The sequence below is a fragment of the Manis javanica genome, chromosome 16 (assembly GCF_040802235.1).
Source record: "Manis javanica isolate MJ-LG chromosome 16, MJ_LKY, whole genome shotgun sequence".
NCBI lineage: Eukaryota > Metazoa > Chordata > Mammalia > Pholidota > Manidae > Manis > Manis javanica.
The window spans coordinates 7,674,433-7,818,611 of NC_133171.1; the positions used below are offsets into that span (position 1 = coordinate 7,674,433).

A 144,179-nucleotide genomic window follows, 5' to 3' on the forward strand; every position below is an offset into this window, starting at 1 on the left:
GCCCTGATGATGCAGTTCAGGCTTGTGACCTCCAGAGCTGTAAGACAGTAGTTGGTGTTGTTCTGAGCCATTAAGTGGTGATTTGGGGGATTTTTTTTTTGTAACCACCACAGGAAGCTAACACAGGGAGGAAGACAAAGGAGCTTGGGAGAGCTGTGGATATGCTGGTCTGGACCCTACTGAGGTGAGAGGGAAGGCTGGGGGGCTGGGGGGAAGATGGCATGCAGACTGAAGAACATTTTGGCAGGCCAATGACGTGTCCTTGTGTCCAAGTGCGGGGGGTCCTGTGTCTCCTGGGAACAGCCTGACCAGCATCCCTGCTGTGCATTCTGTCCCTGTCCAGGAAGAGCGCAGCAGAGGCTTGGGGTTCCAAGGGGCACATTTCAGGGCCTCCACAATCCACCTCTTTTGTTGTACAAAACTATTTACACCACACATGTTTCTGGAACAGCTCCTGTGTGTGTCCCAGGGATCTGTTCAGTAGAGGGGACACTTAGTGGAGGAGGGGCCAACTTACATCCATCCTGTCATCCCCACCATCCGCTCTGCTTTCCCCTCCCTGTTCTCTCTCATCTCAGCAGGACATGGTGGTTTACCTGGTGGTGTGACCCAGACCTCATTTCTGGAGGGTCCTGATCCCCCTCCCAGTTTGGGGTTGCTGGAGGGTCTATTCACAGCACCTCTGGCGCAGCGGTACCAAGAGCACCCAAGGGGATCCCTGGGTTCTGCCTGAATTTCTCCTGGCCCATCATGTAAAGGGAGCCCCTCCTCCACTTTCTGGTTGGGCTCACTGACTCCTGCCTGGGTGATGGCTCCTCACCTGTTGGCCCAGAGACACAGGAGTCCAAGGCAGCAGTTACGGCCTTCAGTTTAATGGGAAAGCACTGCATTCCCCAGTGGGCACTTTGGAGTGATGGTAAAGGGGCCTACACCTGCTTCCACTGCCTGGTCCCCAGACCCATGTATCTTCCTTTTGGGGACACAGCAACATCAACGTGTCTGTAATGTGTCCTGAAGGATGGCTCTCCCTCCATTTGGAGGATTGCTGCTGAGCTGTGGCTTCACCCACACTGTTTGGAGGCCATTCTAGCATTCTGTGAGGCTTCTTCTGACGGGTGCACTTTGTGTTCTGATCGGTGGATCCCACGGCCGTGGGACCACTCCTGCACCTCCCTCTCCACAAAGTGGGTCCCCTTGTGTAATACTAGGTGGTGTGGAATCCCATGTCTGTGGATCAGTCACCCCAGAAGCCCTGGATATTGGTGTTGGCTGAGGGTCTTTAGGTGGTAAAAGTGAACCCACACCTGCAATAGTTACCTGTCCTGTGAAGATGAACCACTGACTCTTAAAAGATGGAAGGGATCCAGAGGTGTAGATACGTCACTAAGCGGCTAGTGGTCTTTATATCAGGGCCTCAGCAATGTGTCTGATGCTGGCATTAGCTCCATTGGCCTTGTCACATGAGATTGTGCAGCTGGGCTGATACGCAGCCTCCATCTCTGCCACTGTAGCCACTGCATTCATATGCGCATTGCACCAGCTCTGGATTAGCCAATGATGAAGACTGGCTAATGTTAACTGGCCAGGGAATTTTGTAATGATCTGCTTGGGCATCCCGTGCCTCTTATGTGGTAGATACTTTTTGGTGAGTGCCAACATGCAATTGAGAACTCTCCGGACTTCATGTCCACTCTCATATTTCCTTCCCATGCTTTAGTGATCCTATGGACTGCTTTCCCCTCTCCCAATAAGGCTGTGGGTGCATGCTTGGGGAGGGGCCCTGGTACTTCAGACCCCTGGTACTAATGTGGGGGTCTAGACTACCAGCTCATACAACTTTTTGTGCCCTATGGTCCTGCCCAGATTTGATCTTGAATGTACCATGTCCATCTTATGATGGATCTTGTCCCACTGACAAGTTCAACTGCATGGGTCCACCAGAGCACATGGCTCCAGCAGTAGGTGTGTTTGCACTGTGGTTAGGACCTGCTGCAGTGTTCTTTATGAGTAAAGCAGATTTCATATAGCCTTGAGGCAGAACTCTAATTGACTATTGTTTTTCATCTCACATGAACGAAAACTGTTTCTAATCCTCTTTCTTGATTAGAATGGAAAAGAATGCATCTCCCATCAGGTCAGTGACTGCATGCCATGGACCATGTCCAGCATAGCACCTGTGATCAAGTCTACTATTTAATTTGTTGTAGATTGTAGTCATTCCCTAAGATCTATTCAGTTTTGGCAGAGGCCAGACTGGTGAATCAAATGGAGATATGGTCAGTACCACCATTTCATACCTTTGAGCCCTTTAATATTCATACAAATTCTTGCTGTTCCTTTCAGATGCAATATTGTTTTTTATTTACTACTTTGGCTGATGGAGGTATTTCCAGAAGTTTCTATTTTGTGTTCCCCATATGATAGATCTTATCCCAAGGTCTGGGGACTCAGTGTTGAAGCTAATCCAACTACCGAGTATATCAATTACAACTGAGCAGGTAGGAAACAAGGAAGTGACCATGGCATGTCAGTGGAGCTAGCAGGGCTGCTAAGAGATGGAAATTAACCAGGACTCCACTTACAGTCTGGCCCTGTAGGCCCCCACTCTAATAGGGGGGCTGTGATGACACTTTGGGTCTGTAGTTATCAATGTTAACTCAGATCGTGCGTCCAATAATCCTTGAACTGTAGGGGTCTTCTCTTTCTCTAGTCATTAGTCACCTAGCAAATGACCTTCGGGGGAAGACTATTATAGTTGAATTATGTTCCCTAAAAGAAGATATAGTGAAATTCTAATCCCCATATCTGTGAATGTGAGCTTATTTGGAATTAAGATCTTCGCAGATTTAACCACATAAGGATGAGTTCAGTTCATTGGGGCAGGACCTATCCAATACGATTAGAGTCTTTATAAAAAAGGGTAACGTGAACACAGAGACACATGTGCACAATGTGAAGACCCACGGAGAAGGCCATGTGAAGACAGAGGGTTGGGGGGAATGCATCTACACGCCAAGGAAGGCTGAGGATTGTTGGCAAGCTACCAAAAGCTAGGAAGAGGCAAGGAAGGACTCCCCTGAGGTTTTAGAGGGAGCGTGGCCTTACCAACACCTTGATCTCAGACTTCTGGCCACCAGAACAGGCAGAGAATAAATTTCCGTTATTGTAAGCCACCTACTTGGCGATACTTTGTTACAGCATCCCTAGGAAACCAGTGCAACTATTCTGGCAGTAGAGCTTGCTGGAGTGTTGCAGGGTCCTACCTCTTTAATCAATGGATTCAAAATGGGAGTATTGGCTCAGATCTAGAAACTCAGGAGGGGCTCATGACATTTTACAGAGGCAGCCCAGCCCCACAACCCCTGCTCCTCTACTCGTCTTCATTGTGGTTGTAGATATTAAACCTCACCCTTGGCTGTCTGTTTATTTTGCCTTCGGCTCTGTTAACCGTTCCCAGAGCTCCCTCATGGCCACATCTCTGCCTCTGTGACCTCACAAGTGAGTAGGACGGTCGTGGCCCGGTGGCTTCTGGTGGTTCAGTGCCGCTTCCATGACACTGGCGCTTCGGGGCCCTCCCACATTCTGACCGTGTGTGTTCATAAGCCCAGCTCTGTGCCCATCACACCTGTGGTCAGCTCTGGCGTGTGAAGCAGAGCCACCACCGAGCATCTTGATGATGCTGGTGCCACCTCACCAACACATCCGTGGTGGCCTTGGCGGAAAGTGTGTCCTCTGAGCCTGCCATGGAACATCACCCAAAATGTCCAGTTCTCTTCATCCCTTCCTCAGAACCTGCCAGGGCAGCTTGGCCATTTATACTTCACCCAGCATTGCCTGTTGGTTTCTCTAGGAAAATTTATCCATCCCCAGGGTCCTTGCCAGGATGTTAAATACTGACTCTGAAGAAATTGCCCTTGAGTCAGTGAATTCCTGCTTTCTCCAGTCTTACATTCTGGCTTGGGTGGCGAAGACCCAGGGGCGCCCCCTAGCGTTTGCCAGTGAGCACAGCCGTGCTTGCGGCAACTTGGGCGGGTACTTGCTTTCTCTCCTGGTCAGGCCCAGCACATCCCCAAGCAGGTTATGCTAGACTTGACTGTAGTTATTACTTAGGAGCAAAGACAAGAGGCGGGGCGCTCCAGAGGGGCAGGGGTCCTGCTAGGGAGGCTAGGAGAACCCTTGGAGGAGATTCAGGCGCAACCCTAGCGGAAGGCAGAGGGAGGAAATCCGTATGGTGCAGGTCCAAGAAAGCTTCAGCCAGGTTGCCAGGGAAATCCTAAAGACGGCCATTCTTTAAAGGAACCCACACCTCCCAGACACAAGGCAGCCCTTCCCTTCTGAGTGCAAGACACTCAGATGCCTTGTTTATGAAATGAGAATGGTATTTATTGTGCAGGAAACTGTGAGGATCAAATGAGAGAATGCCTGAGAATGTACCCCACTGCGGATGGCACATATGCCACTCCCTTCTCTAAGCCCGAGGCAGATGTCACAGATTCACAGTAGCATTTTTTCCCAAGAGAACCTGATTCAGTCCCTGAAACATTCTCAGTAGAATGTAGTAAGTGTTCTCTGAAACAAAATCTTATTCCCAAGCAGGACCTAGGCACCAACCTGACTCTCTGTCCTCAGAAAACTCTTTGTTGGGAGTCCCAAGACATTTTAAGAGCTTATTAACTGGTAGCTATGTTTAATGAGTATATTCTGTGACTTCCGGGTATTCTGTTAGAATACCTTTATCCAAACAGTGCAAAGCACAACTTTGGCTCATTGGGAGGACATCCATTTCCGGGGGCTCTTTGCCAATTTCTGATTTAGGGAAGTTGAGGGTGGAGGCTCTAGTAATCATGGTGAAGAGAGAAGTGGGGTGTTGGATGTGTGTGTGTGCAGAGATAGAGTGGGTGGGGCTGAGGGGATGGGTGGTGAAGGATCTATTTCTCTATGGGGTGAGGGTGAAGGTGTGTGCTTCCCCAAGGGTCCCCACAGGGTCGCAGGCTAGGTCAACCAAACGAAGCTTAGGAAATACTGTGTTATGACACTCAACTTCAAAGTCTCCTGTATTAAAGAGTACAGTGAAGATGAAGGGACAGAGGACATTTTTCTTCTGTCCGGTCCTTTTTTTTTTTCACTCTGCCAACTAATCAGACTTGCCCTGGGCAGCTTTGATGAAAGGGAAATGGATTCTTCTCAAAGCAGCCTGTATGGGGTTATGTTAAGACATAGACTCACACGTACATAGACATGCACACACACACCACCAATGTTTTCAACAGTGTTCATACAAGAGGCATTGCGAGAAGGCTGTATTTCCGTGGCCAGCAAAGCTCCACGCTGTGCCAGAGATTCATAGCTTACCAGCCAATATATATACACAGTGTCTGATAATGACACAGGCTTCTCATTGTTTTATTTAAACACGTTTTTTCTTTTTGACTGAGGAAGGAAACGGCCACATTCTCTTCCCTTCCTCTTTTCCTCTAATAGTTGTGTACAATGCACATTTTTAAAATTTAACTCCTTGGTGTCAAGGAAAAGAAATTCTCATAATTTTAAGGCATATTCACTTCTGTCTCAAGGCCCATTGACATTGGAAAAGAATTCTACTTGCCTTTGGACAGCCTCAGGAAAGTCTTTTCTGGCCCCGATTCATCCTTCCGAGGATGGATTTGTGTCACAGATGCCTGTGTTAGTGTAGCAGCAAGGGGTCATGTTGGTTATTGGTTAAAATTTGGGATTTCCCTATATTCCCTGTGCATCTCTTTTCCCCTTTGCTCCTTGTATGACATCTGCACATCCTTGATTTTTGCTGATTATTTCAGGTAAGGGTCCTTCTGTATTTAGAGAGGTAATTGCTTTGTGTGTGTATGTGTGTGTGTGCACATGCACATGTTTGTGTGAGTGTATTGGGAGGGGAAAAGAAGGAAGGAAGAGGGAGAGGAAAGCAAATCTACAGGAAGAAATATACCACAACCCCTGCTGGGCCAGCAAGTTCGACCAGTGTTATTTATGAAGAGACCTGGGATGGGTTTTCTAAAGCAGTGCTTTGGCAGAATGAGCAGGTGCGGCTGTTTGGCTCTGTGGAAGATAGAGTTGCCCAGTTACAGAGAACTCTGAATCACAGGAGGAGAAGTTTGCATTTAGTGGAGAGTGAAGAGCAACCGAAGCTTTGCGTGCCGGGACGTGCCATGTGAGGGCTGGACTAGAGTTGGGGGAGCCCGGGTGTGGCCGGTGCACAGGTGGCTGTTGGAATTCCTCACCCAGAGGAAGAAAAGCCTGAACCATGGTGGGGGCAGCAGGAATGCAACGGAACAGATGGGCGGGAGGACCTCAGAGGTCTATGCGCAGTCGCTCCCTGCATCAGGAGTCACAGGAGAGGGAGGAGACAGAGAAGGCACATCTGGAGCAGGAGGGGTGAGGTGTGGGTGACAGCAGGACTTGGGGAGGCTGGAGGGTCAGCAGGAAGAGATTTCATGTGAAAGGAGGGCGCATTTTGTTTTAGGTGCGCTGAAACCTGCCAAAGGCCTGGGAGGAAATGTCCGGTCGGACACTGCAAGTGTGAGTCAGACCTTCAGGAGAGAGATTTGAACTAAAGATGTGGCTACAAGTGTCATCTGCTTAGAGGTGAAAATTAAGATTATATGAGGAGATGAGACCCTGGAGGATCATGATTGATTACAGAATTTAGATCTCTAAAAGCCATCTTGGCATTTTCATTTGTAATATGAATATGTATTTCATTTATAGGATCCATCTATCTACTGTCTGTCTGTCTGTCTATATCTGTTGTAGCTGAATTGTGTCCTCCCCACCAAAGTCGTAATTTTAACTCCTAAACCCCAGCACCTCAGAAGGTGATGGTGTTTCGAGATACGGTCTGAAAGAGGTGATTAAATTAAAATGAGGCCATTAGGGCCGACCCTAATCCAGTCTTACTAGGTCCTTATAAGAAAGGAAAATTTGGACACACAGAGACACCAGGGACACGTGTCCAGAAGGAAGGCCTGTGAGGACACGGTGAGGAGGCGGCATCAGCAAGCCCCGGAGAGAGGCCTCGGAGGGCACCTTGTTTTGGGCTTCCAGCTCCAGAGCTGTGAGGATGTGAATGTCTGTTGTGTTAGCCACCCAGTTTGTTGTATCTGTTAAGGCAGCTCAAGCAAAATAATACAATATTCATGTCCACATATGAATCCACATAGATCCACATAGATCCACATGTCCACATAGATCCACACATGTATGTAGAAAATGCCTGCAACAAGACAAAAAAATACGTAGTAGTTTAGTCCGAGAGGAGACTACTTAGTGCAGGCTCAGAGAGACAACCTGGAGGCAGTGATCTAACAAAGATATCATCTTAGCCTGATTATTTTCTGAATATGAAAGAAATTTAAGGACCTTTGTATAGTTTTTATGCCAAGGTGTTTCTTGGACCTAATGAGCAGATCAGAAAGTACAATGGATGTATCTCCCTATCCAAAAACTCACTCCCTGAAGAGTGCTACCATGAAATTAAGTAAGTAGGGAAGAGACAGGGTGTGCACCTGCCTAACTTTCAATTAGAAAATTCTCCAGAAATTTGCATCACATGTCATGATGAAAAAGCAGCGGCTGATGCAAAGGTCTGCCATTTTCCCTGCTTTCCTTCTGACTGGGGACAGTTGCCCATCTGGGTAGCCCCCATCTCACACCTCATATCCTCCTTGGCCCCTGCCTCAGGGACCTGAAAGTATGGAAAGGAGAAATGGACAGTGCATTCTTGGCCAGGCTTACCTTAACCCACGAGCATATGGCATCGGGCACGTGTAGACACTGACTGATAAGGGTGCTGTCGCCACGGTCCCCAAAGCCTCACAGGTCCTCTCATCCTCTGAGCCATCAGAGCTCTTCTTCAGTCGTTGGAGAGTTCCACCTGTGCTGAGGTTATTAGAAGACAGTACACTGGAAGAAACGGGACTTAGCACTGTGCCCAGCACATGGAAGGCAGTCAATTAATGTTAACATTAACACTATTACTACATCCTTGTCATCCATCCTACTCAGTGGAAGCTACAGGAGGGAAAGGTTTGGGTAACCATGGTGTATCTTATTCTTAAAGGGACACAAGTCAGATTGTCTTAGAGCCCATGCTCTCAGCTTCTTTGAACTTAATCACCTCTTCAAACACCCTATTTGTAAATACAGTCACATTCTGAATTACTGACAGTTAGGGCGTCAACACATGAATTTCATTCACTGGAATTCAGCCCATAACAGGAAGTAAGGAAATACTGCAATAATTACAGGATGAATTCTGATTTTTAGACACATTGAAGAACTGAAGAAAGTGAGTATCAGAATCAAGGCAATGCGGTAGTGTACAACACTTGTCAAATTTATCTGACCGTGGCACACTTTTTTCATAAATCATCTCAAAAAAGTGGTATTCTGCTGATCATAATACAAAATGTTGAAGTGACTGGTAAATAGGGAGCAACTTCTTCATTTTGTATGATATAAATAAATGTAATCTACTAAAAGATTTTGTCTGGGATTTCCTGGTTGTCTAAGTATGTTTATATAAAATTTACTGTGATCATCAGAGGTGATGATCTCCAAGCACAAGTTTAAGAAGGACCCCTTAGTTGATGTCAACTGCAAAATGCCCTCTCCAGGGGGGTGAGTCTTCCCTTTCCTGGTGTCCCTCGCTCTGTAGGGCAGCTTAAGTGCTAAGTCTACCCTCCATCAGGCAGGATTCTCTGGGCTGCACAGGGGCCTCATCTCACCTTGGGACATCTCTGGCTTCCCACCACAGTTCTGCTGAAACCTGGTGAGGGCCATTTGAGGATGTCCCCCAACACTCAAATATGCTCACCCTGGAACTAAGGGCCAATTTAGCTGGGGGCAGGGGCCAACAGGTAAGTGCTCTTGTCTCTCATCCTTTAGGCATGTGATTCTGAGATACATTCTCTAGGTTGCTCTGAAAGCTCTAGCAAGATCTTTCTCCAGGCATTCACTATGGTGGCCAACTGACTGATAGCTCCTTCCCTCACTCCTGGCCCTCTTCCCAAGTAAGTGACTGCATGTAATGCTCTGTTCTCAGGGAAAGTGAGACTAAAGCCGATGAGGTCTTGTAACTGTCCAGGCCTGAGTCCTTGGTCTTTGCCTGGAGCCACCACATGGGAGTGGGATGGACTGGGATGCGGTACTGTGGTTAAGGTGGGAAAGGGGCAGATTCCAATGGGGAGAAGGACTGTTACCAGAAGCAGAGGTGATATAAGCTGTAGACCAAAACCAGGAGAGAGATGATTATCCACTAGTATATAATGGTCTTGAGTAGTTAGTGGTAGAAACTAGACTCCTAGACTAGGAATGTGGTTACTAAGTGGCTGCGCTAAAAGTTCACTTACAATTATGCCATAGCAGCATTTAGCATTTTCTCTGTGTTCCATCAGAAAGGAAACAAAACAGCCACATTTCCCCAATTTTTAGTCTTCAGAATATATTTATATATAGAAGGGGTAAAACTATTTCTCATTATAGAGATTGGAAACCAAGGCAATGTGATTGATTGATCTCCCCAAGCCATACAAGAAAGTCATTGCTGAGTTTGGGCTTACGTTTTGGGATCCCTGCCCACTGCTGTGGAGCCACACCTTTTCCTGGAACAAACCCCAGGGAAGAAGGTTTGCTGAATTTCCTGGAAGGCAGAGGTTTGCATTTGCACTCCCTGTCCTGGGCATTTATCTGGGTGCAGCAGGAGGAGTTGCAGCTGGTGTGTGCCTGAGGACAGGGAGGAGAGAGAAAGCATTCTGAGCAAGCCAGGCTTGGGTCCAGGCTGTGTCATCGCTAACCACCTCCTCACACCTGGGCTTGCTACCGCCCGAGGGGTCTCTCTGACTCCCTCCACAGACACCAAAGGACAGAGCAGAACACAGATCCCTCCAGACCTGAGTCATGCTAGCATATTATTCTTTCAAAGATCACTGCTTGTTGTATAATGCAAGAAAAAAAAGTCCCCAGTGTGTATGTGTTGGTGAGCAAATTTTATTTTCAGGAGAAAATCTCTCCACTCAGGAATCTTAGTGAAATAAAAACAAAAACATGCTTCAATTTTGTTTTTCTATTGTAATTCTGGTTTATTTTCAGCCTTGGAGGGATTTTTGGGGCATAAGGGATAAAGAGCAAACCAAAACATATTTATTAATGGTGTTTGCATAGTTCATTTACTCCTTCTGACAGCTCTGCAAGCATGTACTGTAATGATCCATTTTACGTAGAGCCTAGAGAGGGTCAGTAATGTGAGTGACACCAGACAAGTTAAATGAGAAAAGCAGCATTCAAGGCGGCTGTTCTTGACCCCAAAATCTCAGCTGTTTCTGCCTTGCTGAGTCATCCTAATGCCCTCGGGGTAGCTTCCCAGTGGCAATTCACACCGCTGATGAGCTGGAGACTTTCTGAAGGGTCAACTGCCTTGGTCTTCCCACATCACAGGCTTGTCATGTTCTTTTAAAACTGGTTTTCTTATTTTTTATTATGGATGTTAGATTTTCCTCCTTTCTCAAAAGTTATCTTCACACACACACACACACACACACACACACACACACACACACACACACACACACACACTGTATCTGGGAGGGGGAATGGAGATGGGAGACAGCAAGGGTACATGTTAAATTTGAGCAATCACATGTCTTAGTTCCTTCAGGCTGCTGGGACAACGTCCTGGAGATGGGATGGCTTAAAACACCAGAAATTTATTTCTCACAGGTCAGGAGGCTGGGCATCTGACATGGGGTGCCAGCAGGGTTGAGGGCAAGTGTCTTCTGGGTGGCAGACATCTGGCTGCATCCTCACATTTTTAAGAGTGAGGGAGCTCTCTGGGGTCTCTTTTAAGAGCTCCCCCCTCAGGACCTAATCACCTCCCAAAGGCCCCACCTCCTAACACCATCACATTCAGGGGTAGGATTTCAACATACGAATTTGGGGGCACACTCAATCCATTAGGCAATTTCATTGATTTTAAGAGGAATGCTTTCTCATTCTGTAACCACCCTGAAATGTCCATGCCTAACACTCATGCCATCTAGGCAAGCCATGTGTCATGTCATGATTGTTGCTGCCACTGGGTGAGTGTCAAAGCATGGGGAACAGGTGTCAGAGGCTTAGAAGAAACCCCTGAAGATAATTGTGGAGCACTTTAGAAAGACACAGGGCTTTGCTAGAATTCTCCTGAAAGTTCTTCATGACCGATTGCCAACGCATTATGGGAAAATAGGGATTTCAAAGGTCCTGTATCAAAGGTTGATTCCAAAGAGGTAGACTCTGAATGTGGAAAAGTTTTAGGTGTACTTTAACCAATTTATTTAGACTATATTTCCCTTTGTGTGTGTGTATAAAAGTGTTACATGGCTTAAAAATTTCTATGTCCAAATAAGTCTAAAAGAGCCCTTTTAATATGTTTAGAATAAAAACTCTAAGTGCTAAAAAAGCATTGTGACACATGTAGTTAGATCTCAGCATTTTTATTTTCTTCCTGCTTTGTTAAATAACAATGTATTCCACACTGATGGAGGCTTAGATTCTATTAAATACAGTAGCAAACTTATGTTTTATGTTTCAACAGTCATCAGTTTGTTTCTAATGTATTCACAGAAAATCATGTGAACCATCTTGCCATGAAACTATTTTCAAAATCTCATGGAAGCCTGACAACATTTTTGCAATTTAGCTAAGAAACTCTTTTACTTTTGGGAGGGGAAGTTCCAATATTGTAAGGTTATATTTCTGGGTATATTTTTGGTTAAGTTTTTGTTTATCCTGGCATTTGTCTAAAGAAAAAAAAAAGTAAATGAAAGACAAGTAGAATGAAAATGCTTCCATTACAAAATGAGCTATCTGGAGAACAAAAAGGTATTTGTGCAAAGTTGGTGTGGATTTTATAAAAACATTTCAGTTCAAAAGCCTCACTTATTTGCTTCTGCGTTGACTGACTCATGATTAGGGGTTAAGAGTGTCCATGAGATTCACTGGTTGTGCCTTGTGGATTTATTAATATATTTAAGTGGAAAATTCAACCTTATCATTGGTGCAGCAGGTGTATTTATATATACTATCTTTGCTTTTAGAAACACACTATTATATCATAAAAATATTTCGACCTTAAATTACTTCCCATTGGCCTCAGGTTTCATGTAGTGCGTATCTGGGCATAAAGAGAAATCAATACAGTCTGGCTTGAAGGCAATGGACTTCGGTTTTGGTCACACTCTTAGAGAGAACAAATGCCTTACATAAAATGGATTCATTTTTTCCAGTTTGCACCATTCCTTCAGTACTGGCATTGCCAGTTAGGCATTTTGTCTAGGCTGATAGCAGTTTCTAGGCTTGGAGGGCACTGCATTTCCAAGAAAGCAGAATCCAGACATCCCCCAGTTTATGTCCACCTGCATTAAACATGGTCCCCGCTTAAAACGAGCTCCCTGATCTGGGATTTGGTGCTCGGTTGGTCTTTTGGACAAACAATCCCTCTCCCTTCGCCAGCCCCCAACACTGAAGCCAAGACCCTCAGAGTCCCCCTCCGTGCCCCCCACAGTGGGGAGCCTGGGTCCTTCCTCCCACACCGTCCTGACCTCCCTGCGGTCTGGGGATCCAGGGGGGGACCGAGTTCGCCCCCACTATTCCAATACTCTGAGGCAGAAGGGTTTCAGGCATTCTGGTTATGTCGTTCCCCTGCCTAAAACCTTTGTTGGTGCCCAGTGCCCCCAGGGGGAAAGTCCTAACTCCTAAAGCAGCTTCCAAAACCCTTCCTCACTGCTTCGGGCTTGTGTGTGCCCTCCACGGTGCTGCCCTTGGTTCCCCGACCCTAGCAGCAATTTTGTCTCCATGCTGCCCTTCGTCCAGCCGCCCCAAACTTCCCGCACTCTCCCGGCTCTCCCATCTCTGCACAGGGCCTAGAGTGGGTTTGACTGGCCTTTAGGGAGTCCTGCGAACACACCGCCCCAAACCTCACTGTTTGATGGGAAAACGTTCCAAAGCAACGTTCAAACCAACATATGTTGCAGTAGGCTGTAAACCGAGACCTGCAAAGGTTTTGTTAAAACAATCCAGTTATATTAGAAGAGTGTGGAACAGACAGCTAACTTCCTCCTCCTGGAAGAACCCCATTTCAGAGCTTTGGAAGCTTCCAGAAAGAAGGCTGGCCCATTCCGTGCCTGCCTTGTTTGGCACGTGCAGCCTTTGGAGTAGAACTGAGCAAATGCGAACTGCCGCGCAGCTTTGACAAACAGCGCGCAGGCTCTAGGGACCATCGGTGGGGCGCGGCCAGCACACTGCAGGCCCTCAGGCCCCCACCGATGCCGAGCGGCAGCCTGGTTTCTGGCACAACACCCCTGGGGCTGCTGGGAGCTCATTCTCAGGGGCCAACAGGTGTGAAATTGATATCTATCAACAATGGCTTTTTATTGTGTGGCTTCTGCAAGTCCCCTTCTTTCTAACCTCAAGAGGACACCTTCCCTTCCCTGTAGTTCAAATATGTGCTAGAACTTTGGCAGTGATCTCAAGGTTTCTGATGGTAAATAAGAAACACTTAGTTACCCTTACCAAAATCAGCAGGTGATTTTTCTCTGGCCACAGTGAAAGTGGAGGCCTGCTCAGGTAAGCCCTGGATGGTGGGCCAGATCAGGGCTGTGCTGGGGTGCAGAATCTGAGAGGGCTGAGCCCCTGGGTTGGACCCTCTGGAAGCATTTTCAGGCAGATGGACAAAGGAAAACCTTCAGGGCATCTTGGGTGAAGCAAAGAAGTGACTCTAAGCAGACCTGGTGGGCCGTGTAAGACAGAGGAGGGTCTCGCTGTGCCTGTGTGTGTGTGTGTCTGTGTGTGCGTGTGTGTACGGTCCTTACAAATCGGTGGGTATGATGACCCTCATGGCCCACTTAGCACCTGTGGCAAGTTTGTTCTATTTCATGACATTTCCCAGGTCAAGTCTCTATGATAAGTACAGTTCAGTGAGGGCTCACTAGAGCTCAAGCACTGTCCAGAGGACTTACACACATGATCTCAAGTAATCTCACAACAATCTCTTTGGTCTGAGGTTTGAGAGCTCACACTACTTTTCCAAGTCCTGAAGTCAGGTCGCTCTGATGCCAGGGCTGATGAGCTATTCTGCCATCATGTGTCTCCTTGAGGGTTAGAAGGGAGCCCAAGAGCACAGTGCCAGACTTCTCAGCATTCTTCAAAAAACGTAATCAGAAATAAAATAAAAATAGCTGATGCTGAGATTCAGTGGTAGAAGCCTATTTAACTTGAGACCTTCCTACTGTCTTCCTTGATGCTTCTAACTTCTGTTAGCCAGTCGTCTTACGCCCTTGTGAAACACCTTTGAATGGCCCCCATTGCTAGTAGGGTCAGGTCTCCAATTTAAGGGGCTTCCAGAATCCTCAAGAACTCTTCACTGTCTGAGCAGGCACACTAGTTCTGTAGCTTCAAAGGTGGCACTAAAGCCATTTGAATCAAACATCGCCCAGGAAAGATGATTAGACTTGTGTTTGCATGAGAAAGATTCGTGGGCATTGCTGGTGGAAAAGCCCTTGCTTTGAGTGTCTCGGGACTTGGAAACAAGCACTCTTGCCTAAACAGAACAGTTACTCGCTGTTTGTTATTTCCTGCAGAATCCTTCAGCACGCTCAGCTCAGCCTTCCGGAGCTGGGATCAGGCTCCCGTCACCCACTTCCCGCCACCCTGAGGGCCGATCTGATAAGCTGCAAGCTGCAGTGGGGGGAGCGTGCTTTCTCTGCTTCCGAAAATGCACAGCTGCCTTTTGCTGCTGGGAAAATACTGAAGGTCTGGCTATAGCTGAGAACGTTCGACAACGTGTAAGGGACAAACACTCTTTATCTGCAGGATGAGGTTAGTTTCTTTTCGGGCCTGGTGTTTTTGCACGAAGGAAATCGCTTTCATAAGCATCAGATTAGATACAGGAAGCATCCGCAGGACAATGAAACGCTGATAGAGGCTAGCTTCAGGATTTTCTCCCTGGTCGCTACTGCCACCTCCTGGCAGAATTTGAGAACTACACAACATGGACTTAGAAACACTACCAGGATTACCCATTCTCTCCCTTTCTTCAATTTCTGTGTGGTGCAAAAAGAGAATTATTTTTTAGATAGAATCTTTATTGGTATAGTTCATGATACCAATGATGATAAGGCAGGAACAGAAATTATGAATAAAAACATAGTGAGGGGAGCTCATTTGAGGCAACAGGTAAAATTCTTCGTCAGAATTATTTATTATGCTTTCTGACTGTTAGCTTTGTCCAAAGTAAGTGTTCAGCCTTGATCTGAGCTTCTAAGACCTCCAGCCCGCTCCCTAAAGCTGACTTATTAGCAAATTCAGGTTAATTTACCAATCAGTTTGGAAAATCAGTACAAAATTAAGAACTTAAGTGAAAATCGTAGTGCAATTAAGTGAAAATTGCCAACACTAAAAAATTATTGGGTCTAAGGTACATCTTTAAATTTTGTAATAAAAATGATTGGATTTGGTATCAGGCCTTATTATTATTTTATATCAGTTTTATTCTTAGAGTCTTACTCTCTAGAAATTTAAATTCTAAGTTAGGTAAAGAATTACTGTAGCACACACAATATACATTATTGGCAGTAGATCTATATTTTTCCAGTTATTTAAATTTTATTGTGTGTGTGTAGCTTTTATTTCAGCTTTAATATTGAATGTGCTGAGATCCAGAGGTGGTAATTTCAGTAGTATGTTGAGGATACTGGTAGAGACTTCTCAGAATATTTTCTTTCTCAACAGCAGAAACTGAAGAATCTTAGTTGGCCCATGGCTACTGTGTTAGTCTGAGTGTTCTGAGAAGCAAAGGTAAGGATGGATTAAACATGCAGGGAATTTATTGGGGGGAATGTCAGTTAGGGAAGATGGGGAGGGAGGGAGAAGAAGGCTGGAAGGGCCACCAGACCACAGTGTGGGTCTGACCCCAAGTGCAGGAGAGAAGGAGGGAGGGAAAGAAGGAGGGGAAGGAGGCAGGCGGGCAGGCTGGCTGCTGGAAGCATCTTACACTACAGTGTAGTTCTAAGGAAAGCTGTTGGGGATCCTTGTGGCAGGCAGATTTCAGGGATGACCCCCAATGACCCATGCCTTTGGTACCCACATCTTGAATAACCCCTTCCCTTTGAGGGTGGACTGGACCTTGTGACTAGCTCCTAGTGAAAAGAATATGGCAAAATAATAGGATGTCACTTACTTACAAAAGACTGTGACTTCCATCTTACTGGACTCTTTCTCACTGCTTTTGCTGACACAAGCTATTGTGTTGGAAAGTCCCGTATAATGAGGAACTGAGGGTGACCTCCAGCCAATAGTCAGGAAAGAGCTGAGGCCCTCAGTCTAACAGCCCTTGAAATGCTGAATCCTGACACCAACCTCTAGGTGAGCTTGGAAGCAGATCCTTCCCTGGCCAGGCCTCAGATGAGACCACAGCCCTGGCTGACACTTTGATTTCAGCCTTGTGAGACATCTTAAAGCAAAGAACCCAGCTAGACTGCTGCTAAATTCCCGATCCACAGAAACTGTGAGATAATGAATGTGTCCTGTTTTAAGCTACTACATTTTGGAGTAATTTGCTGAGCAGAAACAGATAATAACAGTTTACAAGCCAATGTTACCCATGAGAAAAGTCTTACAACAGCTAGAATAAGCTTGCTTTAGCGCCTTAGTATTCCTGATGCACTCAGTCCTCTGCTGGGAGCAGCCTGTGGGGAACACAGCCTCACTCCAAATGGATTTCAGAGCACAGCAGCTGGGACCCAAGGATAATTATGCCCACTACGTCAGAGATCTGAGAGGTACGTTACCACTGCTGCTGCAGACACCCAGAGCAAGGATCCCGTTTGTCATCTTCTCTCGAAGCTTGTATGGCCTCTGCTGAACTGGTCAATATGGTGTGTGTGTAAGCTGTACATACAACTTTCAGAAAGGGTCCTTAAAAGGAGGGATTATTTCCTCCCTGCCCTTTCCCCTCTCTTGCTGGCTGGAGTATGATGAGATGACTGCAGCTATTTTGTAACATGAGACAGAAGACAGTTGTGGAGGATGATGAAGCCATAAGATGAAACAAACCCAGCCCCCGGATCATGGGTGCCTAGGTTCATAGAAGAGAGAAATAAACTTCTAATTTGTGTAAATCACTGCTTGAAACAGGACTTAATCCTAATGGGAATAAAATTACATTTTATATGTAAAATCTGAAGGTTAAAGGAGTAAATATTTCCCAAAGCATAAATTACAGCACAAGGAACAATTTACTTACTTAGGACCATTCCTGGGAGGTGACATTCATTGCACATGTTGAAGGCAGTAGCAGCTCTCACCTGCCTTTTGCTGGGACGGTGTCCATCTTCGCAAGGACAAGAGAACTGCTGCGGCTCATCATGGAGAAGTCTCTGAAGACGGCCATTGAGAAAGCAGTTAGCCCTCGACCCACTGGCCCCAGAGGCTAACACAGCTCGTTGAATAAAGAGACCAAGAAGGGAAACAGTTTGATCTTAATTGTCTGTCAAATCAGTTGAAAAGTAACTTTCTACAAACTAATTTTTTTTGAAGCTTTCAAAGCTTGAAAACATAATAAATATTACTCTTTGTTGGGCTTGCCATTCATTGAACCCAGGACCATTCTTTGGCCGTGGGACAGGGGGGTATTTTCTGGAAGGATATGACTGTTCTCTCTGATGACTTTTGAAACATGAATTGACTCAACAGAACTTTTTGGCTATGTTATCCATTTTTTCACCCTCACATGTATTTTCAATGTGTAGCATCTGAGGATTAGCAAATGCCATATTTATTAAGCGTTTCATAGGTTAGGAGATGGGCCTGCATACACCAGTCTGGTTCTAGCCCGAGCTATACCACTGAATTGCTTGTGTCACATTGGGCTTAATCTCAGATTTTCTTCATTTGCACCATGGGATTAGAAACAGTCCCTGGTTTATGGGATTGCTGTGAGATTAAGTTTGATAATGCACGAAAAGTCTTAGAGGTTTGGTAGAGTGCTGGGCATGTTGTAAAGACACAGTAAGCATTAGCTATTACTATCAATATTAATACCCAGTCTCTAGTCATGTGTCATCTAATATGGTGTTCACTGGCCACATGCAGCCATGAAGCACTCAAAGTGAAACTCGTCCAAATTGAGATGTGCTGTAAATGTAAACTACAGGTTAGATTTTGTTGTCTTAATATTAAAACAAGAATGTAAAATATTTCTCCAACAATTTTTAAAATACTGATTACTTGTTGAAATGACATTTTGGATATAGCGCATTAAAATATAATATTAAAATTAATTTCACCTCTTTCTGTTTCCTTTTTTTAAATGTGGTTACTAGGCAATTCTAAATGACATACACAGCTTGCATGTCACATTGCTTTTGCACAGTGCAGGTCTAAGCAGACAGATGAGGCGCAGTGGTAAAGTAAACCAGGAAATTATGGTCTGCTTGATTGGTATCTGATAATTATTAGCAGCTCAGACAAAGGATGCAGAGGTTTGGGGAAGGGAATCTACTTTCTAGGGACCTGTGGCTACTGATACTATTCAATCCTATAGATATTGACTGAGGTCAAGAGGTGGTCATCTTGGGGAGCAGTACTGGATTGTGTGAGCCCAAAGATAGGCTGAAATATCTGGGAGTTCAGACAATGGAAACTTGGAAGGGTGTAAACCAGAATCTGGGGTAGAGTCTAAGATCCGGGGTGGAGCATATTGTTGAAAGAGAACCAAATAGCTGGGAGTCTTCAGGGGCCTTGACCAAGTTTAGATGAAGGAAATCCACCTCTCAGGGACCCTGTTGATAGCAACACAATTCAATTCCACAGATATTGATTAGAACTACTGTGTGCCAGACTGTCTGTTAGAAACTGGTGAAAACACAGTGCCTTGTCTTCAAGGTGCTCACAGTGTACTGGGGAAAACAGATCAACAGGTAGTTGTAGCAGAGCGATGAAATGCTGGAATAACATGCAACGGGAGCTCATTGTAGATAAAGATCATATCCATTGTGGATGAGGAATGGTTTCCTAGAAAAAGTGACATCTCAGCTAAGACCTATGGGACAGCAACCAGGACAGAAGGGAGAAGTTCGTTTTGGGTGAGAGAGCAGCAGGAGCGGAGGCTGGGAAGCTAGGGAGCCGCCAGCGGCTGCAGGAGCTGGAAGTGGCTCGGTGCTGCTTCAGAGCAGAGGGGACGGTGGGCATGGATGGAAGTTGGACAGAGGAGAGGAGGCCAGATCCCAAAGGGGATGGTGTCACAGATGGAGAGGTTTGAGGACTTGAGGCAGAGGAACTTTAAGCAGAGGAGTCACATGGCCAGATTTGTGCTTTAGAAAGATCTCTTCAATTACATGGTGGGGATTCCAGTCCAGACAAGATGAATTAAACACACTCCATCTTGTCTCTCCACTGAAATCAGCTCTAAAACCTGAACAGAATGCATGGAACAACCATTTGAGGATTTTGAAGGGTAAACAGTAGCAAGTAGATTGGGGAAGACTGGCATTCGGAGTGCCACTGAACTAGTGGTGAGTTTACCATTTTTCCCTTCAGTACTTCCTGGACTCAGCCCAGCCTGAAAGGTGGAATGTGGCATAACCACAGAGAAAGAGCCAGGAGAAGCTCTCTGGTTCAGGCTTGAGGAGTGGGAAAGGGATCTCCTAATGCTAAGAGACAGTGGGGAAATTCCCATGTATATTTTTCCTTTTCTCCCTTTGCTTACATCCTCGCCTCTAAGTAATATGAGGTGGCAGCGGAAATGGTAGAGCCCCAAACTCTGAGGGATGGAGTTTCCTTTCCATTTGGATGAGCTATGATCCCAAGAGGATAGGGATCATACCCTCTTGTTGTTTTTTAAAACTGTCTTCCATTGCTTGGTCCCAGGCATGGACTCTGTTGCAGAAATTGTATGGCAGAGTAAATAAATAAAGCCTCAGTTTTCTGGCTGGAGACTGGAAAGAGGAGACCTAGAGAACCATAAAATACTGGGGAAACCATGGAAAGGAATGAGCTCAGGAAAGCAATCTCACAAAGTTGTTATGATCTCCTGGTCTTACCCCTGAACTGCACATGGATGGAACTGACCCTAAGTAGAATGTCATCTTCTTTGAGAACTGACCCAATGGATAGATGACAACCCAGTACCTATACCCCCCACTGGGTAGCAAACATCTAAATAACATCACAGAGCTTTGAAAATGGTACTGACATTTAAGTCACATGGATAGAAGGCTGGCCAGAATTTGAAGCCTGAACTCAACAGAATCCACTAAACAAAGCAAGTTGCCTGATTAAGCAAAAATATTAGCATTCCCCATAGGTAACATAATATCCAAGATATCCAAGAAATAATCCCAAATTACTTAGCATACAAAGAACCAGGAAAATCTTGCATGGACAAAGAACCAATGAATGCCAAAGTCATGATGTCACAGATTTTGGGAATATCTGACAAACATTCAGGCAGCAATTTTAAGAATGTTCCAAGAAGTAAGGGCAAACCCTCTTGAAATGAATGTAAAGCTAGAAAGTCTCAGCAAATAGAAGACACTAAATGGTACAAAGAACAAAGTAGAAATTTTACAAGTGAAAAGTACAATAACCAAAAATTAAAAAACTGAATGGGCTCCATGGAGGTGAGAGAGTAAGGAGTCAATGAACTTGAAGATAGATCAATAGAAATGATCCAATATGCACAGCAGAATGTTCAGCTTCTGACATTCAAAATTGATTTTTACAGCCTCATTACAGGCTTTGGTAAAGGAAAACATTTTCTAATAGTTTTAGCTCCTATTTAGCCTCTCAGGAATCAAGCCTGAGGGTCTTGGAGCTCAGAGGCCATCCTATAGTATAAAAATGAGGGGATGTCTTGGTTGTGTAGCTTGTTTCTCTGGGTAAAGAGGGAAAATTCATCCCTTTCCATCACTTGGTGAGATGAAATTGGATGAGAGAAAAAATAGTGAGAGAGAGGCAGGAAGGGTAGTTTATTGTAACTTTCTATCTTCATGCTGGAGAGGACTGAGAATGTCAGTGGTGCATGGAGCTGGCTTGCATCAAATCTTGAGGGCTGATTGTTTCAGGAATTTTGCAAACTGATTGTTAAATAGTTGGCGTCTTGTAATTGGACATGGTGGGAATATTTGCATCATGATAATTGGCAAACACTTCAAATCCCTGGAGAGTCTATTGTTAAATTGCCAGCACACCACTGATGACAGATACATCAGTGAGAATGTGGGAGTGGGCAGAGGTAGAGGCGTGCTTTCTCTCTGCTGTTCAGAACATTGGAGGATGATGCTATGCAGGGACTTGTGCTAAAATGGTGTGATCTGGCATGGTGGCATGACACGGCTGGACAGAGAGTGAGTCTAGTTACAACTCTCAACCCTACCTAGTTTCTCACATGGCATAAATGCTGGACCAAAAGCCAGTGAGTCAGCCGTGAGGCCCAGTGTGATAAGGAGAGGGGCCTCACCACAGAGCCTGGCCAGGGAACTTAGACTCAGGGGTCTGTTGAGCAATGAGCGTTGAGTGAAGGCTGAGTCAGTGGGAGTTCCCACTGGGAAAGAGTGGGCCACAGGTTCATAAGTCACAGATGTCACCAGCAGACTGGCAGATCCAACAGACAAGATCAGGCCAATTCTACTTAGCACCAGATTGACCAGGACAAGCATGGGACTAAGGACAGTCCTGGGTCCCTAAGCCCCTTCACTCCACCACTATGAGATTCCAGGAGGCCTCCTACCCCATAAAACCAGATTCTATCTACAAAGGGGTAGGAATGCAAATAAAGGGCATGAGATGTAACTTCTGTAAGAATGAATGCTGAAGGAACTGTTTAAATTATTGTATCTAATTAAGGTCAAAAGTCAGTCTATACATTATCTTTCCTCTGTTTCCTGACAGGTGGTAACTCAGGGGACAAACGAGATCAGGTATAGAATCAAACTAAAGAGACCACATTTTCTCTTCCTATCTGACTGTTAGTGTGAATTTGCTGCCCAGCAACACTTAGAAAATAAGTGAATAGCCTACTTTTGATTATTCAAATATATAATTCATGAAGTTCTCTTTATTTTTTATTTAAAGTTCAATCATTCTTTGAAAACTGAAGTTGGACTTCATCTTTATTTTTCAGATGGAAAAGAAGCCAGAACTTAATTGCGGTTAAGGGATTTGAAGACAGAATGACTAACTCTTGGGTGCCTGTCCATGAGGTGGAGGTTAGCTCTCAGGCTGGTAAGTCCACAAACTGGATTTTTATCATTCCTTGCTGTAGTAACTAGGATCAGATGAAATGGCTCATCTTAAATGCAGGTGAGGTGAATTGATAAAGAATACTAGTTCATCTAGCTGTTGTGAAAAATGTGATTGTCAGTGGACAGGAATGCTCCAAGATACAGGATGTTAGGGTCAAAGAGATAATTGAGGTAACTTAGTCCAGGAAACTGAGACCCTGAGGGGTGAAAAAGCACTAAAGTTAGGCAGCTTGACCAGGCAGGGTTGGAACTCAAACCCTGACCCCACTCACATTTTACATAGGGATTCTAGGATCCACCCCACCTCTGCCTTCCCTCTTGTCTATGGGAGAAATCAAGTCACAGTTGGAAGGCTGCTAACGATCATGGAATTTGAACAAGAGTTTCATTCTACTTGCCAAGCAGATGTGAAGCTCCTGTGAGCCCATCAGAGACACACATTCTGATTTCTCTGCTTCCCTTTTTCGGTACTTGATGAAGAAAGACCCTGGGTCTTTATAGGGGAATAAAATTCTTAGGGTGTGTTATTTCTGAGTTAAATGCTAAGTCCATCACACAGCAGTCTTGATTGGATCTAAGTGTGTCTTAAGCCATTGTGTGATAATAGATAATGGTGGTTGCTCCTGTTACTGGGCATACACTGTGTATATGCCAAGGATTGCATTAGGTGCTTTACATGCTTTATTATTTCCATGTTGATAGACTTATAAACCATCTCTAAGGTCTACCACTTTCCACCTTGTAAAGTGGTCTTTTTCCCATGCATGTGACCATCTATGACCTGTGTAGAATTGTGTGGCTGACTGATCACATTGGCAACTGAGTTTCATGTGGCTGCCTCCGTACCCCACATCTTCTGTCTGAGCCCCTGGAGATCCTGGATGTCTGTGTCCCGGAGGCTTTGAGAGCCCTGGGAATTCCTGGGGCTGGTCTTGGCTTTGTCCAGCCCATGCCTTCTCTTTTACACGGATTCGAATGTTGGCTTGTTTGCAAGGCTGGCAAGCTGCTTGAGAGAGACTTGTGTTTTGTTTTCAACGAAGAGAGGGAAGAATAGAGGCAGTGACTGAAAATTGGAACATTTAAGAGAAATTTAATTGTCCAGGGATACCAACAATACCGAGAAGTGTATCTAAGTAGTCTGGATTTATGGTCCACACCTTTTTGGAGCTCTGTGGGTCTCTTCACAGGGTGAATGGCAGGTGAATCCCTTTGTGCTGCCCTGGAACTCTGATAGTGTTGGAGAAACTACGGCAGCAGGTGTTCATGGGGCAGCTGGCTGTCAAATCACTCATGGGAAGCTGGATGAATGAACCACTAAGGGGGTGAGAGTAGGGGGGAAGATGGTGACAAAGGAAAAAACAAAGAGATCCTGCTAGGATTCCAAGGCAGAGGGTGGCATGCTGGGGACAGCCTGGCCTCGGTGCTGTCTCTACCTGGTCTGACCATTTAGATCAATGTGAACTTCAGGAATAGAAGAGCTTATAAAAACAAAGACTTGACTACAAGGCTATGCATTTTATCAAAGCTTCTCTGTTTGGTATTTTTGATTGAAATTTTAAAAACCCACAAGCACCTTCTTAAAATGGGGGTAAAATATACATAAAATAAAATTTATCATCTTAACCACTTCTCCGTGGCAGTTAAGTGCATTCACATTGTTGAGCAACCATCACCAGCATCCATCTCCAGAACTTTTATATCTTCTCAAACTGAAACTCTGAACCTATTAAACACAACTCCCCACCCTCCTCTCCTGGCCCCAGGCAATGCTCACTCCACTTCCTGTCTCTATGAATTTGGTAACTCCAGGAGTCTTGTGTCAGTGGAACCACACATTTTTCCTTTTGTGTCTGGCTTATTTCACTTAACATAATGTCCTCAAGGTTACCTATGTTGTAGCCTGTGTTGGAATTTCCTTCTTTTTTAAGGCTGAATAACATTCCATTGTATGTATATGCCAAATTTGTTTATCCATTCATCTGTTAATGGACACTTGGGTTGTTTCTAACTTTTAGTTACTGTGAAGATGGGTGTACAAATGTCTGTTCAAGTCCCTACTCTCAATTCTTCTGGGTACATATCCAGAAAAAAAAGTTGCTGGGTCATGTGGTAATTCTATTTTTAATTTTTTGAGGAACTGCTACATGGGGCACAAAAACTTTCACACTGATTCTGCCAGTTCAGACAAACTCATCATCTCTTTATAACTATGAATGATTCCAGATTAGTAGGGATTTGCTGTTAATTGGTAGCATTGGGCTTGAATATTTTAATTTAACAAGGGATTCATTTCAGTTTTTAAAAATCTTGGAAGGGTCTCACTGAAGGGTCCCTCCTTTGGGAACTTAGCTTGTGCCTTCAATCTGGTTTGGTGAGGAGGACAGAATAAGGGCCCTTAAAGATGCCCCCATCTTAATACCTGGAATGTGTTACCTGATATGGTAAAAGGGACTTTGTGGGTGTGATTAAGTACCTTCAGATATGAAGATGACCCTGGATTATCCAGGTGGGTCCAATGTAATCACAAAGGTCTTTAAAAGTGGACAAGGAAAAAAAAAGTGGACAGGGGAGGCAGGAGAGACTTAAAAAAATGTGACTACAGAAGAAAGACACAGAGAGATGCAATGCTTTGAAGATGGAGGAAGAGGCCATGAGCCAAGGAGTGTGGGCTGATCAAAAGGACAAGGAGATGGAGTCCTCCCTAGAGTGCGCGGAAGGAGCACAATCCAGTCTGCATCTTGATTTTAGACCAGGGATACACGTTGCTCGCTTGTGACCTTCAGACCTGAAAAATAATACATTTGTGTTGTACAAACTACTAACTTGTGAGGATTTAGTACATCAGTGGCAGGAAGCTCATACAGATTGGTACCTGAATAGGTTCTGAGCCCAATTCCAATGTGTGTGTGGAGGTTGGGGGATCGGGAGAGTCCTCTGCACACAACACCAAGCAAAAATCATCAGCTCAATTCTTTTTGCATGTGTGTGTGTTTTTTTTATTTTGGTATGATTAATGTGCAATTGCATGAGCAACATTATGGTTATTAGACTCCCCCCTTTATCAAATCCTCACCATATACCCCATTACAGTCACTGTCCATCAGTGTAGGAAGATGCTATAGAATCACTACTTGTCTTCTCTGTGTTATACTACCTTCCCTGTGCCCCCCCCCCATCCAACATTATGTGTGCTTATCATAATGCCCGTTTTTCCCCCTTATCCCTCCCTTCCCAACCATCCTCCACAGTCCCTCTCTCATTGGTAACTGTTAGTCCATTCTTGGGTTCTGTGAGTCTGCTGATGCTTTGTTCCTTCAGTTTTTTCTTTGTTCTTATACTCCACAAATGAGTGAAATAATTTGATACTTGTCTTTCTTTGCCTGGCTTATTTCACTGAGCATAATAGCCTCTAGCTCCATCCATGTTGTTGCAAATGGTAGGATTTGTTTTCTTCTTATGGCTGAATAATATTCCATTGTGTATATGTACCACCTCTTCTTTATCCATTCATCTACTAATAGACGCTTAGGTTGCTTCCATATCTTGGCTATTGTAAATAGTGCTGTGATAAACATAGGGGTGCATATCTCTTTTTCAAACTGGGCTGCTGCATTCTTAGGGTAAATTCCTAGGAGAGGAATTCCTGGGTCAAATGGTATTTCTATTTTTAGTTTTTTGAGGAACCTCAATACTGCTTTCCACAATGGTTGAACTAATGTACATTTCCACTAACGGTGTAGGAGGGTTCCCCTTTCTCCACAACCTCGCCAACATTTGTTGTTGTTTGTATTTTGGATGGTGGCCATCCTAACGGGTGTGAGGTGATATCTCATTGTGGTTTTAATTTGCATTTCTCTGATGATTAGCATTGTGGAGCATTTTTTCATGTGCTTATTGGCCATCTGAATTTCTTTGGAAAAGTGTCTGTTCAGATCTTCTGCCCCTTTTTTAATTGGATTATTTGCTTTTTGTTTGTTGAGGTACGTGAGCTCTTTATATATTTTGGATGTCAACCCTTTATCAGATCTGTAATTTATGAATATATTCTCCCATACTGTAGGATGCCTTTTTTTTCTACTGATGGTGTCCTTTGCTCTACAGAAGTTTTCAGTTTGATAAAGTCCCACTTGTTCATTTTTTGCTTTTGTTTCCCTTGCCTGGGGAGATATGTTTATGAAAAGTTGCTCATGTTTATGTCCAAGAGATTTTTGCTTATGTTTTTTTCTAAGAGTTTTATGGTTTCATGACTTACATTCAGGCCTTTGATCCATTTTGTTTACTTTTGTATATGTGGTTAGACAATAATCCAGTTTCATTCTCTTACATGTAGCTGTCCAGTTTTGTCAACACTGGCTGTTGAAGAGGGTGTAGTTTCCCCATTGTATATCCATGGTTCCTTTATCATATATTAATTGACCATATATGCATGGGTTAATATCTGGACTCTTTATTCTGTTCCACTGGTCTATGGGTCTGTTCTTGTGCCAGTACCAAATTGTCCTGATTACTGTGACTTTGTAGTAGATCTTGAAGTTGGGAAGTGAGATTCCCCCTGCTTTATTCTTCCTTCTCAGGATTGCTTTGGCTATATGGAGTCTTTTGTGGTTCCATATGAATTTTAGAACTATTTGTTCCACTTTGTTGAAGAATGTTGTCAGTATTTGATAGGGATTGCATTGAATCGGTAGATTGCTTTAGGTGGGATGGCCATTTTGGCCATATTAATTCTTCCTACCCAAGATCATGGGATGAATTTCCATTTATTAGTGTCCTCTTTAATTTCTCTTAAGAGTGTCTTGTAGTTTTCAGAGTATAGGTCTTTCAGTTCCTTGGTTAGGTTTATTCCTAGGTATTTTATTCTTTTTGATGCAATTGTGAATGGGATTGTTTTCCTAATTTCTCTTTCTGCTAGTTCATTGTTAGTGTATAGAAGTGCAACAGGTTTCTGTGTATTAATTTTATATCCTTCAACTTTACTGAATTCAGATATTAGATCTAGTAGTTTTGGAGTAGATTCTGTAGGGCTTATTATGTACAACATCATGTCATCTGCAAATAGTGACAGTTTGGCTTTTTCCTTACCAATCTGGGTGCCTTGTATTTCTTTGTGTTGTCTGACTGCCATGGGTAGGACCTCCAGTACTATGTTGAATAAAAGCAGGGAGAGTGGGCATCCTTGTCTTGTTCCCTATCTCAGGGGAAAAGCTTTCAGCTTCATGCTATTAAGTTCATCAGCTCAATTCTGACACTACCTGGAGACAGCATCAGATCCCACAGGTGGAGGGCTCAGTTCTGCAAGATACCAACCCCCCTTCAGATGCCAGTCATAAGCCCCAGGCTTCTGACTGACTGGTTACAAATTGGAGGCCCCAAATGAACTCCATCTAAGGTTTGGCTAATTTGCTAGAGTGACTCACAGAACTCAGGGAAACACTTCACTTAACATTCACCAACTTATTAAAGGACATGATAAAGGATAACAATCAATGTCCAGATGAGATACACAGGGCGAGGTCCTGAACGAAAGAGCTGTCCAGCTCGGTGGCACGTGGAAGCATTCTGGTTCCCCAGGCTTGGAAACCTTCCAAAAAAGTACTACTTCACTGTGTAGTAATGACTTTTTTAATTACCTAATTTATGAGCTAATGAAGTGCCCTTAAAAGCAAGCCCGTAATAAGTACTTTAAGGATGGAAAAACCCATTTCAGGTAAATCCAGGGTCAAGGTGCTCATGGCCACTGATTCTCAGGGAAGTGTTATCTTTTCCCGGTTTCACTCTTCCTGGGGTGCTTGCACAAATTCGTGTGCATGCCTTGCAACAGAGTCCCCTGCTTCCTTCTTCTCTTCCTTCAGAAAAACGGAGAGGGGTGGGTGGGCACGTGGGCACCCTGGGTGGGCACCCTTCTCAGTAATGAAGCTCAAGAAGGCTAAGACCTCCACTCTCTGTATGTCTCTGATGAGACATATTTTTCTGTCCCATTAAGAGAGTTTGAATCTGTTCCCAGCCTCGATTAAAGGGTCTGCTACCCTTTCAAAGAACAAAGCATTTTGAGAAAAATTTAAACAATGCCTCTGAACACATCTTTGTTACACATGTCAACGTCTGCCAAAATTTCAGGATCAAAGAAATCTGAATAGATTTATACAATAGGGAACACTTTGGAAAAAATGTTAGATTACTAGGAAGGGCATGTCCAGGATTGCATATCCATGACTCTTTTTTCTTTTCCAGTCCACTAAAGAAAACAGGCTCAGAATGAAGTCCTTTGATGTCTTTTAATAAAAAAAAAAAATTGGTAAAACTTCCCATAACAAAAATTTTACCCTTTTAGCGATTTAAAAGTTTTCAGTGGCATTAAGTACATTCATCTTGTGTGACTGTCACCACTGTCCATCTCCAGAACTGTTTCACCAGCCCAAATTGGATTTTTTTGTCATTCCTGTCTGTACAACAAGGACAATGTTTTCTCTAAGTTTCGTCCTTGTGATGCACATCACTGACTAGTCCCTTGTAAATTGCCTGGAGTTTGGAGCTGCTTCTCCTCTAGGCCTCAGCACATGTTGGCTTTGGGAGTAAGGTAAACGGATGTGCTATGGACTCTGAGGATGTGCTTTCGACTAGCATATAAACAGACAACAGGTTTTAATGCCTTTTACCAGGAGGAGGGCGAGGAAGGGAGTGCCTCTCCTCACCACAGGAGCAGACATCCTGTCTGTCTTCAAGCAGAGGGAAAAACAGTAATACGGGGAGGTGACATGTAGGTCCATGGACTCCCAAATGTCAGTGGGGAGACAGAAGACACACTTGGTAGGGAAATGGGATTCTGGGGTGGCTCTAGGGGAGAGAAATCCTGCCCACCAGCAAAATTGGAATTTCTCAGGCGTCAGTCTGCGGGTTCATATGAAGATGCTCTAATAATAAGAACTTCATGGAACATCCCTGCCTTATCACCACACTTGCATCTTACAGAATCTCCAGATTCCTCCTGTTCTGTGCTGGTAATTTGTGGGCCCCTCGCTTGTCAGCTCAAGACCCATTCTGCCCTATTTCATTCTTCGCACCTTCCTCTGGGGCTGTTGTCCAAGCTCTGAGAGCTGCAAGAGGGCAGAGCCCCACTGCTGTTGTGTGTCTGGGGGGCAGCACAGTGCCCATGCCCAGGCCTGGTTCTCCCTCCCCACTTTGTGTGGGGTCCTGAGGTGTCCTGGAGTTTCCCTGAATTCCTTGGAAAGTCAGCTTTGGGCTTCACTTCTCTCTCCTGAAGGCTCTGCCAAAGCCCACAGGACTGGGTGGGGGTGGGGGGGACAGGACAGCGGGCCCTCCCTCCCACTCTGCTCTGCCCCCAGGAGCTTATCTGTACCATGTCAACACTGTCACTTCCACCCCGAAAATATCCAGAAGAGATGTCACGGTGGCCTTTGCTAAGGTGAGAATAGGTTTCCTCCCAAGATTGTGCTGATTGTGAATAACTGTTTTTAGAGCCGCTTCTCCAGCCTTAAAGTCCTCTGGGAACAAGTCCCCCAAGAGCAAGAACAGGTGTGGGTGGGCTCCCAGCGGATGACTTCGGTGGCTTGTTTCTGCCTCCGAGATTCTGGAAGCCTGAATGTGGCTGTGAAATACTGAAGTCAAAACCTATACAATATTGGACGATGAAATCCAATTAAAAAAGGTTGAGCAAAAACCTAAGAACTGCAGACAGACAGCCCTCAGGGATTGTGAAGGGAAAAAAATAGCCCAACCCAGACAAATGAGTAGTTTGGTACCTTGAAAGGCAACAGTGGGCAAATCCAATACTATTATGAAAAACTGTGGCCAGGGAACAAGGAGTGATAAGCAGCTGTCTTCTCAGTGACCCCAGACATGACGTTTGCCACCCAGGGGGGCGGTGGGAGCTGTCGCTAAGAACTGCAGCCCTAGGCCTGGTTGCATGTGACACCAGGTGACCAATAGGGTCCCTCTTTCTTTCTCCTTTTCCTCCTTCCTTCTTTCCTTCCTCCCTCCCTCCCTTCCCTTTTTATTGTAATGATATACAACGTTGCGTGCTTTTAAGGTATACATGGTGCTGATTTGATACATTTATGTATTATAATATGATCGCTGTTGCAGTGCTATTTAGCAAATCTATCACATTACATAATTATCTTTTCTTTTTAGCGGTTGGGATAATTACGTTTTAGAAGGGAGTTTCTGCTAAGATTTCTTTCAACTTCTTCCATTTCATTACCAAAAATGAGGTGAGAAAAGGAAGAATAGGAGGGAGGTGCTGTGGGCTGGGTGCCTGTGAGCCGACAAAATTCCTGTGCTGGAACTTCCTCCTCAGAGTGATGGTGTCACGAGGTGGGGCCTCTGAGAGGTGGTCCGTCCTGGGGGGAAGCCTTACGAGTGTGATTAAAAGAGGCCCCCAAAAGCTCCTGAGTGTTCCCGCTCAAGCTCTGAAAAGTAAACTCGGGAAGAAAGTCCAAGGGCCCAGAATGCTCGGGCTTCCTGGCCCCCGGACCTTGGAAGAAGCTTCACGACTCAGCACCTTCAAAACAGCTGCTCCCCTTTGCCTGCCCCTGTGATCTCTGCCGGTGCTGCCTCCTTGCTGATGCCCTTCTCAGGCTGCGCCCTCTCTCTCCTTCCTTCATCCCTCCCATCCCCATGGACACCCCACCCACTGGTCAGCCCGCACCTCCCACAACCAAAGGGGAGTCAGACACCAGAGTCAAGTGTGGAAAGGGGTGAGGACCCTCTGGGTAAGGAGAATAACCGCTTGCCAGCGAGGGTGCAAAGGAGCTGTTCAGGAGGGTGACATGGGGACCCTGTGGCAGGGGAATGAGTGTCAGGTGAGGCCTGGGTTCACAGCTGACCTCAATAAACATGATTTATTGAGTTTCGGGGATTAACAGAAAAGCGTGTGCCTGGGCCAAAGTCTCTTTTATTATATATTTTATTTAATCTAAAATTGTGTTCATTGCCTAATGGTAGCACAAATACAGTACATTCTGGTGCACGTGAATGCAACACCAGGCTGGCAGCCAGGGAACCGGAGCCAGACCGCCTCCACCACGGGCGCCGGGATCTCTCAGTCCCACCCACCCTCCGAGGGCCAACTCCACGCCCCATCGACAGCGAAGCCGACCTGTATCTCAGCCCCATGAAACCCCATGTTTTGTTCTTCTCTTTTGCTACTTTCCATGGACTCCCCACACTAAGAGATTTTTGATACTTTCCTTCTGCCCTTTTCCTAAAATGTAAGGTGATTTTGGGCAGAGATTATATTATTATTTATTTCTATTATCATACTTAATACAATGGCCAGTTAGCAATTGGTGCTGAATAAATATTGACCAAAGGAAGGACAGAAGGAAGGAAGGAAGGGAGGCAGGGAGGGAGGGAAAAAGCCAGATTATTCTGTCCCATTTATCCAGGTGGGTTTTTCTGTTGTTACTGAAGAGCATGGTGGAATTTCTCCAAATCATAATTTCAGTAATTCAGTATATGCTCCTTAAACATCAATGGGCTTTCTTCTTGTTTGTTTGTGGTTTTTTTTTTGCTGTGCTTTTACCAATGCATTAATCTAACCCCTTTTTAGCTTACTTTTTTTTCAGCCTGCTTGCTGCTTCACTTAACAAATCCTGCAAGTCCACAACTGAAGCCACGAAGTGTTGCATGTTATATGGTCTCCAACTAGACAGCCAAGGCAGTATCAGCTAGTTAGAGCCTGGGTTTGGAGTCAGACAGACCTGAATCCCAGCGGCTGAGGCCTGGGCAAGCTGGGGCCAGTTCCCTAATTTCTTGGACACCAAGTTCCTCTTCTATAGTGTGGATCATCATGTGACCCACTCACGCACGGGCTGTTATTAAGTATTAGATGCAGGTTAAAGACCTACCCCCGTGCAATGCCTGACACATAGCAAATGCTCTGTAATTAGCTTTCAAGCAATCATTATTATTATTGTTGGTGCTCTGACTTCTTGGATGTTATCTTCCTATACTCATTTTAATCATGTTAGTCTATCTTTATCTTGTTGTCACCCTTTGACCATTTCAGTAATATTCTCTGACTCCTTCTCAAATTTTCTTCCCCCATTTCTGAGTAGGAAAAAAGGAGGGAAAGTCACAATAAAATGATATAGGCTTACGTGGCATGGATGTTTTCTTTCTTTCCAACCTTGGCTCGATTTCAGGGACCCATAAAAACATCAGCTGGAGGAAGAAATCCGTGTGTTCAGCTGAAATAACATTGAGGCATAAATTCTTTTCCTCACCAGTGAGGAGACCAAGATACGGCGGGAAAGACTTAAGTTTTGCTACACATTTTAAAGAGCAGCTGAATGAGAGGAGAGAAAAACACTTCAGGCTGGTACATCTGAAGGCAGCTGAAGGCTTCAGTTCTAAACATAACAACTGAAGTTATTTACAAACTGCAAGTAAAATCCCTCTTTTCCAATTCATTTAGAACCCCTGCTTGCTATAAAATGATCAGGAAATTGGACAGGAGAACTTGTTTTGCCAACTGCGAAAAATGCAGCTGATTGAAATCTGAAACTGAACTGCTGAGATGATAAAGGCTCCCTCCCTGACAAATCCGGGTTGAAACCAGGATGTGGCCCCTTCCGCTCTGTTCTCTCACTAGCTATTTTGGGTTATTTTTTCTGAAGGCAGATGTAATTGTTAAATTTGCAGATGTCACGTTTAGTTCTCCACATCTTGGATGTATATCTTTTTTTACAGGAAGAAAGTTTAATTGACAATTACACGCATTTTCCTCCCTAGACCCTTTTGGCCTGCGTAGAATGTTTCTGTTTCGAGGGAAACCTGTACTGAATGTTTCCCCTAAATTCTTTTTAGAGTTCATGGTCCCTGCATGCAGCTCAGGGAATATGACCCCATCCCAGGTCTCATAAAATCAGCTGCAGTTAGAAGAATCAAGGTGCCAAAGAACCATTTCAGGACTTAAAAAGCAACCGTGTCTGATGGGAGAGGGTGGGGCTCAAAGGCTGTTTGCCTCAACAATGTGGGAGGGACAGGAGAGGTAAACTGGCAACCAGAGCTTTAATGCCATGGGTGACTACCCAGCTCCGGGGGACTCAATCCCAGTTCACAGGTTGAAATCCTAACTAATCCCCAGTGTGATGGTACCTGGGGAGGTGATTAGATCATGAGGGTGGAGGCCTTGTGAATGGGATTAGTGCCTTATGTAACAGGCCCCAGAGAGCTTCCTGGCCCTCTTCCTCCACTTGGGGACACGGGGGAAAGAGCTGTTTGTGAACCGGGAAGCAGACTGTCACCCAGTCTGCCAGCACCTTGTCCTTGGACTTCACAGCACCCAGAAGTGGGAGAAATACGTTCTGTCCTGCCAAGATTATGGTAGTTATGTTACAGCAGCCTGAGTGGACTAGGCCCCACCTAAACTAACAATAACTCACTTTTATTGAGCCACGTGCCAGGCACTGCTCTGAGGGCTTTACACTCATCCCCTCACTTGATTCTCACATATTTCTATAAAGTACGTACTGCCGCCAATGCACACAAGTGAGGAAGCTGGGCTTCCGGAATTTAGGTCACTCATCCGGGATACCACTGGGGAGAGTTAGAACGGACATGCTGTGGATTTTTAGCACCTTCCCCCTTTCCTCCCTTTCCAACCCCCCAGTCCCCACCAGGGATGGGAATCATTCCTGCGGACCAACTTGGGGGGATCACATGATATGGGCTTAGCCAATCAGCACAGGGCCCAGGAGATTGGTCAGAAGTGGTCATGTGACCTAAGCCATTGCCCTCAGAACAAATGCAGGGCTAGCAGCCAAAGGTGTCTGTCCTTGTTTGTACTTTAGATAGGTGTAAAACTATTTTCTATTATAGGAAAGATGTCTGAAGGTGAAGCCAATATTTAGGGAGGCCAGAACTGAAGGAGCTGTAGAGATATATCTCAGTGAGGTACTGATAATGGCTGTGAACCTGCGCAGCAAACCGTGACTGACGCCTCACCCGCAGGGACCCAGCAGGTCCATGGGTCGAGGAGGCCCCTGTACGTGGAAGCCAGAGGGATTGAGTCTCTGTTCTTTACAGCCCAAGCATTCTGAGTGATACACTCACACTGCCCCAATGGATCTTCAGCTTTCTGCCTGGGCCCTAGCCTGGTGAAGCTTTCCTTGGGCATTGGCATTTCTTAAAAAAAAAAAAAAATATGCGTATACATAGATACCGAGAGGTTCCCTTAAAACACGAGGAAGGGCCAGTGGACACCAAAATGACCGCAGCTGGCTGATTTCCATGAACTCTTTGGTTTGGGGGGCAGAGCATAATTTTGAATCAGAGTTTTTTTCCATGGAAATTTATTGAGAAATTTTTAACATACAGGATGGTGATTTTGAAACAGCAGCACCATGAGAAGTAAACTAACTTCTTCATTAGCAAACCCCCAACCAGTTGGGGCACATGGACAGATGGTCTGCCTGGGAGAGCTTGCCTTGGGGGCTGCCCGCCTCCCCCTTATTACCTCCGGCTCCCTGGGGTATGTCAGTTCCCAAGGCCATCTTAGCTGCTGTGTTCTGCCAGAGGGTTAAAGCAGTGAGAAGGATTCTTGGCTTTCCTCCTACCAGGCCTGTTTACATTTTAACAGGAGACTTGTGAACAGTGAAATTCTTCCTTAACTTGCAGGAGGGAAATTCAAGGCCCACGACAGGACACGAGGACACACATATTTTGGGACAGAGAAACATTTTCGTTTTCTCTCCAGTCACACTTGTAGTGCAACCACTGTATCTCATGTGTGCTCAGTTACAGCTAGCCCTGTATATGGGAGACCCCGCTTCACCCCAAATGGCAGCCTCTGCAACAATCTCTCTCTCCCTGCCTCACACGCACGCGCGCGCGCGCGCGCGCGCGCGCACACACACACACACACACACACACACACACACACACACACACAGTCTGTCAGTGAATTTTAAGACAAGGATGAAGAATAGGAAAGGGAACAGCTGAGCTGCAGAACAGTAAAAGGCGAGCTCATTCCCCAGGGGAATCTTGCTCCTGTCTGTGGGAGGCTGTGACAGCTGACTGAGCTGTTGGAACACGTGAACCCTCAGAACTTACCCACGGCCCCTGAAAGACATAAGAATGTTTGCTGAAAAGGGAGCAGGGGAATTTCTCACTAGAGGGAATGGAGAAGGATCAGAAATTCAGTTCACTGCTTGGGAAAGTAACAGCCTTACCCCCCCATGTGTTGTTCAGAGGAATGTTCCAGAACCTGGCATGGCTACTGCCTGTGTTTTCTCTCAAGAATTTGTGGGTGTAGGTGAGGATACTGCTGTAATTTTGTCTCACCATAACCCAGAAAACCTCAGATGCTGGTTTTAAAGTTTTGATTCACCAGCATGCTATTCCAGGTAGTTGATTTATGTACAAATGGTAATTAATAGCAACAAACATTTTTAAACTATGGATTTTTTTCCTCTTTTAATATCTAATCATAGTGGCAATTTCATGAATATGAAAGACCTGCAAATGATAAAGTCAGCCCAGTCACCTATCTCCAGCCCCTCAGTAAGGAGGGCCCAGGGACAGGGAAGGAGAAGGGTGGGGAGAAGGGTGCAGGATGGCAAAAGGGCTGCAGAGCCCTCCATGCAATTCTGTGAGTCCCAGCACAGGAGAAGACTGGGCTGCCAGAAGGGGTGTGACACATGCAGGCAACCCACTTATTTACAAAGAGCAGTAAAGATGGTGTTCCTGTATGTGTGTGAATGTGTCCTCTGGTCAGCACATGGCTGTTCAATGTTTCAGGGGGAAGTGAGTTACACGAGGGCAGGGACAGTGTCTGCTTTGCTCCCTGGAATATCCTGAGTGCTGACACAGAGCCTGGTATGTAAGCGTTCTGCAGTTATTTACTGAGTGAATGAGTGAGTGCATCAATCGAGGCAGCATATGCTGCAACCAGGGACAGCCATGCATTTGGGGATGAAGATATAGTGAGGTTTGCTCAGGCGAGATTTTTTTTTTATTTTGGTATCATTAATCTACAATTACATGAAGAACATTATGCTTACTAGGCTCCCCCTTTCACCCCCCACAAACCCCATTACAGTCACTGTCCATCAGCATACTAAGATGCTGTAGAATCACTACTTGTCTTCTCTGTGTTGCACAGCCCTCCCCGTGCCCCCCCATATTACACATGCTAATCGTAATGCCCCCTTTCTTTTTCCCTGCCCTTATCCATCCCTTCCCATCCATCCTTCTCAGTCCCTTTCCCTTTGTTAGTCCATTCTTGGGTTCTGTGATTCTGCTGCTGTTTTGTTCCTTCAGTTTTTCTTTGTTCTTATACTCCACATATGAGTGAAATCATTTGGTACTTGTCTCTCTCTACCTGGCTTATTTCATTGAGCATAATAGCCTCTAGCTCCATCCATGTTGTTGCAAATGGTAGGATTTGTTTTCTTCTGATGGCTGAATAATATTTCACTGTGTATATGTACCACATCTTCTTTATCCATTCATCTACTGATGGACACTTAGGTTACTTCCATTTCTTGGCTATTGTAAACAGTGCTGTGATAAACATAGGGGTGCATCTGTGTTTTTCAAACTGGGCTGCTGCATTCTTAGGGTAAATTCCTAGAAGTGTAATTCCTGGGTCAGTCAGGCGAGATTTTGATGCCACTCTTTGTAAGGCTTCAGCAGCTTCTCAGCCCTCAAGACCCGAGGGTGTGGGCCTTGCCCAGGAGAAGGAATGGCCCATTTTCCCATCGCTCTAATTTTAGCCAGCCCATCACCCTCCTGGATCTCTCAGAACTACTTGCACTGCAGCAGCACCTGGCACTGTCTGGAGGAAATTGTGTTATAACTACAGTATTGTGTGAAGATTTTTTGAACAGACCATGAGGAACAGCTGTGGGCCAGCTTGCTTTCTTCTGGGTAACTGGGGAAGTGCTCCTATGGAGCTGAAAGCAGGTGAGTCTGGGGTGAGGTGACCAATTAGAGGAGACAGATGGACCCTCAAGACTGCTTAGTGTCCACAAGGATGCTCCTTAGAGGCAGAGACTTTCAGGGGCTTCATTACATTGGTGGGGTCTGGGGACATCTGGTCCTGGGGCTAAAATCAGCACCTGCACCTTCGGTGAGCCTCTGTTTGTCATCGACTGGCTCTTCTTACCCAGCAGGTTCAGCTTGAAGGGCTAGCTGCACTTGGAGCCACTCAGGAGCAAATGATGGTGGCATTGGCACAAGCCACAGTGGAATGGTTTCCATTGTACAGTTGCAGCAAAACCTGGTATTCTCCCTGAAAGGGACACGGGGAAAGCATGAGGTGTGGGGCTCACAGAACGATCAATTGTTCAACAATAGTTTTTGAGCACCTGTTAGGTGCTGGCATGTTGTAGACACTGGGTAGAAAGAGATAAGCCACACCCACTCTGTGGAGCTTCCAGGTGCTCTGGGAGGGGCAGACAGCGCATGCGATGATTACTGCTGTCTGCTGTGTCACGTGCTGATGCTCTGGGAGAGTCCAAGCAAGGAGGGGCATGGACAGGGTGGGCTAGTGCTGGCTTGCAATTTTAAGTAGGGTGGTCAAGGTAGGCCCTGTGGAGAGGGTGAGCTTTGTGCAAAGACCCAAAGGAGGTGGGGAACATTCCATGCTGCTCTGGGGCCTGGTGCTCCCACTTCTGAGGAACAGCGAGGAGACCTATGGGGCTTCAGGGAGCGAGAGCCACAGGAGGGAAGAGAGGAGATGAGGTTGGGACTGCCCGGCAGGCCATGGTGGGGACGCTGGCCTCCACCCCAAAAGGAATGCAGGTCATGAGTGCATTTTCCCCAAGAATGGCCTGATCTGATGGACATTCTGATAGGATTCCTCTGGCTGCATTTGAAAAGACGTTGTGGGGAAAGCGGTGACAGCAGGAAGACCAGATAGGGAGCAGTGGGGGAACTGCAGCACACCCAGTCCCAGTGAGAGCCGGACATGGCATGCATCAGATGGTAGAGCTGAGGAGAGGGTGGATCCTGGATGGAATTTGAAGTAAGAGTCAATTTGATTTGCTGAGGAAAGCCACGTGGGTGGGAGAGAAAGAGAAGGTTAGGGTGATGCCAACGGCTCTGGCATGGGCAATAGAAGGGTGATGTGTTGTTTGCTGATATGGAGAAGGCCTCTGGGTGAGAAAAATTCAACTTCACACAATCAAAATGCCCTACTGGGGACTCCCTTGGTTCGTGGTTAGTGGCTGCTAGCTGGACGTATGCAGAATTGCAGAGAACCACACCTGTTTGGTTCACTGCTGAGGCCCTGCCCTAGCCCCTGCGGGCCACATGGTGGTGTCTGTAGACTGTCCACTCTGGAGAAGAAAGCTCTGGGTGGCAGGAGGTAGTGGTAAGTAAGGCGAAGGGCCCACGAGGGAAGGGTAGGCAAGAGAGGCCTGGCACATCTTGGAAGTGCCTGTCAGCTGAAGGAAAGGGGTTTAATCTGTATAAGGCAGAGGGGAGGAATAAATGAGACCACTGGATTCAAGTTGCATGAGAAAGTTTTTGTTAGAACAACTTTCTAGCAATTAACAGAGGTCCAGGAGGGAGCACGTTCCCCAACCCTGACGACTGTCCTGGGGAGAGCCTGGTTCTGCTCTGGAGTCTCGGTTGAGGAATGAGTAGAGACCTAGGGCGCCCTTCAGCCTGAGCATCTGTGACCTTCTAGGCTCCCAGTAGTCTGACTGCTCAAAGGTTGAGTAGCTGTGATTTCAGAAGCAGCGTTAGAAATTTAACCAAAGCAGTATAAGAGTAAGAGTTGATTATTGAGCAAAAACCAGTTCAAATTTGCATTTGATTGTGTTTCCTCTTCATCATCTACTTTTCTTTTCTTGTCCATGGGCATTTAAGCACACACCCTACAAAATTTTTGAAAATCAAATGAATTTTTCATTGTTGCTTTATAAGCCTAAGAAAAGATGTAGTGTTTGAAGGAGGGTGTTCTAAATGATGAATTACAAGAGGCGAGAGAATTTAGGCAATTGTGGTGTCTGGAGTTATGCAGGGGCATGCCAGGCAGCCAGCAGAGGTTGGTGGGGGCGATGGGCAGAGCAGCGACCTTTCTGCTATTGAGGAGAGCCTTGAATCTGTGAGTTAGGAATTCGTAGTTGTATCCTTGGCAGGCTATACCTATGAGTTTTTGTCCATGTGCTTTGGAAGCCTAAAGGATCTCTCAATTCTAATTCAGAAAGCAGCAGTCAGAGACAGATGCCGGCCTTCCGGGCAGAACTTCAATCTGGGCCAAGGGACTGGCTGCACTAAAAAGAAAACAATACCAAGACACCGAAGATTAACTGCTGAGTGGAAAAGCTTTCAGCCAAGCAGGGATGGGATTAGTACAGAGCCCATCTCTAGGGTATTTGGTAGGAGGAGGGGATCTGGGTAGATCTTTGAAAACCAGAAAGCTTTGCACTGTCTCTGTCCCATATTAGGAAGCAAAATCTCTGGGCCTTGCTTAGCTGGCTCTCTGCCAGGGTATCCTGGGCTGGCTGCAGCTGGTCCTCGGCCAGCGTGGGAGCCTGTGTTGGGATTAAGGCCTCTAGCTGCTTCTGCTGCATATGTGACAGGCCACATGTGTCCTACTTGGCTTATGTCCCTTGTCAAGTCTGGCCAGGTATCAGAGGCACAGTCAGGACTGGCCAGGTTTCTGCTTCTTAGGCCCAAGCCTTAGAAGGGGAATAGGTAGGAGGGTCAGGCACAGGGACTCGGTTGATGATTAAGCCATCAGGCCAGGGCCAGGAGACCCGACACAGACTGTCTGTGTCCTCTTGCTGGGCAACATTGTTGAGCACCATCATTGGTCAAAGAATGTAGATATTGCACCCATCCAGGTGTCCTACAGAATTGCAATAAACCTTTTTACATCACTGGTAACGTTTCTCCCAAAGGGATTCTATGACTCTTAAGAAATTCTTTCCCCCTTTATTTCATAGCAATTACTAAGGGTTTCTTTTTTTTTAAGCCAATAACGCAAAATAAAAATCAATTTTATGCAAATTGTAAGCCAATCTCCAGTGGGGGATTGAAAAGGAAAATGGAGAAAGAAAACTAAATCAAATAGCAAAGTTTAAAGAAAAATCTATCTGGGGGAATTTAAGTCTCACATCCTCGAAGTGAAGAGAATTTGCAAAATTCTCAGACAGTACTGAAAAGGTGGCAGAGAAAAGTCTGGGGAAGAGCCCCAGTGGGGGAAGACTAGATTGGAAACTTCCCAACTGCGAGAACACTAGTGAAAGTCAGAGATGGTACAGACACAGAGAAAGAATTCTTCACAGAGAAAGAATTCTCCATACAGAGTCATATACAGGTTTTGGAGGACTGCAGATACGAAGCTGAAAATCAAAAAATTGTAATTATTGTATATTTGTTGTTCTGTAAGATTCCCTCAGTAGTAGCATATTGGGAATGTATTGCTGATATCAGAGCTACTTCATCTCAGCCATTTCATAAAGTCACATTGTTTTGCACAAAAAGGAATTAGTGGGAAACTACTCTCAACTGTGAGACTTGCTCAGCATGCAGGCATTTTATTTCCTTGGTGGCAGCCCGTGAGTAATAGTGCAAGGCCTCTAACTGGGCACCTTTCCTCCTTCATGGCTGTGTTTCTTCCTTCCTCTGAACAGGCAGTCTTAGAGGTGCTAATGACAGCCCCCTGTGTAGCACATGACAGCCCCAAGTGCTGCAGCAGCTGTAGCCACATGGAGTCCCCAGCCCAGTGGTCCCACAGGCCTGAAACAGGCATCCCCCTCAGTGGGAGGTGTCTGTCCAGAGGATCTCTGAGGGTCTGACAGGACATAAAATATGAAATACCTTCGTGGCAAAACCGGTGTGTCAAGGCATTTATAAGTACCTAATGTTACCAGCTGAGTGTGTTGTGTTTTCTCCATCCTTGTCCTCTCAAAGTAAATAATTCAATCAAGAGACAGATTTAGGAACAGTCTTAGTGGCAAAAGTTTATTAAGCAAAGTGAAAGCATACTCTCAAGATGGGTGGAAAGTGGTCTGCCTGGAAACCAGAGGGTTTTAGGGTTAGGGTTGGTTTTTAAAGTAGTGAAAAGTCCCTCCCTGCATCTTACCTCATTTAATTGAAGTGTTGATTGACATTTCAGGTTATATAACCTTCTTCCTGGTGCTCAGGCACTTACCCATAAGCACCCGAGAGAAACTCTTGGTGCAGGTGGTGGACACCACCGCAATGCACATTTATAACATCATTGCAGTGGTATGATGAACCGTGAGGTAACTCTGGGTCTTATATAAGACACCTCCTGGGTCTTAGTGTGTCTGTGGCCAACCTGTGTGGGTGGTGTGGAAGCCCAGTTGAGCTTTCTAACATCTTGTTTGGCCCTGGTAAGGCAGGAGAGAGACCCATAAACAGGAGGGGATTTGGGGGTGCTCTACCATGAATGGATGGACAGGGGGAGGACCTTGTCCAGGACAGGGTGGGACCCGCTCATGCCTGCCTAGCTATCTGACCCCCACTATGAGGAAACGGTCTTACTGAGAAAGGGCTTTCTTAGTGTTGGCTAATGGGAAGGGTTTCAACTGTTCAATTCCCTCCTCTTCCAACCCCCTCTCCTTCTCCCCTGTCTTCTTATCTTCCTCCCCCTCCTTCTCACCTCTTTCTTCAAGAAACTGCTTGATACAGTAATTAAGTAGAAAAACAAAACAGAAAACCCAAATCTTACCATGAGAACTTCAAATCCAGGATTATTGATAGGGCCAGCATAATAAATTTGCTCTGAAAAATAAACACAATTTAAATCATGTTATTCAATCATTTAAAACAAAAATGATTTGCTCATATTATCTGTGCTCACTCTGCACTGGGGATCCAGTGATGAAAAAAAAGTCTCTGTCCAAAGGTTGCTTATATTCTAATGGGGACACTGACAATGCATAAATAACTAAGCCAGGCAGTTTCTAGATTGTAAAAAGGGCTAGAAGGAGACGCTCAGGTCAGGTGAGAGAGGCAGGTGGTGTGATGGTTAAGAGGCCAGGCCAGAGCTGGGCTGTGCAGGGTTAAATCTTGAGATGACCCCAGATGACTGTTTGACCTTGGACGGACATCTCTTTGGGCTCAATTTCTTCTTTGTAAAATGGGTATAATAATGACAGCAACAGTTCCCACATTGTCGAGCTGTGAGGAATGAAAAAGTTAATCAATGTGAAGGACAACAGTGTCTGTCTGGAAAGCACTCACTAAATTCACTATAATTAAGCCCTGGGATATGTCATGTTTGATAGGGCTGGTCAGGGAAGGCGTCTCTTGGGAGGTGATATTTGAACTAAGCCCTGAGAGAGGAGAATGGGGCCACCGTTCAGAGAGCTGGGGTGAGAGCACTTCGGGCACCAGAACAAAGACAAAGCCCTGCTGGGGACAGAGTTTGGGGAGTTGGAAGGAGAGAAGGCTTATGGTTTTACCGAAGCCTAGTGAATAAAAGGGCCTGTGTTTGTTGAGAAGAGATTAGAAAGGAAGAGGAGACAGATACTCCAGGATGCTGAGGACATGGGGAGGGGAAAGGTACCTAGACCAAATGGGAATACCAGGTCATGTTTTCAAGAGGTCATTCTGCTGTGTGGGGACACTGAGGTGGAGGCTGCTCAGGGACAAAGGTGAGCGACAGGCTGGTGGGTCATGGCGATGGTGGAGGTGGAGAAAGATGAATGGAACCACGGCTCTGCAGGGAGACAGGGCTCACTCATGAGTGGCATATGGAGAGTGAGGGCAGGGGAGGGCCTTGGCTTGGGCATTTGGGTAGGTGGGGATGCCATTTATTGGGATTGGGTAGCCTGGGGAGGAAGATGTTTGGGGAGGATGTGGTGATTAAAGAGCTCTATTTCTGGGGGGTGGTTATGAAGAGTCCTTGAGAGCAGCTGGATACATGAATCTGGAATTTTGGGGAGGAGGTTAGAGATAGCACTGTGAATGGTGGAGTCCTTAATCTGTAGATGGTGATAAAGCCATGGGACAGGCTTGCATCTTGCCTCTTCTTCCTGCTTATTGGGCAAATCACCTAACCTTTCTGTACCTCAGTTTCTGAAAGAGGCAATGGGAGTAATAATAATATCCAACTTATAGAGTCAAATGAGTTAATACATGTGAAACTCTTACAATAGAATCTGGCACATGGTAAGGACTCCATAGGTGTTTGCCATTAATATATTCATTTACCAGTCCTCACTGCCGGGCATCCATCCAGTACAGGCCAGGCACTATTCTCGATGCTGGATGCAGTAGTAGACAAGAATATTATGTGAACCATTTGAGTCACTGGCCACTCAGAATTGTAATCATTTGTTTGCAGACTGTTTCCTTCACCAGCCTGGGATGCTATACTGTATTTGCTTAGTTCCCCACACACTGCACAGAGTCTGACATACAACAGGGTGCAATGTATGGGTATTGCATGAGCATATCCTCTGCAGGGCACTGCAAGGACTAGAGAACTTGCACTTAGTCCCTGAGGAGAGTGGGCTTCTTGGTCAGGGCAGACACAGTCATGATTAATTGTGTGTTATTCACCAGTGCAAGAAGAGTAAAGGAAGCAAGGCTCCCTTGGATGCCAAGGAATGCACTGAAACTGGGCCTTGGAGCCTTTGTTGCAGGGCCAACAACTGCTAAATTCTGTCCATGCATTTAAAAAAAAATTTCTGCTTTAAAAAAACAGACGAGAACAGCTCTCCGAAGAACACCATGAAAAGGATATCTAACATTCTGTTATACTGGCTGGGAGATTTTCATTACATCAGTCTCTTCTTACACTTTACAGTTTCAACTGGAGCTTTTCTGGGGGCCCATGGAGTTGCTGAGAACTGCTGCAAGTAACCCATGAAGCTGTGGGGTTTTTTTAACCTGATGAAACAATGTCTATAATTAAGTCCTCACTCCTTTCTTTTTCAGATGCTCTCCGATTCTGAGACTCCTCTAATTAACATTCTCACACTCCTATAAAAAAGCCACAGTATATTTGTACCCACTTCTTCCTTGCCTTCATATGAAATCTTGATCAGTTTTTAATAGGTGCTGGATTAAAGAAATTCACCTCCCTCGTTCTGAATCCATGAAGTCATTTGCGCTAATCAGTTTTTTTTTCTTTTTTGACCCAGATCTCCGGTGTGGTTAGCACACAGTGTCTTTTTAGAGAGGAAATGCATTTTTAAATTGTGGAAATAAAAGGTCCCAAAGGGCTTCAGATTAGACTGACATGAGGCTCGGGGCTGCATCCTGCTTCGTAGTCTTTTGTTCTCAACAACCAGCGCAGATGCTGGCCTGGAAGTGCCGGCTCAGCGCTTTGGCTCTCGTAGGCAGCACCCGAGCCATTGCGTAGCCCTTGGTAGTATCTTAGTGGAATTCCCTCTGGTCTTCCAAGTTTAACACGAGAGTGTCATCAATATTTAAGCATTATATTGTAATTATAATAGGGTGCCTGACAATGTAAACATACTTAGAGTTATAATTTATCATAAACAGGCCAATTAGTGTACTCAGAACAAAGATTTAAAAAAATGCCACTTACTCATTTACTTGGCTTTGAGCCCCTTTCCTAACTGCTGGGTCAGTGGGGGGGGGGGCCCAGGGGAGGAGGACACAGCCCTTACCCTCCCTCCAGTGAGTGGGGGCCTGGGAAGCCCCCCTGCAGTGGTTCCTAAGGGCAGTGGCCTCACAGTGGTGGGAGAGGCAGGGAGAATGTTCCAGGCAGACCAGGAGCCTCACCTTGGGAGTGAGAGGGAGCAAGTGTCTGACTGCATTTCCAGGAGCTCTGAACACTGTCTTCTTTCCCTCAATTTCCCTAAAGAGCCGTGAACCTGGCAGCGGGCAAGGCGCAGGCGGCACCCTGAGCTCCTGTGCTCTGCCTTCAGCTCTGCCTTCTTCAGTCTCCAACCCTGGGAGGTATGAGGGTGTTTGCTGGCCCCACCGGGCACTGAGCTCATTTAAATTAATAATGAACTGCAGAGGGGTCAGTAGGACACTCAGAAGTGCACAGGGTGGGTGGGTGTGACTGTAGATGGAATGCCCTTGGGGCCGAAAGCCTCAAGGTTCCAGCAAGGTTTCAGAGGATTCTGGGCAGTGTGGGTAGATAGCTGCAGGCTAAGCCCAGGCCTGGTTTTTATATTTTTACATTTTTTCAGTGTGTCCTACTTTGTCAGCTTCTCCATCTCCAGGGCCATTTTACCTGCTATTCTCTAGAGCATTCTTTATGTGTCCCCGAGGGGAGGCCAGCAGAGGACTTCAGTGCTGGAAGCATGCCCATGCCATCTCAGAAGTGATCCTCAGCATGTCCATGTACAGTGGCACAGGGCAGGCCCTGCCAAGGGGTGAGCAGGGCAGAAATCCAGCTCCCCTGGGCCAGGCCTGGCAGCCTGCAGGGACTTCTGGTGTCTTAGCTGTTGTAAAAGCAGCTGTGGCCCTGCCCTCTGACATTGTCCCAGGTCAAGAGCCTGTCACCTCTCCACACGACCCTGCTGCACAGCAGCCCATGGAGGGCCACTGGGAAACACAGGGACTTTATCCCCAGGGGGAGCCCTCCACCCTCCGCCGAGGAGGCTTGCTCTCTGGGCATAAATGCCACAACCACCTGACCTTCTGAGGCACACGCACCGCACTGGCAGCCAGCGACCCCGTACATCACTTCCTGGCCTTTCTTCCTGCCCTGAGTCCCCTCGCTCCTCTCCCTCTCCTGCTTCTTAGCATTGCTCCCCAATAAACCATCCCCCAAGTCCTTGTCTCCAGCTTTGCTGGGGGGACCCCAAACTAAGAATGTCTTCTCACAGAAGGAGCACCGTTTACTAATTTGTACAAAGGCCACACGTGAGCTGGTGGCGGGCCTGGAAACTTGGCGGCTGCTGCATCTGGGCCCCTTTCGGATGCTGGAGCCACCCAGCCGAGGAGCTACATCTGAACCCCCTGGAAACTCTTCTCTGCCTTTTGCACCAAACAGGGAAGAGAATGAATGCCTGGATTGTCCCTGTGAAGGCTCCAAGCCACACACTTTGGAGAAGACAGGGGCTGGGAGAGAGGGACAAAGAGGTGAAGACTGCAGCTGGCTGGGTGACTGGCCCTGAGGTTTGAGAAAAAAGGGAGCAGAGAAAGGAGGGGACAGGGGCACAGCCAGCCTCTGGGTTTGAGCTTCCTTCATCCAGGGCATCACATGGTGCTGTCACTGAACAGTGGCCTGATGTGGCATGTGTGACCTGTGCTTGCTAATAAACGGGATTTTTAAACTGGAAGTTTCCTTGGCATGTCAGATGACCCTTTTATTGGGAGGATTATTTCTGTTGCTACTGGGAGCTCAGTAGTTAGAACACATTCAATTTTATTTCCAAACATCTCTGGCCCCTCTGGCTATTTGTAGGGTCAGCGTGTTCTGGGAATCGTAGCTGTGGTCCTTTTCAGAATCTCAACTGTGCTTTGGAATTCCTAAGTATCTAATTAGCGTTTGGCTTATGACATGAACTATCTTAGCTTTGCTATGCTAACTGTTTTGCTATCTTTTCCTTCCACTCAAACAGGCTTATGAGGTCTTTTTTTATGACCTTTCACTACTAGAAAAACTTAATGTTATTTACAATCTGAACACCTTCAACTGCGTGCTTGCAGTGGATTGTTTATGAGACTAATGAATGAGAATTCTTCTGAGGCTTGTTTGTTCATGGCCCTGCTGCCAACACCTCTCCAGCGACTGAGACATGGGCTTATCACCCCTACTCTTCTTTTCCTAATAGCACACTGGCTTCTCTCAGTGACCAGCTGCTATAAAGGACTCATGCCACCTCATCTTCTTTTTCTGCCAGGAAGGGCTCCTACACATGGATTGTGTCATTGAATTCTGGCCAAATAGTTTCTCCTCTGAGTAGGGGACATTGCAGGTGGGAGCTTTATGGGGTCTGGGGAAGGGTGGCAGTAATGGTCCAACTAAACAAACCTTTTCTGAGTGATGATATGATCCCATGAGAAAGAAACTCATATCTCACCTCAGGTAAATGAGAACTGCGGTGTGATCTGTGATGTTCTGAGAACTGTCTGGCTTCCATGAAGGCATTTTCATTGAAAACTACACAGCTTTGGGTTTCCCTTGGATTAGACACAGTATTTGGCCTCTTCACATGGTGTACAGAGGTCAAAGTGCACTGGTTTTCCATTTGGGGGTTGTGCAGGCTAGTAATGCCCCCCTCTTTCCCCTGAAGATGCCCATGTCCTAATCCCTGGAATCTGTGAATATGTCATTTTGTGTGGCAAAAGGGGCTCTGCAGATGCCATCACATTAAACATTTTGAGATGGGGAGATGACCCTGGATTATTGGGTGAATCCAGTGTAATCACAGGGTCTTTGTAAGAACGAGGCAGGAGATCAGAAGGAGAAAGTGATGTGAGGGTGGGAGCAGAGTGGGGCAGTGTGGCTACAAACCAAGGATGCCAGAAGCCTCTGGAAAGGGAAAAAGTCAAGGATATGGATTCTCCCTAAAGCTTCCAGAAGCAATACAGTCCTACAGACAACCAGACCTGTAAGAGAATAGATTTTTGTTGCAAGTTATTAATTGTGTGGTAATTTGTTACAGCAGAAGTAGGAAACTAACACAGAGCTCTTAGATGAAGAGTGGAGGCTCCAGGTGATTGGGTGATCTACCTGAGAAGCAGGGACTTGTTTGGATTTATACTCCCAAGAAAGAGCCCTTCAGAACCATAACATCAGCATAATGTAAGATCTCAGCAGAAGAGAAGTCCTTGGGCCCACAGCTGGGCTAGAGAGTGAATATTCCACATAAATTCATATGCTGTAACTCAGAGAAGACTGTTAAAAAGGAATTTAGAAGAGTAGAGAAACTACTAGGTAAGTTATGTCCAATAGAACATTTTGCAAATTGGGAATGTTCTGTATATATATATATATGCATCACCAAATATGGTAGCTGCTAGCCACATGTGGCTATTAAGAACTTGGGATGTGGCCAGTGTGACTGATGAAATGAATTTTCAATTTAATTTAAATGTACATGATTTATATAGCCACATGTGACTAGGGACTGACATACTGACCTGCTTTAGGTTAGCACCGTGCAAGAGAAATATAATGCAGGCCACATATGTAATTCAAAATTTTCTAGTAGCCACATTTGAACAAAAGGAAAAAGAAACAACTGAAATTAATATATAGATTTTTAACCCAAATACTAAAAATACTATAATTTAATATGTAACTAATATAAAATGTATTAATGAGGCATATTTTAAGTTCTTTTTCTCATAGTTATTTTTGTACAAATTCTTCAAAATTTGGTGTATATTCTTAGAGCACATCTTACTTTGAATTGCCCACATTTTTGTTGATGCTCAGTTGCCACATGTGGCTAGTGGCTACTACACTGGACCGTGCCGGTTATTAAGTTATTGATGAGAAATTGAGGCCAGAAGGTGAAATGATTTGTTTCCAACTTTATTCCTCCTACAAGACCTTTCTTGTCTTTGCTGCCCAGTTTCCTTCCAAGAGATGCATAACTTCCTGGCAATAAGACGGAAAAGAAAATTTAAATTTTTTTTCCCCTACCAACCTCTTTCTGGATTTCTGTGGATAAACACTTAATGTCATTCTCAAAATACAACTTGTGAATTGGTGGGCTGATTGGAGTCCCAGAAATGGAAATGAAGAAGATGGTGGTAGGGATGAGAAGAGAAGAAATTGAATTGATCTCTAGGGACCTGGGACAGCTGCAGGAAAGAGCAACGTGACTAGAAATAATGAAATAAACATTGCAGAAGGTGGCCTTTCTCAGATTGGGGGTCTCTGGGGCCTACACACATCAGAGCTCTCTGGATGTTTGTTAAAATGTAAATACCAGCAACCCATGGGATCAGAGTTTTGGAGTGGTATGGAGAGCTGGGACTTCTTAATTTGCTTCCTTTGAAGTGATTATTACACAAAAAGGTGAGTTATTGAGCTAGATTTTGTAAAAGACCTTGTATTATAAAATTAAAAATGCTCTGGTTTTAGGTCATCATTAGTCTCAATATGCTGGCTTCAATTTAAATAAAGAATGGACTGATGTTGAAGGACAGTTTCAATACATTATTGGCTCATTTACAAATGGACTTGGAATTGGGGATGGGAGGGGGAAAGCTCCCCGGGCTACAGGATTCCTTAATAGGCAATATGTTTCCTTTCACTTTTTTTAGCAAGAAAAATTCCTCTTTTGCTTGGTCACTGTTGGCACCCTCCGTAGTGTGATCGTTGTTTCCCCTTCTATTTTGTGCAGCCCCAGAGGGGGAGTTTTCTGCTCGTGCAGTAATAAGCCACTCTTTTGTTGCTTTCCCGTGAATTTGCAGCCATAGCAATGGCCCAGTAACCCCGGGCAGCAGGCCCATAGCTGCTGGAGGCACGGACAAGGAATACACACGAAGAGAAGAAAGACGGAAGACTGAGGATAATGGCGTTTAGAACTTCCAATTCCATGAGAGATGCAGAGGAAACGCAGAGAAATGCACCTCCCCAGAGGTGCAAGGATGTCAGCCACCAGAGAATGCACAGCTGGGGCCACAATCATGTTCCTGCTCCCTCCGAGCAAAAACGACTTTAAATTCTAAGATTCCAAGGCTCTGCTGCCTCTCCAGGCCTTGTTAAAATGCTGACTTCTACTCTGAGATTGATGACTTCAGGGGCTCAGAGCCCTTGCTAGAGAAATCCTTAACCAGCTGCAAGAAGTAGCTACCATTTATCACATCTTGAGTGTTCACTGTGTGCTGAATTCTGTCCTAAGGGCTTTGCTTATATTATCCTCATCTTACCCATTTATCCTTATAACAATCCCGTAAAGTCACTCATAGTTTCCTAACTGTACAGGTAAGGAAACTGAGGCTCAGAGACAATGAGCAATGTGCTTGAAGTCATGTAACCATAGGTGGCAGCAAAGGTCCAGCTCTCTGCAGATCTACTCCCAAACCCTGTGCTTATCCAGTAACCAGGCTAGTGGTTCTCAAAGTATGGCCAGAACACCAGGAGCAGCCTTGCTGGGGGACTTGTAAGAAATGCAAAGTTTAGACTCTTCTCCATGTGTGCTGCATCGGAAATTGGGGGTGGGTCTGACCATCAGTGGTCAAACAAATCCTCCCAGTGATGCTGACATATGAAGGAGTTTGAGAACTGCTGGACTGAGCTAAGCCCACTGCTCTCTGATGAATCTGTGTGATGAGGCAGGCAGGTGATAATTCTTGGGGAATAATATTGGTTTTGGTAGCATGCTGCTTGTAGCTAAAAAATGACAGTGGGGATGATGATGGCAGGAGAAACTGCCATTTCCCAGGGGGCAGGGAACATCACTCCCCCCATGGGTCTATTGATTCATCCATGAGAGGTGGAATCAAGACATACATGTTCCCATCTAAGCCACTGCGCCATGTGGGCTATTATTAGCAGTGGTTGATGAAGGACAGGAGCAGAAACTGGGATTGGGAAAGACTGAGAATGAAGTATGGGACCAGGAGAGCAGAAAGCACCAACCAAAGGAGCTTGTAGAAGCAGGGGGTCTAAAACAGCCCAGGAATCAAAGATAAGCAAACAGGTGGCACAGAGGTGACACCCCAGAGAGGATATATTTTAGAATTGAAGCCTCTGATAAAGCTGCTTATTCCCCATTCTTACAGCAGGAATCAGTGTCCTCATTCCTGGGGCTTGCATTTGTCAATGTGTGTGAAGTGAATGTGAGGTAGTTGAAAAGTGAGGCCCGTGGTAGGGGTGCCAGGCTGCGGGTGTGCTTTAGAGAGGCTCTCAGGGTGTTGTCACAGATTAACGGTGGAACTTCTTCAAGGGAGCACTCGTCCGGAAGGGGTTTTGCCCTGTCTTCTACTAAAGCAGTGCCAGGTTTGAGGCACTTGGCAGAAGGCATTTGTGGGAATTTCCCCAAATCTAGGCAATTTCCAAATTCCCTCCCTTTCACAGACATGTGAAAAGGAGGACATAGAAACAGAGAGGGCTAGGGCAATAGAAATCTAGCTGCTGAGATCTGATTGCTGGTCTTGATAGAGCTGTTAAGACCGAATTTTGAATTGTTACAGGCAGTGCGATTGAGAAGATACTGCAATTAATGATGCTCAGAGATGGACCAGGTGCACTTGCGAGGAATGAACATGGGTAGGTAAGAAACTAGCTAATGAAAAGGAGGGAAGACAGGCAGCCAGCATGAGTGCCCACTATGCTTTCACCTTTGTCTTATTTATATCTGTAAAATCACCAAGTATTATCGCAGACTCCCTTAGCTGCCATCAGGCCTTGTATCTGCCTTGTGGGCAGTATCATGTCAGACTTTAAATACAGTTCTCAGGAGATCTGCTCGGTCATATATTGGGATTCATCTAATTAGGATGTATTCCCCACATTGGACAAACACTTCAAATAGGAAAGTCCAGATTTACACAAAAAATAAACCAGGGAGCAATTATTTCCTCAATTAAAGGGTTTTTCAGCTTGCAAAAGTTGTCACTGTAATATTTATCTTAATTACGAGTTTTCCAGATGTATTTTAAGTTAAGCCCACAGCTCATTTTTTCTGTAGTTTACGTAGTACATGAAGTGAAGCATATCAGTATCTGTTGTATGTATTTCATAATAGATTTTTTTTCTACTGGGAAGTGGTTAGCGCACACATACAGGGACAGGTGCCCTGGGCATCAGCAGTTCCTGTGGGAACTGCTGTCTTCTGCACCTCTCTGGTATTCTGTCATGACTACGTACATTCCTTTCAGCTTTTCATCGTGTTTCATCCATGTCAATCACAGCTGTCCGGGTCTCAAAGAAGAGCCCTTGACTTACAGGTTTCCTGGTTTATGATCATATATACCCAGTGTACACACACATGTACACACACACACACACAATTTACTTATTTAACTTCCCCAAGCCTTTACTTTAACTTCAGTTGTCTTTGGTAAAAGGTTGGATACCCAGGTATCAAGAGCTTGTAATATCCACATGTTAATCCATGAAACAATATACAAATCACTTTTGAAAGTCCATTATTACTTAGTGCTGTGAAACTGGTCTGCCTGGGTTGACCTACATGGCTGAAACTCATGGAAACTCAGGTTTGACAGTTGATGTATCTTTTATCATCAAGAGTGAAAATCGTGTGTTCATTCTATTTATTTTATGGCCTTAATCTGGATCTTTGCTGAAATCTCCAGGTTCATTTCCAGGTAAGAATCTTGTTTCTTCTAAGCCCTGTACTACATACTCTAGACAGCCACACAGAGCCACCCTGTTCCTTTGAGCAAGCCCCTCACCCCCAGTTTCTGTATGGGTGGAACGTGTCCCCAAGGAGCCTGCTCCTACTTTCCAGATTGATACTTTAGTTTCATGTCCAACTGTAAGCCCTGTAATCAATTTTTTGTTCTATTTCACTTATTGTTTCACTCTCTTCTTCCTGAGACAGCGTATTCTAATTCTAGGAAACTTGTTGGACAAAATGAACCACATTTTGTTGAGAATGGACCTGCAGGTGTGTTGAACTCCTGAGAAATCAGAAGACAATGAAAGGAACTGGAGTGAACTCTGCTCATTTCCAAGCTAGAAGGGACTGTGGACAACTTATGTGTGGTGCTGGCTGGTACTGACAGACCCACACCTTGGAAGGAATCACTGTCAGACAACTGAGGATTAGTATTGCTGGGGCCATAGGGACAATGCCATCTCCATGGACTGATGTCAGGTTTCTGGGAAGGGAGTGGACATACCTGCAGCTACTCATTATTCTGGAAGGAAGGCAAACCAGAGGCAGAAAATGAGAACCTTAGGGGCTGATCTTAACCTGAGATAAGGGAACAAGATAGAACAGAAAGCAAGGAAAGATTTCTTGAGCCACCTTTCAGGAAATCCTGGGAATCTGAGCAGGTTGTGGAATGTTAGGCCGGCTTCCAGTGAGCTGGGTAGAGCCAGAGTTCTCACCTCAGGCTCGTTTCTATGGGAGACCCTGGTGAGAGTGCATGAAGCACTGTTGGGTTGCTCAGGTTGCCCCACTCCCTGCCACAAGGTCCCAGGAGGGGAGGAAGGCAGAGAGAGGCGTCACCACGGTTGCTCATGCTTTCTAATGTGCCAGGCATGCTATTAGTCTTTTCTTTTTCTTTTATTTAGTCTTCACTGTGACCCAATAAAGAATTGTGGTTATGCCCATTTTATAGGTGAAGTAAGTAGGAACCGGAGAGCTCCAACAATCTTCCAGAAATGCGGCCTCCTAACCCATAGGAAATGGCTGTGGGAGGTGAGGAACCCATCTGTCCTGCTCTCTGGCTCTTACTTCCCTGCCAGGAGCCTCTCTCATCAGTCTTTGGGATAAATCCTTTTTCTTTGCCCCAAGTCTAATTTGCTGGCACTGGCAAAATACAGTTAAAGGAAAGCTATTACATTTTCCACAGTAACCTGGATCTGAATTTACTGTGAATCTTAGGTCAGTGTTTACCACAGGGAAAGCCAGAAAGCACCTATGCTCAGAAATTCTGGTTAAGAGCCCTGAATTTGCATTTACCCTATAGCAGTCCTTCTCAAACTTTTGGGTGCAACACAACCATCCAGAGCAGAAGGGCAAGCGATAGTTTGTGGCTGAAGCCCCCACAGGGCCTGTTTTTGAGCAATCCCAAGCTAAGAAGGTTTTTTTTGCATTTTTAAATGGTAGAAAAAAACCTTAAAAGACTAATAATATTTAGTGACATGAAAAATATTTACAAAATTTACATCTTAGTGTGCATAAATAAAGTTTTATTGGCACACAGTCATGCCCATTTATGTCCATATTGTCTACAGCTACTTTCACGCTGCAGAAACCAGATGGCCGCATGGCCTGCAAAGCCTAAGGTATTTACTATCTTGCCCTTTACAGAAAAAGTTTACTGACCCGTGACCTAAAGGGCTAGTTAAAATACAAAGTGCTAAGTCCCAACCCCAGAATTCCTAATTCAATAAGTCTGGATGGGAACCAGAAATGTGCATTTCTAATAATTTCCTAGATGATACTTATATTGCTGGTCTGGACCACATATTGAGGACCACCGCCTTCTATAATGGCTGGTTACGCCCAAAGATGATCATTTGATTCCTATAATTAGGTCGTGCCTTTTAAATCCATTTTTCCAATCTGAAATGTGTTATACATTTTCTCTGGCCAAATTTTCTTGATGTTCAAAGAGAGTATGTATCTGACAAGTTGAGAGCAAGTCTCTGGAGCCCAACTTACTGGAGAGAAACCCAGTTCTACCAGCTGCTGGCTTTGTGATCCAGGTAAATTGCCTAACCTCTCTGGGACTCAATTTCCTCACCAGTAGTTTCTACATTTCATAAGGTTGATGCAAGCAATGAATTAGTTTATATACTTAACATACCTGCAAAGGTCTCTGTCACACATTAAGTGCTAATGACAATGCTAGTTGGTATTGTCTCTGCCTTGGGCTAAGGTAATACACTTTAACCTTGGCTGAGTGTTGAAATCACCTGGCCTGGGTCCTACTCCCAGAGATTCTGATTTAACTGGTCTGGAATGTGGGGTGTTAGGATCTTCAAAATGTTAAAGGGAGGTTTTAATACTGCAGCATTGTCCAGTAGAAATATAATCCCAGTTGCATGTATAACTTATATTTTTAGTAGCCATTTTTAAGAAGGTGAAATTAAGTTTAACAATATGCTAATAATAATCTTTTATTGTTGATAAATAATATATGAATGATATATTTTACTTAACTGATTTCTCAAATATTATAATTTCAACACAATGAATATAACAATGATTGAGATGTTTAACTTTTTTTCATATTAAATTTTTGAAATCGAGTCTGTCCTTTACACTTATAGGACATTTCAGTTTAGATGGCTCAATTTAGATAGTTTCCATGGCTGAGTAGCCACATGTGACTTATGGCCACCACACAGAACAGAGTAGATCTAACTAATGTGCAACCAAAATTGAGATCCACTGGGTAAGGGCAGCTGGTCATTGTGAACCAGACCAAAGCTATGTAACCACATGAAGGTTCTCCTGTCATTGCTGTTCTTGAGTGTTAAGGAAGTTTACTGCAGCTTCCCTTCTTAGAGTTGGTAATTAGGTGTGGTCATTAAGGCTATTCAGTTTAATCCCAATTTACTCTTAAGAACTGGTGTCCATTTGACAGCATCACAATCAAGTAAAACAATTAATCTATATGACCCAATGCCACCAGAGAAAAGAGAGGAACTATGGAAGCGTCAACAAAGTAGAAAGTAAAGCAGTGGCCCTTTCTTTTACCGTGAGCAGTGGTTCCTTCTCAGGGAACCCACAGCTGAGTGAAGGGGAAGTGGGCATCCTAGGAAAAGAATACCAGAAGGGTATATGATGATCCCTTGGCATTCTATGCAACACTTCGATTCAGAACTTTCTAACTCCCAGTATCATTGAATATTCAGTACGTCATAATTCTTTTCAAAAACTCTTATTTACTTTACATAGGGAGATAAGTCGTCCTCTCTATTCTTTTGTACAGTAATTAACTAATGTTTAAAAGAGTAACTTTGTAAATTTATTATAAAAGCAAAAGAAATTTTACAAAAAAGACAAAAATAAAGATCTGTAGTTCCATCATTTAGAGATAACCACTATTAGCACTTAATTGTATATTATTTCAGAGTTTTTTTGGTGTACACACTTAAACACATTTTAATAGAAACAATGTCCATTAGTAAATACTCTCACAGCAAGCTTGTCATTTAACAATATTCTTTTTCCATGTAATTTAATAACCTGCTACAACATCATTTAAAAGCACAGCATATTGAAACTTTGGTTGAACAGTGATCCACTTGATCAATCCCCTATAATTGGATATATAGGCTGTTTCCCCCAGATTGCTAATCACTCCAGAAATGATAATGCCAAAGAACATCATTTGGTCTTTGAATCCATGACTCTTGCCTCAGAGCTAGCTGAGGAAGATGCAGAAGAAAAGGAAACAACATTTTATCCACTCAGTGTTACTAAGCGTGTAGTTTTATGTGACTTGGAGAATAACTAGCTGGTGCGAGTTGCTAAGGAAAGCACGGTAATGCCATGGAAATGATATCAGACAACTCAGCTGCTACTGGCCATCATGTACTGCCCACAGTGGATGCCACGTTTTCTCACTGCGCTGCTGAGAAGCACCTGCAAACCCCAGAGGGGCTCTGCCTCCTGCCTAATATGTCAGCGGAAGCCGGCACATGGGTTTGGGCTAACTTTGGTTCTCCTTGGTGCCACTCTTCTCCCCTTCTGGTCTTAGAATGAATCCCGTCTTTTCAATAGAACCATTCCTGTGATAGGTCTGTGGGTGGATTAAAACATTTAATGGATTATAACATTTAAATCACCAAGGAAACCTCTGAAGGTAAGATTTTGGTTTCTCTGGCTTACATAATTTATATAATTATTTGTTCATGTAGCATTTATGTATCATTTTTCTGATTGTTTCATACTATATGAAATTTCCTGGCAATTCCTCAAGTGTAGCTGCCCATGCAGTTATCAACTCCATGGCAATAAAGCAAATAAATGATTGCAGGGATGCCTTGCATTTGGATCAAGTGAACACCAACCTTTTGAGCTGCTAAACTGAATTGGACACCTCAGTTTGAGGGAACAATATCTCTTCTGTTTCATTAATTCTGTTAAAACTGTTCACAGAGGAGAAAACAGGTTTTCTTAAATTTGGAGTACCAAGATCATTTACGTTTGTTAGGATTTGACGTGCCTGTGTCTCTGTGGCATGCATAAGGGTCATTAGATAGTTACTTTTAAGGTGGGCTGGTATACTTGCATTCAATCTAAAAATAAAAACAATTATTTATTGCATTTTTACTCTGGCAGAATCTGTTTGCCAAGTCTGCTGAGACAAAGAGGAGCAAGAACTATCCCTGCCTTCCAAGGACGGACACACACACACACACACACGCACACACACACACTAGAATCCAGTTCTGGCTGAGATAAATGAGAACGTGGTGCTCTAGAGCATGCAGACGGAGCAGCTCATTGGCTGGGCACTGGAAGAAGGATTCTGAGGGGAGGGCTACTGGGTTATTTCTGGATGGAAGACAAGTGGGGAATAGGCTTCAGAAGCTAAGGGGACCATCTGAACCATGCTATATGTGTTAAAACACGGGGTGTAGTCAGAAATGGGCAAATTATTTAATGAAACTGTTGCTTAAGGTACCCACGGGGCAAGATTTAGCTGAAGAAGCAGGTTACAGTCAAATGTGTGGAGAACTCTGGTCACTAAAGAACTTGGGCTTTCTTAGGTAGAAATGGGAACTCTGGGAGTCTTTTGGGAAAGGAGGTGACATTAACAGATCTGCATTTGAGAAGACGACCCCGGTAGCTTTGGGGAGGTAGGGAGACCAGTTAGGAGGCCATTTCTATGGTTCAGGAAGCAGCTAGGGAGACTTGAGTCAGGAAATAGAAGGAAGTAGGAATGAAGGACAGCACAGAACGTGCTCTTTCTTACGAAGAACTGGTAGCACTTCCAAGTGCACCTGTTTCCACATCTGGGTTCAGAAACACTTATTTTGGGGAAAGATTAGAAAGATAAGCAAAAGATAGGAGACAGGACTGCAGATGGCAGCCTATGAAGTTTTCAGTCTTTCTTGGTGGTTATTATTTAATCATGAACTCAAAATTCTTCGAGTTCCTCCAAAACATTCTATAAAATTAGGAATGCATGCAGAACACCAATTTTATTATACTACGTTTAATTATATATGTGTGTATATATATGTGTGTGTGTATATACATATATATACATATGTTTGTTATGTGTGTATGTACATAATCATATATATGTATATATATATGTGTGTTTGTATGTATGTATGTGTGTGTGTATATATATATATATATATAGATAGATAGATAGATAGATAGATGCTGAAAAGCCTATAACAGGCTTTCAAATAACATTATGGCAAACAGGAAAGCAATTCTGAATGAAATTCTCAGATTGTTCATGTGCCAACAGGTGGAACCCACTGGGTTACAACTCCATGCTGCAGTCTCCTTGGCACTTTGTTTGTACCTCTTTAAGGCACGCACCATGCAGAGCGACTTGGAAGAGGTGTTTTAAGAATCTCTCCTCTCCTCTCGGCCATCGTGAACGCCCTCGAATGCAGGAACCATTCTCGGCTCACCTTCAGGCCCCTCAAAGCACTTGCACAGCGTTAGTGTTGAAGGAAAGGGAAGGGGGGAAGGGAAGGGGGTAAGAAGAAAATTACGCCATGGGGGTGAGACTCTGGGCACAGGCGTGGCTGAGGGCAGATAGAAAAGATTACATGGCCACCTGCTAATGAAGAGTTCTCCACGCTGAGGATTCAGTACACGAATGAACCTGAGTCACTGGAAATACTTCCAGTAGGTTCAGGGAGGAAAACTGACTAGTCAGCCCATGGTAGGCTTCTGAGGAAGAAAAAGGATGTCCCAGTTTGAAACAAAGTCACATCACTGGCTAGAAAGAGGTCATACATGATCATCTTAAATGAACTCCTGGCCGAAAGACAAGGGCCCTTGTTTCTTTTGTTTATTCATTCCTAAGGAGCTGAGATTACAGGCTCTGGAGCCAGCCTCCCTGGGCTTGAGCCCTGGGTTCCTCTCTGTGATTTGGCACCAGTTGCTAAATCTCTCTGTGCCTCAGTTTCTGCATCTGTAAAGTCAGAGCATTGATGTTATGCGTCATGTGATTGCACTAGGAAGGGAGTTGAGTGGCTGACCAGATGTAAAGCTCTTAGGTCAGTGCGGGGTCCGCTGCTTACTAATGTCAGCCTTTGTATGTGGCATGTGGGCTGTATTTAGTGGTCCTGTGGATCAGGCAGTTGAAACCCTGGAAATAAAGATGAAGACGATACCACCCCATCCCCCACCCCCAGAAGCTCAAAGTCTGCTGGCCATGACAAGTGGGAATAAATGCTTATAGGCCAACAGGGGAAGTGCTACAGAAGAGGTATGTGTCCCTACTGCCCAGAGCAGAGAGGAGAGTGAGGAGGGAGGGCGGAGCTGAGACCTGTCATCTGCACCGCCCAGCGAAGTGCACCCAGCTTTATCAGGCCCACTTTACATTCCCTGTGCTCTTGCACAAACTTCCTATGTCAGCTTCCCTTATTATGGAGAGAACCCCAATTTCTTCCAGATCCACTGTGAAGAAAGCATAATTGGGTGTTTTCACTCTAGCTATCTTGAATGAGGAAAAGATAAACAGGTGTTGGTGTGTGGATTTAGGGGTTATTCCACGGGAATGGGATGGAGGAAGGGAGCAGCTTCTGCAGAAAGAGTTGCAGGGCAGATGCAAGTTTTAGTTAAATAAGCAGGCATCCCAGAGCCTCAGTGAAGAAGGAGGAGATAATATGATGGGTCTTATGGGTCCGTACCTTGGGTCCAGCTACCCAATGCCCCTATCAGTCAATGGCGCAGATGGGAAAGACCACAGGGGAACAGTGACGTTCGAAGGCTTCGTTTCTTTCCTTTTTCAGGTTTATTGCTCTATCAAGGAGACTTTGTCACTAAGAGATCGCTGAGTAGAAACCTGGAAACTCTGACTCTCAGTGGATTTGGGAGAAGCTGTTGGCTCTTTGTGGGCCAGCTCTGTTTCATGTGGTGCTACCCCGCCCTGTAACAATCTTGCTTGTGAAGTGCCTCCTATGCACATTTCATTTGATTTTCACACTTGCACTGTAAGGTAGGCCCTGTGGGGTGGGCCTTAGGGTTATTCTCTGGGACACATGCTGATAAGTAAGGCTCAGCTTGTCCAGAGGTGGGGGGGGGCGGAGGAGGGGAGCGGGGTGGGGGCCCCCAGTACTCCGGCCTGGGTGTCCTGACCTTGGCTGTGAGCTTTTGTTCATCTCCCTCTGGATTCAGCGAGCAGTTAGCAAAACAGACAGCTTACCCCCTTTCCTTCTTCCACAGAACGAAAACTTGGGTAGATCATCTTCACAGACGGGATAGGAGAAATTCAAAATGGATGATCCTTTAGAGAACAGAGCTATGTCAAGAAACAGCTCTTCGATGTCCTCTCCTAAAAGGAGTAAGAAGCCCAGTTTTACTATTAGTGGGGGTTTTGCTGTGTATCCAAGCATTCCACATTTATGAAAGCATGAGCCAAAGGGCTTTTTATTTCCACAGTTCTGCTCTGTATGGGGAATAGTTTGTTCTCTTACTGGTAAAGCAGCAGTTAAGCAATGCTGCAGGGAATTATGGCAGAAGCCCTGGGCATGAAATGTGGCCCTTTCATAAGCTATCTGTTTGGAGCAAGGTAGTTACTTCACTGTGCTCCCTGCCCTGGTGCTGTGGCCCCTTAACGCGATGGTGGCAGGTCCAGCTTCTGCAGCTTCTCAGCTGCATAGTCTTATGTACCTCCTCTGAGAGTGGCAGGGTGTAGTCAAGCCTGCATGCTCCACCCCACCTGCTGCTGGGTAGACAGCATACCAGGGCTACAGAGGGAGCTTCGAGCACTCTGCAGGGCTGACTTCCAGTTCTCCTGCCTTTTTCTTTGTCCCTTTTATATATACCACCCACTCCTCTTTCTATTCCCCCCATCCCTCCCTCCCTCCTTCCCTCTCTTCCTTCCTTCCTTCCTTCCTTCCTTCCTTCCTTCCTTCCTTCCTTCCTTCCTTCCTTCCTTCCTTCCTTCCTTCCTTCCTTCCTTCCTTCCTTCCTTCCTTCTCTCCCTTTCTCTTTCTCTCTTTCTTTCCCCAAAGCATTTACTGAGCTGATGCTATAGAATGCAGATATTTTACAAGGTTCTGGAAATATGAAGATGCATGGGAGTTCCTGGCCTTTGCAAATGTTCCCTCCATTTCTCTGGAATGATTCCACATGCTGAGTTTATTAAATCCTTCTGCTCTGGTTTTGATAAAACTTTTAGAAAGGAGATACTCTGGTAGCTATAGCAATATGATGACTATAAAAATAAACAATGAGAAAGCATTCTAGCTCATTGGTTGGGGTGTTGGGAGAATATACTACATGTTTTCACCTTTGTTAAGATTTAAGGACATTCATTAGTTATTTGGGAAATGAAATAACACAATTTACTGACCGTGCTGCTAGCAGTAGACTTATTTGTTGCTGAGATAACTAAACAAAAGCTCTCTCCTGAGTAGACTTCTAGGCTCAAAATATTTTCAATTTTTTTGGACATACTGATTCTAGGTACCTATATCCTTCAAATGAGGATCTAGAGTTTTTTCAGTACAAAAGCACAACATTAAATAAGCATTCAACACTATCTGGATATTCCCCAGGAAGAGAACTGGGAATGAAGATGAAAACAGAGTTCATTCCATGGCATGGTGGGGAAGAGTGGTTTAGTCAGCCATTATAGTTCATGTAAGTAACTGAGTGTGTGGACCAGGGAAAGATTGGGCAATATCTTCTTTTATGTCAGTAGTTTTTACTTACTCAGAATGATTCCAAATCTAATGTTGATATTTGATTTTAATTGTTTAGAACACTCATCAACAGAAAAGCCAAAATCCTGTAATGGATCTGCCAAGAAGAAAATAATAGATTAGGTATGAGTACATTGTATATTCTGCAAACTCATATATGAAATTCATACCAATTATAATTATTTTTCTACATACATCAATAAAATTGATTAAAAAATATGGCCCAGCACTTTTTTTGCGTAAGTCCATGACACCTTCAATAAATAGTCCCTTTCAAGTCTCTGCAAAGTCTATGTTGGTCAAGGTCATGTTCACTTTAATGACAGGGTCTCAGTCTGTGAAATGGGCAGTGTCTTGCTGGGTGGGTTACATCTGTACTTGTTAAAATTTTTATCATTGTTTGAAATTTTTTAGTTTCTGAACTTTGGCCTTAAAGTTACTCATTGATTACACAAAACATTTCACAAAGTATTTATTATTTTAATTGAAGCAGAGAGAAATATATACAGGTTTTATAAGTTAAGACCAGGTTTTATAAGTTTAACCCATCCCATCTCATTCAATGTAATAATTTTTTCCCAAACATTCCACTATATGAAAGGTGTTGTGGTAGATATGACAGGGACTACAAAGACATTATTTTTTTTACACATAACCTCTGGTTATTCAAAAAACTCCAAGGGCTCATCTATGCCTAAATAAAGTCAAGAGATGTTCTGATGGCTTTACTTTCCATACTGCGGTATGGATCTATCCTCCATTTCTTGAGATCTGGGTGGCAATGTAAGCACCCAGTAAATTCCTGTAACTCGGGGGGGAAAATAGTTACCAGCCCAGGGCAAATAACTGATTTGAAGCCAAAATCAGTCAAAGGGAGAAATAAAGTGGGAGAAACCCATTTATTGCTTACAAACAGTCATCCATTTCTGCTCACCCATGTCTCTTGTGACCCAGCTGCAAAAAAGGACCCCACCAAAACTTTCCAGTCCAAGCATCTATTGATATGGAGATGCACTAAGGCCAGGCAAGAGATTCTGGAAATATTTCAGTTTCACCCACAATTCCCATAATGTTAGATTGTTCATATACTTTCTCCCATTTCTCATGGTCTTACCCCTTTGGGCTATTGTCTAAATACTAATGTCTTGCTCATTCCCATCTTTTTTGGGAAGGCTTCTCTGCTAGTCCCCCAAATAGTCTTAAGCTTCCCTGAGTTCCTAAAACAGTCAGGTCTGAAATACCTTTTAAAGTGTATACAAACATGCATTACTTTGTACTTTGCTCTTTGACTTATCCCGCGACATGTAATCCAAACACACAACTCCTGAAAGGCAGGAACTGGTTTTCATTTTGTTTGTTTTGTTTTGTGTTTCTTTTTCCTTTTTGTTTCCCACTGGGCCTGAGAAGAGGAGAGCTGATTTTCACTGAGAGTCCGTGTCATCCTCTTCTTGGAACTGTGCTCTTTATAGAACTTAATTTTCAGACTCCTTAGTGCCCAGCACAGAGCCACGCAGACACATCGTAAGCGCTCCATAGATGTATATAACGAATGGATGACGGGCCATGTATTGCGCTATCATACAAATCCAGCCCTCTGAACCCTGCTGTGTGGAGCTGGGGCTCTCTGCAATTACGTTTCTCTTTGTCATCTTCCAGCAGAGGTGGCAGAGGGAGACAGACTGAGACAGGAAAGGGACTTGCTGTTTTTGCATACTGGCTGGTCCTTGAGAGTGTTACCTGGCGATGGCCTATCACCCTGGCAGTGGCAGTTGGTTCCAATGTCCGGCTCTCTTTGCACTTTCCCAGAACCAGCTGAGGCTCATCTCTGTGGGCCCCTAAGCTTCTGTAATGACAGGGCCTTGGAAGCTGCCACGCCTTCCCCGGCGTGGATCTGTGAATCTCAGCAATCCCGGGCCCTTCTTTCAAGCTTCCAGTTCTAGTGGCTCCACCCTCTGCTCTCTGTGCTCTCAGCCCTGAGGAGATAACTGCTTCCTCACTGTCCCTTTTTGTTTCTTTGGTTCTCTAACACTGCTTATTCCCTATCCCCTAGATCAAATTCTCTCTGTTAAATTAACAGACACAGTCTCTGTTTCCCTGATGGGACCCAGAGTGATACAATAAATGACAATCTTGAGAGAAAGGAATGATTTTCCTCATTTCACAATGGGAAAATAGAGAGCTTGTATTACTTTACCCAGGTTTAAGAACTAGAAAATGGCAAAGTCAAGATTCAAACCCAGACTTAAAAACAAAACAAAAAGTTGTGGTTCAGCATTGTGCAGAGGCATTCACAAAGTGTGGCCTCAAAGATGTATGTTAGTTATTTAATTGAAAGATTGCTTGGAGTACTTTGTGTGCAGGCATATGGCACAGGGTAGTTCGATTTCATAATTGGCTTCAATTTCAGCTGAGCTATGAGCTCATATTTGTCAATGACAGTGTTCCAGGCAGCTTTACCGTCCACATCGCTGACCTGGAAAATGTGTAGTTTGTGGTGTGTGCCGCGGCAATGACCACTAGGCTATCTCTGCTTTGCAGACCTAATCTGGGCGCTCTTTTGGTTGATCAGACTGTCTTTAATCTGGTCACTGATTTTCCTGGGTGGGAAGTCACTTTTTAGGTTCCTTTTGCTCCTTCACAAGCATCTCTGTGCTGTCCCAGAGCCTCTTTCCAGTTGGGAAATGGGAGCTGGAGGTAGGGAGACAGTTGTTTCTGCCACATATTCGGCACTCAGTATCACAAAAAGACAGGCAACTTACAAACATTTAAGTGCGTGCTGCCTCAAAATTGTGAATGAATTTAAGCTGCTATCTGAGGAAAGATAAAAGGGGCTGACTAAGCACGGCTTAGCTGATTAACTGTTATTGCATTGCGCTGTATGTTTATCAGTATTTTAAAGGTATAGGTAGAAGGAATAAACTGAGGGAAGGCGAAGGAAGCAAAGCATCTCCTTGGTATTGGAAAGAAATATTACTGTTGGGAAAATAATCTTAATAAGGAACAAAGTCACAAGGAAAGAGCGGTAAGTTGCTTCTCTCTGAGGATGTGTAAATAAATACAGAAAGATTGCTTAAAAAGGGTTTAGGATTTTGGTGATCTTTCTTGGCAGTTATTTGAATTTTGTAATTGAGAGTGGTTTTACATTTGGGAGTGAATTTGCTGTTTGCCGTTGTCTTGGGGAAGGTGACATCAGTCCCTCCCACCCCCTGATCCTATCCCTGCAAACCCATGTCCTTCCCTCTCTTGATTTGTATTTTCACTCAGGCACTTCACACACTCTATATTGCAATGTGTTTTCTTTTACACCTCTGCCATTCCTCTACTAGATGTTGCAAGGTGGGCTTCCCCACCTCAGGGCCTAGCATATGTCTTAAGATTATACTAGGTTCCAAGTGATTGTTTGCTCAATGAATAATAAGGGTTTATTTGCAGGAAACTTGTTGAGAACTTTAAAGCAGGTTTCTCATTGACATTTTGGGCCAGATAGTCCATTTTTGTGGGCACTGGCCTATGCATTATAGATTATTAGTAGCATCCCATGGCTTTACCCACCAGGAGCCATGGGCAACTCCCACCCCCTGCCCCTTACCAACTCCAGTTGTGAAACTCAAAAATGTCTCCAGACATTGCTGAATGTCCTCTGGGGAACAAATTCACATCTTGTGGAGAACAACTGCTTTAAAAAATTATTTTCTCGATTACCAGGCAAGTGCCTTAGACTCACCTTTCAGAATAAAAGACAGTGGGTTGCATTTTTAAGTGTTTCTTCTTATATATAGTATAGAGAACTGATTGGGGGACATAGAGGGAGAGATGCTCTTGGACACTTGCCTCAGGTAAATTTTAATACATATAAATTGGATTATTTGAATGTGGATCTTCTGAAAGAATAAAATTGGAAAGTTAATGAGGGTTGGTGTTCCTGGGCTTTGAAGGCAGAGATAAATGTTTCCTACAGACACTTCATTGTGTAACAGGCAAATGAGCTGAGGAGAGAAGCGAAAGCTTCATTGTGAAATATATGATCTGTTCATTTTGAGGTTTTTTTTTTTTCCATAGCCTCTATGTTCCTCCCCTGCCTGTCCTGTCACCATCTATGGCCTCCACCCAAGGGAGGATTGTAGTTGCAGTGAGTGAGCCCACATGTCCCCAGCCTGTCCCTGCTGTGCCCTGTGCCTGGGACACATGCACACTGAAAGCAAGTCCTCTAAACAGCGAGAGCAAATCCTGCTGCGGGTGAGGAGGAGGCTCTGGGGAAGCAGCCGGCAGGTTCTGCCTTGCACACCCAGGGTAGTGACGGTCAGATGTGTCCTGGAACTGCGTTCTTGCCCATTCACAGAGCAGAATAGATTTGAATGAAAGAAAAATGGATGGGGCTTAGCACGAGCAGGGGCTTAACAAATCTCAGACCGTTTTTGTGCCTTAGGCTCTGAGAGTGGCCTGTGCTCCCCTGGACTGGGCTGGAACGGGGCGGCTGCTCAGGGGAAGACAAGCTTGCCTTGCCGGTTTCCAGCCAGGGCTGGGCTTCAGCTGGAACCAGGGAACAGAAAACAAACCCAACAGTGCAACCCCTGAAGCTCAGTTCCTCCCCAGGGACAGTAGGCCAAGCCTGACGGGCCCCGGGTGGAGCAGTCCGCTGGCTCCAGGCAGGCCTGCTTCCTGGGTCCTGGAGTCCACGGTGTGGTACACGGCAGCCTCAGTGGAGCTGGTCGGGTGGTTTGAGGAATAGAGGGAGGGCCAACTTTCACGCTGCTAGCCCTGTTTTTCATATTTCATAGTTCTGCTTAAGGTTTTTTTCTTTAATGTTCTATTTTGAGATAATTATATCTCACCGGAAACTGCAAAAAGCTGCAGAGATTTATGTACCCTTCACTCAGCTTCCCTGCATGGTAACATCTTACATAGAGACTAGTATCAAAGCCAGGAAACTGACATTGGTATAATCCACAGAGCTTGTTCAAATTGTACCAGTATTACACACACTTGTGTGTGTGTGGGTACACGTGTGCTTGCAGTTTGATTACTTAGGTTTTAAAAACTGTTGCAAAAAACAAATAACCTGATTAAAAATTGGGCAGAAGACTTGTGCAGACATTTTTTCAAAGAAGAAATAAAGATGGCCAACAGGTAGTGAAAAGATGCTCCACATCACTAATCATCAAGGAAATGCAAATCAAAACCAAAAGGTATCACCACACACTTGACAGACTACCTATCAGAACAAAGATAAAAAATAACAAGTGTTGGCCAAGATGCAGAGAAAAGGGAACTCTCATAGGCTGTTGGTCGGAATGTAAATTGGCACAGCCACTATGGAAACAGTATAGGGGTTTTTCAAAAAATTAAAAACAGAAATCCTATACGACCCAGCAATTCCATTTCTGGATATTTATCCAAAGAAAATGAAAACACCAATCAGAAAAGAGAAATGAATCTCTATGTTCACTGTGGCATTATTTACAATAGCCAAGATATAGAAATACCCTAAATGTCCATCAGTAGATGACTGTATAAAGAAGATGTGGCTTATCTAATGAATATATATGCAATGGAATATTACTCAGCAATAAAAAAGATTTCATGAAAATATGGATGGACCTGGACAGCACTGTGCTAAGTGAACTAAGTCAGACAGCAAAAGACAAATACCATATGACATCTTTTTCATGTGGAATTTAAACAATAAAACAAAATGTATCTTTTGCTTTTGATTACCCCTTCCCTTCTCATCCTGTATGCATGTGCCTCCAATAGCAGGTCCTAACTCAGTGTTGTGGGATAAATAGCTCTTCTTATATTCTTTACTTTCAGAAAACATGTTTACGTCTATCTGCAGGCTAAAAATCAGTTTGGTCAATTTCCAGTTTCTTAGGTGTCCTGCGAGAGGTTCTGATCTCACACAGGAAACTGTGCCTCTTTCTGACTTTCACACCTCCACTATCCAGGTCAGCCAGCCCCTGTCCAGGGTCCCACTTGGGGTCTCCTCCTCTGTCCTTCCTCTGGTCTCTCAAGGCATACGGTATCCATCTTTATCATCACAAGCATGGTAATTATTGCTAGTTTGCATCTCTAGTAGATAGTACTAGAGTAGGAGCTGTGAGAGGTTAGGAACTATGTTTTATCCATCTTCAGAAAACCAGTTTCTAGTCAGTGGATGTGCCCCAGACTGTCAGATAGTTGCATAAACAGATGGACAGGGGAGAAGGTCAGACAGTTGGGGGATAGTGGAAGGGAAGTTGAGCTCTTGTTTCCAGCTGTGATGGGTGCCAGCAATCACTTGGGAAGCCCGAGCAGTGAGACCAGGGATACAGGTCTTTCCCCACACTTGGAAGGTGCCAGTGCATCAACTTTGGCATCGTAATAATGGGAATATTTGCTTTGGCACTGAGGATGGAGTTTCTGAGTGTGGTTGAAGATATGATCCCAGGCCAGATAGTAGCAGATACTCATGGGCCACCTTTCAGAATTCTTTTCCAAATAAAACAAAATAACAAACAGACCTCACTTTTGACTTCTTTCCTTAGGTTGCATGATTATGGTTTCTGCAGGCGTGTATTCTGTTTGCTGTACAGGCCTGGGGTAGATGGATCTGAAAGTTTGCCTTCTTGCATGGCTGGATTTTTATTTTGATTGGGGTGTTTTGATTTTCTTGTGTGATCCACAGGCTAACATTCAGGGTCACTGTGCCTCCCTAAAAGGAAGGTGAGGTGTAAGGCTTCAGTGAGATGCCGCTCCTGGAAACTCATTGCCAGGGTAATGAAAGATTAACTTTCCTTTTTCCTGTCGTTGGTGCCATGTTAGTGTTTTCCTCCACCTCCTCCCTCGCCCCTCCCCTGCCTGTGAAGAGAAAGAAATGATTTTCAATGTAAACATGCTCTAGTTTTGTTCTGTCATTTCCAGATCTCTTTCAAATCTTGTTATGATAGCATACACGGCAAGGCCTCCTGATGGTTCATTCTGTCACATAACAGTAGCTGCATCCCAGTCCAGGCTCCGGCTGAATCTCACTGGGAATCAACCAGCTAAAGTTAGATAGATAGTCTGGCTCTGGCTTTTGGCTTCTTCATCTTGGATGTGTAGATTGTGTATTCAAAATCCTTAAACATAGTTCTTGATACCAAACACAACAAAAATGGAATGAACACCACCATGGAATATTGACTTTTTGTGACATGAGAGGCCTGGACTCCAAAATTCTGCAGGCTGCTTGGTAACCCTGGTGAATGCATTTTTGGGTGTGAAGATATGTGTGTGCTGCCAAATTCAAGATTCTGCATGCCTCACTTCTCTGCTTCTAACTGCTAAAGAACTGGAATCCACTGGAATCCATTACTGCAGGAGATGGGGCAGGAACCTGCACGCCTCCTTGGCCTCTGAATTTCACTCCCTTGGAATAACCTGTATTTGGCCTCCATCACTTAGGAAGAGTTGGTTTCTGTATCATTACATAAACATTAGAGACCAATAAGGGATAAATAGGAATGAAGAGGAGCTTTCAGCCAAAGACCTCAAAAAATGTCTTACAAAAAATAATGACCCATTTGAGGCTGTTTTTTTTTTTTGTGCTTGATTTTTTTCATATTAGGAGTAGATTAATATGAACACTAAACACACCATTTTATTGTGTGTTACCAAGAGGGCACTAGGGTGCAATATAGCATAGAATCCTTTTTTAAAAACATATTATATAACTAAAGGCATTCTTTTTATATTGAAGTACACACACTAACATGTATAGATCTTAGTGTACCGCTTAATGGATTTTGACATATGTATACACTCATGTAACAGAATCTTAATATGAGGATGAGAGGAGCTTGAACCTGTCTCATAGGTGACATGTAGTTCATCTTAGTGGTTTGAGAATGTGAATTCCAACTTAGCTTCTCATTTTCCTGGGTGACTGAGATATGGCAGGGAGAGCACTTGGCCTTGGGGATACAAAGGAAATCAGAAAACGCGTCTGTTCTCATCTTGATTATAACCCTCCCATCATCTAATTATAATACTATGTGATCAAATAATAGATACAAAAAAGATAGATGTATACTCTAAATCTCTCACTTTACAGTCAGCATGTAGTCAACATTTTATGGTCTTATATGCAAGACGTGTGTCCCATGGATTCGATGCGTACTCTCTGGTCCAGCCCCTCTTCATTTAAAACTCAATTTTAGTGACAGTGTTGTTATTTATTCTTCAACAGTATTTATTAACTGTCTAATATGTGCTGGCTGCTGTGGGACCACGGCTGGGCAGGAGGTTTTTGACCAGGCCAGAGACTTACTGTCAGTTGAGTAGCGACCAAATTAGGGCTTCCCCAAGTCCAGGAGCACCTGGGGAACTTGCATATTCTGTTTCGTTGTTTAACTTTCTGCTACTAGTCTGGAGTCAGTCCACATGGGATAGAAAAACAGAAAAGCTAGCCTGTTCTGTTTTTTAATGGAAATTAGACTTCAGAACATGCATTTCCACTACTCTCGGAGAGTGAGGATTTGAATTTCACTAGCAGGCAAACCCCTTCCCTGGGAGGGAGCCTCCGGGTAGCTTCACTTCTTGGCTATGAATATTGGGAACTGTGGCAGTGTTTGGTGACACGAGACACTACCGGGATACACTTATCCTACTTCATTTGTGCTTTTTCTGCAAATCTGTTTTTTGACAGGGGACAAGAATCGGGTTCTGATGCAGAGGTGTTTTACTTGCTGGTGGGGGTGGCTGCAAAGGTGAACTCTGGGACCTTCCTTTAAATGCTGGAAATGCTGAAAAGGAGTTCTGTCCTGCCTCTGGACATCATGAGCTGGGTATGGTTTAGAAAAAGACGAGGTATTTGTCCTTGGCGTCTGTTGCTGTGGACTATGATGCATGAGTGAACAGGGATCGGGGACCTGAGAGGTAACATCTGGCTCCTGTTCTGTCTTTGCTCATTTATAGAACTGAATTTGAACCCAAAGGATGAGAGGTTCCAAAACATCTGAATCACTGATTCGCTCCTCAGTCCTGTGAGTGGCCAGGACACCAGGTATATTATAATATCCCCTTTTGTTGGTGAAAGGCTGAGCTCTAGGGCAGCTAAATGCCTGTCTCAATTCCTGGATTCAGCCTGAGGTGGCTCTGCCCTCCCACTGCTGATGCAAAGGACAAATGGCAAAGGAGGCTGACTGACCAAAGGGAAGAGGCAGAATGAATTCCAACACATGTGCCAAGACCCTGTTCCTTTTCCATGTCAGGATGCTCACAGGGTGGGACAGGGCTTGTTGGCTAGAAATAGGGCGCTGTTCCTCAAACCCAACGATACCAGCATAGTACGGATGGAAAAGCAGAGGCGTTAGAAGGTTTTTGTAGGAATGAAGAAAAATAATGCAATGTAAAACACCTAGGCTAGTGCTGGGCACATAGTAGGCACTCAGTACTTGGGCAAAAATAAGGGAGGATTCTGTTCTTGGGGCAATATTGGCATTCTCATTGCAGCTGTAAAAAATGAAGCCAACTTCTTTTTTTTTTGTTATCATTAATCTATAATTACATGAAGAACATTATGTTTACTAAATTACTAAAAAGATGGACAATGAGCGCTGCAAGGGGGTGTGGGCGTACAAGCCCAGGGCACGTCCGTAACAAACTCCAAACATGGGGAGCCCAGCAGGATTTTGGCAGACAGGAGGGGCAGGTGTGGGGCTGGGAGCCCTAATGGAGGAGCTTGGGCCTGCTCGGGGTTGGGGGTGGGAGGGCATCTGCAGGGGCTCAGCAGACATCTGTGCTGAGCCAGGGAGCAGTTATTTGTGGGTAGGGACCCAAGCCATCTCTGAAGTTAAAAAACAGAAATCAACTTGTGGTTGTAAATCAAAGATGGCCTGTCTGATCTTAGGAAATGATTAACAGCCCAGCAGTGTCTTCTGTGGCCTCGTCAGCTTTGCCATGACTGTGCCCTCTGTGGTCACGGAAGTCACCGAAGTCCACAGCCTCGGGAGTGTGGGTGTGCGTGTTGACAAAGTGTTTTGTGTTGTATGTGTCCATTGTCCTCCACAAACCTCCATGACCTTCTGGTGACTGCTGAGAAAACAGAGTAGGGGATGCTACTTGGGCAGGGAGACAGGAAACCTGATCACTATTGATCCAACTGCAAGCATGTTTGGAGCCCCTACTATGAGCTGAGTACCTCTGCTAGACAGCGAAGTACACAGATGGGCTAGTTTTAGGCATAGCTCTTGACTTCTGGGGGCACAGAGCGTAGAGTGAAGAAGAGAAGGTATTTGACAGTTGCCACATAGCTTGGATACAAGGCCCAGCAGAGAACAGGGGAGGCACAGGTGAACCAGTGTGGGGGGTTGGGGTGGCTGAGAACTGGAGGTGACACCAGAGCCCAGACTTTTAGGCTACAGAGCTTCCAGGGGGATGTAATGGGATTGGTCACTTACAGCTCTGACCTCAGGCGTGTGCTGTTCTGAGCATGTTACTAGCTCAGATCCTTACAAAGCCTTAAGAGAAAGACATCATTATTATCTCCATTTTAGAGTCAAGAATACTGAGGCAAGGAGGGTTTAAGGAAAGTGTGCATCCAGAAGGGGTTGGAATATGAACCCAAGCAGACCATCTGTATACAGATTCTACAAACACTCTTTGCTATGAACCTCGGGGCAGAGAGAACAACATACACAAAAACTCGGAAGTCCTATAGCATGCAGTTTCCGGGAACTCCCCATGGGCCAGCAAAAGCCCACCTGAAATCAAACCACTTCTGCATGCAGGGGTGCAGAAAATATTTCCCCTCCTCTCAGTGTTGAGGTCTGGGAACCACACCAGGCCCCCTGGGGCCTCAGGAGCTAGTTCCGTGACTTTTAAGGTCACTTACAGCTCTGACCTCAGGCATGTGCTGTTCTGAGCATGTTACTAGCTCAGATCCTAAGCAGGAGTGGCTTGATTTCAGGTGGGCCTTTGTTGGCCCATGGGGAGTTCTTTGAAAACGTGAGGTCAGAGGTAGGTGTTGTTTGCATGACTATCCGCAGATAGTAAAGACCCTAGAGTCAGTCCTCTCTGGAAGGATCCTGGTAAGTCCAGATACTTAATTATTTTTTCCTCTGTTGCTTAGAATGGTATGAAAAGATAGGTTTCTGCCTTCTCCTTATACATTTCCAAGGCAGGAGCCAAGCCTGGTGAAACTCAAGTTCCTGTGGCTGCTGGGGTTAGAGAGCGTTTGCACCATCACCACAGCCTGAGCTTTGCAGGTAAGCTCCAGCTTTCCATCCCTTTTCCCAATTGCCGAACATCTGCCCATCATGTGATATTGAATGACGGCACCACTGATGTCCAGTTTGACATCAAAACCAATTTACTCTCTGCAGCCCATAAACACACACACACACACACACACACACACACACACACACACACACACACATACACACACAAACTCCACAAAAACAAAATCCCCAGTCCAACCTCGCTTTGACTTCCGGGCTAACGACTTCGGGGGACTCTTTCTTGGTGAAGTCCAAGGAACAGCTGCTTCCACTTAACCCAGAACTTAAGTGGGGGATGACAGCCTGCAGTCACCCTGCCTCACTGAGCTTCCATTTCCTCACCTGGAAAAGAGGGAATGTGGCACCATTTTAAGCTTTGCTCTTCCCAGTGCTGTCAGCTTCTCAGAAGCTCTAGAGACCAGGCTATAGGGCCTGCACTGTGAGGGTTTGAGGTCTTTTTTTTCCCCTTAACTTTTTATTTTGAAATAATGACAGACTTACAAGAAGTTGCAAAAAGAGAAGTCCTGTGCATCCTTCCCCATCTCCCCTCATAGTGAAAATAGGGGGGCATCCAAGCCAGGACATGGACACCGAACACTTACCACCTTCATATTTCACCAGTTTTCACATGCACTCATGTGCGTGTGTGTGTTTACACATGCATATGTAATTCGGTGCAGTTTTATCTCCTGTAACCACCACCACACTCAGGATACAGATAGCAAAGATCTTCCTCGAGCCGCCCTTTGCTATCACTCCTTACCGTCTCTCCCTCTTCCTTACCCCTCGCAATCTCTAATCTGTTCTCCATTGATATAACTTTGTCATCTGGAGAATGTTCCATAAATGGAACCATACAGTATATAACCTTTTGAGAATGAATTTCTTTCATTGAGCATAACGCCTGGGAGATCCATCAGGCTGGGGTATAAATAGTCCCTTCACTTTTACCAAAGACTAGTGTTCCACAGCATGGTCCTACCACAGCTCAACCATTCACCTGCTAAAGGACATTTGACTAAGCTGGGGCTACTACATCCTTATTATATAAATATGATCTTTCTCATACATGTTCTTGTATGGATGTAGTTTTCATTTCTCTGGGATAAATGCCCAGGGCTCGAGAGTCCTGGGTTGTATGGTAAGTTTATACTTGGTTTTATAAGAATCAGCCCAGCTGCTCTCCAGGGAAGCCATACATTTTACATTTCCTCCAGCAATGTAGGCAGGTCCTCTTAAAAAGAAAGTCTTGCAAGAGAAGCTTGTTCCTGGGAGAAATCAGGAGAGGGGTTTGTAGGCTGATGTGTGGTTGGCAATTTCTATACCCACTCAGCCCTTGAGAGTCTGGCCAGAGTCTTGCCATGACAGAGAAGGATGTTCCCAGGAATGGTTCAAATACTAAGAGCCAGGACGTTTACAGGCAGCCGTGGCTAACCATCGTTAATGCCTGTGTGGGGCAGGGGGCTTGGATGACTGTGTCAGGAGGTCACTTAGCTCTCTCTCCACCTGCTGCATTCAGGGCCCCCGAGGCAATTCTGGCCACACTCCATCATACGGAGACCTGCAGAGCTAGTGTTAATTTTTGAGATTTGTTTCCCCAATGCTTTCTGGTATGAGATCAACTTAATGTATTTTTCTTCCCCCTTGAGGGCTGCTGTCCCCACACGTGGTAATGAATTGCTGGCTGCTGCTTCCAATCCCCTGTCAAACCCACACGAGGAAAAAAAAATCAATTTACACTTTTCCTAGGAAGCAAGTTATTGATGGAGCTGGTGTGTATCTTAGTCTGTCAGGCTGCCATGGCAGAACCACAGCCTGGATGGTGTGAACAATAGATATTTATTTCTCCCAGCTCTGGAGGCTGGGGAGTCCAAGATCAAGTGCTGTCTGAAGGTCCTCTTCTTGGTTTGCGGATAGCTGACTTCTCCAGGTGTGCTCACATAGCAGAGAGGGAGAGACAGAGAGAGAGACAGAGAGAGAGAGAGAGAGAGAGAGACAGAGAGAGAGAGAGAGAGAGAGAGAGCGAGAGCGAGCGAGAGCGAGCAGGAGAGAGCTCATAAAGGCAGTCCTCTTACGGATCCTCTCCCTCACCAACTCACCTAATCCTAATTACCTCCCAGAGGTCCTGCCTCCAAATACCATCACACTGGAGTTTAGGGCTTCACTGTAGGAATTTTGGGGAGACAAACATTCAGTCCATAACATGTGTAGCAGGTTTGCAAAGGGGCCATTGAGTGACACTTTCTGAATGTGACCCCCCTGATTTAGAGCAAGCGGAAGAGTGCCCCCCCAAAGAGGTGCTTGGAGGAAGAAGAGGTTTCAAGGAGGATGACGGACTCGTTCTTCATCAGATACCAAGAGGAACAGTATTTCCAGGGCATGGAATGGACTTTTCCTAAAGATACCGTGGAGACTTCCCAAGAAGGCAAAGTGGGTACCCCCAATGGGAGTTTCTAGGATGTCTTGTGCTGAAATTATGAAAGCAGAATTCCTCATCTCAAAATCAGTTCCCCATTTCTCCCTACGTTTCTTTCATCAGGAGATGGAGCCAGAATGGGTCTGCTAGATATCCCAACTTGGCCATAAAGCCTTCTCTGTGGGAAACTGCACTTCTCATTTATACCTTGTGATTTCTGTGACATTGATCTCCCAGGAATAGGATCCCGTGACATGAATAATACAGGACGACAAGCACTTACAAGGCAAATCCTGTAGGAGAAAAGGACCAGCTGCCTCTGACTTGGCCCCTCTGCCAGTAAAATAAATTCCTAACCAAGGACTAATTTCTCTGCCTCCCAAATCAACACAACCCTCATATTTGCTTCCTGATTAGAAGATTAAAAATATACTTTTGTTAAAAATATAAAAAGAATTATGTCAGAACGTAGCAAACTGACAGGAAAAATAAGATGGGAAACCTGACTTTAGATTAATTCATGAAAATAGGGCACCTGCTGAGAAACCACAGCCTTCCCGCCCCTCACCGAGCCCCCACCCCACAGCCCCCCCACCCAAGTTAGACGCAATACGTGACCCCTACTTGACACTTGCCTTCTCTTTCACACCATTGCTGTACCCACTTGGATACTGTTAAGCCTTTTCTTGCCAGCTGTTTATGTGTTTTCAGAACATAACAGTTAAAAACTGTTACTAGACAAAAAAGGTGAAACTTGAGCCATTCCTCCAAATACCTTTGCGGGGCTTCCACTTCAGAGAAGTGGAAAGAAAAGTCCCGGACAGGGAAACCTTTCCTGACACAAGGAGACATAAATAATAGATGCTCACAGCAGTTTGTAATTATAAAATATTGGAAGCAACCTAACTATTGATCAAAAGGAGAATGGACACAGTTGTAGTCTATACAATAATTTAAAAAGCTGTATATAATTACATACTCTATAGCCCTGAAAATAAATTAACCTATGCTATGCATGCTAGCAATCTCCTGGAATAATGTCATAAATTGGTCCCCAAATGAATATTAATGCAACTCTCTTATTAATTCCAATACTTTTTAGATTAGAATTTTCTGCAGACAGTCATATTGTATGCATATAATAATATTTTTTGTTTCCTTCTTTCAAATCCTTAAACTTTAATTTTTCTTGTTTTACTGTGTGGGTGAGGGCCTTCACTGCAATGTCGAATAGAAGTGATGATGGCATTCTTGTCTTGTTCTTGGTTTTAAAAGGAATGCTTCTAATGTTTCACCATTCCATGTGATGTTCACTGTAGATCTTTATTTTAGGTATATTTCCTTAAAGAGCAGAGAGCTGATTTTTTAAATTCAATCTGCTATTCTTTTTTTAAAAATAAGTTTCCTTTAGTCAATTTATAGTATTAGGATTCACATCCTGTAATTATTTCTCATTTACATTTGGGTTTTCTTCTTTTACACCCTGATCTTTCTACACTCCTTTCTCCTCTTCTTTCCATCATTCCTTTGGGTTGATTAGAGTGTTTTAATGTTTTTCCTTTTACTAGTCTGAAAGTTATACACTATACTTCTAGTTTTTTAATGGTTACTCTTGAATTTCTAATAGAAATACTTAATAAAACTTAATCTTTTTTTAAAATTTTTTCTTGGCATTTATTAATTTATTTTGTTGTGGTGGTAAAAAACACATGACATGACATTAAATTTACCATCTTAACCATTTATAAGTATATTCAAATTGTTGTACAACAGATCGCCAGAACTTTGACATCTTGCATTATTACATGAAACATTATCTTTACCCTCTCCCTGAAAAATACAAAGACAAGGACATCAGAATGCTTTGCATTCCATCATCAGCCCCTCTCTCCACATGCTGTTACTGTCCTTAGGTTTTGTGCTATATTATTCCTTTGTGGGGGGCAGCCTCCAGGACAGCTCCCAGGGATCCCTCCTAATTCACTTTGTGTAAACCTCTCCCCTTCCGTTACCTGTTCTAAGCAGCAGGGCATGCCAGATGTGCTGGGGTGTTGTTTCTGAGATCAGACTACAAAAGCATTGTGATATCACTCTTTTGCCCTTTCTTCCTCTCTTCCTCAGATCCCTCACTCTGGGGAAGCACAGTGCCCCGTGAAGACGCCCACGTGGCAAGGGATCGATGTCTCTGGCCAACGGCCACCGAGGACCTGAATCTTGCTGACAGCCATATGCCATGCAAATGAGCTTGGAGTGGACCTTCCAACGACTGCCTACAGCCATGTACTCACAAGAGTTTGGAAGCAGATGACTGTCTGCTTTGGGCCATCAAGCTTTGAGAGGGCTGCAGCCCAGACCAACACGTTGATCAGCTTTGTGAGAGAAACTGTATCAGAGATTCCCAACTAAGCCACACCCAAATTCCTGCCCAGAAACTGAGATAATGTTTCTTGTTTTAAGCTGCTAACTTTTAGGGTAATTTGTTATGCAACAATAGAAAATGGAAACATTTCTGTTTCAAATTAGACATTCATCTTTACATTCACTGCTTATTTAAATTTACCAGTTCTTAGCTTGCCATTCCATCTTGCATCTCAGAACTTATTTCTGGGATCATTTTGTTTCTTTCTGACGTATGCCTTAGAACTTCCTTTACTGAGAGTCTTTTGGTAGCAAACTCTAGATTTTGTTCAAAGAAAGTCTTTAATTCACTGTTGTTATTGAATGACAGTTAGCTATATATAGAATTCTAGGTTGATTGTTATTTTCCCTTTTCTCTGAATATGTATATTGCTTGGGGCTATTTAGAAGTCTTCCATTAGTATAAATATAATTTCTTGTTAGGTAATTTCTTTTGCTACTTAAGCTAGTTTTTTATTTCTTGGATTGATTTGTGGTTTTACTCTGATTAGGCTAATTTGGAATTCTTTTTAAAAGTCCTTCATAGGAATTGTTGTATTTACTGACTCTCAAGATTCATGTCTTTTATTAATTCTAGAACATTCCAGCATTTTTCCTCAGCAACTACCTTTCCCTCATTTTCTTCTGGTCTGTACTATAACTGTAGCTTAGATTTTTCATCTCTTTATTTCTCTGTGATACATTGTGGGTAATATCTCCAGATCTTTCATCCAGTTCATTAAATCTCTCTTGAGCTATTTTGAAACCTATATTTTAACCTAACCATAATTTTCTTTTAAATTTCTACAATGAAATATTTCATCTTAAGGGGTTCTATTTCATTCTTTTTTTCAACTCTTTCTGATCTTTCTCTGACTATTTGGGGTTTTTCTCTCATGTTTTAGACTCCCTATTTTATTTCTTTACACAAATGACTCTTATTTTATATTGTATATCTTATATTTTCTAAATCTAATATATTTAGAGGTATAATTTTGCTGGGGTTTTTTTTTCTGTTGACTACCCATCCTGGTGGTTTATTTTCTTGTGTTTTTAAATTTTGGATTATGATCTCAATCTTTAGAAATTCTCCGAAATTTGAATTGAGGATGTGTGTCCCCTAGACATGATTTACATATGTGGCTGTGAATATTTCCCAGGTGTTCCCAATCAAGGCCCTCTTTAATTTAATTTCTAGGCTTGGGAATTTCCCAGATCATGAAGGTAATATAAATTTGGACCTCAGACCCACAGGATCTCAGGTCTGGAGCTACTAATTTTTTCAGGGAAAACTTTTTTTCTCCAGAAGCCAGGAAGACCTAAGTAAGTTTCCTTGTTCTCCACTTTGGCTGAATAGTGTTTTGTTTTATTTTTTTTTCTTAACTGGCTTTTTAAAAATTGTTGTGGATATAACCTTTTGAAAGTTCTAGCTTCGTGGAGGGATCAATTGTCATCTTGCACAGCGCAGGACACTGTTGCCCCACATGGCCGTGCAGCCTAAGTTCTGGTTCATGCAGACACATTTTCTAAGGGCAGATACAACTTCAGTGTTGGCTTTCCTATGATATGGAGTTTTCTCTTTGTTTTGGCTCCTGGAGACCCCCCATCTTTTCCTGCAAGCTCAGCTGTGTATTTGAACATCAGGATACTTGATAATTGCTAGTAAACCTATGCCCCGTTCAACCACTGGTTCAAATAAAGCAAGAGCCATTGGCAATTTTCTCCCCAGGTACTTTTTAAAATGTACACACTCACACAAGTGAGCTAACTTAGTTAAAACCAAAGCTAAATGTGAGGCAGAAAAGCTATTGTTCACTGGAAAAATGATCTTCCTGCCCACTCTCCACACTGCTTGGATTCCAAGCAACTCAGTGTAGGTCAAGTTAGAATTCAGAGTCTCTGAAAAATGGGGACTTCCCTTTTGGAATAGCTTCCATCCAGCATCCAGGCCCCAGCCAGCTGACCCCAGGGCAGTTGGGAGGTGGAAGGATTTGGGCATTTGCCTGTTGCTTGAAGTTGGTTGTACTGAGCAAACTTTTATACATATGGAGAAAAGACCAGAAGAAGCAGGCTGCTAGCTTCAAGCTTTAGGGCTCTAAAGGCCCAAGTGACCTGTGATATTTTCATCAGGTGTCCCCTGTCATGGTTGTTTGTTTTCTAAATGTTGTTAGAGTCCTTGATGAGGCTCCAAGCCCAGAAGAAGGTGGCTCTTGTAAACAAGCTCCGGCTTTTTAGTGTCCTCTGAAACTGCATCATTTCTATGTCAGTCTGCAATGATAGTACATTTATGGAAATGTTGGTTCTCTCAATACTGTAACTGAGCCCCTCATATCTTCAGTATAATCAAGTACTCTAGTTTTAGAGGAGCAAAAAAGGATGCAGGCGAATCATGTAGAAGGTCTGCATAGGGAGATGATTCTTTGCCCACTGGGGATGTGGGTATAAAGGAGTGAGTCTGGTCCTGGTGTGTGTGGTATCTTTGACCCTGAAATTGGGTGAGGTTGCACCGTGACATCTATGCTTAGAGAGGTAGCAAGGCTGACCTGGGAGGGTCCTGCTGGGCTCTGCTGCCATCTAGTTTTGTGGCTGTGCTTAGGAAGCAGTGCTTCTCTGACTCACAGTTGTTCCGAATAAGGAAGTGCTTGGACTGAAGCTCTGAGGTTGTCTGGCCAGAATATTTCCCAGTTCTGTACGAGGTCCTCAGTGTGCCCTGAGCCAGTGGGCAGGGACTGGCACAATGCTGACTCCCTCTACGTGTCTGCAAACACCAGACTTGTGGAGAAATAGATGGTCATGTGACAGCTGCAGGCCCAGCGCCAGTTAGCATCCATGACCACAATAGATGGCCACAAGGCCAACTGTCGGAAACTGATCCTTTGGTCTCACAAAGTGTAAGGCTGCCCTCAAGAGCTGCCCCAGGAACCCCACTGTGTGCTGCAGCAGGCTTCCCTCTTCTCGATTTGCAGCCACTGTGCATGGATAGGGTACACTGACCGTGGAATTTTAAAAAGGCTGAAAGCCAACACTACTGCAGCCTCTGTGCTTATCTTCGACTGAGGCGCAAGGGCAGGAACTTTTCACTGCAGCTTCCTCAATCTTGCTTGCTGGCTGGGGCAAACGGCACCACCATACCAGCAGTTGCTGGAAATAGGATGAAAGACAGTGCATGCTGTTCTGAGCTCCTGCTCTCATCTCTCTGGAGTCTGTCTTTAAGAACTACTTAAGCAGGCATGCCTGGGTGATACAGCCTTAACAATGACAGGAAGGAAGTTGGATCACATCCCAAGCACTAGATGAGCACATAGCCTCATTCTTAGTTATTTGGGGCTTCTGAGTGTTTCCACCCCTGTGGATAGACCAGAGAGAACTATGTGGTTTTCTCTATCTTTACGAGTAGGTAGGAGTAAGGACAGAGCTGTGAATGAGCCAGGATAAAAAACAGAACAGAAGGACTTGGGGAAAAAATAGATCAGAAAGACTGATAAAAATTGGATGGAAAGCTGGACAACTGAAATCAGTCCCAGCAATCACATAGAACATAGAGGCAGAAAGACAATTCAGTGCAATGCTTTAAGATGATGAGTCAGGCTGAATGTTGTAGAAATGAGTCTCAACTGTGCAGGAAAACCCACCAGCTCCTCTACATGACCCCTCTCATTATATTTTTGACATTTCTATGGCAGGTGTAAGTTTCTGGCAATATTGGCAGATGAGGTTAATGTATAATAATGTTAGGACAGTGAGTAACATCACAATGACCCAGCAAAATATTCCTTATTTGAGAGAAAAGCACCAGGATACATGGAACTTTGTGAAAGGAAGGAGCTTAAAAGCTCCTCAGGATGTAACAGCTCAAGTTTAAGTGAAGAGCTTGCTGAATAGCCACCAAATCCAGAATCAACAGATTGTTGGCTCAAAACCTGTACCTCAGTTGGTCTTAAGTGATAGCCTTTATCCTTGGTCTGTAATGTACTAAACACCTGGGAAAATACTGAGTTAAGTATTACTAGAAGCCCAAGAAGGTGTAACAATATGGGAAGAATGAATATCAATGTAAAGACAAAGAAATAAATATAACTCATGTCATCAATATTCTGAAACTAGTTTAAGGAAAAGGGTAGTGAGTGGAATACTCATTGTGATTATTTGTGTGTGTTTTGCCTGCTGGTAGGATTTAAAGCAATTAGGGAAATCTGCTCTATTAGATTCAATGTGTAAGACAAATTTATTAAGAATTTGTGGCCAGTGTATGTATGTCTGCAATAAAATTAATTTGTGTAATTTACAAAGTTTTGACTTATTTGTTCTGCAAGTAGTGTTTAATTGTTTAAAGGGTATAACTTCACCCAGTATAGGAAGACTAAAGTAAGCACTGGAACATGCAGAGGGGCCCTTTGAATAAGAAAGACCCCCAGCTATGGGAAAGGATTCTGATGGCTGACAGGCAGAGGGAAACCTGGTCAATGTATTCTGGATTTCTCTCCGGCCTGGTTCAGTCCATAAGGGGTGATGTCAGGCTTCAAATAGGGGAGGCCTTTGGCAGTACTTTGGCTTAGCAGGCAGCCTAGGGAAAGGGTGGATTAGAAGCTGTGCTTGGAAACAGTGCTTTCTGGGCTGAGGACCCTTTTCTTTCTGCTCCCAGCCTTTGCGTTGGTTACCACTCACTTTTGTCCTGAAAACGGAGAGGCAGCAGAGGGAACTGGCACAGAATTTCAAGAAGGGACACACAGTGATGGCTTCCTGGATCCCACACAAGGAGGCTGGCAGCTGCTGACTTGCACATGGCCCACGGAGCATGAATCACCCATCGACTGCACCCAGATGGATGTTCAAATGCTTTTCTGGATACACCCAGAGTACCTCTTTTGATGCCCACTTGGCTTCTCTAAGATCTCTAAGTAGCAAAGCTACCGGAACCGAGGCCGGGAATAGCACTTTACAAGGCATCCCAGAAAAGGCCTAACACCAACCCAGATGGCACACAGCCCTAGGGCAGGTCACCCTTTTCTTTTGGTTAAAACCACACCCTTTTCAGATTTTGGAGAGGAGCAACTGCCCCCATATGCGTGACTGGCACCGCTCCTGCCTTAAATTTCCTGCTACCCTCATCAGTGCTGCCGAGGGCTCTGCCAGCACGATGCTCCTTGGCCAGTGGGAGCCTGGTGCCTGCTGGCCTTTGCCAGGCGCTCCAGCTGCACAAGCCAGGCTGGGAAAGGGCTCTTTCACTGTCACCTCACTTGGCTTCTGGGAAACAAGCTGCTTCGGTCCCCCACACCCCCTTCTGCAGTCCTGAGTCTGAAGTCTTGCCCAGGGCCTCTCACTGGCAGCTGCTTTGGGAATGTGTTGTCTATGCCGTAGTGTCTACAAAAATAGCCACAGAGCTGGACAACCTCCCTCCCCCATCTCCACATCTCCGGAGATTCTCCTCTAAACTATGAGCAAAGCTGCCCGTCATGTTTTTGCCTGAAGATGGAAAGAGTGGTGAACAGTGCTTGGCAAGACGCTTCCTGCCTGCACAGAAGAAGCCTCAGACACAGAGACTCTGGGCGTTTTTCCCTCCTTGGGTCCCAGTTCGCTAAGTTTCTTAACATCTCTTTTAAAAAGGCTTGGGAGATTAACACCACCTTGGAGGTCTGGCTATAAATGTGAACAACCGAACAGAAGCCCAGGGGCTTGGGAGCAGGAACACACCTACAGGATCTGTTCTCACCCAGCTCCTGTTCACTTTCCACTCTTTCCTGTTCCCATTTTTAAAAATCTTCATTTTAGTGTTGGCATTCATATACACACACACACACACACACACACACACACAGACACACATTTAGTTTTTTTTTTTAAATCAACTTCCTGTCTTTAAGCTGGGGTAAAAAGGCCCTTCTCTGCCCAAGGTGGCTAGCTGTTCAGTCCTGCGTGTCCAAGGTTGTCCCTTTGGAATCACATCTTTGTTTCTCTGGTGATGTGTCTACTTTTCTTTAACTGCACAGTATTTATATCCCTATTAATCTAGGAAAATAAACTAAGAAATTGCTTTCTGGGTACAGTATTTTGAAGTACTGCTAAAGGACTATGTGATAGTTTCCATTATTATTATTTTTTGATGTTGTTTCTTTAGTGTTTTTCTTATGCTCCTTTTACTTCAGAATTATTAGGTTTTGAGGAAAGCGGTTTTTTCCCCCTTCTCTTTCCTCCCAGGGCAGTTAAAATTTTTTTTTTTCTATGAACATTAAGTCAACATGGTGGTTTGTTCTGCTATGCAGCTGGGGCATTCTCAGTTTACCCTCTGTTTTGGAGGTGATGTTGCCAGCATCGCTTTGCATTCTTAAAGCCTGATTAATTATCCAGTTTGACTATCTTGATGGATTATTCATGTCCACATGACCTGATTGTGACTTTGTAATTAAGGACCTTTTGGAAGGCAGATAAAGTGCCCCCGGCCTGCAACAAACTTGAGCAACACAGAAAACCTTTTTAGGCAGATATGGACAAGGCCTATTGCCTTCAAGGAGAGGAGAGCAGGTGTTCATCACAAGTTTGAAGCATGGTGACCAGATGACCAGAAACCATGGTCCCCTGACCCTAGAACCTTCCAGGTGGCTGGCCCAGGACCGAGAGGGACCACCCACAGCCCTCAACTTACTGCAGAGAGAGGGTTCCCCATCCCCCACTCTCCCTACTCAACAGCTTCTCCACAAAGGAAACTGCCGTCAGGTGCAGGAGAAACAGGTTTTCCCTGTGATGTAAGTACGCCAGCCACGTGGGAGGGCTCTGACCGGAAACAGGCCTTTCTTACTGATGGGAGAAGGTCCCTGTGTGTGCCTGTCTCAACTTGGTGGATGTCATTCCCAGACGCCTTGCCCCTGGCACACGTGGCTGAAAGAGGCCCGCTTGATTGCTCCTTCTCCTCTGGACGCTCAGCCCTGATGGCTCAGCCCTGAGCATGTGCACAGAGGGGAGGCTGGAGGGGTGTCGAGGGGAGGGAAGAGGAGGCAATCCTTGACTCAAAAGACAAATCTCTCTCCTCCTCCTCCACCTCTTCCTCCTTCTTTTGCTAGACGACAGAGTCCTTGGGACTTTCACCTGGTCATGCAGAGACTTCATTTTTGAGCTGTCCTTTCTGCCTGTCCCCGCCCTGCGTTTCTGGCTCAGAGGGGGTGGGCTCTTCCGTGCTAGACTTCCATGGGACACAGCATTCCGAGTCACTGGGCGTGCTGTCAGGCAGGTGGGCGGGTGTCCCTGGCTCAGGAATGCTGCTTGATTGAGGTGGTTACTCTGCATGCACATCAGTTTCTGTGTCTGGGAAATGGCAATAAAACCTTACATACCTCACAGGGCTCTTTGTAAGGACTGATGAAGCCGTATAAATGGAAGGACTTTATAAATTGCACCATGTACACAGAAGGAAGAGATTACTATGGCGATGATGAGTCTCTCCAAGGCATCCTTGCAATCATGGTGGTTTTGGTGTCCAGAGGACTTGGCCACACAGCTTCTCAATGGCCAGAATGATCTAGAACTTGAGGCTCTGATCCAGGTGAAGAGCTTGAGACATTCTTTTCTAACTTTGACCAGGGAGCAGCATATTTTTTCTTTTATGGGTCAAACAGTTCATATTTGAGGCTCTGTGAGACATAGAGTCACTATCACACTACCCAGCTATGCCTTACAGCATGGGACCAGACACAGACAAGACATAAATGAATGAGTGTGGCTGTGTTCCAATAAACTTTCTTATGGACACAGAAATTTGAATTTCATACAGTTCTCATATGTCACAAAAATTATTCTTCTTATGCAATTTTTAGCTACATAAAAAAGTCAAAGCCATTCTTAGCTCACAGGCTATACAAAAATGGGCAGCAGGTGGGTTTTGTTTGCCAACCCCTGCCCTAGAATACTTCCAGGAGCTGCTTGAATGGCCAGGTTGACTGTGAATATCAAAAGGGAGACATGAAGTCACTTAGGCATGTGTCACAGGGCCCTCACTCTTTACGACCCTTTGCTGTGCCTGAGTGTTGTCAAAGCTTGTTATAGCACGTCAAAGTATGTTAAATGGAACACTGAGTTCTACACTCAGGGCTCTTGCCAGAAAATAAACCTGGATCTCTGCTCTCCAATGCTTATCAAAAACCCCATAAGAGCAACAATAGCAATGGCAATAATAATAATATTTCTGGATGGTTGCTTGGAGCACACATGGCTCATCCATTCCTGTAACTTTCCCCTTGGGTAACCCACTCCTGCACGTGTTGCATTCATGGAATGTTCTACTGTGGCCCTTTGCAAAATCTATCCTGAGTTGCGTTTTGCTGATAAGGAAGAGGAGGAGAGAGGGATTGTCTTTTGATTCAAGGATCATTTCCTCTTACACCCCCACCTCTGTCCCTCTACTGCCTCCCCTCTCTGCACACATTCAGATATTTCTCAAGTTCCATCAGGAACCTGTAGGGGCACCATAAGAAACAGCAGATGTGAGTCCCTGTGGCATCTCACAGAGATGCTGTCTACAATGCCATCTCTCCAGGCAGACATTCCTCTCATAGATCATCCTAGTATCAGGAAAAACTGAACATCTCCTTAAAAGTTAATTTTATCTTGCACACAATGTAATTTCCTTGTTTGACTTGGCTTCAAGGAAGCTCAGAGTCAACTATACGTCTAGTGACTGTAAAGTGGCTTACAAGTCATCCACAGCAAAGATGGATTTGAGCACATAGTGTGTGTAAGCACTTTTCATACGGTTCTTTTCACATAATCATCACCTAAGACAGGCAAAATTATTATCTTTATTGCAGGGGCTGAATAATAGCCCCCAAAGATATCCAGGTCTTATTCTCCAGAAAAATGAGAATGTTATCTTATATGGCAAAAGGGACTTTACAGATGTGATTAAGTAAGAATCTTTCAATGGAGATTGTCCTAATCACAAGTGTCCTCATAAGACGGAGGCAGAGGGAGATTTGACACTGAAGAAGAAGGCAGTGTGGTAGCTGAAGCAAGATGCTACGGCTACTGGCTTTGGAGATGGGGGAAGGGGCTGACAGCCAGGGACCGCAGGGGAAGCAGCTGCAGCAGCTGGCGGAGGCAAGCAAAGAGATTCCCCCTTAGAGTTTCCAAGGGTGTGTGATCCACGCCCTTGACCAAATGAAGCTAAACCTCCAGAACTTTCAAAGAACAAATGTGGGTCACTGAAGCCACCAAGTGATAACCAGGACAGCAGCCACAGGAAACTTCTACATCCACTTTACAGTCAAGGACAGGAGACTCCTCTAAGGCATGTGTCCTGACCTCCCTGGCTTCATTATCCCTCTCCTCTTCCCTCTCCCTGCTTCTCCTAGTTCAGCTTCCAATCACGTGTCCCTGTGTAATCGGCCTCGGGTCCTGGTGTGATGGAGGCAGCATGTGAGTAAAGGCATTGGTGTGCACTGGCGACATGTGCAGGCGTGCAGTCCCTGCGATTTCTCCAGCCCTGAGAATTGTCTTATGATCTGACGCAAGAAAGGCCCTTGACTGCTTTGGTTTCCCCTCATTTGCTTTTGTCACTTGACTGTAGTTGCACCGAGCAGGAATTCTGATTGTGCTCACTTCCTGGCCAGTATTAAGAGACCAGGAACTGCTTCTGAAATTCTTTCTCCTCAAGGATTTTTATATTATTCAAAACAATTTCTAGCCTAAGATCTCCCCTTCCCACCGAAATTTTAACCCCAAAAAAGATAAGGGAAAAAATAAAGCATCAAACCCAGAAAACAGTAAATCCTTTGTATTTGCCAGCTGCCCCTCCCACATCTTTGTGCGTATGGGGATTCTAGAAGCCCCTGATGTGCATCAAGGTTGTGTGAACACCAGGGTTGAATGGAGTGTCACAATACAGAGCCTTTGCACTATGCTATCTGTGTGAAGGCCCTGGGGGACTGCCCAGCTATGAATCCAACAGCCAAAAGGGAGACCATCCCCATTCAGGGTGGGGTAGCAGCATTCAGTATCTGATAGCTCAGTGGCCCTCAAGAGATGAGGCTGACCCATCCCTGGAGAAGCTCCCAGGACACAGCTTTCTTCTCTGGCTCCACTGTGTACCAAAGACTCCCTCTGACATTAAGGTTATTCAACTGGTGCTAGTTTAGGCTGTCATCATTTCTTTCCTGAGTTAGTGATTCTACAGGCTACAAACCCTGCCTGTACCCGCAAACAGCTCTCAATCTGATGTCCATGCCCTTACCCACTACCTGAAGGATGTTTCCAAAATGCAACATCCTCTTCATCAAAGGCATGCAGCCCAACTTAGGTTCTGCCAGAGAAACAGAACCAATGGAATTATAAGTATATATGTGCATAAATATATTCTACAAAGAAATTTATTATAAGGTACAGGCTCATATGATTATGGAGGCTGAGAAGTCCCACAATCTGCCATCTGCAAGCTGGTTGTGTAGGAAGCAGGAAGGATGGCGGTGTCGTGTGGAGGCCTGAGAGCCGGAGAGCGAATAGGGCAGAAGACCTGAGAGCCAGGGGTGCCCCCCACAGATCAGCGTTCCAGCTCTGCAGGGTCAGTTAATGCAGCCTTTCTCCCCTTTCTTCTATTCAGGCCTCAACAGACTGGATGACCCACCCCTTCAACTCCCCTTACTGGTGAGGGTGATTTGCTTTATTCAGTCCACTGATTCAAATGCTAGTCTCTTCTGGAAAACACCCTCACAGTCACACCCTGACATAATGTTGAACCAGCTATCTGGTCACCCTGTGGCCCAGTCAACTTGACACATAAATTCACCACCACACCAGGGCTCTGTCCCCATTTCCCACCCAGGCTGTCATTCCTTCCGTATCCCAGTGTTCCAGTCCTCCCATAGCTCCCTGAATGCCATGCCTAGCCACGTCTCCCTGCCTTTACATATGCCATTCTCTGTACCGAGGTTCTCCTTCCCAATCCCCACCTCTATTCCACTTGCCTTCTGACAAAACTCTACACAGCAGGAAATTAAAAGCATAGATCTTGAGTCAGCCAGACCTGGGATCAATTCATTTTAATTCACAAATATTTACTCAGTGCTATCACCCCTGGGATGTAATTCTGCCACAATTACCTGTGTGACCTTGGAAAAGTTACCTGACATCATTAACCTTCAGTTTAGCCATCTGTAAAATAAAAATAATGCATAGAAAGCCTGGCATATACAAACCTTCCATGAACATGAGATGCCATAATTAGTGTTTTTATTATTCTTTAAGGTTGAACTCAGCTTAATGGACAGGTTTGGATACAACCTCACCCTTTCCAACCACTATGTCCCCTGGTGCATGTCTTGTGCCTCTACTTAGGCCCTCACACCAAACATCTACTCTGTTGGTTAATTGTCTGATCCTCCCACTACTCCTGGACAAGATATATGTCTCCCCCACTTCTTGTTCTGAATGTCCAGAGTGCGGCTTGTGCCGCATATTCATTGACTCTGTGGAGCAGCTGCCCTACAGAGGGAGGAGTCATTCCCACAGGTGGATGACATGCCCTTGTTCTTTGCTGATGCTTCCGCTCCTCTTGTCTCTTCCGGCAGTGACTTGAAAGGCTGTGCCAGGCATGGCTGCAGGCTGGAGGCTGGTGGGGAAGATGGACCAGCCATGGCAACCTTTTATGGGAGGATGAACTGAAAAAACAAATCCTGAGTGGTCCACTCATCTCAGGTCTTACTTCTTAGCCTGCATCTAAAATGAATACACCTGGCCCTTGAAGAGCATGGGATAAGGGGGCCGAAACACCGCACAGTCAAAATCCACGTGCAGTTTTTGACTCCCCCAAAAAGGCAACTATTAATAGTCTACTAGTGACTGAAAGCCTTACCAATAAACTAAACAGTTAACGCATACTTTGCATGTTATATGTGTAATATCCTGTATTTGTACAATAATGTAAGTTATAGAAAATAAGATGTCTTTTCAAATTGCAGCAAATCTCTGAGAAAATGTATAACATATTCATTGAAAAAAATCTGTGTATTAGCAGATCCATGCTTCCAACCCATGTTGTTCAAGGGTCAACTTCAGATGCCAGCAGGAAACATCTCATTCCCACGGGTAAAGCAAGAGTAAGTAAGGTCAATACCCCCAGCATCTAGCTATTCATTCTCTTTTTTATATTAAAAAACATTTGTATACTTCAATGTTTAAACTTCCTTTTTAAAAAAAATAAAGTCAGTTTGGACAAATGGCCAAGGAGAGCAGCCTGACCTTCCTGACCTCAGTGACAGTTCCCTGGGTGGCAGCTGTAGGGAGGGACCCACTATCTGCTCAAGTGCAACACCTCCACTGCTTTCCAGCTTAAACTGGGGCCAAGAGATTCCTGAACAGCATCTCCTTTCCACCCACTTCAGTCCAAAGGGCATTTTGTCCCATCTACCTCTAAAGTGTCCTATTTCACAATGTCATGCCTTTCATGAGCCAGTCTCTCTAATCTTCAATCAAGATGTAATCCTGAGACTAGGCTCATCTCTTCCCATTCAGGCCCTCTTTATGGACTGAAGAGCATCTCCCCAAATTTCATATGTTGAAGTCCTAACACTCTGTACCGTAGAATATGACTGTGCTGGAGACAAGGTCCTTAAAGAGGTGATTCAGGTGAAATGAGCTCATGTGGGTGGGTCCTACTCCATTATGACTGGTGTCTTTATCGGAGGAGAGACACACTGGGACTGTGTGGGTACAGATGAAAGATCGTATGAAGACAGAGGAAGAATGTGGTATGTGCAAGCCCAGGAGGTCGGCCGTAGCGGAACCAACCCGACCGGCACATTCATTTTAGACTTCCAGCTTTCAGAACTGTGGGAAAATACATTTGTTTTTTAAGCCACCCAGCCTGTAGCATTCTGGTATGCATTCTGGTGCAGCTCTAGTAGACTAATATACACCCGAAGGCTTGGTTCAGATCCTGATTATGGCAGTTCCCTGCATTCTGTTCATCAGGCTGCCATTTTTGCTGGTATATATGTTTGCCCAGTGGGCTCATGACCAAGGTTCTGTCCCTTTTGTTATGTCCAGCCCCAGAAGCAACCCTGACTTCCACGCCTGCAGGATGAGTGTTTGCTGGATTCATGAGCCATGCTGCTGCAGTGGGGCTCAAGGAGTGTCACAAGACAGGCAGGGATTGTGTCCTTTGGCCTAAGTGATCTTTTTGCTCAACTTGCAAACTACATATGCTGCTGTACAATTTGGGCACGACGGCTATCAGAAGCATCTCTTACTGATTTCGAACTGATGAGCTTTCATGCTTTGGTAGACTTCTCATTTTGTTCTTTTCTAGCTCTGGTGTTAGTTTTTAGCATTGCTGTGTTTAGACTCTCAGTGCCTTTTCTGTGCACTTTGTTGCTCGCGTCAGGCTTTCTCCCACTCCCGACACCTCTGACTCCCAAGGGCTCCCTTGTAGACCAGCCACAAGTAGAGAAAGTGCTCTTTATCCACCCTGGCTAAGCACCTCAGCAGCCCACATCTGGGGGCCTTAATTTCCCCATAAACACAAAGGGATGTTTTTTAGGCCTTACCACAACTCTCGTAGAGCACTTCCAAGCTCCCGTCCCTGCAGGCTGTGTGTGTCGGCCAGGCTTTGCCACCGCCGTTGGGAGAAATCAGAGTCCAGATGAGGAAGGCAGCCGTGAAACCCTTCATGGTGTGGCCCTGTGTGGGATCAACAGAAAAACAACAGGCCCAATAAAAAGGGCCGTCAGGGTTCTTCCTGTCCCCTCACTAAAGGAGTGAATATTCAGTTTCACTTCTCATATTTTATACTCCTGGGAACCAATGTGAGAAGCAAAAGGGAGTGAGCAGAGACATTTGATTAGCACCCCCTGCCATGACCTTTGGCACTTGAATCAGCAGGTGAGGCAGGTCTGGGTCTGGGGTAGGCTGGATGTTGACTTTCTGCTCTCACAGGGAGAAGCCAGCAAGTAAGGCATGACCTTGTACCCCCGACCCCCAAAAACAGCCCTCCTTAGAGCCCCTGCCCCAAGGGAGAGTGGTGACCTTGGGAAAGCTAAACCACAGGCTGCCATGTGCTTTCCATCAGCAGGCCCCCGGCCTCTGCAGGCTCCTGGTGGGAGCTGTGCACCAGGACCAGGGTGGGCAGGCAGCAGCTGGCATTTTAAGGGCTGCGGAATGACACTGGGATCCAGAATGAGGCTTCTGCCCTATCAGCACGGTTCTCTCCTCTGGCTCTGCTCTTGGGATTAGGGTTTCAGCAGTGATCCGTGCAGCTGCTCTGGGAGAGGCAGATGGGGTCCCTGGAGAAGGGGAGGAGGGACAAGCCCTGACAAGGGAACTGTGTTCTATTTCTAGATTTTTGGTTTGGTGGAAGGGGTGGGGAAAGATGAGGAAGTGAGGGCCTCCCTTTTAAGACTGGGGATTTAATTGTTTTGGTTGTTGGTGGGACTGTTAATGTCACTTCCCACTTTTTTTTCAAAGTCAAGGTTCTATCCCCTATATTGCCATCTCTGTTATCCTGCATGGAGACAGCAACGTTTCTGAACTCCGATTTCCCACCCTAGCCCCAAACTCCAGCTCAGCTTAAGAGAACCAAGGGAGTGCTAAGGCCAGCAGATTTTAGTAGCAAAGAACACTATTGTCCTTGGGAAGAAAGCATTTCTCTGAGCCCACTAGGTAAATTGACTATTTCTGCCAATGGCCAAGTAAGAAGTAAAGTTACCTCAAGACTTTTTGAAGGAAATGGGATTTAATTACCAATGAAGACAAACAAATACATTGACTTAATTGATGGATACTTGGATTTGTTGGGAGACATCAAGGAGTAGTCATCTGGGGAAAGGATGGGTCTAGATTGATTTTTCTTTTAGGTATTCATCTGTGTGTAAGTTCAGTGATGCTGGCTTCCAACAGCGATCCCCCAAGTGTGGTTCTGGACCACGCATCCGTCTCAACTGGGAGCTGTTAGAAACGCAAATTCCTGGGCTAAATGCAAGACCCACTGAATTGGAAACTCTTGGGTGAGCCCAGCATTCTGTTTTAATAAGCCCTCCGAGTGAGTCTGATGCATCTTCAAGTTTCAGATGCACTGGCTTTTGTGGAACTCAAGGTGAAAGTTGAGCCCAAGAGGAGAGGTGGGTTAGTTGCTCTAAGGAAAGACAAGGTAGCTGCCTAGTCTATGTGGGTCGGGGGGACGCGTGGGCAGCTGTGCTGTGAACAAGAGCTTTGGGAGGAGGCTTCTGGCTGGAGCTGTTGCCCTGGGGGAGGCCTTGTGACCACTGTCAGCTCCAGCCCTGGGGACCTGTCAGGGCTGTAGGAGTTGTTTAGAGTGAGGAGAACCCCTGAGACTAAAACCGTGTATCCCCACAGAGCGGGGCGTGGCCAACCCACCCGGGAAGGGTCCAGGAGCACAGAGCAGGGGCAGACGTCTGGGCAGAGAGCGGGGAGCAGCAGCCAGCAGAGGAACAGGCCATCTGCACACCGGGCTACAGATTTTAGTGAATCAAAGGACCTAGTGATGAAAAGAATCATAAAAATCAAGGATTGCATTAGCATTTGGAAATATTCAGAATGGACGGAGAGGCTCCAGAGGTGGTGCTGCTGGAGCGATGGTGCTCAGACTGGAGTGGGCATCACGGCAGCTGGGCGGCTCATGCACACACGGATGGCCCTGCCTGACACCGAGGGTTTCTAGGACCAGATTGAGAGAGTTTAGGAGGGGCCTGAGAACTTGCATTGCTTCCAAGTTCCCAGATGATGCCATTGCTGCTGGTCTGGGGGCCACAGTCTGAGAAACCCTGGTCTAGGTGTTAGGATTTAGTCTGTTACGGAATGCATAATAAAAAAAAAATCGTCTTAGTCCTTAACATCCTTGTGTTAAAAGACAGAAATAACAAATAATACAGACAGGAATAAGGAGCGCTCTTACTGAGAACTTCTCTAAGGAGTGTTACTTCCTGAGAACCAGGATTTGACTGGAATCATCATTATGACTCACCTGGTCAGTCAGTCCAGTGTTGAGGAGTTCTTTAACGAGAAGCTTTGTAAAGACAACCGAAGAATTCATTGAGAATGTCCTGCTTCCTAACTAGAAAATAAAATTAGCGTCAGTGTATGGTAGTTATTTAAAATATGGTTATATTCATGTAAATAGCAACCAAATACACTGACAGGCCCTGATACTTTTACACCTTCTCAGGTTGTGGCTAAAGAAGCTGAGCTGTCCTGGGCTTGTTAATTTCTCTTCTACTTCTTTTGAGGGTTTTCTTCTCAAGCTGCTCTCTTTTCACAGTGGTTTGCTTAAGGATGGAGACTTTCTTTTCTTGCAGGGTAAAATGTTACCATCAGGACGGCTGCCTCTAAAAGGATACTTAAGAAGGAAACTCATGTTTAAGGAGAGACTTTACGGATAAAAGGAGAGACTGAGGGCAAGGGTCCAATTTACCTAAGTAAGTAAGGGTCCAGCTGCTCTACAGGAGAAAATACGATGGTTAGGTTTACTGCAGAGAGCAGGGGAAGGACAGAGAAAGGTGCGGTGGGAAAGAGGGAGGAGGAGCGGGCTGGTGAAAGGCTGCCCCTGGGGGGAGTGCAGCAGCCTGTCTGCAGGTGGGACAAGCCAGAGGCCTTTTAAGAACAGATTCAAACTTGTTTGCTGTGCACTGTTCTCTGTGACAGCCTCACTACTCTGTGACCTGCACAAGTTCAGTGAAGACTTTTGCACCAGGAATGCCGTGTGTGTGTGTGTGTGTGTGTGTGTGTGTGTGTGTGTGTCTGTGTATGTGAGTGGGTACTTAGAATAGGGCATTCTCAGTTTGCATCATCAGCTTGTACTTCCCAAGGGAATGCAGCCCCCTGGGGAAAGTGACTTGGGCGGACACTGCACTGCCCCAGTCCACGGAAGCGGCTTCAGGCCAATTGTATCTCCATTTCCCATGCCAGCAGATGGCACTTAGCCCTAACCAATCATCCTTTAGCCCTGAGCATGGATGACGTAGCACTCTTGGTTGCCAATGGTAAATGCGCCTTCCTCATCACTGGTACTCAGCTGTGACGGCTCTCCTTTAATGCCCTCGGGCATTCATTATCTCAGGCAGCAATTTCCCTTTGAATAGCACTGCCGCTTTGCTCCTTTTCTCTGGGGCCTGTCACTGTGTTTTTGCCACACTAAGTGGGACAACACAGGTTTGACCTCTTCTTGCTTTTGTCTCCCAGACTGAGTGCCACCTAAAAGCAGTTTGCCTACTGGGCAGAAGTCAGGAAGCTTTGCTGCTTCCTGTTTAACACCGTTTTACCCCCGCCCCAGGCTGACCGCTGGGGGTTTACTCTTTGGTTATTTTTACAACAACTGTTCTGTGGGCCACACGAGTATCTTGGAGAGTTGGTGCCAGCCTACTGAGCTTTTCAGTGGAGTATTGCCATAGTCTCCCAGACTTCTGGAAGATTCATCCTAAGTGTGAGATCTCCAGACTCTTGGATTCTTAATTTCACACGTTATGTTTATCTAATAGAAAAGCACAGAAACAGCCTGCTTTCTGCAGAAAAGAGGGAAAAAAATTTCTATTTGTCTACATGCTTCTTATGCATTTAGCAAATACTTATTCAGCCCTCCAGCATGCCAGATAGAATTTCAAGCACCGGGAATATGGCGAAATCCCTATTATCACAGAGCTTACTTTCTAGTGGGAGGATATGACAATCAAAAAGTTTGTGTAGTACTATCATTTAATAAGAGACTTCGCTTCTTAAAGAATTGCTGGGGTTTCATGTAGAAAATGGACTGAGCTTTATGAAATATTTTCAGCTTACTATTTTATATATAAGCTAAACTTTTTTTAAAGTTTGCCCCAGACTATTATTAGCTCATCGTGGCTTTCCCATAACTGTTTGCTTCAACAAACTGTCAGAGGCTTATCTGAAATACTGCCTCATTCCCCCACCAATTTCCTTATTACTGCCCCATTTATTGTCATCACTAATGTTTAGTTATTCTGGGGACATAATATGCAAAGTACTTGGTTCCTAAATGGGTCTATAAATTCTATGACAAACTACAAACAGAAATGAATTTTGCTCATTTGAGGAACATGTATTCTGGGCCAAGGAAGAGGTGGGCTCTATAAATCAATCTGATTAATTTCCCAGTGATGAAAAGGGCAACAAATTGCAATGTCCAATTAAGGCAGAAAAAAACTGCTCTGAGATTCAGAGAAAGAGCAGTTCTAGTCTGAAAGGACTGATGCACATTGCCTAAAAATTCTCTGTAGTGTGGGACAAATTAGCAACTTGTAGCTAAAACTTTCCTTAAAATGAGATTGTGCTCCAAATTTCATTTGTGATAGGATTGAAGTGATGTTAGTAAGCTGAAGAAAAGCACTAGGGAGGAAGCCAGAAGTTTGGTAAAGAATGGAGAGAGTTCCTTTACATGGTAGGAAGAGGAGCCCTAATTTGCTATTGTAGCTTGAACCCTAGGCTCAGGCTTCAGTATTTATCTCTAACTCTGGTTGGTTGCAGAGCTTCCAATTGGCCATTATGGGATTGGTGCTTGTCACATTTAAACCAGATTATCTGAGAGCACATTGTGCTGGACTAGTAGGTGGTAGTTGGAATAAAACGACTTGCCCATTCTTTGCATCAGACCCCTGGAAATTTTCTTGACTTCTTTCTCCTGGCAGTGGCGGCTGAATCTACCTAGATGTCTTCTGAAGAGGGAACATGGACAGCTGTCTATTCCCTGAAGCAATAAGCTTACTCAGCAGCAATTCTGACATCTAAATAAAGTAGCCTATGTTTTTTCTCCTCTGGAATGAACAACAATAGCCAAATGTGCTGGGCCCCTATTATGCATCAGGCACTCTTCTAAACACTTCAAGATATAAACACTTCGTTACTTGGTCAGTACAAGGTAGGTGCAGTTCCAGGATGCCCTCATTCACAACTTTGAAATCCCAAAGTCTTAAAAAAGCAGATTGTTTTTGGAATTATTTTGGTGGAAAAATCTGACCTAAGTCTCATCAGTTTTATAGTCTTAACTTGAAATCTTAATTTATTCCATCTAGATGAACGTTAATTTGTTTAATGGCAGAAATATTAATGTGATTGATTAGTGGGCACTGGGTCTTGCCCCAGACTCCACTGGTGGAGTTCTGAAATATCAGCACTATTACCTTTCTAAACTAAAAAAATTCTGAATTTTAAGATACATCTATACCCGAAGATTTCAGTGAAGGGATTCTGCACTTGTTCTGTGATGATCCTCCTTCTCTAGACGAGGAAACTAAGGCATAGTTAGTAAGTAACCCACGGTCACACATGTGGTAGGGCCAAGTTGAAAGTCAGACAGTCAGACACCGGAACTGAAGCCCTGGACCCCTGAGGAAAAGACCCCTTTATGAAAACTGTGCCTAGCTTTGTGCTTGCTCATCCTTCTAGTGATGGCAAAGCAAGTTATCCCCACTACTTGGAAGCTGAGGAGCCTTTGCCTATATAGCTTCAAGGAGCAGCCTTGAGCCCAGATTCTCTCTTTGTCTGAGAAGAATTGCACCAGTGGGGGAGGAGGGTAAACTAGAGCCGTGCAGGGATGCACTTCATAGTTGGAGAGTCCTGGGTTGAAATCTTGCCTCTGCTGTGTGGTACTGGCATGCACATAACCTCTCTGAATATAAATTCCTTTACCTTTGAAAGGGTCAACAATAATAAATGTTAACTGTTTTTATTACTACCTTTATCTTTAGAGGAAACCAGATACTGGGAGGTGGGCTGCACAACCAGCTCAGGAGTTTCTCAGTGATATAGTTTTGTAGGCTTTGCTTGTCACCAAAACCAGGACTTACAGCCCATGGCAAGTGGCTGAATGGATGGACCCACATGGGACGTAGATATCTTCACCTGAGAAGAAAAGTCTTCCCATTGGAAATGTGACATGACAATGGAAAACAGGACCTTGAGAGTTGAGAAGCGAGAGGCCAGTAGGCGACCAGTGGAAGGATGAGCTCCTGCAGGAGCCCAGTGAATGGCCCCTTCCCTGTCTCCACGGGACACTCTGAAACAGAAGGTCAGAGGATTGCACAGCAAGACACTTAATATGCAGAAACTGAGCTCTTTGCTTTTCCTTTGAAGCTTGAGTATGTCAATTCCAATTGTAAGGTTATTGATGAATAAAGTGGGAAAAAAGCATTTTGTACTTTTCAGGCAAAACAATTCTCTCCATGGCTGTGGCCTCTGCTCACCTAGAATTTAATTGTGCTAAAAACCCATGGCCCTGAGATGTCTCTTCTTGCTCAAAAAGCTGGTCTTTCCCTTGTTCAAGCTTTTGAACTGTAAGATTGCATCAGTGATTTAAAGATGAAATTGCTGAAAAACAGTCTCATCATCAAGTGCTTTCCATTCATTGCATAAGGACCTACCGCCCCGTCCATGTCTGCCTAGCCCTGCTCTACCACCATCCTCCCAGGTATGGTACCAGGCACCATCACAGGTACAGCAGAGCAAGAGCCCTTCCTCACCTGAGCGTCTACAATCCCTGAGAAGTTAGGAAAGTGGTATATCACCTGTGTCCAAAAGCATACCACAGTGTCCTTTTCTGTCTTTTTGCTTTTCATCCTTAAACTGATATATTGGAATTGAAGAATTTGGGGATATATATGATAACCTTCCCCTGCAGGGAGATGGGGCAGGGAGGCTGGGGAAAGAGGAAAACCAATCACCCATAATCTTAACACCCAGAGATAACCTGCTGGCACTTTGTGAACTATCCTTCCATACATGTGTGCGCACACACACACACACACACACAAACAGGATTGTACTATACAAATTGCACATACCTTCGCATACTACACTATTTACACTGGTCATTTAGAATTGCTCCATCACGTGACTTTTCATAACTGTATAGTATTCTGTTGTATAGATTGGATTAACCAGGATTTATTCAATCAGTTTATACTGTAGACATTAAGACCACTGTTAATAGCAAAATAATAACAGATAATGCTTTGGGAAATTTCCTGATTATAATAATTTTTACTGTAACTTTTTTTGTTTAGCTGTGATTTTTCCCTCTGGGTAAATTCCTAAGAGTGAAATGCTGGGTGAAAAGAGGTACAGGGTTTTTTAAGGCTCTTGTTACATGCCACCACACTGTTTTCCAGATACACTGAGCAATGTAACAATCTCATCAGAAGCTAGGCATTATTATTAGAAAATGTTTTTATCAGTTTAGTAGATAAATATTGGTTTCTCCTTATATTTATTTTTATTTCTTTCAGCTCTAATACAGCTGAACATCTTTTCACATTATTATTATTGGTCATTTGTATTTCTTCTTTTGTAAATGCCAGTGCATGGCTATTGCCTATTTTCTTATTGTGATAATCAAATTTGAACAAAAGAAGCAGAAAGAGAATTTAGAACTTTGTGAAAATCCAGTCAGAAAACCTCTATTGTCACCTCCTTTCTGCATGGAGCTCTTGATCCCTGAATAAGCTGTGCTGTGAGCTAGTGCTCGTAAGCAGATCCTGCCGTGAGGTCTGCTGGGGATGTAAGTGTACCTGGGGGATGCTGCAGACTACGAATAAGATATAAGGCGCTTATGATACAGAAATACAAATGAGAAGAATTCTTGGCATAAGGTAACTTCTTTCTGCAGATGATGAACTTGGAAGTTGAGTGGGAGGAGAATTCCCCAGGTACTGTGCTCCAGCGGCCTTGACAGTGGACATGGAATTCTGGATTTTAGGGCTGCCTCTGTTGCATCTGTGGTGTGGAGGGTAGGGCCTCCTGGAAACCCTTGAACATTTGGTAAGAACAATTGAAGACATTTCCTCCCACGTTATTGGTCAACAATTGCTTTCTCCTAAGCGCCCACCAGAAGGAACCTTTGCATAAAGTGGGTAGAGTCAGGTTGAACTTTGCATTCTGGCCCCACCGCTGACCCCTGTGTGACCCTGGCAAGTCATGGACACTCATCTGTAAAATGAAGCTTGCTCCAGGTTTGAAAACAAAACTAGACCGAGTACATATGGAAAGTGCTTGCTATATACGTGGCCCTGAAAACCTGGTGGTCCTCGTCAGGGAATAACTCTCACTCTATAAATTAGTGGCTGGGTCATATATGTGAATAAACACACCTTTTAAAAAATTTGTTTTTGACTTATTTTTCTTATTAGAGTCTAGTTGATATACAATATTATATATAACATAGTGATTCAACAGTGATATACATTATTAAATTCTCACTCCAACTATTGTAGTTACTGTCTGTTTCATGGAGAAAAAGATCAATAAAATACTAGTTCCTAACAGTATTGAGTAAGATTCAGAAAATTTGAACTTCTTGGTGAACACGTGGAAAATACTCTTTTAGGCTAAATGAGAATAATTTACTCCCCATTCACTGTTAGAATAAAACCTAGTAATTTTTGGAAAGAATGACTGAGTCAGAACTGTTCATGATTTTCCCAGGCTCCTTGGTTACCATGTTTTGTCAAGGAAAAAAGATTACACATCATAATATGAACACTGACACAGCAAATTTATATTTTTACTCTAGTGTTTTTATCTGTTTTCCTACTTCAACCTCATAATAGCCATTTGAGTAAGCAGTCAGATATCATGTGTCTGACCTTCACTCTTGAAGAAAAGAATTTTGCCATTTGCCCTTGAATCCTTGATGCTGTGAGTGGTGTCCAGTTCATGGTCCCTGCAGTTAGTTTGCAGGGGTGATATTAATAAACAACTAATATTTTTCAGGTCTTCCCAGAAAGCAGGTGCTGTTTTACATGGACTTAAGGTAGGTATTATATAACACCCATTAAACAAATGAAGAAACTGAAGTTTAGAGCAATTAAGTAATTTGTCCATGGTCGATAAGGGCAGAGCTGATACTCAAATCTAGGGCTAATATCCAAATTTATTTTAGTAACTACAACACTGTTTCTCTCCAGTAAAAAGATCAACAAGTTATATAGTAAAAGAACTACCTCTTACCGGTAGTTCCAAGATGGTAGATTTCATGCTCAATAAAATTTAAAAAATTTGGGGCCAATATATGTAAAACCTACAGGTACCATCATACTCAGTGGTGAAAGGTGAAAAGTTTTTCCCGAAACATGTCATGGATTCCCACTGTCACCACTTCTACTCAGCATTGCACTGGAAGTTCTAGCTAGAGCAATCAGACAAGCCAGGTAATAAAAGTCATGGGATGAGAAAGACTAGGTCTCTTACCCAGTTCAGAAACGCTGTTCCTGACAGGCTCGGACCTCAAACTCTCCCTTGCCTTATGGAGCCTTCTTCTCGCTCTTCCTGTTCCCCATTGCAACTGGAGCTGATGAGAAATTCACCTGCCATACCTACAGATGTTTTTCTTCTACCTGTTCCTTGACTTTCTTTTTCCTGCCTTCTTCTGAATTAACATAATATTTCCTGAGTAAGAAATTCACCTGCCATACCTACAAATGTTTTTCTTCTACCTGTTCCTTGACTTTCTTTTTCCTGCCTTCTTCTGAATTAACATATTTCCTGAGTATTTCTCTTTATCTCCTCTATTGGCTGTTGAGCTACCTCTCCCGGTTTATGTTGCTTGTGGCTGTTCTGGAGCTGTGCTGTCCAATAGGCCAGCGCTCGGCTACATTAGCACCTGAAATGCGGCTAAAATAACTGAGACGTGCTGATGGTGTAGAATACACACTGACTTTTGAAAATTTAAGAAAAGGATGCTCAATGTCTTAATAATATTTATGTTGACTACATGTTGAAATAGTATTTTATCACTAAAGTTAGAGAAAGCACTAAAATTAATTTCCTCTATTTCTTTTTACATAATTTTCTATTATTAAGGTATCATTGATGTTCATTCTTATGAAGGTTTTACATGAGCAACATTGTGGTTACTGCATTCGCCCATACTATCAAGTTTCCACCCACACCCCATTGCAGTCACTGTCCATCAGCGTGGTAAGATGCCACAGTCACTACTTGTCTTCTCTGTGCTACACTCTCTTCCCTGTGATGCCCCCCCACACACCATGTGTGCCAATCATAATGCCCCTCAATCCCCGTCTCCCTCCTTCCCCACCCACCTTCCCCTACCCCTCCCCTTTGGTAACCACTAGTCCCTTACAGTCTGTGAATCTGCTGCTGTTTTGTTCCTTCAGTTTTACTTTCTTTCCTCTATTTCTTTTATGTTTTTAATATGGCTACTAGAAAATTTTAAATTACATATGTGGCTTGCATTTGTGGTTCATATTTCTGTTAGTGCTACTCTATGGCTTATAATATTCATGCTTAAGAAACTTACAGTAAAACATTTCCCTTTAATCTCCTCCATTCTTTATTCTATTGTATACATTTAACTTCGACATATGTTATAAACCTCACAATAGACTGTCATTATTTTTTTGCTTAAACCCATGTTAAGAACTGTGATGTTTCAGAGACTTTACCCTGCTTGCAAGCTAATAAGTTCCTTGGTTATTGTTTAATGGGGGTTGGCAGAAGACATGAAATTCCTGGGCCCAGACAAAGAACCTTACTACTCACAGTATAATGAGCAGTATGAACATCAGTACATTTGTAGTGATTCCTCCTGTCCCTAAATCCCACATGGGCAATGTGATGGGCCTAGATGGATACTATGCAGAGGGTTTGTGATGCAGCTTAGGGATCCCAGGGCCAAGGGCCTAGCACTTGTTGACCAAGAAGTAAAGACTAGAAAACAGCAAACACGTCAATCGTCTCCAGCCCTGGTCAAGGAGCCGCTCTCCAGGACTTGCACTGTCAATGCGATGACCTGCAATGCTCTTGCCTTTTTTATTAGCTTCATTAACTGCTCCTTATCAGAAGACAGAGAAGGTAGGAAGACCTCGCACAGGTGCCAATGACCCGTGGTAGACTGCCTCTACCAACAACAGTCAGTTGTCTTTTATTAAAGAAATTAAGAAATAGGGGGAAATAAGGAGCCTGTCTGATTTTCAAGCTGACACACTTTCCTCTTACCGGTAGTTCCAAGATGGTAGATTTCATGCTCAATAAAATTTAAAAAATTTGGGGCCAATATATGTAAAACCTACAGGTACCATCATACTCAGTGGTGAAAGGTGAAAAGTTTTTCCCGCAAGATCAGAAACATGTCATGGATTCCCACTGTCACCACTTCTACTCAGCATTGTACTGGAAGTTCTAGCTAGAGCAATCAGACAAACCAGGTAATAAAAGTCATTCAAACTGGAAAGCAAAGAGTGAAGTTATATTTGTTTGCAGATGACATTCTTGTATGTATAAAACTCTAAAGATTCCACAACTCCTCTCCCCATACCCCAAAAAAGGCCGTTAGAGCTAATAGATGAATTCATCAAAGTTACAGGATACAAATAAGGGATTAATATCCAAAATTTATAAAGAAATCTACAACTCAACAACAATAAAACAAACAGTCCAATTTTAAAAAAGGCAAAGGACTTGAATAGGTGTTCCTCCAAAGAAGTTCTGTGTTACATAAAAAGATGGTCAACATCTTAGTCATTAGGGAAATGTAGATCAAAACTACAATGAGATACCACTTCACACACATTTGAGTGACTATTATGTATGTTATATATATATAAATATTATAATATACACATGTATTTATATAATATTTACAATAAATTTATATGATATTTATATAAAGAAGTAAATATGTATATATAATGATACAATGGAAAGTAACAATTGTTAATAAGGATGTAGAGAAATTTTAACCCTTATGAATGGTGGTAAGAGTGTAAAATGGTGCAGTCACTATGGAAAATAGCGTGTCAGTTCTTCAAAAAGTTAAACATAGAATTACCATATGCCCCAGCAATGCCACTCCTAGGTATATATCCATGTGAATTATAAGCAGAGACTCAAACAGGTAATTGTACATCAAGGTTCATAGTAGCGTTATTCAAAGAAGACCAAAGGTGGAAAGAAGCCAAATGTCCAGTAACTGATGAACAGATACACGAACTGGCTTATATATAGAAAGGAATAATATTCACCCTTAAAAAGGAATGAAATTCGGACACTGGCTACAACATGGACGAACCTCAAATACATTGAGTCAAATAAGCCAAACACACAAGGACAAATGTGTGATTCCACGTATGTGAGACTCATTGATAGGAAAATTTGTAGAGACAGAAAGTAGAATAGAGGATGCCAGGAACTGGGGAGGGAGAACTGCGGAGTTAGTGTTTAGTGGGTACAGAATGTCTGTTGGGGTGATGAAAAATTCTGGAGATGGTGATGGTTGTTCAACATTGTGAATGTCCTTAATGTCAGTTAATTGTACACTTAAAGATGTTTAACATGGTTAATAAAGAGCTATGCTAGTGTTGCTAATAAATTTATTTTGTGATAAATGGTATTAGGGGAAAAAATCCCAAATTATCACTTAGTCTTGTTATAGTTGTTTTTAAAGAAAGGGTATTTTAACACCAAAAAAAGAGGAGAAAAATGCATTCTCAGATTAAAACAGAGTTCTTTACAATCAAGACAATTGGCAACCTCACACTGACCTTATATTATCCCTATTTTCTTATGTCCTTGGGTCTGGGAAAAATGTTTCAAATCCCACCTCATGTCTGTGGGAAAGCATTTCAATTTATCCCCTCAAAAAAGATTTTTGAGCTGAGTTGATGACACCAGGGCCATTTTATAGTGGCAGATAGCCATGAGTGATCCTATACACCATTTAATTTCTTCACGTTTAAATTCTTTACATTATCTTTGGAGTGTGTACTATACATTTTACGTTGAAAATTTTATATGTAACTTTCACAACAGTCTAATAATCTGTAACAGGCAGTGTAAGAAGAGAGATTCTAAAAGCATATTTCTATAACATTTGTAACTTTTACAATGAACACATAAGCACTTGGACAAGTTAAAAATTTTTAAATATTGCTCTACTAGTTGGTGTAAGTAGAGTTTGTTACTTTCACTTTTAAAACCATTTCCTCAAACCTTACAGAATGTCTGCTGGGTCTTCAAAGTCAGCTTCCTGTCAGAGCCTCATCAGTTTTGTTTCTTTAAGTTTCACACTTCCCATAGCAACAGGAGATTTTAAAGTGATCAGCTTTTGATTTTATTTATTTTTTGCCACTGTAGTGAGTGGTCTGTGGAAGATAAATACATGTTAAGACTGACCTGCCAGTCTTAACTGACTATTATTAACTGATTATTTAAATATTAAAAAAAAATAAATCAACATGTCTTGGATAAAATGTGAATTGTGGAAATACCTAAGTATTCCCTCCTTTGATGAACAGGAAAAGAACATCTCCCACGAGCATACCCCAGTGTTTGAATTTTCCCCAAAGGTGGAGCACCAGAAGGATGGAGAAACTGGAGAAACGGAAGCAGAACTCGTATTTTATTAGCTTAGCTCATATTTATTAGCTTAAAGTGGGACCATGGCCTAGCCCTTTCTGGAGAAAGGCAGAGCAAACCCCTCCCTGGGAATTAGACATGAATCCGCTAAACTTTGGTAGGCTCTCACCTTATCTCCTAGACTTCCCCTCACTGGGGACAGAGAGGCCCATTTGTAGTGTGTATTTTTATTTAGCAGGTCAGCTGCAACAAGAAAGAAAAAAACTGAAACAAACTGGTTTTGTACAACCGTTTTTTGCAGTAGCGTTCGTATCCAAGACTGAAGACTGCCCTGAGTTCAAACTGAGAACAGATTTTAAAATGTCAGGGACAGCGCATAATGATTCTCACAAAGTCCTGGAGTCCAAATACTTGTTGGGCGGGGAGAACACGGAGAGAGAAGCTGTCCTCTAGCTGTTCAAAAAGGAACTACAGGAATGATTGCCTCCAAAGGATTCCCTTTAAACCAGCCATCTCCCCTCCAGCAGCTCCCCGGCAGACCTCTCTCTATTTCGGCTCCCTCAGTTTCCACGTTGCAAACTTAGAAGCTGTTCTTGACTCCGCTTCTGTCTTTCCTCTTGTGGGTGATGTGTGGTGTGTGGAAATAAAACGAACCTGGAAAGGGAAGGTTTACAGAGCAGCCATCCTGAATCCCACCTGCCTGGCCCTGAGTGTCTCCATTTCTCTGAGCTTTCGTTTCCTTACAAATATTCGAAAAATGCTGGGCCTCTGTTTTTTTGCATTGTTTCTCAGCTGCATCCCTGCTTTGCTGTGCTCACACCTCAGCCTGGCCTGAGCTCCTGTCTGTCTGCTCTCCCTACCTGGAGTCCCCCTTTCCAAATCCCACTCCATGCTATGGGGACAGGTGTTCTGAATCCTACAGAACACTGGTCTCCTGATGGACAGAACCCTTTGCATGTTCTTTTCTCCCGTTAGGATGGTGCTGAGCCACTTTGTCTAGTATTCTTGGCCTTCTGTAGTTGATTTTCCCAAAGTAGCTCCAACCTTTCCCTTCAGGACTTTTGGGTCTGACCTCTCCGTTCATACTGTGTGGTTTGCCTTCTCTCCCTTCTCAAGCAGACCATGTAGGTTCCCACCTCCAGCCCTTGTCCTCCCCATTCTTCCCCAACATCCTCTCTGTTTCTCTGCCTCAGAGCCACTTGAACATGTCTCAGCTGCATCTGTCCTGGTGGTCTCTCCTGATGGCCCTTGTGCCTCCCCACCACCGCAATGGTGCTTTTCAAAGGGTGCCCTCTGTTTTATAGAAGTTCTGTCCTCTCTTCTGGACCTTGAGCTCCTAGAGGGACTGTCAAATACAATTTTCAACCTTCAGAATCTAGCAGAGTGCGCTTTACTGGACACAGGAACTGGGGTTACTAAGAAGCAAGGTGTGAAAAGAGGGTTCCTTCTGACCCACTCTTATCCCCTACCCAATGCATACAGCTCTGTCTGGATAATTGCTCACCATTATTTGAACATGGGTTTTACTGTTCATTTCTTTTTAAATAAGTTTTTATTAAACATCTACTGTGTGCTTCAGGCACCTTGGGAGGCACCGATGGTGCAATCATGAAGAAAGCATTTCCTAAGTCCATATGCTCACAGAAGCTTTATTTCAATGCACTCCATAAGTACTTGGAGAAGGGCAGGAGTAAATTCAGGTTCGTGGAGCCTAAAGCTTTCACCATTCATGGGTTTCCTTTGTTCGTGGAGCCTAAAGCTTTCACCATTCATGGGTTTCCTTTAAGAAAAAAAAATACAAAATTGCAATACAATCAGATGTTTAAATTAACTATTTAAAAAGATAAAAGAAATAACATATCATTAAATTTAAAATTATTAAATGTAAAACACTAACAAATACTACAAACTTTGCAAAATCCATAAAAGTAAAATTTTAATTAATTATCTGATTCTCCACTATAAGTACTTGTTTCTCCTAAATTTTTTTTGACTTCACTCTTTTCAGATGACATTTTATAATATTTTATTATAAATAGACTAGGAAGTTAACTCGGTCTTTCCTCTAGCATTGTTGATTGCAGTTTTTGAATTATCAATAGCTTAACAAATGTTTATTTAGTTTCCCAACTTGTTTTTGCTTAATTTGGGAAAACATCTATTGAGTCTCGTTCATACAACAACTAAGATTTAAGGACTTTTCAACTTTTTTTGTACACTGATCTGATTAATCTCTAAAAGGATCTCTGAGTTGGCAATACTTATAAAACTAGTCACCAAGGCCCTCATTTAGCAGCTTCTTAGGAGTTTTAGGTTACTGTTGGTATCTGAGGTTTGTGCTAAATCAGTAAAAGTGTAATCTTGTTCCATTTTGTGATAGGATTTATTCATCTTAGTTGAAATATCAAATATCTTAGTTGAAATATCAAACAACCCCAAAACCATTCTTTTTATTTTTATTGACATATCACTGATATACAATCTTATATTGGTTTCAAATATACAACACAGTGGTTGAAGAGTTACCCATATTATTAAATATTTACCCCCACTAGAGCAGCTACTACCTGTCAACATAGGAAGATGTTACAGAATCATTGGCTGTATTCTCCATGCTGCACTACCATCCCCATGACCAACTTACATTATGAGCGAAAATTTTGGGGCCCTTTAATTCCCCTCACCCTCTCCACCCACCCATCCACCCCAGCCCCTCCCCCAGGGTAACCACCAGTCACTTCTCAGTGTCTATGAGTCTACTGCTGCTTTGTTCATTTTCTTTTGCTTTGCCAAAAACCATTCTTTACTTCTACTTAAAATATATTGCTTTCTCTTAATGAATTACTACTTTTGATCAATAGAAAGAAATTTTTTTCTTGCTACATCTTACTTCTCAATATCAGAATAATCTCTACTGATTACACTGTTTATCTTTATAACTTTTCTTTAAATTCCATTTATTTTTAGCTGGATTTTTCTCTTAGCTTTTTATAAATAAATTTAATGATGACCAAAAATAAATACCCCTTTTCTATATCCAAATTATGACTTCATACTTTTTCACTTCCTTTATTGATACATTCCAAAACCACTTGCCAAATTGCAAGTAAAATAATGTCTTCATACTTTTATAAAACAGCTTTCTCTTTTCCAAAAGAAAAGAAAAAGAGGATGGCTTGTTTATAATTACATTAGCAGGATCATCAGATGTATTTTCATAAGAGAAAACTTCCACCTTGACTAGTTGCATATAAGAAGTGAATCCTCCACTTACATTTATAAATGTCTGATGATTGGAAACACTTCCCACAAATTGCATTCCAAGCCTGGTTTGGAATGGCCCACCCACTTCTGCTACGGAGTCTATAAGGCAATGACCTCTGGGCCTGAATCTTCTGCTCAGGTTAGCAGAGTGGGTGGTGGGAGCATTCTTGATGTAGTTCCTATACCGGAATTACCTGTAGTAACTCTACACATGCACGTCACTGGAAATCACAAAATCGTACCCCACTTAGCCAACCAAATGGATGCTCAGCTCACCCATCCCCAAAATGCCATTGGTCCCTCCACATCATCCAACAGGAGGGAAAGTGTAATGGAGAATTTGTCAGAGTAGAAGATTGTGGTCTAGACCAATCACAGGTTTTTCAAATAATGCCCTGTGTGAGCACATTGCTAAAGCCCCTTAGGTCTCGGAAGGGTACATTGGAAGTGAGGGCACTGGAGCAGACTTCTTTTTCTGCATAATAACTCCACCTGGCAGAGGGCAGCTGAGAGCCCTATGCTGGCTTCCAAAGACTTGAGTCCTTTAGAACAGCACTACCCAGAATGGGACCCACGGACCAGCAGCCTTAGAGCATCCTGGGCTCGTAAGACTCTAACTCAGACCTACTGAATCAAAGCTGAGATAGTTTTTCAGTGTTCTGATGCAGAGTAAAGGTTTGAGGACTGTTGCTTTAGAGTTATGCTATCCAACATGGTAGCCACTAGCTGCAGGTACCAAGTTGATTAAATTAAATTAATTAAAATGAAATAAAACTAAAAATTTCTACAGTCACATGCAGCTAGTGATTAGCATATTGAATAGTGCAAAAATCAAACATTTTCACCATCACAGAAATTTCTACTGAACAATGTTGATGTAGAAGATAAGCACAATTATTGTGACTCTTCTCACCTATAGGCCCTCAGTCTGGTCTCTGGACATCCCTGCTTAGCCTTGTTTAGGCTTTCAAGGGTGGGTGCCAATATGACCCCACCCAACTCCTACCCACTTAGGGCTTAGTTACAAATATCAACTATAGCATTTATACACTCTGTCAACATTATTTGCTTTTATATGTATATCTCCATGCATAAAGTATGTGAGTTCCAGGCCTCCGTGTTATTTATCTTTGTATCTACAGAGCCTGACTTTGAAACTAGCAAATAATGATAGACAAATGTTTGTTTAATAAGTAAATGAGTGAATATGCCAAGATAAACTATTCTTATCAAAGGATGCAGACACTTTTCTGTGTTTCTTCTATAATTCTAATTTATGTGTTTATCATGTGTTGCATAAGAATGACCTAAATTTATTATGATTGCTCTGATTTGGAAGAAAGTTAGTGGCCTCAGTTTATACTTTTATTCCAAAGGGCAGATGGGATCACTCTTTAGTTACTGATTGTAACTAATTTGGAAACATACTCTTTCGTTTGTTTAGTGGAACAACCTTTTTTTTTTTTAAAGCAATCCCAGGTTGTTCTTTAAATAAAGAACATGGGAGGGGAAATCACCGATGATATGCCACATTCAGTCAATAACACTAGGGTAAAACCAAATTATGCTACCTACTTAAATCATTTTTATCCAGCTCACTAAAGGAAGATAATTTAATTTCAGGAGATTGGAAGCATTGATTGAACTGTGAGTCCTTAAGGTATTTATTAGACAAATGAGCCCAGTGAAAAAGAAATGTGTTTTTCATCTTTAATTTCCATAAAAAATTTATAGCCAAACTTGGGAGAGTTGATTTTTAAAATATAACATTTCCCCCACTAGTTGATATCCACAGGACATTGTAGATAAAGATGTAACAGAGAAGCTGACAAAAGGTGGCCCTGGGGCTTTATGCTGTGTCATCACCTCTCAAACCCACAGTCTGTTCTGAGCCGAAGGGTGCAAAACCAGGAAACAGCCATAGCTCCCATCTGTTGCATTTGGAATTGCACAGACCTTCAACAGATCAATTTTAGTCATTATTACAGGGTACACCGATACACACAATTTTTTCCCTCTAGGATGAAGAGATTTAAATTTTTAAAAATTCAGCTTAATAAATGTCTCAATTTGGGCTTAGTGGAGATGAGAATAGCAGAGAATTTATCTCAGTGTACCCAGCCTTTTTCAGTGTTTAACTATAGGGAACAAACAAATGATCCTATACGACCGGACTCCTCCTTTCCCCTTCCCAGGCTGTATTCACACTGATCAAGCAATTTCTTCATGGCAACCCTACCCCATCCAGCTTTCTTCCAATTCCAACTGTATTTATTTAGCTCTATTTGCCTGCACCAATGATGAGTAAACCTCATTAAAGGTGGGGAAGGCTGGCAGGGGGACAGTGAGGAGAATCCCATCCTATGCTCAGGTTGGGCCCAATATGTGACTAAAGAGATGAGGAAGCCTTGGGAGCCTAAAAGGAGGGACCCCTTGCCAATACTGCTCAGGTAGGTCACCTTGCTCCTTTTAAGTAAAGTTTAGGGTTTTCTTAGGCTTGGAGTCCTTGGTCAGTACTTTTCCTGGTTTTAGCTTAGATGCTTCACTGCTGCCAAGTCCAAACAAGGGACAGGATATAAAAGTGAGACCCAAGGTCAGTTTAGCTCCATTTCTAAGTAGTATATCCTCCTGACTTTAAAGATAGAGGTTTGGATCCACCGCTGGTGAGGGGCTGCATGAGTTCTAGAGACAGGCGGACCTGGTTTCAAAACCCAACTCTGCCTCCTAGAAGCTATTAACTGACCTCCCTGAGCCTCAGTTTCCCTATTGTAATTGGTTAAGTAGTACAATAATAATTATAATAGAAGTTTATAACTATATAAATGTGATGCTCCTCTTCTCTCTGTCAACCAAGTTTTCCCCACTCTTCTCTTGATCTGCAGATCTATCCCAGTAGCCTATATATGTAGGTCAGTCTGTGCTATTTGGCTATTGGGTCACTTTTAATTCCTCTGCCTACCCAGCCAGATTTCTTTCAAGAGTGGACCCAGCTTTCTACATAAGGACAATTATAGTGACTTTTCTGACCCACAGGCCCTCAATCTTGTCTCTGGCCATTCCAGCTTAACCTTCTTTAGGTTTGCAAGGGTGGGTGATAAGGACTGGTTGAATCCCTATTTCTTTGTGCTCTTTCTCTCTGTAGCATAACCATAAACTCTAAAAATAAAGCAAGAGCCAATCAAAGTAAAACTGAAAGAAAGAAGAGGAATGTGTTAAGGATCTTGGGACTAGAGGAACAACCCAGAGGCAGGGCATCTTATGCCCCTAAACCAACAGAAGAAAGCCGCCCAAACCAGGCAATGGAAGGCAGCCCAGGGAGGCTGATTCCTCTGCCACATTGATGGGGAGTCCAGTTACATGCAGTGTGCTCAGAATCACTGGACGTCACGGGTCCAGTTACATCCAGTGTGCTCAGTGTCACTGGGCGTCAGGGGTCTAGTTACATCCTGTGCACTCAGTGCCACTTGGAGTTAGGCATCCAGTTACATTCTGTGGGGGCAGTATCACTGAGTGTTGCAGGTCCAGTTACACCCAGTGCGTTTAGTGTCACTGGAGGTCGCAGGTTCAGTTATATCCAGTGCACACAGTGGCACTGGGCGTTGGGGTCCAGTTACATCCAGCGCACACAGTGCCAATGAGCTTTGTGGTCCAGTCACATCCAATGCGCAGAGTTCACTGGGCGTTGGTGTGCAGTTGCATGCAGTGGCGCAGTGCCACTGGGTGTCGGGGTCCATTTATATACAGTGCGTGTAGTGGATGTGACTGGGCATTGGGCCTGGCCACATCCAGTGCATGCAGTGCCACTTGGCTTCAGGGTCTGGTTACTTCCAGTGTGCAGTGCCATTGGGTGTTGGGGTCTGACCACACTGAGTGTGCACAGTGACACTGGGCATCAGGGTACAGTCACTTCCAGTGCGTAGTGACACTGGGCATCTGGGTCTGGCCACATACAGTGTGCTCAGTGCCACTGTGCATGGGGTCTGGTCACATACAGTGTGTGCAGTGTCACTGGTAGTTGGGGTCTAGTTACATCCAGTGCCTGCAGTGCCACCAGGCATCAGGGTCCAGTAACATCCAGTGTACTCCGTGTGTCACTGGGCATCATGGGTACAGTTACAACCAGTGTTCACAGTGCCAATGAATGTCATGGTCCAGTTACATCCAATGCATGCAGTGCCACTAACCATCAGGTTTTGGTCACTTCCAGTGTGCAGTCTCACTGGCTAAGTGGTCTGGCCACATCCAGTGCTGGCAGTGCCATTAGGAGTCGGGGTCCAGTCACTTCCAGTGCACAGTGTCACTGAGCATTGGGGGTGGCCACATCCAGTGCACGCAGTCCCACTGGGGTTCTGGCATCCAGTTACCCAGTTACGTCATGTGCACAGTGATACTTGGCATCATTGGCCAATCACATACAGTGTGAGCACTGTCACTGGGCTTTGGGGTTCAGTTGCATCCAGTGCGTGCAGTGCCACTGGGTTTGGGGTCCAGTTACATACAGTGAGCACAGTTTCACTTGGCGTTGGGGTCCAGTTATAACCAGTGCGTGCAGTGCCAGTCAGCATTGGGGCTCCAGTAACATCCAGTGAGCTCAGTGTGTCACTGGGCATTGGGGGTACAGTTACAACCAGTGCTCACAGTGCCACTGGATGTCATGGTCCAGTTACACCCAGTGCACGCAGTGCCACTGGGCATCAGAGTCCAGTTACATCCAGTGCGTGCAGTGCCACTGAACTTCATGGTCCATCACATCCAGTGTGCAGTGTAACTGAATTTGGGGTCTGATCACATCCAGTGCACGTAGTGCCACTTTGTGTTGCAGTCCAGTTATGTTGAGTGCACGTAGTGTCACAGGGCATAGGGGTCCGGTCACATACAGTGCACACAGCGCCTCTGGGTTTTGAGGTCTGGTCACATCCAGTGTGCACAGTTCCACTGGGTGTCAGTGTGCAGTTACATCCAGTGGTACAGTGCCACTGGGAGTTGGGGTCTGGTCACCTCCAGTGCACAGTGTCACTGAACATTGGGGCCTGGCTACATCCAGTGCACGCAGTGCCACTGGGCATCAGAGTCCAATTACATCTAGTTTGCGCAGTCCCACTGGGGGTCAAGGATACAGTTACATCAAGTGCACGCAGTGCCACTGGGCACTGGAGTCCAGTTACATCCAATGTGCATGGTATAACTGGGTATCAGGTGTCCAGCTACATCCAGTGCACTCAGTGTCACTAGGCGTCATGCATCCAGTTACAACCAGTGTGTGCAGTGTAACTGGGCGTTATGCATCCAGTTACGACCAGTGTTCTCAGTGTCACTGGGCATTGGGTGTTCAGTTACATCCAGTGCACTCAGTGTCACTGGGCATCAGGCGTCCAGTTATATCCTGTGAGGTCAGTATCACTGAGTGTAGTAGATCCAGTTATACCTAGTGTGCTCAGTGTCACTGGGCATTGGGCATCCAGTTACAATGAGTGGGGGCAGTGTCACTGTCCAGTGCACACAGTGGCACTGGGCGTCAGGGTCCAGTTACATACAGTGCGCGCAGTTTCACCAGGTGTCGGAGTCCAGTTACAACCAGTGCATGCAGTGCAACTCGGCATTGGGGGGTCCAGTAATATCCAGTGCACTCAGTGTGTCACTGGGCATCAGGGCTACAGTTACAACCAGTGTTCACAGTGTCACTGGATGTCATGGTCCAGTCACATCCAGTGTGTGCAGTTCCACTGGGCATCGGCGTGCAATTACATCCAGTGGAATAGTGCCACTGGGCTTCGGGGTCCAGTTACATCCAGTGCAGTCAGTGTCACTGGGCATCGGGGTGCAGTTACATTAAGTGTGTGCAGTGACCCTTGGCGTTTTCGGTTGGTCACATAGAGTGCATGCAGTGTCACGGGCTTCGGGGTCCAGTCACATCCAGTGTGCTCTGTGTCACTGGGCATCAGGAGTTCCCCCAACAATAAGCAGGCAGGAGAAGCACTCTTTCCCAGCAGAGGACAGAATCAGTGAACTTGAGGGCGGAGCACTAGAGCTCATCCAATATGAACAACAGACAGAAAACCAGACTGAAAATAAGTGAACAGAGCCTTGGAGACTATGGGACAATAAAAAGAGTTTCAACATCCGTATTAATTGGAGTCTGAGAAGGAAAAGACAAAGGGTGGGATGGAAGAGGATTTGAAGAAATAATGGCTGCAAACTTGCCAAATTTGGCAAAGGTCACAATATAACAGATCCACAAAGGTGTGAAAACCCCAAACAAGATAAGCCAAAGAAATTTTTGTGAGGACATCCATAATTAAACCTTTGAAAATTAAAGACAGAAGAAAAATCTTGAGAACAGTCAGAGAGGAACAACATATTGTCTACAGGGGAACACCAGTCCAAGTATGGATGGATATTGCTTCAGAAACCTTGGAGGCCAGCAGAAAGCAGCATATTTTTCAGGTGCTGAATGAAAAGAATTGTCAACCACAAATTCTTTATCTGGTGAAACTATCCTTCAAGAATGAAGAGGAAATAAAGACATCTTGACACAAAATAAACCTGAAGCAATGTGTTGCTATTGGACCCATCCTTAAAGATTGGCTAAAGGATTTTCTCCAGACAGAAATAATAAGAAAAATCATGGCTCGTCAAGAAGGTAATAGGAACAATGGAAAGAATAGAAATACAAGTTTATACAGCAGACTATTCTTCTCTTCATAAGTTTTGTAAATTGCATAGTAAAGAATTAATCTTACCTAAAGAGAGGTCTGGTCTTGGAATTTGGCTCCTGGGAGGTAATCTCTAAGCCCTTGAAATGTCTTACCTGATAAGAGCGCTGTGTTTACCTGGGGACCTTGGGTCGCATCAGGTAGTGGAGGCTAACCACGATTTAGGGTTGGGTCTTTGGACCACTTGGTATCAGCTCAACTTCTGGAGGGGCTGGAGACCAGGGTCAGCTACCCAACTTACACAGCCATGTCTCAATAAAACTCTGGACAGTAAGACTCAGATGAGCCTCCCTGGTTGGCAATACTCTGAATATTAACATATATTATTGCCAGGAGGTCAGTGTTGTCGCTGACTCAACTGGAAAAGGACAATGGACTCCACACGTGAAACTTTCCTTGACTCCAGCCCACGTACATCCCTTTGGCTGATTTTAATCTGTACCCTTTTGCTTCAATAAACCATAACTGAGAGGACAATAATCTTCAGTGAGTTCTGTGAGCCCTTCTAGCAAATTATCAAGACTCCTATGGTCTTGGAGACCCTCAAACTTGCAGTTATTATCAGAAACTGGGGACTCCTGAATTCTGCATGAATCATACTAGAGGACTGAAGTAAAACTTATAACACCACCTTACTCTTAAGGCAATAATATTTAAAACTGAGGAAAGCTAAGGGGTCTAAATAATGGTGAGGTTTCTACATCTCACTCAAAATGTTTATGTTGATAGTTATAACCATTTTAAGCCACATATACATGATACTCAGAGTAATCACTGTGAAAACTACCAGCGATACACCCAAGAACACTACAAATAAAGACAGAACCCTAAAAAGTGTTCTTGTAACCCACAAGAAGACAAAAAAAGAGAAACAGAAATGAGAAACAAAGAAAAAAATACCAGGAAATAAATAATTAAGTGGAAAACTTACACACTAACATATCAGTATTTACCTTAAGTGTAAATGGTTTAAATGTAAATATATTACTCAAAAGACAGAGATTGGCTGAGTAGATAAAAGGAAAAAAAGCCCAATCTACATGTTGCTTCCAAGAACCTCACTTCAAATTCGGTAACATAAGTTGAAAGAGGATCGGAAAAAGATATATCATGAAAACATTAATAAAGAAATCAAGAATGACTACCTTACTATTTGATAAAGTAGATGTCAGAGCAAAAAAATTACTAGAGAAAAAGAGGCACATTGCATATGATAAAATGATCAATCTACCAGAAAGGCATAATGATCCTGCATATGTATGCAACAAAAACAGAGCCTCCAAATGCATGAGCCAAATCTTGTAAAGCTGCAAGGAGAAATAGAAAAATCCATAGTTACAGTTGGAGACCAAAACATCACCTTCTCAGCAAAACTGATAGAACTATGATGAGACAGAAGACAGGCAGGGACATAGAACATCTGACCACACTACTGATCAACAGAATCTAACTGACATTTACAGGACATACCACCCAAAAACTGCAGAATATACATTTTTTTAAAACTCCCATAGAACACTTACCAATATATCACATACTGGGTCATAAAACAAAGCTCAGCAAACTTAAGAGAAATCATATATAGAGTTGGGGATCAAACTAGAAATCAATAACAGAATGACAACAGGACAATCTCTAAACACATGGAAATTAAACAACATACTTTTAAATAACCCATAGGTCCAAGAGGATGTCTCAAATAAAAGTTTTAAAAACATAGAACTTAATGAAAATGAAAACACAAGACACCAAAAGAAAAAATGTGAATGTAGCTTTTGCAGTGCTGAGAGGGAAATAAATAATGGCACTAAATTTTACATTAGAAATGAGGAAAGTTCTCAAATCAATGATCTGCATTCCCACTATAAAAAACTAGAAAAAAAATAGCAAGAGAAACCCAAAACAAGAATAAAGAAGGAAATAATAAAGAACAGAAATCAATAAAATGGAAAAATAGGAAAATAGAGAAAATCTATAAAGCCAAAATCTGGCTCTTTGAAAAAAAAATCAATGGAATTAAAAAACCTCTAGCAAGACTGACAAAAATTAAAAGCACGAAGACATCAATTACCAACACCAAGAATGAAGTAGAGGATATTACTACAGATTCTGCAGCCAGCAAAAATGTAACAGGAAAATGTTGTGAATACTGTATGCTCGTAAATTTGAAAACTTGGTAGAAGTGGATGATTTCCTTGAATATAACAAACTACCAAAACTCAAGCAAGATAAAACAGATAATATGAGTATACCTATAACCATCAAATAAATTGAAGTTGCAATTAAAACCATCTTGAAAAGGAAATCCTCAGGCCCAGATGATTTCAGAATCTGTGCTGGGAGCCCCCAAGGCTACCCCCAGTTTCAATGGTTCATTAGTGAGCTCAACAGGACTCCAAATATCATGCACTCGTGGTTAGGATTTCTTACAGCAAAAAGGTACAGAGTAAAATCAGCAAAGTGGTAGCCACATGGGACAAAGTCCTGAGGAAACCAAATACAAGCTTCTAAGAGTCATTTGCCAATGGAGTCAAACAGGTCTTAATTTCTCCATCAAGGAGACATTGACATACATGTGATGTGTTGCCTATTAGGGAAGCTCACCTGAGCCTAGGAGTCCAGGATTTTTATTAGGGTTGCCCATGTAGGCATATAGTGCCCATGTGACTGACCACAGTCACTGAAATTCCAGATGCCCATAAGGAAAGCAACGGTTTAGCATAAACCACATCACACTAACAGTTTAGGGACAATGAGCAACTCAGCATTTAGGGAAAGTGGTGTATCATGTGAAAGAACTATTTACCATCCAAGTTTCCAGACATCAGCCAAGATAACTGGGCAAACAGGTCTTTATGTTGGATCATAGTTTCAGGTCTTCAACATAAATTCTTTCCTGCACCCTGGAGAATTCTACAAAACAACTAAAGAAAAATAACCTTTTCCAGAAAACACAAGAGAAGGGAACACTTCCTAACTCTTTTTTTTTATGTGAGTATTATCTCATACTAAAACCAGGGAGACAGTACAAAAAAAAGAAAGAAAAAAGAAAACTAAAGGCCATTATCGCTCATGAACTCAGATGCAAAAGTCTTCAAGAAAATATTAGCAAACTGAATTCAACAATATACCATGGACAAATGCAATTTATTCCAGCTGTGTACAGCTGGTTCAACATTTGAAGATCAACCAATGTAACAAAAAATCCTATGATATCAGTTGATATAGAAAATTTGGAAGAACCCAATTCCCTTTTATGTTAAAAAGTTTTAGCAAGTGAGGAGTGGAGGTGAATCATCACAACTTGAAAAAGAACATCTATAAAAAACAAAGGCTCACTTCCTACTTGACGGTGAAACACTGGATACTCTAGAAATAAGGCAAAGATGTCTGCTATCACTACTCTGTGCAACATGGTCCTGGAGTTCCAGCCACTGGAATAAGGCAAGAAAAAGAAGGGAAAGGAATAATGATTGAAAAGAGGAAACTATTGTAGATGATGTAATTACCTATGTAGAAAATCCCAGGAATCTATAAAAACTCTTAGAACAAATTAGTGAGCTCAACAATGTCACTCACTGTTGAATATAATAAGATCAACACACAAAAATCAACCACATTTCCATATTCTAACACGAAACATATGTAAACTGAACTGAAAAATGCTGTACATTTACAATTCCTCTGAAGAGAGTAAAATATTTAGGGAAAAGTGTAACAAAATTGTATGGGATCTGTAGACTGAAAATCAGAAAATGCTGATGAAGGAAAGGAAAGAAGTCCATGGACTGGAAGACTCCATATAGCAAAGATGTTGCTATTACCCCAACTGATGTGTTGTTTTAAGGGAATCCCTATCAAAATCAACAAGGTAACGTTTTTGGAAACAAATGAGCTTATTCTAAAATTTATATGAAAGGTACAGGTCCTGAAAACTATGTAAAACAATCTTGACAAAGAAGGATAGAAAAGAGGGCATCAGTTTTTCTGCGAGCAAGTCTCACTATATAGCTGTGGTCATCAAGACTGTGGAGACACAGACATATAGATGAATGGAACAGAACAGAGAACCTGGAAATAGATGCACACAAATATACCCAAGTGGTTTGAAAAAGGTACAAAAGTGATTTAATGGAGGAAGGATAGCTTTTTAACAAGTGATCCTGGGACAATTGGGCATCAATAGGTCAAAAATAGACCTTGACCTAAACCTCATACCATAAAAACTGACCAAATGGATCATGGACTTAAAGGTAAATATAGAGCTATAAAACCTTTAGGGAAAATTGGAGAACATTTTCAGGATGTACAGTGAGGCAAAGAATGTTTAGGCTTGACATCAAAAGTACAATTCCTCAAAGGAAAAAATCGATAAATTGGACCTCATCAAAGTTAAAACCCTTTGCTACGTGAAACTCCACATGAAGAGGATGAAAACAAGCTACAGATTGGGAGAAAACAAGCTACAGATTTGGTTTGCAAACCAAATATCTGACAAACGATTAATGTCCAGAATATTAAAAGAACTCTCAAAACCCACCAGCCAAAAACGAACAATCCAATTAGAAAATGGGCATAAAACATGAGGAGATATTTCACCAAAGAAGGTGTAGAGTTAGAAAGCAAGCGCATGAAAACGTTCAACATCATTAGCCAGTAGTGCGAAAAACGCTACACAGATTTTTATTACAGTTTTACTTAATAGCCAAATCTTGAATCAGCCCATGTACTTCCACAGGTGAATGGTTAAGCATTCTGCAGGGAATACAAATTATGACTTGAACTCCAGGGAAGTATGCTGAGTAAAAAAAAATCTAATTGTGAAAAGTTGCATGCTGTGTCATTCATTTCATATAATACTTTTGAAATTATGAATTTTAGAAATGAAGGACAGAGTAGTGATTGCCAGGGGCTTGAGGGAGTGGTAGGTATGGTTGTCTAAAAGCAACAGGATGGGGCTTATGGTAGTGGAAACATGTTTTGATTTGGCTGGTGCATGTATGAACCTATAGGTGATAAAATTGTACAGAACTAAACACACACACACAGGAGGGTAGGTAAAATTGGGGAAATCTAAGTTCAGTGGGTTGTATCAATGTTGGTATCCTGGTTGCTATAATACAGTATAGTTTCGAGAAATGTCACCTTTAGGGAAAAGCCAGTACATCTTAGCATTACTTCTCACAACTGTGTGTGAATCTACAATGATCTCAACATAAATTTGAATTTTAAAAAAGAATACCTACCCCTCCCACAGAAATACTGTGTTTGGGTACCTCTAACAAGATTCCCGATGCTTCAAGGCCAGAGAATTCCCTACGTCCTGCATTTCTGGGATTAGAGATCCATTCTGGTGACTTTCCTGTTTGCTGGGGCTGCCACGCTGCCACCCAAACGCCCACCCGCTTTTGATACTGCTGGCCAGTGTTAAACGCAGTTTCTTTCCAAATGCAAATGAAGCAGAAAAATGAAAGTTCTCATCACTTGGCATGTGGACATTATTACTGCTTTCTGCATCTTTATGGAAGGAGAAAATAAACACTTTGACGAACCGAGCGAATCTACCAGGAAACTTCAAGGACTGAAGTCCCTGGCTCTGGCAGATGTTAGTAGGGAACCCCCTAGTGTCTATCTGGCTGACATGCAGCTTCTCACAGGGCCCCTAGAATTTGAGCAACCCAAATAAGTATCTGGAGGGCCAGATAACAAATAATCTAGAGACCTTTTTGATGCAGGATTTACTTGAGACCAAATTTAAATATAGTTGGGCGGGGCAACTACAAGGGTGGGGCTTGAATCAAGAGGGAGGTTCCTGGTTTAGTCTGCGCGCAGCCAGTGTTGTGAGGGAGCCTGCTCTGTCTGCACCTGGCTCTGCGGGGGCTGCTGCAGCGCTTGTCTGAGATGCCTGGGTACCTCAGACCCTGGGGCCCCGGGAAAACCTCCCTCAGGGGGGCGACAATGTGGCTATTACGGTCAATGAAACCGCGCCCCTGCAGAGATGCATGTAGAAGTACGCACTGTGACAATCCATTCAATCTTGCAGATTAACATCCAAAGGAGCAAATTGAAGTTCTGGAGCAATACATCAATACATTTGTTGGTCACATAACAGAATTTGTTTTTACTGGAACTAATGCCTTGGAAAGGACCTGGCAGGGCAGATGGGCAGTTATGTACTCATATCTTTTGTACATAAGGTCACACAAGAATTCTGTTCCAAAAAATTGCCTGCATGCCTCTGACGAGGCTTCACCATTCTGTCTACCCATTTTGGTGCTTTCTGGGACAGTCATCCCAGGATGCTATTTTGGCCATAGGAAGCCAGATGGACCTGGCACAGGATGGAGAGGTGGAAGTGGTAGAAGGAAGCTGGTGAGTCACTCAGCATTTCCTGAGGAATAGTTAGGAGTGCTCACATACAGGCACCCCCAGAGCTGGCGTTTTCTAGCAGCTTCGGGAGTGGCTGGCTGTGGCTGGTGCTCTCTGTGTGTGGGCCAGCGTTTGGCGTTGTTATGCTGAATGAATCATAATCAGTGTACTATAAATTTGAAGTTGAGACCAAATAGTCCATGAACCTTAATGCAAAAGTCTTCTGGAATTACATTTTTTAAAGATTTTAAGTAAGCTTCTCACTCCTGCCCTTACTTTCCACACCACTTAAACAAGGAAAGAGTTGCCTGCCTACCCCAGTATTCTAGGAATAAGGGAAGTGCTCCCATGGGTTTGGATGGCTCCTGGTGCATCCCTTCTCCCTTCCCAGGCCAGCAGTGGCTGCTCCCGGCTAGAATCACCTCCTGATGTTTGCAGCGATGCGGGCTTCGGTGCTGCCCTTCAGTCTCATGAACTTTGGGCAAAGGTTCTGATTATGTCCTGACTGAGTCTGATGTGGCCTCAGTTTATGGGGCTTGGACCTCAGCCCCTTGCAACATTTCCCACCTCTTCAAGTATTTCTGGGAAGTGGTGGGAGATTTTCAAGTGAATTTATAAAAAAATTACTCCCATCGTCTCTATACCCTCATGACAGGGCTGCGGCGTCCCTGTCGCTCTTTCAAATGGCAGGCATGTCGTCACTCACTGCTCTTTTGGGTACTGTATACAGCTTTTCATGCTCCCTTGATGGCCAGCCCAGGACTCAAGTCACTAAAGCTGCATGGGGGTGGCAGCCTGCACTCACGTTCTACTGTGACAGCAGCAAAGCAACCCTTTCAGTCTTACCCGGGAAGCAGAGCTTGTGTCCAGTTAACTGTACGGGAGACTATGTAACCATTGATCCTGAATCACAGCTTCCTTCTGAAGCCTAAGGTTTTCTTATGAGCTCAGTTTTGTTGAGCTTCTTTCCACTCCTTCTTCCCTACCTAAAGTTGGTTTCTGAGGAGAAATCCTTTGCTGATTCCTGAACAAAGACATCAGCCGTTGCCATGTGCAGTGGAAGGTTACAGATCATGCGGACCTGACTGGTATAGAAGAAAGTGAACTAGTTTTGAGTCAATCTGTTTTCTCACTAACCGTTGTTTGGTTGGTTCCACGTGCCAGTTCTTGTATTAGATGCATGAAAAAGATATTAGGATAAATTAGCATGTGATCATTGGCCTAAAAAAAGCCAACAGATTAGGGTCATTATATCCCCCAACCTGCTCTTCTCTATTTATTCTTTGGGTCCAACTTGTTTTTCCCCACTGGGATTAGAGGAAAAAAACTAGTGTTGGATTAGGAAACCCCTCATTGACTCCAAAGTGGACACCCTTCCATTTCTCCCAAGGTTGGAAACTTGAGGTTAGTTGTATCACCTCTTTTCTTTAACCCTCATATCCAATCCATCTTCAAATCCTTCTCAGTTGTTTTTTGATTTTATCCTTACCTTCCAAATGCCAGACCACTACCCCAACTCATAATTTCATAGTTGATTATTGCACTGAAACCTATTTGCTCTTCTTTCCCCATATCTGTAGTGCCTTTTCCAGGTCATTTTATATAAAACTCTTCAAACAATTCTCCTTAAGTGGTTTATTTCACTAACCTTCAAGGCTCTTCCCCAATATCATATTTTTTATCCCCCTGTAGGACCTCTCCCATCATCCTTGCTCATCTTCTTGTCTTTTGCACATTCCCTGCTCTTTCCTAATGTGGCAGTACTTTTGCCTCGTGTATATTCTTTTTACCTTTCTATTAATACTTGTCTTTGCCTCCTACGAAGCCTGTCTTAAAACGCTATCTCTGTGCCTCCTCTGCTGAGTGGCTTCCTCAGTATCTTATTCCTTGGTTGTCATCCCAAGCATTAAATTTGAAGTATCTTATGTGTTTGTTGAGATGCTGTTTTACAGGATTGCTTAACATTGCTTTCTTGTGCTGATTCCTCTTTCCTGTATTGGGGGAAATTAATGTATCTCCCATTCATTACCCATCATGTGTTGTACTTGGTCAACACATTTAACTCAGCAGGCTTTGAATGAATGCTATTGACTGATTGATTGAAATGTTTGATGCAGCCTAACACCTTTCATTCTGTTTGCTTTGTGAGTCATCAGTTAACGAGAATACGATGGCTGTTAAGTTGGTGGTTCAATTCCCTCAAAGGTGAGTTAACTGCACACAGACAAAAGATTGTTATGTGACCACCTGCTGTACTTCCCTCTCCCCACAAACACCTTAAAGAAAGTCATGTTAGGAGCCTCCTGTGAGGGAATACATGGGACTCCGCATAACAACTGCTTCCATTAGAATCATGGCTTAAATACACCTGGTGATGGATTTATGATAGTGGGTTAGTAAGTGATTTCTATAAAGAGCTGATATCCAAATTATATAGTAAGTGAAACAACACAAAAGAACATTGTGTCAAGGTAGGTTGGGTTATATTTCAGTAACACATACATGACAACATCTCAGGGGTTTAAGACAATATGGTTTTTTTACTCTTCCATTCAAGGTCCACTGCACGATGGGCAATTCATAGTGTAACACCGACCATGTGGTTACTGAGCTTCCCAAGACACTGCTGCTATCTTGCAACATTCTTCTCAAGGTCACCAAGACTAGAGAGGAGAGGGCTGAAACATCAAGCACTGGGGCCTAAGAACTTTGGCTCAGGAGGGATACAGATCAATTCCATTCATTGCCTGTTGGCTAAACGTCACATGGCCCAACCTAAGTACAGGAGGGTGGACATTTGGTGAGCAGTAAATGTCTTTGTCTGGATAAAACTTAGCTTCAAAGAACTAATAGATTTCAACATTATCCAAGTGACAGTCTTGGCATGGCTAACAGAAACAACATTCTCCATAGATCCTTCCAAAACAGTATTTGTGACCACAATTGCTAAAGAAAAACTAGACTTACATGGATTTATGGGAAAGAATAGTGGTTAACGATAATAATTAGTTCTTGCTCAGTCCATTTTTCCTTCCATAAATAAATCATGCCCCTCAGTGCTGTCAAGCATTGCTTTACTCTGACAGTAATGGCATTTTCTTTTCATTATTACCATAAATCTGTGTACACAATGACTGCTTTATGAGAAGTGGAGGGTTTTTTTGGGGGATGGGTGAGCATTTCCTTATTAATGAAGTTAAAGACTTCTTACTGAATTATATATCTTTCAAAGGAATACACGTATATCATTCAAGTAAATTATGTAAATCACCCCAAACTGCTGTGCCATTACCCCATGTCCATTCCAGATTCCCACTACCTGTTTTACCTCTTTGGTTGTTTCTTTGAGGGTAAACCTTCAAACACATAAATACATAACTTATACTGATATATCTTGATTTTTCTCACCCAGGTTTAAATTTATGTGTTAAATTATTGCCATCAGAGATGAAGATTTAGAGTTCAAATTAACTTTCCTCTTTCACCTGCATTCCTTACCTGTTTCCAACATTGCGATAAAATTATACATACTTTTTGGTAAATTAATATTCAGAATTTATATTATTATGGCCACAGAAACATTGTTCACAGCTGAACCAACTAGTGCACTGTAATTCTATCTCCTCTGCAGTAAAACTTTGTATGTTTTTCCTGGCGTTTATAACTGACCTATTTTTAAATTTGTTTTGCTCTTCTACTTCTCTGTTTCACTATCTATAATTCAGTCCCATTCAGCAAAACGTTTTCCTCCCAATACAATTACATTTACCAGTTTCATCTTTCAGAACAAATTTTTTTAAAGGTCTCTATGGCTCTTCCTACTGTCTCTTCCTCACCTCCAGGACTGGAAGCTGGCAAACAACATTTTTCAGACCCCTTTGCCAGCTGAGTTCTGCTTAAGTCTGCCAATTGGAAGCATTCACAGAAATTAGCAAGTGTGAAAAGATGGAAGCTATTATGTTCCTTGCAGGCCCTCTCCCAGCAAGTGTCAGGGACTCCAGCCCCGTGACAGCAGATGCTGACTATTGGCTCCTTCAGTAGTGTCAACAGTCCCAGCATCACCACTGGCAGCCGGAGGTAACTAGGCTCCTGCCCAGGTGTAGCCAGCACATGACTAGGAGCTCTTGGAGCTGCTGAATGACAGTGCAGGGTGAGTGGTGGGGCCTCACGGGAGCCCTGGCTCCTGCAGGGGGTGGTAGGGGCTTTCGGCGGTTCTGGATTTTGGAAACACCACCTTCCCCTTTTGCTCTTCCAGTCTTTGTAACAATTTAGTGACCTAATTCCCCATACTAAATCTCCTTTATTTTGAAATACCTCCTTCTTTAGTAACTGATGAATACAGCCATGGCCAGACCTGCTGCTGTGAAATCTTATAATAAGAGAGCAAGAAATAAAACACTGTCATAGCTAGGTTAGTGACTGTGGCTTAGTATTAAGCCCCTTTAGACCAGCACTATCCCATAGAAATACAACACAAGCCACCTTTTAGGCAAGTAAAAAGAATCAGGTGAAATTAATTTTAATAATCTATTTTATTTCACTCAGTATGTCCAAAACATCATCACTTCCACATGTAATCAATATAACATAACTATTAATGAGATATTTGACATTCTTTCTTTCTTCATATTGAATCTTAGACATCTGGTGCGTATTTCACCCTTCCAGCACCTCTCCACCCACTAGCTGCATCTGAGTCTCAGAAGCCACGTATGGCGAAGGTTCCTGTGTTGGACAGCACAGTTTTAAACCCACAGAGCTGGTATGGGCCCCTCACTTCCCACCATCCCTAAAAAAGTCTAAAAGGCAGATCTTGGGGTGCAAAACCCTAATCAGGAGAATTTCTCATGTGCGTTTTGCTGAGGTCCCTGAACTGTGAGGAATGAGTGAGGGATCAGAGAGCGGTGGCCCCTCCCCCAGTCCCATGTGTGGGTTGATACCTTGCTGTAGCCATTTGAAATCCTTAATGATTTTAAATCAAGGAACCCCACATTATCTTTTTGCACTGAGTGTCTGAAATTATGTAGCTGATTCTGCCTTCAGGATTAATCTTATAGTCTTCTTTCCTTAATTGAAAAAAAATCTTTTTACCTTTTTGTTTGACTTTCTGGTGGTTTCCCTAAATTTTTATTTGAACTCTTCCTGTGAATCTTTCAGTGTTACCATATTTTTAAATGTCTAAGATGTGTTTGCTAGCCTCTGAATATTCCTTTTGTTGGGGTATCTTTTTTTCAGGTATGCCATACCTTTTTTTTCATTCTGAGAATGTTATTGATAATTTCTTCAAGTTTCCTTCAGCTTCTTGTATTTTCTTCTTGAGTTCCTTTTTCTGTTTTGCTTTGTGTGGGCTCAATATTTTATGTTAGAGGTGAAAGTAAATGCCTTCGGTTTGGAAAAGACAAAAGGTTTTTTTCCCCCTGAGGTAAGAGAGGATGAAAAGATAGGAGAGGATACAATATTTTAAGGGCAAAAGAGGCAACATGGAGGAAGGTCATGTGATGCAAACTTTATCTCTGGGAAGCAGGAGAATTTGTTTCTCAAGTTGTGAGATATTGGAAGGGCATCAGAAGGAAGTGCGGATGTCTGCAATGCAGGGATCAGCAAATGTTAACAGCGCTAAGATGCAGTGGGGGCTCATCTGAAGCCCAACACGCTGGATTTGCTGCTGGAACATTCCCCACGGTGGTGCCTGTCTCCACTTAGCCTTGGCTGGATGAGGTGCAGGGCAAGAAGGCAACTGAGGATCTCAGCCAGGGTTGGGATAAGGGGCAAAGAGGAGAGGAGGAGCAGAGGGTCAGAGGATGAGACAGCATGCCCTGGTGAGATAAGGCACCGAGGGAGACCCTGAACACAGCTGTGCCCCAGAGTTTACGGGCAATGAAGAGTCTGGTCTTTGGTCCTGAGGGAATGAAGTTGCTGGTTGTGGTCAGGAGGGTACAGGAATGTAAAACAATTCTGCAGCTGGGAATCAGGAGGCATGGCTTCACATCCTGGCTCAGCCGGACTTAGGAAAGGTCACAACCAGTCTGCTTCATGGCCATGAATCCCCAGGAGGTTGGACTTTGATCTCCTTGTCCCCTTCAGCTTCAGAAACTCTCAAATGGACTGCAGAGAAAGAGGGAAATTTCAGTTACAACACGGAACTTTGGTCTTATGGAGAAAAACCTTGTATGATGACCATCTAGAAGAAAAGCTAAAGTATAAAACGCCTGGCAACTGGGGGGCCTACTGCAGAGCCCTCTCCAAGGAGCAAAAGGGGACCATTACATCACTCGGGCTTGTCTTCCCACACCGGCCTGTGTGGTGACCAAGCCACCAGATGGCGCTGTTGGCCTAAACTTCAGCGCATCCCCAGGCCTGGAGGTCCTGGGAAAACCTGACCTGAATTTAAAATTTCCCTCACCACCTCATTGGATTCAAAAGCAAAACAGCAGAAAATTGCTGCGCATCCCAACGAGGTCAGAGTGTAGCTTCTCACGGTAGTGCGTGGCCCATAGGAAGTCATAAAGTTTAGTTTTAGGAAAATGACTTCAAAATGCAGAGACTTGGGGAGCAGGAGAGCCCAGGCCGGCGTTCTTGCCCGCAGTCCCCGACGTGTTTCTTTCCTGCAGCCGCAGCGGCGTGGCTGGCAAGGCAGCGCGGCGCGGAGGTGGCGAGCTGCGGGAGCCCACGCAGCGTCTGTCTGCGCAGTGCCCAGATGGCAGGGGCGGCAGAGGCCTCCAGAAAGCTGCAGCTCTGTTGTGTTTCTCCAGGTCGGCCCACCATCCTCCCTCACCAACCGGCTCCCCGGCTGCGGCGCTTACGCGCTCTGGCCACCCCTGCAGGCGAGGGGCGGTGTGCTTTGGTTGCACGGTGGCTGCGGGAGCCGGTGGCAGGAGAAGTCCTAGCTGAGAGGCCCAGTCACCCCGGCCGGCTTATTTAGACACTCGGGTTTCCTGTGAGCGCAGGGCGTGCTTCCTATTGGCCCTGCGGAGAAGGACTACGGCCCTCGGCCGCCTGGGCCAAGGCCCCGGCGTGTCCCCCGCGGGCGCCCCTGGGCAGCTGGGCGCAGCGGGGCCGGAGGCTCCCAGGAGCACGCACCAGCAGGCCCGGCCTCCGCGGCTCTCCGCGGCCCGGCGGCTTCGGGCTCGGGGTGCGGCGGCCTCCGCGGCGCGGCTCTGCCCAGGAGCGCGTGCGCGGCCTCCTCTCTGCGGCCGCAATGGCCGCGCGCTCCTGCCGGGGTCCTGCGCTCCTGCGGATCCCGGCGGCGGCCACGTAGCGGCTGCTGAATTTTCATGGCGATTCACCCGGCTGTCGATCTGGGGCGGGAGCCGCGCAGGACCCGACTGTGCCTGGGCAGCCGCTCCCTTGGCCGCGCTAATTATTGACCAGGGACTGGGACCGGGACTGGGACCGGGACCGTCTCGCACCAGTGCGCTTCTTTGTCCCTTTGGCCTTGTGTGATTTCCCCAGGAAAGCTGGGGACTAATTCTATGGAATGGGACCAGGCGTGGGGCAAGGGGTGGAAGGCCATGGGCAGAGGCGCCTGTCGAATTGAATTGCGTTTGTGGAAAGCCCCATCCGAGCTCAGCCCAGGCATGGAGGAGTTTGTATATGGTCATGTCCCTGCCTTAGGGGCTCCCGGAGTCCTGGGAAGATGGGACTCACGAAGTAAGGGTGCAACAGTTGAACGACAATATGCGAGGATATGTACCATGGGCCGGTTAAGTGGGGCTGACTGCAAGCAGCATAGGGGGCCGGAGGAAGGAAGGTAGTGTGCAGGATGTGGACAGAGGCTTGATTTGAGTTTGGGGGAGAGAACAACAGCACGGCGTGCTCCTTAGACCACCTAATGCACAGGTAGACCTACCTTATGTATGAAACTGGCATTTTCTTAAAGCACCCTATTCTCCCCCCACCCTCCCAACCCCCTGCTGTATAAAAGTTTGAAAATACAGGTATATAGAGGAGATCACTATCCATAGAAAACCACTTACGGTGTGTGTGTTGGTGGTGGGGCGGGAATGTTTCTATCCAAGTTTTTTTGCCATACGGATTTTATGTTCAACATACATACATTACATACATAATGTATGTTACAATTTTTATATTTAGGTATTTAAGAAACATGATTTCTCATTACGTAAAGTAGTATATATCTTTGTAAATTTTTGGAAAATAAGGGAATATACGAAGATAAAAATTAAAATCACTCAGATTCCAAGTACATTATAATCTTTTTGGTGGAAAAAATTTCATTAAAATTTTTTTTCTGCATTACTTTAGGTGAGATCATAGGATATTTATTAATTTTTAGACGTGGTCAATATATAAACATTAATAGAAGACTATGTGAAAGGGCCTAATTTTCAGGTGAGAAGCAACTCCTCCCACCTCCTACACCCCGTGAAGTGAGGGAGCTGGGGGGAGGGGGGCCTCCCCAGAAGTGCTCACGAATCATGCCGGCTTCCCATCCACATGTCCTCTGGTTGTGGGAGGGCTCAGATTGTGAAATCCCTTCTCAACCGCCTACTCAGAAAATCTATGCAGACATTGCTTTGTAACTATCATTCTTTTTGGTGTCTTGCCCGAAACATTAATTTAATTAATTTTAACACCTGTTACAAAGGAACAAAAATCAGCCTCACATGAGCATTTTCCTCTGAAACATTCAGTGCAGAAACAATATGGAAAATCTACAGAATTTTGAGGAAAAGGTGTTTGTGAACCAAGAATTTTGTCCTATGTCAAATTATCTTTCACATTTTAAGCCAACAAGAAAGACATTTTTATGAAATAAGAAAATATGCCACCTGGTACATTTCTTGAGAGGAAAAAAAAACTTGAAAGGGATTTCCATTTCTGACTGTGAAGGACTAGTTTATATCAGAATAACCCTCATGCTAAAGAACTATAAAAGCTGAATAAAAATGTAAAGCAGTCTGAGAGCATCAAAGAGTATTCAAGGTTGCCAGCCTTCCAAGAGTCAAAATGCTAGACAGGAGAGAAATACGTCAAAGTGAGTCCTTTCCTTCCAGCTGTTTTTGTCCCCGAGGAGCATCTGCTGATACAGGTTCTGCCACGGGGTGTGGAACCAGACAGAAAGTGGCAGCTCATGGCTTGTCACAGTCAAAAAAATTAGAGTTCAGGATATAAGGTGCCAGGACTCAGTGGGCCATGGACATAGAGAAAATGGAACCAAAGAGAAGGAGTCTGCAGGCAATATCTCCTCAAGGTATTTCCGGTTTTCTAAGCTGGGCATGTGAAGGGTGAAAGGCCAGAAACCACACAAAAGCAGCTGCTAAGAGGCTTAATAGCTGAGCAAAGACACCGGCCTGCGCATGGTGCAGGGTAGACATAACTTTTAGTCCAGATCACCAAACAGAAAGAGTCCTGCAAACACGTTGGGCTGTCAGCTGAGGCCCCAGAGACTAGGGCATGGGAGTGAGGGCAAACAGCAAGAGGGCGGCCCTCGTGCAAGGTCCACTGTGGGTTCAAGAAGCCCCAGTTCCCGCTGGGCCACAAGCTGACTAGCTTCATGGACTCGGTCTCCTTCCACAAACAAAGTGAAGCCTTAGTGCTTCATGTACAACCCATATTTTCCAGGCAAGAAATCGGGAGGGAAAAAACACTAGCTGGCAAGATGGAGAAAGGGGGTTGCTACTGCATGGGAGGCGGGGGTCGTGACTGTGCTCACCTGGGGTCAGGGGATGCTCCTCCCTGGGCCACAGGAGCTCTGTGTGGGAGGTCTTCACTGAAGCCATTTTAAGGTCTGCCCAAGAGGCCTGGGTAAGGGAGCCGCAGCAGGGCAAGGGAAGCTGCCCGAGGATCAGGAGCTAAGAGGCAGCAGCCAGTTCAGGAGTTGCAGTTGGAAAAATCCAACAGAAAAATCTCTCAAGTGCCCATGGAAGTGTCTGTAGGAGAAAGAGGCGGCCAAGCATACATCTGGCGCAAAAAACAGCCCTGCTGCTGTGTGACTCTTTCCTAATCCCTTGCCCCTCCATCCCAATCCTGGGAGGATAGAAGACTGCAGTGGGCAAGCTGTTGTGGGAGAAGAATGCCAGCGGGGGTGGAGGAGAAGAGGGACAGCACCCAGGTTCAGATTTCCCTCGGGAGGTGACTAGAGGAAACCAAAACCTGAGATTAAATCAAAGGGCTTTGAGAATTACCAGGGACTGGGTGTTATAGTTTCTGGATGGCAACTGTGTTTGCAACTGTGGCAGTAGGACCTAAGAAGGCCTGGAGGCCTGGATACTGATGACTGCTCATTTTAGGGCCTCCAGGCACATCCCAGAAACAAACACAATCATTCCTAGAGGAAAACGTCCCTCTCCAAGCCCCTCTGAATTCCCGTGGTTTAAATTCAATGGCATATGAGCTCAGAATGAAAATTACAAGCACTCAGTATAGCAAACCATAGCTAGTAAGAATTAGAAGGAGATCTAGCAACAGATTTAGCCGAAATCCAATCAACAGATTTAGACCAGCAGTCACTTTAGATACTAGATTTCTCAGATACAGAGAATCTAATATGAATTTTTGAAGAAGCAAAAAAATGGAATCACCAAAATGAGTTAAGAACAAGAGACGATCAACAAAGACTGGAGAGATTTGAAATTAGCAAACAGAACTTCTAGAAATAAAAAATACAATAACTGAAATTAGATTTCAGTATACAGTTTGAACATGTTATATACAAACAAAAAGATAATTTATTAACTAGAGGAAAGTTTCTGATATATCAACCATATAGAGCAGAGAGGAAAAAATATAGAAGAGAAGTATGCAGTCATACAGGATAAAATGAAAAGGTCTAACATACGTCTCATCAGAATTCAAGAGAAAATACAGAGAATGGGGAAGGAAGGCAGTATTTGAAGAGATAATGTCTAAAAATTTTCCAGAATGATAAAAGCTATTCTTCCATGAAAAGCAAAAAAGGTAAGCAAAATACATTTCATTTTACTATGAAACACATGGAGAAGATCTTCAAGGAATTGGTAAGAAAAGATAGGTCACCTACAAACTACAAAAAATTATTAACATCAGAATTATCATCAGCAACAGTGGAATCCAGGTGACAGTAAAAAACTAAACTAAAACACAAAAATCTTCAAAATGACCTGAGTAACTATCTACAATTCTAGTCCCAATACAACTATGTCTGGAAATGGGCAAAATAACATCATTTTTAAAGATGAACAAGAATAGACAGAATTTAGCTCCAAGAGACTTGCACTAAGTGACCTTCTGAAGGGTGCATCCTAGAAACAAGGAAAATAGGAAAGTAACATCAGAGGCATACCAGTCATTCACTGTTCAAAGTACTAATGTTAGTAATGTCTTATTTTTGGTATTTAAAAAAATTATGAAATTATATTAATTGAAAATAATGTAAGTTGTGAGGGAGGTGAGGTTAAAGTTTTTGTATATTTTAGGAGGATAGAGGTTTTTTCCGACTTTACTGAGACATGATTGACATAGCATTCTGTAAGTTTAAGTGTACAATGTGATGATTTGATATAAGTATATATCACCAAATGATTATCACAAGGTTAGTTAACATTTCCAACTCGTCACTTAGCTGTAATTTTTTTGTGTGGTGAGAATATTTAATTAGATTTAGATTTGCTCTCCTAGCAACTGTCAATGTGTAATATAGTATCGTTAACTATAGTCGCCATGCTGTACGTTAGATCCCCAGAACTTACCATCTTATAACTGGAAGCTTGTACAGTTTGACTAATATTCTTCCCTTCCATCCTAGCCCCCGGTAACCACTATTCTACTCTGTTTCTATGAATTTGGTTCTTTTTAGACTCCACATACAAATGATGTCATGCAGTATTTGTCCATCTATCTTTGACATATTTCAATAGCATATGCCCTCAAGGTCCATCCGTGCTGTTTCAAAGGGCAGGATTTCCTTTTGTTATGGCTGAAAAATATTCTATTGAATATATATAATGTATGTAAATATAATATATAAATGACATCTTTATGAGTTCATCTATTGATAGACACTTAGGTTGTTTCTATCCTCGGCCATTACAAGTAATGCTGCAGTGAACATAAGGGTGTGTGTATCTTTTCCAATTAGTGTTTTCATTTCCTCCAGATAAACACCCAGAAGTGGAACGGCAGGATCATATGCTAGTTCTATTTTAATATTTTGAGGAAACTTCACATTGTTTTTCATAGTTTCTGCACCATTTTACATTCCCACTGATAGTGCTGAGGGTTCCCTTTTCTCCACATCCCTGCTAACACTTATTTCTTGTTTTTTTGATAATAACCATTCTCCCAGGTGTACGAAGATATCTCATTGTACTTTTGATGTGCATTTCCTTGATGATTGAGCATCTTTTCATGTATCTGTTGGCCATCTATATGTATTTTTTGGAAGAATGTCTGTTCAGACACTCTGCCCATTTTTTAATCAGTTTTTTTTAGTTATATAAAGTCTTTATATATTTCTTATCAGATATACAACTTGCAAATATCATCTCCTATTCTTTATGTTGCATTTTCATTTTGTTGATAGTTTCCATTACTGTATAGAAGCTTTTTAGTTTGATATAGTCCCATTTGTTTATTTTTGCTGATTTCCTTTGCTTTTGGAGTCAAATCCAAAAAGTTATCATCATGTCTAATGATTACTGCCTATGTTTTTTCCTAGGAATTTTGTGGCTTGAGGTGTTAAATTCAAATCTTTATCCATTTTAACTTTATTTTGTGTATGTCATGAGACTGCGATCCAGTTTCATTCTTTTGTATGTAGCTGTCCAGTATTTCCAGCACCATTTATTGAAGAGACTGTCCTTTCCCCATTGTATATTCCAATTTCTTAAATCAATGCCTTCTAGTTATCAGAGTACAGGTCTTTCACTTCCTTAGATAAATTTATTCCTAGATATTTCATTCTTTTTGATGCAACTAAATGGGATTGTCTTGATTTCTGTTTCTGATAGGCTTTTATTAGTGTATAGAAACATAACAGACTTTTGCATATTAATTTTTTATATCCTGCAACTTTACTGAATTCATTTATAGTTGTAACAGTTTTTGGTGGAGTCTTGACGTATCAACTGATATCTAGATATCACCTGCACCTGCCCCTCCAGCTGATGCCCCAGGATCAGCAAATGAATCTTCCTTACATACAGTATAGGCGCTTTTCCAATTGCTTTTTTCACTGGGTGACAGGTGAGCAAGACCACATGCAAGTCTTCCAGGAGGTGAAGTCTCAGTTTCTGTAGCACTTTGGGACCTTCATACATCAGCCTTGTTGGTTTTCCAAGCCAGGTGTACCTGGGTCTTGCCTCTCTGGTGCAGATTGCCAGGACTGGGGTGCCTAATGTGGGGCACCAACCCCTTGCTCCTCTGGAGGGGCATCTGCCTGGTGAGATCCGTCCCTCTTGTGTGTCATAGCTCCAGAGGTGGGTTTTCTTCCTGAGACCTTGTCTCTGCCTCTCCCACCTGTCTCAGTATGGTCCTTTTATCCCTGGTTGTGGAGAGCAGTTTATCTAGTTCTCAGATCTTTTTCAGCGGGAAATAATCCAAATGTAGCTGTAGATTTGGTGGGTCCATGAGGAGAGGTGAGTTCAGGAACTTCCTATACTATCATCTTGGAGCTCCCCCAGCCCCCACCCAAGATTTCCTAAACAAGACATAAAATAAAACGCATACCAGAAGAGTTTGATATATTTAACTGTAAAGAGGGAGGCAGAACCAGATCAGGCAGGTCATCGTGGACTCTAGAAAGGAATTGGTGGTTACACTGAATGTCATGAAAAGGCATTGGAGGCTTCTGAGTGGGAGATTATTAGGATGTGATTTATAGTTTTAAACATCTCTGTAACTGCCTCATAGATAACAGACAGAGAGCAGGAAGGGAGAAGGAAAACTAGATTATTTTAGCAGTGTCATGGAGCTTAAACAGGGCGATTATGGTAGAGATAGAAGAGAAAGGGTTCAGAATGTATTCTGGAAGAGGAGCCAGTAGGGCAGACATGGTCATGATCCAGTTGGCCAAATTAAAGATGATTCTGAGGATGTTTGGCCTCAGCAACTGGCAGCTGTGATGCTATTTACTGAAATGAAGAATTCAAAGAAGAAACTGAGAAAAGATTCAAGAGGTCCATTTTGCCTATTAGTCAGCCAGTCAGCTTGTAAGAAGGCATTTAAGTGCGTGAGTATGGAGTTTACTGTTGAGGTCCTGAGTGCAGATAACCTAAATTTGGAAGTCATCAGCATATAGCCGGTTTTATAGCCATATGTCAGGGAAGGTAATTTGGGGCCATGATACAGAGGCTCTGTATGCCAGACAATGACATTTTACTCAACTAGGAATCTTTCATACCTACAATGACATTTTGAACTATATGGTCAAAAATATTTGATGATTAAAAGTTCTTGGGACTGGTTGCACATTAAACAGATGTCCTACTTTCTTACAGTGTTTTATCCATCCATCCATCCATCTATCCATCCATCGAATTTAATATATTCTCCCACTGCTTACTATTAGAAAATATTGAGATGTTTTAGTATTGTACTTAGTAATACTAAGTATACACTAATACACTAAAAACACACCAGACATAATCAGAAGAACATGTTTTCCCTGCTAGCTCTGTCACTACTAAGGTATGAGATGTATGGCAAATCATTTAGTTTTTATTTTTAGGGATTTCTTACCTAAGATAAGGTTCTTAGCCCAATGACTTCTAAGATTCTATGATTACAATTGAAGTGACATAAAAACCTTATTAATTGCAACATTAGCATTCCTGTAGAGGAAAATGCCTTTAAAAAAATTGCACAGCAGGATCCAGCAGGAGAAATTGGTCAGCAGGAGAAAAGGAAATGAAATGCTAAATGTTCTGTGCTAGAAATAACCCGTTTCTGGTAATATACTGATGTTGCTGTGAGAGAGGCTCTGGGAGGAGAGAAAAAAGAGGGGAGAGAAGTTATCAGGATGCTGAGAGGCAGGTTCAGTATAACCAGTGAACAAGCCATGACTAGAGTGGTTTGGGAGCAGGGTTATACCCTGTGAAGCTTCTGTTGTGTGCAGTGCTGTGATACAAATTTCTTTGATCTTCCCAACTTCTTCTCCAATAAAGTCTGCCACAGTGAACAAGGTGGTGAGCATGGGTTTTACTTACTTGCTTGTCTGATGAGTTTTGTTTGTTCTTGTGAAAATGACAGAAAGCACTATTTCTATCTCTGGATTGATTTGTACAGAAAAGAGCATGAAGGGGATTATGATCTGATTTGTACTTACAACTAATTCAACAAAAATGAGGTGCTTACAGCCAGAAGTAACCATGAATGTAAGTCTCCCTTGAGAAGTCACATAAATCTTTGACAGGACATCAGACTCTCCACAAATCTAGATATGGTCCAAACTAAAGGAATTAAAAGATCAGGGTTACCCCTGGCTCCCAACAGCTCTCACAGACTCTCTATTTATCAAATCTGTAAACCTTGAAGGAATACTAAGAAAGCAGGAGAATTCCTGATATAATACTTGTTTTGATATGACAAATTCCTTTGCATTATTTTAAACAATTCCACTTATATATTCTTTTTACTTGATTGGTACTTAATAAAAATATTTATAAAACCATCCATCTGGTCTTTTATGGGGTTTTTAAGCTCTTAGTGGGAATTTATGGAGAAAAATAGCATGTGTTTACAACATGTGCTTGTATTTACAAGACAGTCAAAGATAAAACAATATATTTTTCCACATGGAAGAAACAACACTGTATCTGTGGTTTTTATTACTCAAGGTATTTCTTGTTTGTCTTTACAGCACACCTAGGACCTACTCAGCGTGAAGAGAGAAAGATGCAAAAACTTTCATTTGAAAGGTGCTTGAGGCTAACCAAATTCTTCTAAAATTTCCACTTAGTCGTTACCACACCATCCAATTGTTTTTCAAATTACTCTAAAATGAACAGAAAAAAATTAACCCATGTTAATTTTTGTTTGAATTTACCTGAAAATATTTTTGTAAGGTGACCCTTCTTAGCAACTTCTATCCACTGATCCTGTGGAAAAATGCAATTGAAAGAGGAGAGTGAAAATTAACCAAAGACTGTAGTGAGCTCTTAGCTACTCCAGTGGCCTGGCCCTCTGGCCTGGAGGAATTCCATGTCAAGGAGCTGGGAGGACACTGGGATGTGGTCTTTGAAAAATTGGAGAATGGGGAGAGAGGAAAAGATGGCAGCATGAGTAGCGTGGCAGAAATATCCTCCCAAATTTTGTATATCCTCCCAAATTGTATATATTTTGAAAATACAGCAAATACAACTATTCCTAGAGTGACCAGAAGATACAGTACACCAGCCAGGCTACATCTGCAAGAACCCAACATTTCACGGAAAGGAGTAAGATACAAATCCGTGGCCCAGTGGGACCCGAGCACTCCCCCTGACTCACCAGCAGGACTGCTAATATAACTAGCCCTAGTAATCTCCTCCAGGGCACAGACACACTTTGCATGGTGTTGTGAATATTAGAGGAGCAGAAAAGCAAAAGCCAAGACTAAGACTGCAAATAGGTTCCCACAGCTGGCTGCCCTGGGACAAAAGAAAAGCAGGTACTTTAAAAGTCTTAAAGGGACAAGGGTTTAACAGGTGGACAAAATCGTACTGACACACTCAGCCCAGCAGGCTGGGAACTTTAAGGAACTTAAGGCACCCTGAACCCCTGGGGGGCAACACAGCTCTAAGGCCCCTCATGGTGACAAGCAGCCTGTCATTCCTTCCTCCCCACTGGCACCTGCAAGCAAACAGGCTGTCCCTGCCATTGCTGCAGACCAGCCAGAGGGCAGCCCTGCCTATAGCAACCGCACAGCCTAACACAGAGGCTTCTCCCTGTGTGTGGCTAACTGGCCCAGACCCAGAGGCTACTCCCTGTGCACAGTTGAGGGGACAAACAGTGAGAGAGGTGTGGAGACTGGGAGAAAAGAAGGGGCTTTGTTCTTGCAGCAGAACACGCGGCACTCACTGTGACCCTTGCCAGTGCCCTAAGCCATCCCAAGGGCTGTCCCGCCCATGGCAGCTTAGGGAATTAACCCAGAGGCTGCTCCTTGTGTGCAGTTGATGGGCACAGACAGAGGAGATGGGCATGGAGACCAGGAGGCACAAAGGGGCTTTGCTCTTGTGGCAGAACACGCACTGCTGGAACCATTGCCCTAGGCCATCTCGAAGGCCTCCCTTCCCACGGCAGCTTAGGGGATTAACCCAGAGGTTGCTCCTTGTGCACGGTTAACTGGCACAGACAGCAGAGACAGGCAAGGTGACCGGCAAGCAGGAAGGGACTTTGCTCTCCCAGCTGACATATGTGCCACTTGCTGGTAACCACTCTTATTGCCATGCAAAAGCAGAAGAACTTTGTTCAGTCCAAAATCCCTCAAACACCAGAGAGAGGACTTGATGAGACTGAAATCACCAATCTTCCTGAAAAAGAATTCAAAATTAAAGGCATAAGCATGCTGATGGAGCTACAGAGAACTATTCAAGAGCTAAGGGATGAATTCAGGAGGGAGATAACAGAAACAAAACAAACAATGGAAGGATTTAAGAGCAGATGGTATGAAGTGGAAGAGACTGTTAATGGAATAGAAATCAGAGAACAGGAGTACAGAGAAGCTGAGGCAGAGAAAGATAAAAGGATCTCTAGGAATGAAAGAACATCAAGAGAACTGTGTGACCAATCAAAATGGAACAATATTCACATTATAGGGATACCAGAAGAAGAAGAAAAGAGAAAAGGGGAAAGAAAGTGTCCTTGAAGAAATAATTACTGAAAACTTCCCCAATCTGGGGAACGAAATAGTCTCTCAGACCATGGAAGTCCACAGATTTCCCAACACAAGGGACTCAAGGAGGACAACACCAAGACATATAATAATTAAAATGGTAAAGATCAAGGACAAAGACAGAGTATTAAAATCAGCCAGAGAGAGAAAAGAGATCACCAACAAATGAAAACCCATCAGGCTATCATCAGACTTCTCAACAGAAATCTTACAGGCCAGAAGAGAATGTCATGATATATTCAATGCAATGAAATAGAAGGGCCTCTAACCAAAAATACTGTATTCAGAAAGATTACCATTTAAATGTGAAGGAGGAATTAAACAATTCCCAGATAAGCAAAAGTTGAGGGAATTTGCCTCCCACAAAGCATCTCTACAGTATATTTTAAAGGGACTGCTTTAGATGGAAGTATGCCTAAGGCTAAATAGCTGTCACCAGAGAAAATAAAACCACAGAAAATGAAAGTGGACAAACTAAATAAATACTAACTAATGCAAAATAAAATCAGGTATCCACAAAGTCAGTCAAAGGAAACACAAAGAGTACAGAATCAAACACAACATATAAAGAGTGGAGGAGAAACAAAAAGAAGGGAGAGAAATAAACAATCATCAGACTGTGTTTATAATAGTGAATTAAGTGAGTTAAGTTAGATGGCTAGATAGTAAAGAAGCTTCCCTTGAATCTTTGTTAACCACGAATCCAAAGCCTGCAATGGCAATAAGTACATATCTATCGATAATCACCCTTAATGTAAATAGACTGAATGCACCAATCAAAAGACATATCAATATGCTGCCTACAAGAGACCCACTTCAAACCCAAAGACATACACAGACTAAAAGTGAAGGGATGAAAAAATATATTTCATGCAAACAATGTGGAGAAAAAAGTAGGTGTTGCAGTACTTGTATCAGACAAAATAGACTTCAAAACAAAGAAGGTAACAAGAGACAAAGACGGACATTACATAATAATAAAGGGGTCAGTCCAACAAGAGGATATAACCATTATAAATATATATGCATTCAACAAAGGAGCACCTACATATGTGAAACAAATACTAACAGAATTAAAGGAGGAAATAGAATGCAATGTATGGATTTTAGGAGACTTCAACACACCACTCACTCCAAAGGACAGATCAACCAGACAGAAAATAAGTAAGGACACAGAGGCATTGCACAACACACTAGAACAGATGGACCTAACAGACATCTACAGAACGCTACACCCAAAAGCAACAGGATACAAATTCTTCTCAAGTGCACATGGAACATTTTCCAGAATATACCATATGCTAGGTCACAAAAAGAGCCTCAGTAAATTAAAAAAGGTTGAAATTGTACCAACCAACTTGTCAGATCACAAAGGTATAAAACTAGAAATAAATTGTACAAAGAAAACAAAAAGGCCTACAAACACACAGAGGCTTAACAATATGCTCCTAAATAATCAATGGATCAATGACCAAATTAAAACAGAAATCAAGCAATATATGGAGACAAATGAAAACAGCACAATGTGCCAATTTCTGTGGGATGTAGCAAAGGCAGTTCTAAGAGGAAAGTATATAAGAACCTGTGACTATTTAAAGAAGGAAGAATAATCCCAAATGAATAACCCAAATTCAGTTATTGAAACTGGAGAAAGAAGAACAAATGAGGCCCAAAGTCAGCAGAAGGAGAGACATAATAAAGATCAGAGAAGAAATAAATAAAATTGAGAAGAATAAAACAATAGAGAAAATTAATGAAACCAAGAGCTGGTTCTTTGAGAAAATAAAGAAAATAGATAAACCCCTAGCTAGACTTACTAAGAAAAAGAGAGAATCTGCACACACAAACAGAATCAGAAATGAGAAAGGAAAAATCACTATGGTCACCACATAAACACAAAGAATTATGAGAGAATACTATGAAAAACTATATGCTAACAAACTGGATAACCTAGAAGAAATGGACAACTTTCTAGAAAAATACAACCTTCCAAGAATGACCAAGGAAGTAACAGAAAATCTAAACAGAGCAATTACCAGGAATGAAATTTAATCGGTAATCAAAAATATACCCAAAACAAAACTCCTGGTCCAGATGGATTCACTGCTGAATTTTATCATACATTTAGAGAAGACATAATACCCACTCTCCTTAAAGTTTTCCAAAAATGGAAGAGGAAGGAATACTTCCAAACTCATTCTATGAAGCCAGAATCACTCTAATACCAAAAGCAGGCAAAGACACCACAAAAAAAGAAAACTACAGAACAATATCCCTGATGAACATAGATGCAAAAATACACAACAAAATATAAGGGAAATGAATTCAAAAATACATCAAGAGGATCATAAACCATATCAAGTGGGATTCATTCCAGGGATGCAAGGATGGTACAACATTAAAAAATACATCAACATTATCCACCACATTAACAAAAAGGACAAAAACCACATGATCATCTCTATAGATTCTGAAAAAGCTTTCGACATAATTTAACATCCATTCATGATAAAAACTCTCAACAAAATTGGTACAGAGGGAAGTACCTCAACATAATAAAGGCCTTATATGATAAACCCATAGCTAACATCACACTTAACAGTGAGAAGCTGAAAGCTTTTCCTCTAACATTGGGAACAAGACAGGGATGCCCTCTCTCCCCACTGTTATTCAACATAGCACTGGAGGTCCTAGCCAGGGCAATCAGACAAAACAAAGAAATACAAGGAATCCATATTGGTAAAGAAGAAGTCAAACTGTCACTCTTTGCAGAGGACATTATGTCCACACTTTGAGAGGATATAAAAACCCTAGAGACTCCACTCCAAAACTACTAGAACTAATGTCTGAATTCAGCAAAGTTCCAGGACACAAAATTAATACACAGAAATCTGTTGCATTCCTGTACACTAACAATGAACTGGCAGAAAGAGAAATCAGGAAAACAATCCTATTTACAGCTGCATGAAAAAGAATAAAATACCTAGGAATAAACCTAACCAAGGAAGTGAAAGACCTACACCCTGAAAACTACAAGACACTCTTAAGAGAAATTAAAGAGGACACTAATAAATGGAAATTCATCCCATGCTCTTGGGTAGGAAGAATTAATATTGTCAAAATGGCCATCATGCCTAAAGCAATCTACAGATTCAGTGCAATCCCTATCAAAATACCGACAGCATTCTTCAACGACCTCGAACAAATAGTTCTAAAATTCATATGGAACCACAAAAGAACTGGAATAGACAAAACAATCCTGAGAATGAAGAATAAAGTGCGGGGATATCGCTTCCCAACTTCAAGCTTTACTACAAAGCCACAGTAATCAAGACAATTTGGTACTGGCACAAGAACAGACCCATAGACCAGTAGAACAGAATAGAGAGTCAAAATATTAACCCAAGCATACATGGTTAATTAATATACAATAAAAGAGCCATGGATATACAGTGGGGAAATGACAGCCTCTTCAACAGCTGGTGATGGCAAAATGGAACAGCTACATATAAGATAATGACACTGGATTACTGTCTAACTTCATACACAAAAGTAAACTTGAAATGGATCAAAGACCTGAATGTAAGTCATGAAACCATAAAACTCTTAGAAGAAAACATAGGTAAAACTCTCTTGAATATAAACATGAGTGACTTCTTCATGAACATATCTCCCTGGGCAAGGGATACAAAAGCAAAAATGAAAAAGTGTGTCTATATCAAACTAAAAAGCTTCTGTAGAGCAAAGGACACCATTAGTAGAACAAAAAGGCATCCTACAGTGTGGGAGAATATATTCATAAATGACATATCCGATAGGGGTTGACATCCAAAATATATAAAGAGCTCACACACCTCAACAAACAAAAAGCAAATAATCCAATTAAGAAATGGGCAGAGGAGCTGAACAGACACTTCTCCAAAGAAGAAATTCAGATGGCCAACAGGCACATGAAAAGATGCTCCACATCGTTTGTCATCAGAGAAATGCAAATTAAAACCACAATGAGATATCACCTCACACCAGTTAGAATGGCCTACATCCAAAAGATGAACAATAATAGATGTTGGCAAGGATGTGGAGAAAGGGGAACCCTCCTACACTGCTGGTGGGAATGTAAATTAGCTCAACCATTGTGGAAAGCAGTGTGGAGGTTCCTCAAAAAACTAAAAATAGAAATACCATTTGCCCAGGAATTCCACTCCTAGGAATTTACCCTAAGAATGCAGGAGCCTGGTTTCAAAAAGACATATGCACCCTTATGTTTATCGCAGCACTATTTACAATAGCCAAGAAATGAAAACAACCTAAGTGTCCATCAGTAGATGAATGGCTAAAGAAGGTGTGGTACATACACACAATGGAATATTATTCAACCATAAGAAGAAAACAAATCCTACCATTTGTAACAACATGGATGGAGCTAGAGGGTATTATGCTCAGTGAAATAATCCAGGTGGAGAAGGACCAAGTGCCATGTAATTTTACTCATCCATGGAGTATAAGAACAAAGCAAAAACTGCAGGAACAAAACAGCAACAGACTCACAGAACTCAAGAATGGACTAACAGTTGCCGAAGGGAAAGGGGCTGGGGAGGATGGTGGGAAGGGAGGGAGAAGGGGAATAAGTGGCATTATGATTAACACACATAATGTAGGGGGGGCGCACGGGGAAGGCAGTATAGCACAGAGAAGACAAGTAGTGACTCTGCAGAATCTTACCACACTAATGGACAATGACTGTAATGGGATATGTGGTAGGGACTTGATAATGGGGGGAATCTAGTAACCACAATGTTGTTCATGTAATTGTATATTAGTGATACCAATAAATAAAAAACAGAAAAAGTAAAAATAAAAAAAAATAAAACCACAATGAAGTATCACCTCACATCAGTTAGGGTGTCCAACATTGAAAAGACTACAAACAACAAATGCTG

At 43.6% G+C, this 144,179-nt stretch overlaps 1 protein-coding gene across 3 annotated transcripts; it reads right to left on the bottom strand.

Annotated features, from left to right (window-relative positions):
* Positions 1 to 23,380: 23,380 nt before the first annotated feature.
* Positions 23,381 to 91,956, bottom strand: LY86 (lymphocyte antigen 86). Of its 3 annotated transcripts, XM_036998360.2 has the most exons (6): positions 91,293 to 91,505; positions 61,724 to 61,810; positions 60,210 to 60,338; positions 41,992 to 42,044; positions 37,447 to 37,572; positions 23,381 to 25,095 (listed from the first exon to the last, which is right to left on the bottom strand). In XM_036998360.2, the coding sequence occupies exons 1-5, from the start codon at positions 91,414 to 91,416 to the stop codon at positions 37,489 to 37,491; spliced, it is 477 nt and encodes a 158-aa protein (XP_036854255.2). In that variant the 5' UTR covers positions 91,417 to 91,505; the 3' UTR covers positions 23,381 to 25,095; positions 37,447 to 37,488. The 3 variants fall into 3 exon arrangements, with proteins under 3 accessions (XP_036854255.2, XP_073080285.1, XP_036854254.2); XM_073224184.1 differs by lacking the exons at positions 23,381 to 25,095; positions 37,447 to 37,572; positions 41,992 to 42,044 and adding exons at positions 42,070 to 42,443; positions 91,771 to 91,956 and having other exon boundaries at positions 91,293 to 91,425; XM_036998359.2 differs by lacking the exons at positions 23,381 to 25,095; positions 37,447 to 37,572; positions 41,992 to 42,044 and adding an exon at positions 42,071 to 42,443 and having other exon boundaries at positions 91,293 to 91,507.
* Between the last annotated feature and the right edge of the window lie 52,223 nt (positions 91,957 to 144,179).

Bases quoted from the DNA above. Each gene is read 5' to 3' on its own strand.
- LY86 (XM_073224184.1), bottom strand. From the start codon at position 91,416: ATGAAGGGTTTCACGGCTGCCTTCCTCATCTGGACTCTGATTTCTCCC. The intron at 61,811-91,292 runs GTAAGGCCTAAA...TCTTCTTGGCAG, and splicing joins AGTGCTCTACGAGAGTTGTG to ATCCATTACAGGATTTTGGC. The intron at 60,339-61,723 runs GTAAGTAAAAAC...TACTCCTTTTAG, and splicing joins TAGATTTGGAATCATTCTGA to GAGAGGACATCGAAGAGCTG.